Raw genomic sequence first — 134,452 nt, forward strand, 5'->3', positions numbered from 1 at the left:
GATGCATCTACAGACACATGCAACCCATGCAGGGTCATTATTTATAGTATTTACACTATAGAAAACAGATATACTGCAAAGAGCAGCAATTAACAAGCTCTTTATGCAGTCTTACATTTTCTGGCTGAAACATTCCTTCTGCCATTTCTTTTGCAAATGTATTTTACAGTATATCACAGCTCAGGCTTGGAGGCTTTGACAGCTTACATTTTCCTTTCACTTAATTTCATTCATATTAGTCTCTGCCCTAGTAAGCTTCCTATGCTCTCTGACGTCTTTCTCTTAGGGCTTGTCTTCACTGCAGGAGCATTTCAACTTGGAGCACAATCTTAGCTATTATCTAATGGTACACTGCCTGCCCCCTTTTAGTCTGTGTGCTCAGCTCAATTGGTCTCATCATCGTGTCAGCAGACTCCGGGCCTGCATTGATTGTAATGTAAAAGAAAAGCTCGCTCTCTTTGGAGGAGGAAAAATAAAACAGAAATAGAAAAAAAAAAAAGATTTAAAAAAAAAAAAAAAAGGAAAAGAAAAAAAAGGAACTCTCTCCCTTAAACCAAGCAGTTTTAGCTCTGTGAACATTGATTAGCATTTCTACTGCTCAAGGCAGATCATAAGTCCTGGACAAGAAAGGCTTGCCGAGCCAACGGCTTCCGATAATCAGACCTCAAAAGAAGAAGTTGGGCTGTGCTGGTTTGGTTGATAGGCTTTCATCCTCTCTTCTATTTTTGATCTTTTTGCAACCCAAAATTCAGAGTGGGGGAAAAAAAAAATCAGGAAAAGACCTACATATTTTACAGCACTTCTATCAAATGCATTGAACTTTATCTAAGGAGGAGTGCATCTCCAAGGAACAGGCTCCTAGCCTCCAAGGACTCCTGCATTTATTTGCTTTCCTTTTCAGATTATCAAAATGTCTACTTCATAATTCAACACTAAATTGGAGAAACTAATCTAAAACCCAAGCAAAACCAGGACTTGAATTTCAGCACTACAGCCACTGGCAAGTATCAATCATCTCAACAGGGCAACTTTAAAGAAGAGAAGTCACGCCAGGTCCAGTTTTGTCTGAGAGAATGTACTGGCTTCAGGTCAAACAAAAATAGACTCTGAGCAGAGGCAACCACCCCTCAGCACTGAATTAGGAAAAGAGAGAATATGTCATTTGTGGCCTCCAAGAAGATTAAAACTGACAGCAAAACGTACACCAACTACATTCCACTTATTTGGTCTTTGATTATGTGCACCTTAAAAGCTCACACATTAAACAGATGGATATAGACTCTGAAATATATATATCAGATACATATTACTGAAGTTGCGCCTGTACAAAAAGCATCAGCAATTTTTGATTTGTCCTTAAGTATTGTATTTTACCAAATGTGAATAAAGCAGCCACTGACCATAGGAAAGTTAAATTCCAGAAAGGTGTTTCCTGCTTTCTGGGCAAACCTGTACAGATCCTGCTGACTTGGGATACTTACTAATTATATTGTATTATGCAGATGGAATCTGGCACCCAGAAGATGTAAACCAGGCTTGCATTAAGTAAATGTGTGAAGTACTGAAAAACATTCCAGCTGAAGAGGTGTATCTGATTCCCTCAAGGACAGAAGTTGTGTTTCTCAATGAAATCTCAAGAAGATGAAATAAAGCCCTCCATTACTGTTAAGATCATTTACCCAAAAAAAGCCCCCAAAAAGGCTGTTCATAAACAATCAGACACCTGTGAGACCTGCCCTAGGTGATTCTGCTTGGCAGGGCAGCTGGACACAACCTCCAGAGGTCCCTTCCAACCCCTACTGTTCTGTGATTTATCTGATGTGGTATTTAAATCTGATTAGTTACAGTGCACTACCACTGTAGGAGCCTCACAGGGTTACAGGGAAGTATTCCCACAGACATTGAACATTTCACAGGTCAAACTGTGCATGCTCTGAGACCTTTCTTTGCAACATTGGAGAGGGGAAAAAAATCCTTACAATATAATTTTTGTGAATTATTCTGGGGGATACATTTTTGAATGTGGGAATAGCCAAATTTAATCTTCTGAAGAGCAGAAATGCAAGCAAGAAGACATATTGAAGTGTGATTCCTGCTGTCTGAACTCTTCTTTCCTATCAACTTCTCCAAATAAAAGCTCTTTGATACTGCCAATAGCTAAAAGAAGAATAAACCACTCCATTGCTCCACTCCATTCTCCTCATTTTCCACTGCTCTGCTGGTCTTTTGAAGACATTTTTGTATTTGAATAGCCTCAAATCTAAAGGCTATAGGTTGTGAACAAACAAAACATTTCCCTTCTAAATTTCCTGTTTCATTTTTGCCTCAGACAATTCTAACAGCTCTCCTACACAAACACACAAAAGAAGCAAAATGTTACTGTATAATAAGACTATAAAAATACCCTCAGAAGTATTATCAGGGGTCATAGTGGAAACAGCTCTTACACAAAAAATTTACTTACTTGTTTACTCATTTCTAATGAAAAAAAAAATTAGGGTAAGAAGAAAAAGTGTGGCACTAAAGTGAGAAGTTGGTATGTGGGGAGGCAGAGGAAAAGGAGGCAGAACAGGTGAATGGTGAGAAGAACAGCAAGAAGTCTTAGCAGTGAGAACATGGCAAAACAATAAAAGACCAAGTATCTTTTGCTTTAAGCTCTGTCTGAAAACTACACTGGCTTTCTTCCCCTTAATACACTCTCTAGCTGGGGAGAACCCACTCATTTTAATGACAAAATAGTTCTCCTGTACTTGTTCACTTGCTACAGATTTTGCAAGGTATGGCCTCATTGGTTTTCATTTACAGGACCAATAGTTATGTATTCTGTAAGAGTGTCTGAGGTCCTGCTCCAAAGTTCACTTGTGTCAATGGGGAAACTTCCATCTGTGTTTGTGTGCCTTAGATCAGACTTCCTATCATGTAGAAGTCAAAAACCTACACCAGCAAAAAGCCTCCAGCTCTCACATTAGGGAGATGTCACAAACCACTAGTAGACATTTTCAACTTTCTCACTTGCTGTGTTTGCAATCTTTGCACAAATTATGGCAAGTTTCAACACTGCATCAGGATTTGTAGCCATAAAGCCTTCACCTCATAAAGCACCGTTAATACAACACAGATATTTCATACATAAACTTTGTGCAATTTTCCAGTGCACAGTTGGAGTTCTATTGGTCAGAAATGTTTCCTTTGTTAACTTGAATTCTGTCCCGTTATTGAGTGGCAGTTCATTGCAATAACCTACAAACACACACTGCATTTTTCTGTTAGTGCAACTAAATGTGCTTCTCATCATATCACTCCCTCCCCTCTCCCCCTAATAAATAAATTTAAAGCTCAAAATTCAAATCATTAAGGCAAATGAAAGGAAAAACATGCTGCAAAACAAATACACTCTAAACATGGCTGGTCAGAGACAAAGCAGTGAAACACAGCAGTGTGCAGAAAGCAAAGCCTGTAGAAACTGGGCACATTATGGAAAGAAAGAATCCAGTCACCCAAGCAAAATTACCCCTATTGGCCATCTGAGAACTGACAATGAAGTCAACTGTAAAGGCAGCTGAGACCAGCAGACCTCACCTAATTAGAATATTGGGGGGAGGGAGGAAAATAGTAATCAAAGTCTATATATGTATGCATACACAGAAATTTGGCAGAGAGACACTACTTCAGATTCACTAACAATTTATGGACATGTTTATCTGTTTCTGTCTCTCTCTCTTAGCTGCCTGCCCACTTTATTAAAGCCATGATCAATTTATTCTCTCTGCACTTGCACATTTGTTTTGGGAGACACAGACAGCTCAAACCAGGAAATGCACCCTGCTGAACTGAGTATCCAGCAAATGCCCTCTGCAGAGAAAAGGAGAACATGCAGATAAAGAGGTTCTTGTGAATTCATGTTTGTTTGTAAAACACATCTTCAGTTCCTGTAGCCCCTGCAAAATATGCACACAAAGACTGATCTCCCAAGCCACATTACTGTCATATTCATGTGCCAGTAGACTGTTAGGGTTTCAGCAATTTTTTCGAGCATAGGACTTTTAAATTGTTTTCTTCGTATTTCTTCCATTGATAAGCTGAAGGTGGTTGGGTAATGGTACTCCTGACACGCAGAACAAAGACTCAGCCTGTCTGTGCCAGAAGAGTGAAATTGAAGAGATCTCGGGGTATAAACACAGCTCCCACTCTTTCCCGGTCCCTGATTCACTACATGCCGCTCAGCTACTTGCGACTGAGCTTCGCTGCTATTCAACCAGAAACACCGCTGGAAAATGCTGACAAAAGGCAACTGCGGTGCTCGTTAGCATATTTATAGAAGTACAAAACATTCGAGGCTCTAATTCTGTTTACTTTACTTGGCTATATCAGCAGTCCTGAACGCAGGAATAGGGGCATCAGTAAGGATCTCAGCAAGTTTCCAAAAACTGTTGTTAGTTCCTCGTTAAAGCTCCAGTTTCCTGTCCTCTGAAAGGTGCAGCTGTCCTTTAAGGCCACACAAACGTTTTGTGTTTTCCTGGAGCCGAAGCAGTGTTGAGGCTGCTCCTCCAATTGCTTTGGAAATCTGCTTCAGGAACCAAGGATTCCCCAGGGATATAATATTTTGTCAGTACTACTGATAACATGCAGAGTCCAGTGAAACACAAGGTAACTACATTGAGGCTTTCATTTACTGATGTCCCAGCAATAACTGTAAATACTAAAGCTGCAAACAAATTCCAATTTCACAAGCTCCTTCAGCTACAGTAATCAGCTTGAGAAGGTACATCGTTGGCATTCAGAGTTCTGGAAACTGATGCAACACTTGGGTCTCCTTATCAAGGAAAAGTAGGCTGCAAGCTCTCATTTAGGAAAACATCACACAGAGAGTGAGGCTCCTGAGACAGTGGTTTTGACTACTCTGAAAAAGAATTGAGCTTCAGAGAAAAAAAAACTGGAGGCACTGGAGTAGAGCCAAAAAAGTCATATCCAGGTATGGAATATATTTTAAAAGCTGGATCTTTGATAGAATAAAAAATTATGCCTTGGGTGGTTTTTTTGGGGGGTGGGGTAGGGAGTTTTCTGGTTGGGTTTTTGTTTGGTTTTTATGTATAAAGACTGCTTTGCACTGAACCCTATTTTAACATAGTATAGAACTGTACTCCTCTTTATCAGGCCTTTCAGGAGGCTCTCCAGATTTAGACAAGTGACTGAAAAGAACGACACAACAGTTTACCCTTACATAGAATACATATACATAGAATAAACCAGGTTGGAAGAGACCTTCAAGATCATCGCGTCCAACCCATCAACCAATCCAACACCGCCCAAGCAACTAACCCACAGCACCAAGTACCCCGTCAAGTCTTCTCCTAAAAACCTCCAGTGATGGCGACTCCACCACCTCCCCAGGCAGCCCATTCCAATGTGCAATCACTCTTTCTGTATAGAACTTTTTTCTAACATCCAGCCTGAATCTCCCCTGGCGCAGCCTGAGACTGTGTCCTCTATTATACCCCTTAAATTTGCAGCAACACTTTCTAGTTCTTTATCTAAACAGCTGGGCTGAGGATTGTTTCCCATCAAAATCTGACCATTGTTTTTTCTCATGTCTCTTTATGGATTCATAAATCCTGTTTTAAAAAATGAAAGCTCCTTTACCAATAAACCCAGAAATTACAATTAAAAAGTACAGACTCAATTACATTTTAAATGTGATACCTGCCAGCATATAATAATAAACTGTGTAAGACATATCCAGAAGGACTTAATTCTCTCATTTAATATTGCATTCACTTCTCTCTAATGATTGCTTCATGTGGAATATTTGTTAAGAAATCTGTAATTTTAATACAAGTTCACCCCAAAAGTGTGGTTTTAATAATCACTTTCATAGTTGTTATTTTAAAGGCCCACTTGTTTAGAGGGTTTAAGATCAAGTGTGTATCAGCTTAAGTAGGACTTTGACACTTCAGTGTCCTTGTGGAGCTGTCACTACGTTATTTAGGAGCACAAGCACTAACAGAAGCTATGAGTCATTCAGGCTGTGATTCCACAGTGTATTTCTCTTGTTGGCAAAGCTGACTTAAGCAGTTCCTGCCACCACCTCTATATCTTACCAGCTCATTTATTCTCCTCACCTTGCCCTGAGCCCTGCATTTTAATCCTTTCTTTGTGCCAATACAGAAGTTTGTCAGACTCCCAGGTGAAACAGAATGAAGACAATATCTATGCTCTAAACAGCTATACAAACCCTCCTCTCTCATTTTGGCAGAGAGACTTCCAGCTTGGAGGAGGTCCCTGATCAGAATAACCAAGCATCACACCAAACAGACAGGGTCATATTAGGTCGCCTCCAAGCAGGCTGGGATGAAGAAGAGGAGAGAGCAGGCAAGCAGGCAGGTCAGCCTTACTTCCAAGGGAGACTGTGACAAAATGTGATCTCAGATATTCATCTGAGGTACAAAACAACATCCACACAATTCAGTGGTATCAAAACTTACCAACTATGCTGAAGAATGAGGATGACAGCCTCACTGCAGGTCATAATCACTTCCCAAACTACAACATTCCCTGCTTTAAATAGGAATCCTGTTGGCACAACCTAGTGCTCTACAGAAGGAACCTTCTAATTGTCCCACCAGTGGCAGGCTTGAACAGCAGCATCTGGGCAGCTAGATACAGCAGCAGGTCCTTGAAGGTGTTGGAGCTGAGATGAAATGGGTCACTCTATGAAGATGTCCATCTCTTACTGCAGAAATCTCCTACACAGCTTTGGCCAGCTGACTGCCACTAAGACAGTCAAAGTTAACTGTCCATGCCACAAACACCAGCTTTTCTCCAAAGACCTGTGAATGTCAAGGGGCTTTCCTCCTGCTAGTGACTCAAAGGTTCCAAGTTCCACATGACACACAGTTTGAGAAAGCTCAATTTCCTCTTAGTGTAATGAAGTAAACGTACCTCCAGAGATCTCCTAGAACAGTCTGGGTTGGAAGGGACCTCCAAAGGTCATCTAGTCCAAACCCCCTGCAGTAAGCAGGGGCATCCTCAACTAGATCTATCTCTAAGTTTTCACTGACCACCAACTTAGCCTCCAATTAAGTTTTGAAATTGAAAATTGTGTTTACAATCTGACCTCTGAAGTGTTCTTCTTCTGTCACTGAGGCTAACACTTCACTTTTCTGCTTTTCCTCATACAACAGCTACATTGTAAACCAAACTGCAGCCTCAAGGACAGTAATGCTGCTTTCAAAACTACTGTGTAGCTTGGTTCTACAGGAATATTGAGAACTGTGGCAGTGAGGCTGCCAAAACAAGTGTTCATTTCTCAGATGCAAAGCCATAAATGTCTGTAGAAACGCAAAAATGCATCCTGATGCCAAGGATCATTACAGGTATTTTTAAAACAGATGCTTACAGTCAGAGGAAGAAATTTCTAGACTGTATATCCTCTGTGATATCCATAGCAGGAAACAGCACTGAAAACACTGCTTTACCTCTCAGCACAAAGATATTCAGAACACTGCCAGCCTATTTGAATGCCTTGCACTCTGCTTCTCTGTGAATAACTCCGGTACAAAACGCCTTGTAACTAATACCCCAACCAAGTTAGAAAGCACTACATAGCTCTTTGTTGCACACAGTAAAGGGCACTTAGAAAGCACAATGGTAACATGTTGAAGCTCTGCTAATTCTTTTTTTTTTTGGAGTAGCAGGGGAAAAATGAAATAGAAAAGGAGAAAAGGTTATTGTGAGGATTGCAATAACTTACTGGTCCTTCAGCCAGTCTTTAACAAAAGGAATGGAGAAGAATTCTGTGAATGACTCATCTTTCCTCTTTGGGTTCTTGCTGTGACCAAAAAAAAAAAACCAAAGAAGAAGAAAGCAACTCATATTAATTAAAATGTCAGCTATTCTATTTACAAATTAATGTCTTTGAAGCATTGAGTACAATTAATAGTAAAAACCATGATTAACTTACTTGTACAACCACTCTGTTAAGAAATCACTGGCAATGAATTTGGTCCTTTTTCTCTAAAGACAGAAGATAGTTTCAAGTTATTTATTATCTCTGGATTGCTCACATATTTCTACTGCTGGAGAGGAACAGAAGCTAAACTGCCTGCTTTTATTAAATAAAATATACAGTACATTTCTCTGTTTCAATATTGCCACTGCCAACAGTCAGAGGCTCATCCAAAATTTTAGAAATATTGTGAAGTGCTTTCAAATTGAGTCAAAAAAAAAAAAAGAGTGAGAAAAGTTAATGTGCATTATCTTGATATTTGCTGCAGTATAGCTATAACAAATACCTCTGAATGGTGTTCTAAGCTGTACTGGCTAAAGCTGGATGCACAGTTGAGGATAGGTGCTTATTCTGCTTATCACAAACCACAGTAACTGTGACACAAAGAATAGAATGGAGACTTCAGATTAAAGTAACAGAAGAGTTTGCCTGGTGTTTCCTGAACTCCTCTTGCATTAGATGTGTTATGGATGTACACAGCCAGAGCGTGAATACTAAGAGACATTAAGCCCCTGCAGAACAAACAGCAGCCATGTACCTAGGAGAAAGCCTAGCTCCCAGCCAGCAGGCAATACTTGCCCTGTCAAAGGGAGATTCAATTGCAATGATTCTTGTTTAGGAAAACAATTCACACTAGTCAAACATTTGTGAAACTGCTAAATGTCATGAAAGAGGCTGGAGTCTTGACTGAAGTGTAAGAAATGAAGGTACTACTTCCAAGTGCTTGCTAAGAGAAATGCAACAGGTAGGTAATTGGATAGATAAGGCATGTCAGATTACTTGACCTCTCATCCTCACCAGTCATGTTTCACAAGAATCTGATGCAAAAAGGACTGGGAGATGTGAACAGCGAGGCAGAAATAAAGTGCTCTACTTGACATCATGTTTTCAAAGTTTGAGAGAATTGGCACATGGCATAATTTGGAGGTCAGTGTATGACTTCAGCCACAGGTGAAGTGGAAGAGGAACATTACCCAAGATGCTGACTGCCTTTATGATGTGCTTCATGACCACAAAAGCTTTCGGGTTCATGGAGTGCTCCCTTAGAGTCCGTGTCTGTGAAGAAACCTCCATTTCTCCTTAAGGAATTTTCACACCTGTCATGCTGATACCAAGAACTGTTTTGAGAAGCCAAACACCTAAGCTTCCAGAGAGCAACACCACTGGAGAGCTTTCTACAGGCAATTTCAGATATTAAATGGGCAAATCTTGACTTGAACAGTATCTGAAAACAAATAGCAGAGTCTGGTCATCTCTGCACAGCTATTCTCATTCACAGGAGGAAACTGGGTCCTATTACTTAGTGAATTGTTTCAGAGAATAAATTCTATACTTTGACAACAAAATCCAATTTAATCTAGCAGTTGTAATTTAACCTCTCTTAGGCAGATTGCTGCTCCTTTGCAGCGAGAAAGAACAATCAGAACAGTGTTGTCAAGACAGCCATCACCAAAGGAATCAAATTCATCTTACCTTCTCCTTGTTAGATCCAGTGAAATTCTCAGGGAAGAATTTGGTCAAGCTGAGTATTTTTTTATTATTATTAAGTTTTAGGGTTGGTTTTTTGTTGTTGTTGGGGTTTTTTTGCCAGGAAATGGTTCACTTTGCTAATGAATTAAACCATTAGTTGCACAGCAGTCAGCATTCATAAAAGGGGGGGAAAAATGACATAAATTGACCTGCCTTTGACACATTCCTCCTATGCTACACAAATCAGGATAAACACAGGAAATATCTGCCCAGTGTGCATTGTTCACTTGCAGATGTGTTCATAAACTACTCATACTCAGAATTAATTTTCCATTTTCCAGTGTAAATGTGATGTGCTTGGTAATAACCATGCAAAAATACTGACAATCAGGAGATGGCAAAGTCATGAGGAAACCTTCCATTCACTTTCCTTGATCTATCATACTTCTATATACAACACATTCGATGGTAGGGTCTGATACAGTGGCCTCCTGTGATGGCTAATCAGAGAGAAAAAAATCAGAGTTATGCTAATAAAAACATTTAAATGTCATTTAGTTTTAATGCTGAAAAATTAGTGCATTAGTCAGTTCTGGCGAGAGGAAGGATTTAAGAAAATAGTCTTTCCCTGGAGACATTTGACAGCAGATAGGATAAAGTGCAGGAGAAGTTATGGTTGGGGGGGGGAAGCCTGCAAGGGAATACACTGGGCAACCTAATAGGTTTCTTTCATCTCTAATTTAAAAATGAGGCTTCTGCAGACTGTTCTCATATTTCTGTCAGTTTGAAGTCTGCAGACACAGCCAGCAGCTGGTGGGTTTTCTGGGTTTGTGCTGTTCAGATTGTACCCAGGCATTACACAGTGCAAGAGAGACTATTTCAAATGAAATCACAGTGTTAGGTTGTTATGTTTCTCTATCACCTTCCAAATAAGGTCTTGCCAATTTCTTTCCTACACAAGGCAACTACTTTCAGCACAGCTATCTCCCTTTCCTGACCTTCCCATCTGATTCTACAATTCCTCCTTTCCAGACATGCATGAGTACTTCCAGATCCCTTCCTTGAATTCTTTCCTTGCTCCCATGATCTGATCTCACCCCAATTTCAATTGCTAAACAAATCTACTTAAGCTTTCATTCTCTTCTCATTCATCTTCATTCTCCTTCAAAACATGAAAACCTTTAGGGCCTCTCATCTGAAGCCCACTCTTCCTTCTCCCTGGAAATTTGCTCTCTCTTCTCCCAGGCTCATTCAACACTGACTGAAGCCAGTTTGATTGTTCCTCTTTTGGCTCTTCCATTAATCTTCCACTGGTTTATTCTGTTGGAGATGCCCTTCACGGGCCTTAATGACTCATGTCCAGCCAAAACCCAAACCCAGTATTCTGTTCTCATCCTTCATGATTTCAGTTAGTTTAATCACAATTAATCATGTTCCTCATCAGTTCTCTCATGAATTCCATGAATCTTTCTACTCCTTTTCCTCCTCCTATTTTTCTGAAGCTGTCTTCTGGTATGTTTATCATAGGATCCTTTCTCCTTGCCCTTAACTATCTCTAGGTTTCTACAGGCTCTGGTTTTGCTCCTACAAACCACACTAACTGGAACTGATTTTTAGGATCAAAATGAGGGCCTTCAGAAACCCACCAACAAGTTTAATGCAAATCATAGCTTCCCCCCCCCCCCCCCAAATCTATGTGGAACACCACATCCATTATGAAACAGAAGTATAATTAGCAATTACATATTTAAGTCAGATAAGGAAACAGAATGTCCAAGTACAAGCACCTGGTCACTGATGGGAAAGAACACAAATATTCAGTCATATGGCAAGCAAAAGGAGCTATTGTTTTACTAGCTATTGTTCAACAAGGGGAAAAAATGATATCACAGTGGAAAATCATCATCTGGCATAAGCTTGCTTTCCTAAACTTCCTTCCCCAATAGCAAGAGTATTCTTCCAAATAAGAACTAAAATCATTTAATGTCTTTTTTGATAAGATGCACTGATTTTTATGAAGCTTCCAGGCACTAGAAAAGAACTTGGGTTTATTAGTTTACTATAAAACAACAGATTCATACACAATCCACATTCAGAACTGATACTTTCTAATTTATATACCACTGAAACTCTGCAAACATTTCTTGGATTAAAAATAGATGAAATAACCTTTAGACTTGTCCAGAGTTCAAAACTGAACTATTGTTTTAGGACTTCTCATATTTTTCTATGAAGTGCTGGTTTACTGCCCTCTGAAATAGGTAACATCTATCAGGGTCTGCATTTTAAGCCAGCTGTAAGGCATGCCTTTTCCTCTTAAAGGGCATGAGCTACCTCTAAACAAAAAAAAGCAAGACAAATTTCATTAAAAGTGTGATGAATAATACATTGCCTAGCCAAGAACAGATTAAACATATATAAATATCATGGCAGGAGTGGTGTACAGGGATGCCATGCCACAATGACATGTAAATGAACCATCTCACTGTTTCCTTTGTAGTAACCACAGGCTATAAATGCATACGCACCTATATAAAACAGTTTATAGACACACAAGCTTAGTGAACACTGAACAAAATTTGATGTAACTCCCTGTTATTAACTGTGCAGACTGGGATTTGAAATGCAGTGCTGGGATGTCCGCTCAGGCCTGCAATGCTTTGTGTGTTTCTGGCTGTGCCAGGCATGTAAAGGTCAGGGGCAAAGAGCACGCATACTATTACAAATTGTTCCACAATGTCTGTTCTCAGAATGTCTGCAACAGGAAGTGTTTGCAGTTGGAGAGGAGGCAGATAGAATCAGTAAGGTTGGAAAAGACCTCAAAGATCATCAAGTCCAACCTGTCACCCAACACCTCATGACAACTAAACCATGGCACCAAGTGCCACATCCAATGTCCTCTTGAACACCTCCAGGGACAGTGACTCCACCACCTCCCTGGGCAGCCCATTCCAACGACAAACAAGTCTCTCTGTGAAGAACTTTCTCCTCACCTCATAAAACCAAGATAATTAATAACCACCTAGCAACACCAATTTCTCCTCACTTCACTATCATCTTAGTCTAGAACATTTTAATCTGCAGCCCTGAGAGCACAAACCGTGTGTATCATGTATGGAACGGGAGATGTTTTCATTGTCATTTATGTCATTTATCTTTACATTGTGAAGCTGCAAGTAAGAGAAGGCTCAGCTGCAGCATAAAAAAAAAGGAGAGAGAAAAGTTTTACATTGCCAAGTGTGGGTGACAAACACAAAGGAGGAAAGAAATAGAAAACAACAGCAAAACCCAAACTTCTGTGTTTGGAGAAAACAGCAAAAATGATGGAGAACCCCACAACTCCCAGTACCTAATCTGCTGCTGGGGTTCTGTGAGTTAGGCATTGGTCATACAATGAGCTTTATTTTGCACCTGTTGTAGTGCTTCTCTTTCAAGCATTCCCCACACAAAATGAGGAATGTTTCTCCAGGTGTTTTTACACACAGACAGAGAAAAGAAATGCATAAAAATATACGTAGCCAGCAATGATTTTTTAAATGTACAGCTTTTATAAGCTCATTAATGCTGAATACTCTGCTCTCCCATTCAATGGAATTAAATTAAGAGTATGAAAAATCTAAAATACAAAATATACCCCTACGAGGATGCCAAGCCCAGCAAAAGAAATTGAATGGTCAAGTAAAACTCGAGTTCTTTATGGCACCCTCAGATGAGTGTTGGGCATAAATCTGAAAGGAAGCCTGCTTCTCTAAAATACAACACTACTTAGGCTTGAAACAACTGGATATTTAAGGAGGATTTGTTATGAGCTGGAGATTGGCATAATGATTAAGTGTGTGCAGTATACAATCTGTTCTGAATTCCTGGAGAAAACAACATTTAAGACCAGATCCAAAACAACTCGAGATCCGTTATTTCGTATTACTGTGGTTGGTTTTGTTGCAAAAGATCAAATAAAGAAATACAGCCCGGGATATAAAAGGCTGTAACTTCCTGTCAATGACTTGAAATGAGAGCTAAAAACTAACCTCAAAACACTTTTCTTTCTTTGCTCGATGCAGAAGCTCGGCCATTCCAGGTAAGAGCACTGGGAATATGAAATACTCTAAGTATTCTCCAGGAGAACCTGAGCAAAAGAGTACAGCCTTTACTTCCAGGTAAGCACTGAGATTTCAAGAGAGTTCAGCAACATGTCTTTTTTGAAACAAAAATTTCACAACTATCTAACAGACATTAGATTCCATGCACCAGGTATCAGTCATTTTATCAATACCAGCACAGCTTGAACGGATTCACTCACAGTTCAGATACAGCCAGAGATGTGTCTTCTCTTCAGCCAAGACAACATACACTTGAGTAAATTTGAAACTGAAGGCGCATCACCACTGCAAACTACAGTGTGCTTCAGATGTCAGACTTGGCTTTAAATGAGTGAGCTTGGAACACCAGAAGCAGTTTAGCCATGGAAACGAAAAGCAGAGTGTACTAATTTACCCTGAGAGAAAGGAAAGGAAATGAGCCTGCACTGAACTCAGGGCTGTTACAGTCAGACCGCTCACGCCCTCGGTACCTACCCTCATGCCCTTTGCTATCTGCAGTAACAGAGTTGGTCATAAAACTGAATTTCTAGACAGAAGGCAAAACGAAGATTATATTCCAGTAGTGCTGTGATTTCTTTCTCACACTTACTTCCTACTTGCCAGATCCTTCAGAAATAGGAACATGACTCCATTCACCAATTTTTTTCTACCTGGGGAGGGCTATCTGGGTTGACATCTCTCTCGTGTTTGACTGCACTGCCCTCACATAAGGTCTACACCATACTACCCATGTGTTCACACACACTGGCATCACTGATTTCATTGCAGAAAAAAGCAGCTGCAGTCAGCATTACCAAAGCCCAGCAGTGCTATTGCCCACGCTCCACGTACAACCTAATAGCTAACGCTTGCTCAGCTGGGAAGCTCAAGCTGTTTCCTTCTCAGCACTTCCTCATATCTCCACTTTTCCTAACAGGACTTTTCACCATCAACTTACAGACTGGGAGAAGTAGAGGAGCCTTCTGCCCCTTGTAGTATAGACACTGCACATGGAAGAACTCAAGTTCATTGGGCCAGACCATGACCCTGAACAAAGCCATAAGAGCATGTCCCTCAGAAAGGTGAGCAAAACAAAGCTTATTAGGACCTTAGACAAGCAGGAGTAGTTAGCAGCTGAAGTGCTGTCCTTGATTTAAAGCCAGGCTGCCTGCCATGCAGTAAGTATGCAGGTTTTGGTGTGGCAAGTGAAGATTAAATCATAGAAGAGTTCTTTTTTGGCAACACCCCTGAAGCACTGAATTTTCTCTCTGCTTTATACCTTTAATTAGTTCATGTGCTGCCAGAAAATGTTCATAGCTGGAAGGACACTATATACATATATATCTATTTTCCAAGGCTAACACTGTTTGTGACCAGCAACAGGAATTCTTAATGTGCAAGAATGAACAGAAGACAAAAAAAAGGCTGAAATACACAATAAAAAAAATACATTCCTAGGTGGTGAATTTTATCAAGTATAGAAATTGACAAAAATGGAAGGATAAAACTTTAGAGCCATTTCCATTCTAATATGTAAGCAGCTGGGCAGAGATAACCTTGTGAAAGCAGTTTTCAAACCCAATTGTCTATTTAGTCTATTGATCCTTGGTTTGCCTCATTAAATTAGAGGAAGAAATGCTTGCCTCTCTCAGATTTAAGAGGATAAATAGAAGCCTCTTATTCAGAAGAGAACTACCTTAACAGCTGGACAATGCTGCTGATTTGTAATGCACCAGCTGAGCTTTCTCACACCAACCAAGTGGTCAAGCTGGTTCCTTCTTACAAACTAGGGGACTAACCATGCAAACTCCACTTAAGAAAAGCTGCTGTAGCTGTTGTTAACATTCAACAAACCCTTGCCAAGTGCAAGAAAAATCATCACAGCAAGGTTCAAGATAATATGCTCCTACTTACATGTTTTGGGATCAGGTGGTTCTGCTGTCTGGGGGATGGGGAGCAACTGTTGGACAGCAGTAGCAGCTTCAGGGGCTGAATGAAATTGTTCCATATGTAAGGGCTGCAATATTTCTGCTTCTAAAGATACCTGTTCAAGATAAATGCAACCTATATAAATAGCTCTGCAAAAATGCAGAAGCCAATCCAACAGGAAAAATGCTAAGGTTAGTTAAACAAAGGAATTGTGATTTCCAATTAAATTGTTAAATTATGTCAGTATTTTCTAAAGAGCTTTAAACCAAATAATTACACCTTCAAAAAAAATCTGCAATTTCCAGCATAATAACAACATCCAAACCTAACAGAAGGTATTATACATATTATGCACAGGCTAATATCCCAAGCAGAGTTCACTACTCCAATTTAATAACAGCCTGTAATGAAGACAGTTTCATTTGTGGAAACAGGATAGGTCTAAACAGGCCAACTGTCTGACAATTCAAACTACAACCTCTTAAAATGCTTTTAAAACAACAAAGTATTTGAATAAGACAAATATATCTACAAAAATGCTTAATTTAAATGAAGATTAACTCTAATGCCCCAAATAATTAATTCTGCTACTCCTAGAAGCACTGGGAATAAAGATTTTAAAAGTGGTTTGCCTTCCTTAAGTTTTCATGTCTGCCACAGATCTTCCTAGACTTATTTGGTTAGAATTAGACTTCAAGCAACTCTGGTCAGGTTGAATTCCACTAATTTCAGTGGCCACACTGAAGTGATCTATCACCGGTGACATTGAGGCGTAACTCCTTTGCTGCACTTGCTCCCCACTCCTGCCTATGGCCCTGCCCAGTCTGCTCCCCACACCCCCTCCAAGGAGATCCTTGCAGGCTTCAGAGCCCCGCCTGCGAAGCAGCTGCAGCCAAAAGCCAGCGAGCTGTACAAGCCAAACACAGCTGGCAATCTATTTTTGGGATAGCACTACCCAAGCTGCTTTAAATAAATGCAGTGATTTGGAATATTACATTTGCTGATTCACAGAAGTTGTTTGCAAAACGCAGTTTTGTTTTCATGTTATGAATAAGCTGACTCTGTGGGTACCTAATTTTGCCATTTAGTCACTCCAAATCTTTTAAAGCCAGCCCTAAGCAGGCTTTTTTTTGTTTGTTTTTTACTTGAACTATACTCACAGATCCATGCTTGGATTCATGAACACCTGGAAACGGAGGCCGTTCTGCTTCATACTCTAAAAGTAAAAAGTACAACATTTATCTAGAAGACTTTAAAAACATATTTGCTTTCCTCCTACACAACCATTTTCTGAAGGCACATATTCTAGTTTGGAGCCACACCAATCGTACACAGCAAATATTTAACGTGAAACCTAGTATCTTACAATAAATGAGAACTTCAGAGCTTCTTGTCTTGGCTTTAAGTCTAGTTCAAGGTTCCCAGGGATAAAAGAACCTTTTACTGGGAAGATTTTCAAACAATAGTTTAAATTCTTTTTAATGCAAGTAAAATGCAGATGCCTGGCCAGAATTAACCATTAATTTAAGTAGCATGTAACGGTGCTTTTCAACTTGAATTCCTCTATCAGCAATTAAGTCCCCAGGATATTGCCAAGTAGTACTGTCTCCAAAAGGCAAAAGCAGTACGTGACCCACATAGATTATGGGGTGGAAAGTAAAGGAGGGTGTTAGACCTGATACAAAAATCATTTACAGATTACACAATGCAGAAATCCCTACAGCCAAACCCAGCAGGTTTAGCCTCCTACCACTGTAATTAGGAGATTTACTAGCATTGCTACTTCCACATGTAGTACAGGTGCCTCAGCTGAATCATATGAGAATAGGCACCACTAAAAATGGCCATTGTAACAGAAAATACCTGCTTTGAGGCACTGTGTGAGGAGAGCCTCATTTGAGCACCACAAGACTACAGAGTCGGTCTCAGCTTCCCAACCAGTCACGGTACGCTCAGATGCTAGGAAAAGGGCAGGGCTTTTACCCTTAGAATGGGACTCTGAGGACAGAGGTTCTTTATCAGCTGCATTTACCTAGCAGCAGCAACAGTCACCGCTCTGCTCTCCCAAGGCACTAACTGCCCCCCCCCACCAGGAGAACCCCCAAAGCTACACCCAGGCAGGGCACGGCTCACTACGAGGTGCACCAGATTCCGTGGCACCGCTGCAGGAAGCCAGACGCTTCTGGCCCTGTTAGCAGCAACAGCAGCAGCGCACACGAAGGTTTGTTTCTGTCAGATGACAGCGATCAGAAGCAGCGTAAGGCGAGCGAGCGGATGCGCTCCGAGCCCCACTCGGGGGGAGAAGGGCGGCTTTTAGCACCCGTCGCGGGCAGATGCAGCCAACCCCATCCGCTCCTTGGGACCGGCTTCACTCCACAGCGCCGGTAGGGGAACCGGTGCCCCCAGGGCTGCACAGGCAGCAGTGAGGGGCAGCCCCAAAAGGGCCCGAGTGACCGAGACAGGACACCACTAGCTGCCCGACTCGGGGGCCTCTCGCCGCGAGGGCGCGGAGCCCAGTCAGGGCCGGGGCCACCCTCACAGAGCCCGCGGCCCCCTCAGGACAGGGCCTCCCGTTCCGCTGGCGGCGGCGGGACAAGCGCTCCCACCTGCGCACACGCGCTCCCACAGGCCCGGCGCGCGCCCGCCTGCCGCCATGCCGCGCCGCGTTGCCGCAGCAACCGCTCCGCCAGTCGCGGCGAGGGGCGGGCGCGGCCGCGTTCCCCTTCCGGGTCGCGGGGCGGCGGGGGCTGCACGTGGGCCGCGGCAGGTAAGCGGCGGCGGGGCGGCCTAAGGGAACCGTCCTCCCGGCCGAGGCCCTCCCGGGGCTTTCCCCGGGCGGCTGCCACTGGCGGGGGCCGTTGGGGCCGAGCCGGGCGGTGTCTGTGCGGCGCGGTAACGAAATGCTGCCGCTGCGCCCTGCCCTTTGCATCGAATGGGGCCCGAAGGTGGGCTGGGTGCTCGTAGCTAATAAAGAGGGGGGTCCCCTGAAACTGGGATCGGTCGGCGGGTCCAGCCCCTTCCCTGCGGGCCGGTTTGGCACAGCTGGGCCCAGCGAAGGGCAGGAGCGCACACACCCGGCCTGGCTTTGTGTGCAAGCCCTGGCCAGCGTGCGGGTAACAGAGCTGCACTACGGCACGCTTTGGTTTTTGTAAAGGGTGCTGACAAGGTGCAGTACAAGAGGCACACAGATCCTGTGGATTAAACATTACAAGATGATAAATAAGTACGAATATGGATGCCTCAGCAAAGTGAGGCAAGTGTCACGGGTGGGCACCATAGGCTTCATTGCTGTAACCTGGTCATAGGCATAGATGTCCTGAGAAGGGAGGCAGCAAGGATGAGAAACTGCAAACAGAAGCAAATTCAAGGTAATAAATAAGGTACCTTAAAACATCTTCATGTGAAGTGGACAATAAAGTGAAGTTCAGTGTTGCATAAGTGAAAAGTCATACACATGTGGAAAAGCACTTTATACAAATGTGTAAATCCATCAGTGTATGTCTTCTTGTTTAGGAAGGACTTTTAGAGGGTAGATATTTCAGTGAAAATGTCATGGCTAGCAGCTCTCAAAAAGACAAACAGAAAGTGACAAAATAGGGCAGCACTAAAGAACAGGACAAAAAAAAATCACCCCATGAGCACGCCAGTAGGGCTGTACTTGTAGTGCTGCCTGCAGTTCTGGCTCTCCATCACAGAAAGCAGATTGTTAAACTGTAAAAAGAGTGCTGGGGACAAGGAGAGGCATGGGGTGGTTTTAGAATAAAGGAAGGCCAAATGGAGTAGGACTTGTGTCATCTGTGTGAAGCAGTGCATTTACAACTTCATTTCACTTTTTCAGAATGATCGTAAAGAAAAAGAGAAAAGATCACGAGGAACCAGTACAGAAGAAGAAAAAGGTGAAAAGCAGTAGGAGCCAGACTATCATTAAAATTGAGAAAGATGTACAAATTGTCATTAAAACTGAGGATGATGACCAACTTCAGACAAAAACAAAGGTGAAGAAGAAGGAAAAGTTTAAGGAAGATGAATGTTTAGACCGACTAGAACTGAAGAGGAAGAAGAAGAAAAAGAAAACCAAAAAAGATAGCTGTGGCTCTGAATTGCTGAAAGAAACACATTCAGAAAGCTTTATGCATTTGAAAGGCCATCTGGATACAGAACCCCAAGAGGAACCAGAGGAACAAATTAAAAGTCTCAAAAAAAAGAAGAAAAAAATGCATTGTCATTCCTCCTTATCATTGGAGAATAATCAGAGCGCTGATGTAGAGCTGTCAAACCATCATACAGATGGTACTAAAGAAAATGAATTTGCTTACAAAAAAAGCAGAAAGAAGGCTGATTCCAATGTGGGTGGTGAAGAAACTAAGAGAAAAAAGAAGAAGGGGGTTTTTTCATTAGAGGGCATCCAGGACAGTGAACAGAAACAGTCTGAAAACATCTGTAAAAAAAAACACAAATGTATTTCACAACAAAAAGCTTTTAGGGGCCAAAGCTGTGCAACAGCTATGGTCCAGAATGATGAGGAGAGTTATGTGAGAAGAAAGAAAAAGAAGAAAATCAAAGAGAAGTCTGACTCCATTTCACCATTAGCAGATAATCAGTACAGCACCTGTGAAGTTCCTGATGGCACCATAACATTAAGTGACTGTAGAAAAAGGCAAAGAACTTTGACAAATAGAGAGGAAGAGGACACTGCTGAGAACTCTGGAAGTATTAGAGAGGCCAAAAGGGAAAAGAAGGGAAGCAAAAATGTTTCTTCCATAACATACAAAGATAATCCGGCGTACAGTCAGAGAGGTGCTGGTAAGCATCTCCCAGCACAGCAAGAAGTGAAGCTGGTGGAAGAAGAGCTTTCTGGAAAAAAAGGCAGGAAGAATATCAAGGATCATAAAGTCAGCAAGAAAAAAAAGAAGAAGATGCAGAAAGAAGAGGAGAAGGAAACAACATACTCAAAAGTTTACTTAACCAATGACAGTGCATTTAAAAGCCAAAAGCCAACAGTACTAGAAAGCAATAAGAAGGATAAAGAGAGTGAAATGAAGCAAGCCCAATATGTCACAGGGGACACTGTAGATAGGGTATTATGCAATAGTAATCATGTGCTCTGTGACAGGAAAAGCAAAAAAAGAAGAAAAGAAGCACCACAGGACTGTGCTAAAGAGCCAGGTTCAAATGCAAGTGCAAAAAAGATCAAAAAAGAAGATATGAGAGATGAGACACTGGTAAGTTGTGGAGAAGAGGGCATCTTTGCACCCTCCTGCTAAGGAGCCAAAGGTTTTTCAGGTCAGCAGTTTCCTATTTTGCACGTTGTTCTGCCTTTTCAGACTTTTAGGTTGCATTTAGGTCAATAGAGGCTTCCTCTGAGTTTTGAGAAACAGGATCATCTGATCTCAGCACATAATAGTTGTGAAGCATGGGAAAGTACTTTTGAATGCTGCAGTCATCTAGTGTTTAAATTGTGAAAATAGAACTATTACAGCTAACAGCAAATCTTGGCACAAAAGCCAATGCACACAGTAGTAAGTGCTCTCTACCCCTCCTTCACCTGCTCTCAGCAAAATGGCAACACTCTTACCATGTCATTTAACCTGAGCAAATTGGTGACATGGGCAGCATGAGTGCATCTAACTGTGCTGCTGTTAGTGCTGGAATTGCATTGTGTTAGAAACCAGAGGGGGAATTTAGCCAAAGCCTGTTGTCTAATTTGGACAAAACTTTAGGGAAAATCCCAAGAAGCCTAACTGTAGACTAGGCTTATTGCCTTCATGTATACATTCTGATAGAAAAATACTAGAGAACAACCTAAACAAATCCTTACATAAATAGATCTATGCAAGACAGATGTGAGAGCCATGCAAGTTACAACTGAAGGTAACTGGAATTGCATCCAGACTGACTTTAAAGGAAATCCTGTCCCAGAGTCTCACAGTACTGCCGTTCCTGAGGGGAAACAGACAAGGAGAGGAACTGATGAAAATTGCAATATAGAGGCTTCCTTGAGTTTTTTTTCTTAAGGCTGTTAAAATGTGGCTTTATTGCTTTAATTCCACCCCCCCCCCCCTTTATTTTTTTTAAATTCTAGTTGAAGTAGTATTTTAAAGCTATTTAAGTGCCTCAAGTTAGTGCCTACATGCTTAACCTCTGCTATCATTGGGAATTAAGCTGTAAGATGCATAGAAATTCAATAGATACCTAGCTGTAGTTTTATCTGCTTCAACAGCTTTGAAAACAGTTTATTGGAAGTCATTAGGGGCTTGGGTTTATTTTCAGAGCTGATGGGAAACTGCACTCCAGTTGTTTTTTATCAAGCATTTTGAATGCTTGGCTTCTTTAAAAGTCAGGCAGCAGTTAATGAAGCATCACTGAAGATCTTTGTAAACCAGGGCTAGCTTATAAAGCAGGAGCCCATAGCACTAGCTGCCTCTTGAGCACACTTCATGGTGTGCTTTGCTTTGTTTGCACTCGTGTATGCAGTGTCTCGATTTGCTGTGGGAACAGAGCGTTTTCTGCTGCTGGGTGCTAATAATTAAATACAGACTTAGAGAAGCCTTTCCTGGAGACCCAGGCACAGGGTTTTCCCACAAAGGTTTGTGTCTGGAGTCTGTGTGTGCTCATCAGACATGAGGTGAGCAGATGTTTCGGGCTTTGTACTTAGGTTTCTCCTCCTGACCTTTCGAAGGACAAGGTGGTTTTGTTGCTGGGATTACGTTCTAATTAAATTGACATCACCTTGGAGACTGTTAGACATTATTTGGATTCTTGCAGCTGCTCCACATTCTGTGGAGGCAAGATAAGCCTAGCAATGACAAGTAAACTTGTATGACCCATTGCAATGGAAAACACAGCAAACAGTTTGCACACAATTGAGGAGAAGGGCATAGGCTGATACATGCTGTGTTTCGCTTTCCTGTATCCACCTCTGTCCTTTAACAATAAAAGCTACTTCAGAGACATCTTTCTGAAGTCTGGATAAATCAGTTCTATAGGAACCTAGGCCAGGCCAAAAGACACTGCTGCAGTGAATGGCTGATGTCAGTCTTGCATTTAACTGTGCCATAGTCATGAAACATCTCCTAGTCTGTGGTGTGACACACACACTGCCATGTGCCTTGGAAAAAATTCCCTTGGGTTTGTGCAGCAAGCAGGAGAACAAGTTCTTAAAAGCAGTATGGAAGTGACACCCACTTCCTATCAGTGAGTATTTTTCTCATTGGATGCTATTACAGTCAACTTGGGCAGAGTGAGGAGGAGTAAGAACTGAGTTTGCTTCTTTGAAGTTCTTTGCCTGCAGATATCATAATGTGCTCCCCTCCCATGAAGTGGGGGAAGATTGGCACTCCCTAGCTATCCACAGGGGGAAGATTGTCACACCTCCAGAGGGGGTGATTTTCACCATGCAGTGGCCTTCAGCAGGTCAGTGACTTGCAGGGACACCCTTCCTCCTTCCTTGTCTGCCACTTAACCTTCCAGCTAGAAAAACCAAACCACTGCAGCTGTTTGCAGAATCCTGTCACAACAGCTATCCTGCTTGTGTTAATAGATCTGAAAAGACAGTACCAAGCCATCTAGAAGTAAACTGGGATGTGGTTTTATGTTGTTTTTTTCTTTTCATCCAAGAGAATGGGTGCTCCTTACTGCAGACAAGTGTTCTTGCATTTTAATGGTCCATGTACTCCTCTGTCTCTGAAATCCATGTATAAAAGGTAGCTTGGAAAACAAGGTCAATCATTCATGGCTTTAAATGAAACTGTAAGCCCTCAGAAAAATAACAGCAGCTTCTGCTGACAGAAGTATGTTACAAATCTTTTCTTTCTCTTAGTAACCCAAGCATGAAATAGCCAGGGAACACTATGTTAGCTCTATCCATAGATCTTCCCTTTGGCCACCTCTTCCAGGCTTGTCTAAAGCTTATGGTTCTAGTGTAGCAGTGTCCTGGACTTCTTACTTATCCTGTTACAGTGGATGCCCCCAAATCTTATCTTTGTTAGAAATTTAGGAAAGAAAGGCTGAGGGGAATGATCTCGAAATGCCAGTCAGCAAGAACAAAAGCTGCTGAAGGGCTGCACTTTGTGGAAGAGTTATCAATGTCTGGCTGCTTGTGGGTTTCCTCCTGTCATCCTGCCCGTCCATTCCCACCCTAGCTGCTCCCCCTCTTTACATCAGGTCCCCTGTTCCTTGCTCTTAATGTGGAGCTAACATTCTGTTTGCTGCCACTGCAGGAGATGCTTTATGTATGTGTTGCACGTCTCCTTGTGCTCTTGGCAGAGCAGGAGCTCCTTGGGACCATCATCTACTCTACATTTGTTACAGAGAGCACATTGCAGCTCTCTGGGTAGGGGGTTGGGTTGTCAGTTTGTTTGGGGCTTTTTAAGGGGCAAGTGGCATCAACATGCCTCAAGCTTATCCTGTGCCTTTATCTTACTACCAATTTTAAATTTGTAACTTCTTTTAACTTTTGCTCTTTCTGTCCCTTATTTCAAGTATGAATTGGAACTCCTCTGAACTGGTTTACTTTGAAATGACCCTGTCTGCAACTGTTCCTGTATGTGCCAGTCAGGTTGTCAGGGCCGTTTCAATGTGTGGATTTCAAAAATTGCTTTATCCTTTGCTAAAGCAACAAAAAAAGGAGGATCTCTTCCCTGGGGAAGAAAGTCTCTCCATAGAAAAACCCAGGTTTAATTGGCATTTCTGGCTTAGATCTGACTATTTCTTCTTGCCCCAGAACAGTACTACTGTACTGCTTAGTGGCTTTTTCATAGCCAGAGCTGTGTAAATTCTAATTAACCAGAATGGATAAAAGTACTCAGACAAGTTGGTTGGGTTTTTTTGCTGTTTTACAGGGACATATGGATGATGTAACAATTGTGCAGGAAAAAAAAGGAAACGCTGATGAAGTTAACATAGACAAGGTATGGTTTGTGTTCACTGTGCAAGATTTAAAGCAAGTCAGAATTCAATGTGTGCATAGACTTTGTAACCAAATCCCTGCTTTGTTGCTCCTCTGTGCCAGGGTTTCCCTGAATAGAGCTCTGCTTAAAATGTGCTTTACCTTCCCTGGGTTAAGTCTAAAATGTACAGCTCCAGTCACTGTCTGAAGCTTCTAAGTAGTGTATTAGGTTAAAGACAGCTTTCATTGCCTCTCATCAGTGTTGGCTGTTTCAATGTAGCTGTTGCCTACAGTTAGATGATTAAACTTCTCTGATACGGCAAAATACTCATTTAAAACACTGCTAGAAAAACCACAGTTCTTGTGTTGAATGTGTAAAAGGATCACATGCAAAACTCTGAACATTCTCTGAACACCATTCTTCCCTCCTCTTTCCATTCTGAACTAACTGTCATGTAACACATGGAAGATAGTGGTTTGTGCTGTCTTTTCTGCACGCTAGGTGAGGCGGCAGGCCCTGCAAGAAGAAATTGATAGAGAATCTGGCAAAACTAAGATGTTCAGCCCCAAAGTGGAACGGGTATGTATGAGCTTGGACCTTGACCTGATGGAAATACTGTGTCACACAGCAAACTCCGGAAAAAAGCACTGCGCTGGCTTTTTGTGTGTGGCTAGGGTACATGGCTTGGCACAAGAGCCTTCCTTCTGACTGTAAAGTTAAGGCTGTGCTACAGAACAAGTTAGTACAATCCCCACAGAATCTAGGAGCTGACCAGTGAACTCTTAACATTTGGCATTGTGCAGTGCTCTGACTGCCATCATCACTCCTCTAAAGCAACGTTTTCTTCCCTCTGGAGAAGGAGCCACAACAAATTGCTACAGAAGCATTTTTCTGCTTGCTGTGTTGCTTTTTCATCCTACTCAGCCAGGCTCCTGCCAGGTTTACAGTAAGGTAGTGGAAACTGTTGCAGTAGTGTTTAGCAGGGGGAGTAAGATGCAGGAGAAGCAGCTCTGCTAGTAATCCAGAGTTCATAGTTGTTTTGCAAAAACACCAGTATACCTAAACAGTTGGAATGTACTTCAGACTCTAGAAGCAGCTGGTGTAAGCTTTTACACAGCAGGAGGCTGACCGCAACAGCTCTGCACCTATCCCATAGTTTCTAAAGCCATTGAGAAAAAGCGTTGTCCTTGGCAGAGGATCCCAGTGCTTTGGTGCTGATCTGTTTCTCTCCAGTAGTATGCAGAAGAATGGAAGCTAGATGAAGCTGATGAATTAGTTTCCAAAGAGCGAGCTGGAAATGCTGCAGCAAAAGCTATGTGTAGTGCCTGCCAGCAATTCACTTAGAACAATTTGTAGGGTTTGACAAGCCATAATTATTTTTGCATCTGTGCAGATGTCTCCCATTCCAAAGAGAGGACAGATTTCTGTGCATGTGTGCATGCATCTGTGCCACAGACCTGGGCTTATACAGCAGCTTGTCTTAGAGCAATTTAAAACTACTAAAGTAGTATGGATAGCTTTCTTTTAATAGCAGGTGTTCTGGCCTCTGATAGGCAGTGACACTCCAGCCCTGCTTTTTGGTTGTTTTTCACTTCTTAAAAACTTAATCTGCTACAGCCTGCTTGCAATATTGGGAAGCATGCTGTGTGTCATGCTGGCTGTCTAGTGGAGAATGACTGTTTCATGCAAGCTACAACTGTTGAGTTGGAAGGAATTCTGGCTTACATAAACACACCCCTGAATCTACATAATATTTTTTTTCCTTTGGTGTAGCCAGCTCAGGCTATTTCATTAATGATCAAGCATTATTCCCTTTAATATCACCCCCAGTTTTAAAGAAAAAAATGGGAAGTAGCAGTCCTGCCAAGAATAGTTATAAATGGCTGCACTGCTCCTAGCTGTAGCTCAGGAGTCAAGTAAGAGCCTTAGATAATGAAGCCAACATTTCATAAACTTTGTGAATCTCATGATATATCTTGGGTTATCCACAACCAGCTGGATTCTGATTTTACTTGGACACTGCCTCTACTCTCAAAGGAGAGAGGCAAAAGAAAAATCTTGAAGAAATGAGCTGGTTCAAAGATACAGTGAAAGGTGAATACAGTAAATACAAGAGCACAGCAAACTGTGAGGGAAGGAAGGCTTTAACTACTATATTTAGTCCTGTTAGATAAGACCACGGCCTCACTTTTGTACCCCTGCAATATTAGTGGTAATTAGTAATGCAAATGTTACTGAAAGCATATGAGCCAGACTGAAGTCTCTTCAAAACAGCAGCTACTTAACTAGGCAACCAGAACACAGAAAGATAACTGTTTAAAGTGACAAGAGTGAAAGAGAGAGAGGATTAAGTCTGACAGTTGTCTAACAACAAGGTAAATGATTGGGCAATGTCTGACTCTTTGAGCTAGGTAAATATTATCCAGAGAGTGGAAAAGCCAAGACTCCTAAAGATAGAGGGAAAGGAGATTCTGACAGTGAATTCAGCCCTGTCTCCAAGTTAAATGAAGTGAAATGCTAATGAAGATGCATTCATGCAGGGTTATGTCACTCTTTCACCATGAACTTTGAGAGGTGCTACTCATGGAATGGCTGCTTCCCAGCTGTCAGCCCTGTGGGGTTCCTGTAGCTGATGCTGTTCTCATCATACATGACTAGAAACTCTCTTCCTTGGTCTTGGTATTATTTAATTTTATCATTAACCTTGTTTTGCTTCACAGGATCCAACATTGGGCCAGTGGAGCACAGCCACTTTCCAAAGCCCTGAGAAAGAAATGAAGTTTTTTAGACTGATGGGTGGCTTTAAAAAGGGCTCTTCTGTGTCTATCCAAAATCTCTCAGCAACTACAAACAAAGCAAACATGGCTCTGAACAAGGAAGGGGAAGAGAAGTTACAGCAAACTCTGAAGATGGAATTTGATAAAGCAATGAACTTGAAGCAACACAGAGGAGTTGGTCTTGGATTTCAGCCTGCTGCCAACAAAAAAGTATACATAGACAAATACACAACTAGATCGATAAAGTTTGAAGATTAAATCTCTGAGGTAATAAAAGGAATGAAAATAGAGCAGGGATTTATTTTAATTTTTTTCCACTTTCCACATCTTTTTACTTGAAATAAAATACAAAGTGTTTAAGAAGTTTGATTGATGAGGCACTTTTAGTACACATTTGCAACAGCACACACCAGATGAGGTGGAGCTGGGTCCTCACTTCAAGGAAACCTTGACAATATTTTCTACAAGGCAAGGGGACAGCCTCCTTCAAAGGCTGAAGGGATGTGGGCAATGCCTGCAACAAGTTGATAGTAAATTGGTTTTTTAAATGCTGATTTCAGAAACTTCTTTTTAGCAACATGGTAATGATTCAAGAGGATTTTAGTGCTCTGTAAAGCCTTCCTGTTTTCACACTCAGTGAGTGGTACAAAGTGATGGTGTTTTACTTGGAAGAAACGCTACAGGTGTACCTCCAGGTTTGATGAGGGTAAACTTAAAGTAGTTTCTTCAGTATTGACACCTTCATTATACTAATGAACAGCATTGAACATCCCCTATATGTCTTAACTGTGCTCTGGCAGCTGGATTTTCAAGCAGCAGCTATTACCTGTAAATTAAGGTAAATGCTTTCTGGATAAAGCACAAAATAGATGGATCTACACTTCCCAATTACAAAATGCAAGGTAATTGTAATAATGTGCTTTTGGGTTCATTATACATCAGCCTGGATGAAATTTGTAGCCTTTGGATCTTCAGACAACCTGTACATCATGCATTTTGTGCACCAGGCATTTCAATAAGGGTACAAAATGAGGCTGCATTTGGTATGTCACCTTCAGACTTCAAGGCTCCTTGAAGTTACCAGAAGATAGTGAAAACCTGTCAGGTATTTTATTCCTGGCTGTGCCATTAGTTATGGGAGCCAGTGGTGTTAAGTTGTGGTGTAGCTCTGCTTTTTAAGCAGATAAAGGCCTTATGTCCGTGCCTGCTGTCGTGTAACAGTGGCTGACAAGCAGGGGAGCCACAGCCCCCCAGAATTAGGTCACCCTCTTGACTTCCCCAGCTCATTGTTTTTCCACCAAATCACCTCTGTTTTGATAAGATCATGCCAACCAAACTACTAAATTTCTTGCTCTTTTAAGGCAACCTCATTTTTCACCATAGTCTTCTCCAGAGGACTCCACTGCCTCAACAGAAGACAACAGAACAGCAGCTGGGTCCAATGCACTTGGGCAGCTCCTGAGGGGAAGTGAAAATTATGCAGAGGTCCCCTCTTAATGGGCACTGCCATGAATCTGCTCCCATAACTGGGAAGAGGGAGATGTTGAACCACTTCCTGCAGGGTCTGAACTGGTCTTTGAGGAAGGCATTTATTTCCTTTAAAGTGCCATTTAAAAGCATCACCTTGAGGTGAGTCTCTCTTGCACAAGTACTCTCAAAGCTTGCTTCAGAACATGGTTTAATGACCATGGTAGTTGATGTTTGGACTCTATGATCTTACAGGTCATTTCCAACTGACTTCAGTGCCCCCTTCTAGGCTTCAGCTGTTGCTTTACTTGAACTCAAGTAGTGGAAGTTCTGGGTTTAATACTGATTTAAGACAGATACTGAATTCAGGGCCTCAGCTACTTGCCTGTTGAAAAAGTGAATTAAAGGATCAGGTAGGAAAATGTCAACTAGTGACTTCATTTAGGAGAGGGACAGCATCTACAGCTTCCTGCTGCAGAGCCAGTTTTGGATAGGTAGTGACTTGTTTGCACTGCCCCTGACAGATGCCAAAGGTGATATTGGTACTAGCCTTGCCTTGGAGTAAGGACTCTTCCATTTAGAACTGCATAATGTCTGCCAGTGTGTGCTTGACTAGCTTTGTGGATGGCCTCACAGCTTGCTTCTGGTAACAGCTTGCACATGAGAATGTTTTAGTTTGAAAAACAAGACACATACCTGAGAAGAAAACTCAGCTTTTTTCAAGCAGCTAAAGCTGGCCTGGCCTGTGTAGTTGCTGTATACAGAAGAAAAAGGAGGTCTAGAGTAAGTGCTTTAACTAAAACTAATTTTGCTCTAACATGGAAGTAAGCTAAAAGCAGTTTATTAGAGTGCTTGTGTTAGCTTCTAAGCTAGATGTTTACAGTTTGCTCCTGATAACTAACCAGAGCTATTTTTGCACTAATAAAACCAGTAGTGAAACATTAAAAACATTTCTCATGGTGGCCTTGCATCGATAAAGAAACCAAAGTTACACTGTGCTCAAAAGACAACAGGCAAGGCTTGGTGCCTGCATGGGGAAGGGGAGTGGTTGGGACATTTGTAAGCCTGTTGTACGAGTTTCCATTTCACAGAATCTGGAACAACTCTGCACTGGGTTTAGAGCAGGACATTTACAGCTGCTTAATGTGACCCACTTGTTTTAGAGAGCTCAAGAGTTTAATCCCACTTACCCAGTTTGTGGTTCACATTTCCAAGCCCAACAGGAAGAATCATCTCCATGCTGTTGAGAAGTGTTTTGGGCAGCTGCAGCAAGAAGGAAAACTAAATTAAAAGTGGGATGTGATAACATGTGCAGCATTATTATTTCATTATCTATCTATACTTTAGACAATTATTTAAGGAAAGTCAGTATAATTAAAATAGCAATGTACAAAAGGTTGGAAAGGTTCTGTATCAAGTTGGTATCACTTCATAACTCTTGTATTCCTGCAATTTTTCTCAGCTAACACAGGTAGTCTCTCTTCAGTTCTCTACAAATTTAACACAAAATACATATTTTAGTTGCACTCTGTTTCAGTAACCACTGAGGAGATAAAAACATGCAACAAGAATGGTTTCATAATTTGAGTGGTATTTATCATCAGCTTGCTAACTCCTTAAATACATGGTTCCAGCAAAATGAGTTACTTGTTTTGCTTAATGAACCCCAAATATCTCTTCATATCCCCATAAGGATTTAGCTTATTAAAATACTTACCATGAAGCAAAAGCAGCAAGGTCTCAACATGGTTCCTTACCATGGGACAGAAGGGGTGAGAGTGACATTTTATTGGGTGTAATAGCAGTGCATGTAACTGAATTCCACAAGGGTAGGGTGATAAATTTATATACAAAAACTCCCCCAGAACCACCAGATGAACTGCAGTTTGCTTTATTCAGTGACAGTGTACTTTGCATACATTTCCATTTTTCTTTGCAAACAGCACTTAAAGATTCCTTCCATTTTTCAAAACACCACTGGACTCAAATGAAAACATAAAACACATCTGTGAAAATGCTCTGTAGGAATTAGAACAGCAACACCTTGGCCATTTTTCCTCTTCTACTGGAACTGACCAAACAAGTGTTGGCAGCATCCCAAAGCACAAAGGTGCCTTAGGGGGATTGTTACATTGAAGTGCTGCTTTCCACACAGGAGAAAAGACTGTTCTGCAAGTGAGATGAAGTTTGGAGGCTGGGAACTGATCCATGCAGATTATCTTCTTTTGTTACTAAAATGACAGCAGATTAGATTTGGAAAGGCTTTTGCAAGCCGAGAGGTTCAAAACAGCCTTTACTGAATCTAAGTCAGCATTTAAAATGAGATTATAGTGGTAAAATTGGAACCAGAAACTCAGGTTAAATTATTGCACTCAGAACAGTTTTACCTTTACCTGTGTCCTAGTAAATCTGCCACACTAAGTAAAATAAAACTACACTGAACTCCTCCAAATCAGTGACTTTGGCCTTGGCTACATGCTCTCTTGTACAGATGACTGCTTGGAAAAAAAGGAGTGCATCAGGTCCTGGACTGCAGAGGAAGCCGAAGGGCCAAGTCTGTGAAGTGACCCATTTCAGGTTGCTTGCTTCGCCTCTTGATGTAGTCTAGTGTCTTCACCTGGGTATGGAGAAAAGGTATTTTGAGATTTCCAGTGTCTTTGTCTTTTCTCATTTCATAGGCCATCATTTAGTCCACGTGAAGCTGTTTTGATAGACACGATTGCGATTTTCCCTCAGTTTCACCGGCTGCGTGAGCACTTGCATTTCTTACTCCAGAGCTCATTATCACCTACATCTTAAAGCCTCTAGAGTGCCCACTTTCCAAACTTACACCAGGCAGTTCCTCCACTAAACAAAACCCACTGTATTTCTCTTCAAGACAGCTTTCTGTACTGAAAACAAGCTACAGCACTCAACATTTCCAACGCCTTTTAATGTGTGAAATACATTTTAAAGTGCTAGAAAGACAGAGCACTTGAAATAAGCTGCTTATTCATTAAGCACCATTTAAAACAATTAAGGGGTTATTTTTAAGCTCATTAAATTATTAATTTTAAGAGAGCAACTTGTAATGATCTTGCATTTATTCAGACAACCAGCACCAGAACAAGAGGACACAGTCTCAAGCTGCACCAGGGGAGGTTTAGGCTGGATGTTAGGAAGAAGTTCTTCACAGAAAGAGAGATTGGCCATTGGAATGGGCTGCCCAGGGAGGTGGTGGAGTTGCCATCACTGGAGGTGTTTAGGATGAGACTGGATGGGGTGCTTGGTGCCATGGTTTAGTTGATTAGATGGTGTTGGGTGATAGGTTGGACTCGAAGGTCTTTTCCAACCTGGTTAATTCTATTCTATTCTATTCTATTCTATTCTATTCTATTCTATTCTATTCTATTCTATTCTATTCTATATCAGGAAAATGTTGCCCTTTCCCAAATGAGGAGTTCTAAAATTTCTCAAGAACTAAAATTTCTCTGCATGATTTATTTCCCTTACCATGGTCTTGGTGTCAGCAAAGCCATGCTTCTGAGCAAGATTCCAGAGATTGACTGCAAGCTGGTTGAGTTTGTTGTTTCGCAGATCCCCATGAGCTAGAATAGTGTTGAAGAAGTAGAGTGCCAGCTGGCTCTGTCGCTTTAGGGTCTGGAATGAAAAAGAAATTGCCTGTATTACCACAGAGTCATCCCAAACCAGGCTGTACTTGCTTTGTAACACACAGCAATAATCTCAGACACAAGAGCACGGGCACGTCTTCATGTTCCGTTCTAACTGCGACAGGCACTGACAGGCATGAATCAACCCAAGCTGCTGCAAATAAAATAATTATACAAGACTCCTACATCTCATACCACTATGGCACAGCTCTGACACATTTTTAACTCAAGAATCCCTACAATTGCAAAGAAATCACCTTCCCACCAACCAACCTCATGCTGACATCACCATAGCTGTGTATATTTCTTTTCATCAGTCTAGCTTAATGCAACTTTAAGCTTTTTCCAGCAGTCTATTCTGCTTTTATTTAGCTAACTAAAGATGTTTTTCCTGCTGTTTTTCCCCTGAAACTTTGGTTATACCAATATATTTGTGCTATATGTGCAGCTACTTTCCCTAAAATTGCTGAAGAGAGAATGTGAGCAGGAGTGATGCTTCATGGTGATCCACCATGGAAGTGCACCATGCCCTTCAGCCTCTGTGTGGAGGAGTTCTGGGGCACCAATGATCCTACATTAAGCTTAGAGGGTTCTACCATCCTGATTTGGGGTGAGCAGAAAGCAGAAGAAACTAAAATGCACCTGCAGATTCTGCCTATTCCTACAGAGTAAACTGTGAAGGGCTAAAAGGGCTGAAGATGTATCCAAGAAGTACTGTTTTTCTTATACTGCTGTGCTGCAGCTGTCCTTTGGTTTTTGCTTAAAGCAGAGCTGTATCTCACACAGAAACCAGAGTGGCAAAGGAATAATTAACACACAGCATCCATCTGAACACCTTGGTTAATGAACTTAATGCTGCACTTCAGCCCTTTCAGTTCAAAACTTGCCAGGGTAGCTAACAGACAGAACTTAGGTACAAAGTTACAGGAAGAATGAGGCAGAGATTGGGGTGGGAGTGCAGTGATCACTGACTTGTGCGCTATTGACAGGATACCAATGGAGTCATGCAGCCTCTGCCCTTTCCCTTAGGGGCTGAAAGTGAATTAAGTTCCATTCTCAGTGCCAGCAGAAGAGAGGTCAGGTGCTATTAATCAAAGAAATGGCACACAATGAGCAATCAGTCCTCCAAATAGATATAGAAAAGGAGACAGCCACACCATTAAAGAATTGGCTAACTAGAAAAGAGGACACAGCATGCCCCAACTAGAAGCATCAGACTGCTACTGTACCTATGTGACACACAGAGGAGATTTATACATGCAGAAAAAGATCTGATATATCAGAAACCGTGTGCTGCCAGCACACACACATGCATGCAGATGCAATGCCCACAGCTGCTCAGGGCCCCAGGAGAAGTTCCCTTAAGCACTAAATTAATCACACAAAATTAGTAAGGTGACAGCTTGTGCTGTACAGCTACATTTGCAATTTTCACCCCTGTAGCTCCAAAAGCTGTTTGTAGGCTTAAATTCCAACTGTCATTTGGGAGTGTTGAACTGTACTCTGTACCAGACAGAGAAAAAAACTCTTCACTCTAGTCCAGTAAGTGGTAACACAGCAAGCAGGAATACAACAATAAAAGCTTAAATGCCTAAGTATTGATCTAAGTATTCCTCTTGTATCTTCTGCTGAACACAAACTCCAGAAGAGGTTCCTGGGAATTGCTTGGAGATTTAGGGTCAAGAAGGGGGACAGTTGAATGACTTGGGGAGGATGCAAAAGCAGCAGTACTCCAGTTTGAGTATTAACTGGTGAGGTTTCCCAAGCAGTACCAATGCATATGCAAAAACCAGTCATTAATATCAGGCTGATGTTTTGACTCATTTGAAACATATGCACTTCAGAAAGGATCATACTTCAAAAAATGTCTAGAAACACATTCAAAAGCTGGGAAAATGAGATGCACACTAACTCTCATTGTATTGGAGTAGGTCTAACAGACAGAACTTTGGCATCTAGTCATCAGTTACACAATGCAAAGTGGAGAGGCAGCCTCAGGTATGCAGTAAATCCCACATCTGAACATGAACACAAACAGTCAAACAAGACTTCATATGTTGAACAGGAATGTTTGTGTAACATGGCACTGACCTCCAACCCAAGGGAGATATCTATGCCAGCATGCTGCCAAGCCTGCTGACATGATTGAGACTGAAGTGTGGGTGGCACTCCAACTCACTGGATATATTCACAGGCAGCAAGGAGAAAGCAATAGCTCAGCTATTTGGCAGCCATATCTATCATGGGACTAGTAATTCCCACACCAGAAAGAATTGCCAGCCTTCCAGACAGCACATTTTCCATAATCTTTGTTTCATTGTTATCAGCCTTTTTCCAAAGAACAAACTCCATCACCCCCAAACGTGACCCCTTATGTCCAAGCCCCTCCACCAAAGTGCAGAGCAATGCCCACATTTCATACAGTGTAACAGAAAACCCAGCATCTTTCATACAGTGGGTCACAAAATTCTGGCTAGCAATTCCAATATTCATGCCTTTTGCCAGACACCTACATCATAAGGATTCCTTGAGCCTTTTGTTAGAAAAGCAGTTGTGCATTTAGATAGGCTGCTTCTCTGAAGGTGCCCCTAGCCTGCTGCTGTTCCCATGTACAGCCTTGAAGTAACTGGCTCTGATCCCTAAGAGTCCACCTGTAGCAGCACACAGCTCAGCATGTCCTGTAAGCCTGCTCCAAGGCACTAAACAGATCAGTCTCAGCCAAGTCTCCGTGCTGATACAGCATCTGTTTGCTTGTACTACCTGAACTATCTAGCCCAAAATTAATTCCAGTGCTATTGTGATGATGGTGTCTGCATCCTTAAGATCCAAATCTAGGCATTCCTAAAGAAAGCCGTGGTGGGCAGTCTTGCCTTTCTGTAGAACCTCTCACATAAACCCTTTGGGAGCCTTTTAACATCTGCTAGTTGACTGGAAGAGATCACAAGCTGCATGGGGCATGGCAGGTGCTCAGCACTCTCATTACACAACTGTCCTAACAAGGGACAAATGAAGCATCTAGTACCAACAGCAGCTGATGCAAATTCATTTATAGTACAAGGAAACAGTGATTTGAGAAAGGAACCAAGCTGCAGCTGGGAGCTCACATACCACCCAGAGGACCCTATTTCACCACTCATCTAGCACAGCAACATGGCCAGAAGAAAAAGTGCCTTCTTTTGGATACAGTCCTTGAAAGGGCAGTCCAGAACCTCCCTCGAGCGTACTCAGTCTCAGTGACAGCTTCTGTTGGCTCAGGGTGCAGGAACACACCTGTAGTTACAAGCAGGCTGAAACATTTTACTCTTAGCTCTATACTGGCACTATGGGAGGTTAATCTCTATTTCAAACTTCTTAATGTATTTTTAAAGTTTTCAGTATTCATAGTGCTGCCTGCATCAGTTTGATTTTTGCTCTAAAATTAATCCCACAAAGACATGCTCCACATGGATCCTGTGGCTCACAGAGGTCCAGACCATACTTTCCAAAGCCATTCTGATTTATTTGTTTGGGTTTCCACCACTTACCAAGTATCTTACAGACATGCAGAAACAATGTTCCAAAGTAAACTATTTCTAGTCTTTAAACTCCACCATCACACCAGAGACAATGGTGTAATAAAAGGATTAATCTGGGAGTCATCCTACACTGAATCTCCATAACCAAAAGACCTCAGTTAATTTAAAGCTAACTCTAACCTCATAGAGCATCATGTTCCCATAACCAGACTACAGCAGGCCTCAAGGTGGTTAACTTCAAGCTAACTCTCACTACACTATGCTGCTCTGCTGTCCTCATCCTGTACTGTAACAGAGGCACCACCTCTGATGCACTGCCACAGCTGCTAGCACTAAGCACACCAGAGGAGCTTCCATGGCTTGTCAGTTCTATCAGATGATCCATGTACAGCAAACAGCTAAGAGGAGAACTTTACCTGCATCTTAAAAATGTATTATAGTTGCTAAGTGATTGATCTCTTGCACATCATTAGGTCTCTCCACCACAGGCCTACTTAGGTGACTGATTCACCTTTTAAACAAGTAATATTACCTAATTTCCTCTTGTTTTAAGGGTCATGGAGTGCCTGGTCAAGAAGGTGGTCCATTTATTCAATTCCAAAGAACTTTCAGTTTTGTATTGAATAAAGCTGAGTTGGAACATACCTCTTCCTTCCCAAGGGTTTTCAGATGATCCAGGATCTGTGCTATCACCGTTTCACACAGCTTATTGATTTCTGCCAGGAACTTGGAGTCTCCACCATACAGAGCATCATTGGAATCAACTGCAGAAATGAATTCAAGCTTAGGTCTGGCTAAAGAGCTATGCATTTGATTGCTACACAAAACACCAGCTATTCATAGCAGACCAGATTTGGAAGTGGTAAAATTGCTCTCCTCCATGAAACACAAACAGAACACTTCTTTTAAGTGCCCATCACTTGGTTGCCTACTATGTCCTCTTGATTTGAGCAATAAAACACTGCAAAGAATCTTCTAGCTTAAGGCCAGTCCTGTCTTCCTGGATGCAGTCAGGTTCAAAATAATTGCCACAATTAAATGCAAATTAACATACAATGCCAATTTGTACTTTTCCCACAGAGGCAAGACTCCCTGCTCCCATCAGTTTAGAAGAGTATGGGCATCATCCTCAATGGCAGCAGCAGGACTGGGCCAAACAGTTTGTGTTTTACTTAGTGAAAACAACAAGAGTTGGAACTAGAGGAAAATGCATTTTCACTTCTTTTTTTCATTATTACCTTTTCCTCCCCCCAAAATAAAACCTTGAGTACCTCAAACTCCTGGAGAGAAATTCAGGAAGTGTATTTGCATTTTCAAAGACCTTGAAGATCTTGAAGTTTTTAGAGCTTACATATAATTGTGATTTTAAATATGGTTATTGGTTTAATTTATAATGTTTAATAAGAAGTTACAAGAAATTTGCAGGTTTAAGTGTACTTTGGGTAAATTAGAGGGCATGTAAGATAAAAAGGGTTCCCCTGTTCCCAAGTAAATTTCATTTTAAGAAGCAAAGGCACCATGGTCCACCTAGAAAAAAACCCAACATCATCCAACTACAGGGAAACCTGCTTATAGCTCCATGGTTCTCATTAAATTCTAATTCATTTAGATTTCTCAGCTTGGGATTATGCAGCTAATTTGGTCATATGAAAAATGGAGTGAAAGGAAAGCAGCTAACCCACATTTCCTTGCAGAATTTGAACAGCAGATTTACTACAGAGTAGTTGTTCAACTGACAGCCATGTTCTATGCTGCTAACTGCAGGAGATATTGTGTCATGGTTGGTAACTCTGACAGACTATTCACCAGAAGAACTGCAGGATGTATTTCAGCCTTCCTCTTTGTGAAAGCCCTGTGCAACTAATAGAGAAAGCCAAAATAACTTGGCCTCTCAGACTATACTAATCTTGCCAGCATGCTTTAGAAGCCTTAATTAATACTCTACCTTAATTTAGTAACCTCTCTATAATAAGACATTTTAGAGCATATAAAACAATTATGACAAAAAGACTACAGCCATTTTCTAAAATCAAAATTCAGAATTATGATATTATTTTTTTTTCCCTCTGGGTATTCTGAAGATCTTTGTAAATTGCCACCACAATCTCCAAAAGTGAAAGCCTGCCTTCAAAGCAGCAAATAAATCATTTCAGTAATGAAGACCAGGCACTATATTCTGAAAACTGGAGCTGTTAATAAAGGTGAATGAAACACCAGCCAGAACTAGAAATCAAGTTGATACTCTAGACTAAAAGAAAGCCTCACAAACATACAAAATCTCTAACATTTACTTGAAAACTTCACCTTTATGCTATTTGCAACACCACCACCAGGAACAAACTACGTAAAGGCCTCTGCAGAGATTCACTTCGCAAAACAGACTGTACATCTGCTTGGGAACTTCCTGTGATTATTTTAAGTTACAGTATCTGGCCTGCAGGGGAAAAGAATCCATTCTGTAAGCCTGACTACTGCTGAGGTTCATTAACTAGGCCCAATGACAAAATGCATGGGTAACACAACACCACAAACACAAGGCTCCAGAACCACCCTGATGCATTACCTTTATCTACACGGTAGATGTATGCTTCTTGAGTCATTGCAGACAGCAGATGCAAAACATTAGTATAAATCCTGACTTTGTCATCACTGTTATCCTCCCAGGTATAATCCTGGATCACATTTAGTAATCCTCGCACAAGGAACAACACTCCTTGTTCTGGATGGTCCTACAGAGAAGGAAAAAAGAGTCAAAAGCAACACTACGCCCACCCCAAAACAAAAAAGGGGATTATTTGTGGTCATTCAGTGGAAATTACAATATAGATAAAGCTGACAACTGCTGTGCTTAAGTGTGTTTCCTGCAAATCCTTCTAAACTTTTGTTCAACAGGTGTTCAAGAGGAGTCTGGACGTGGCACTTGGTGCCATGGTCTAGTCGTGAGGTCTATCGAGATAGGTTGGACTTGATGATCCTTGGGGTCTCTTCCAACCTCAGTTATACTGTGCTACTGTTTCAGTTTCTTTTCAAGATGCCCCTTTGAGCTGTAATCATAAACTTGATCCAGGCAGCCTCCACAGAAACTTGGAAATGCTTTGTGTTCTACCCATAAGGGAGAAGTACAAAGTTAATTGGCAGCTCCGTAACAGCTAAGCCTTTAATATTAAACACATTGAGAAGATGTTTTGGTTTTTTTAATTGTTATTTAAATCATGTCAGTAAGCTGACTGGTGAGTTTCAGAAGAAAAGCTACACTGGGAAGGCAAAGTTACAGACAATCAGCAATCTTTTAATATGAATAACCCTTCCACAAGTATCAGACTTTGAGTGCTCTGCTAGAATACCCCTTTTCTGCAAGGATCTGTTAAACACTAAGTGATGTTTACACAGTCAAGTGATGGTGAGATTTCATTCTAGCCTAATTCCAGTGAAGTCCAAGGTCCTACTGAGAAAGGCAATGCTGGACCTTCACCTCCAAACAGTTGTTCTGCCTCCCCATTTTGCACTGGGGCGGGCGATTTTGCAGCCAATGAGCAAATCAATGAGCTTGCTTGTGGAAAACCAACCCCTGCATCTCCACTCTGGATTTTTAAACAGGAAAGTCAGAGCAGTCTGCCAGTCTATGTGCTATTCACACCCCCCCAACTTACCGGAACAACCAATAGTGTGGAAAAGAAGTTACAAAGGAATTCCAAGAGGAAGGCATCGGAAGGCCGCATCTTTCCATCTACGCTGATCGTTTTGGGCACTTCAGGAACAAGGCTCACTGCAGCTTTGAAAAAAGCATCAGCTACAAAACAAAAACACAGTTGCTGTATTATCACTCCAACTGTGAAGGCAGTCATGCCTGTGACCCAGTGACTGCTCCCAGTTTGTTTCAGACTACAGAAAATGAGTGTCTGCCAAGAAACTCGAGACTCAGCAGTCCAAAGCTATGGGAATTAAATGATGCTGGGTTTTCAAAAGGAATCACTCGAGACTTCTGAAGTTTCAATTCTGCTCTGCCTAACAAGAAGACACCACTGCTTCAAATATATTACATACAGAATAACATTAAAATATAATAAAAAATCAGCAGGATTCCAAATTAACTTAAGAACTGTTTATACCAGGAGAGTGAGGAATCCGAAGGGGGAGAGTGGAAAGATGATGCCATCCTGTTCACTAATTCCTTCACAAAAGGCTATAAAAGTTCTAAGAAAGTACAAACAACTTCATTTCTCTAAGCATTTAGTCATTAAAACACTAATGTAGTACTAGAACCTGAGGTATTATTGCTGGTTACCTACATGATTCTTCCCAAGAACCACAATAGAGAAACCATCCATCGCTGTGGCCTTGGCAGAATAACTAATAAGAGGTTTTTTTCCATAACTCTTTCTTATGTCTCTAATGCTGAAAAAAAACCAAACAAAAACCCCCCAACCAAAATACTAGAGCATTTGTTCCTCAGTTTATTAATAGTCACAAATTAAAACCAACAACATTTTTCCCTCTTAGCATATACAGGAGGTATTTTAGGGTAGAGCTTCACCAGAAAGTTTCTGACGGCAACATTCTTGTGTGCTTTCTCGGCTACATTTTGAAACACCAAAGTATCCAACTGCCATTCAAGTTGTTCAGCCACAAGCTTCAAAGCACCCTTCAGAATGAATACTGTACCTTTATTTTACAGGAGCAGAAACTGAGAACATGAAACCAAATTTTAGCAAAGAGAAAAGGAGACTTTTTGGTGAAAGCCAAGAGGCGGCTTGGAAATACCACTGCCGGGCAGGCATGGGCATTTCCAGCAGTGCTGCTTGCTCTGGAAAATTTCATTTGAGCACATAAGACTCCAAGCAAATTTGCTAAATATAGTACCAACTGCTATCTAATTTAAGCTTATGTGGAATACCAGGGGAACATGTGCTTTGGAAAAACTGTAATTCTTCTGACTCCTATTTCTTTTCAGCGCACAAGTGAGCGCTCAAGTCCTTCTGAACACTTTGGTATTAAAACACAGGCTCCTTCAGTCAACCAGCATGCTTCAATTCATCCTGCACATTTGGTTTTGAGCTGAAAGAATTTTCTATTATCATCTCAAACAAAATGTAAGTTTGTACAGCCAACCCAAAGGAAGGCAAGTAATCTTTCTCTGCGCTGTATTAGAGAACAGAAAGCAGCAGCAGATGTCCATTCTAGCACAAGCAAATGAATTGCTGTCACTTCCACAGTTGTCTCAGCAGGAAAAAAAAAGTGCATGCCCCACATCACCATATAATAAAAACATGAGACAAGACAAATGAAAATATGTGTCTCAGAAAATACTCTGCATACCGAAGTAGCCAAGACTGTGCAGAGAGCGCTCCTGTCTGCTGAAGTTACTGCACAACGGGGCAGGAGTGAGCTGTGCAGCAGCTGGTCTGTGCAATGGCAGACAAGAGCTGCAAAATACCTCACACCTTAATTTACTGCCTGCTCTCCCATCAACCACAGCCCTAGACATTCACCTTTAAACTGCCACAGAACAAACCTGAAACCTCTTCACTACGAATAACTGCAATTTGATTCAATTTACTCTTCTTGACCTCCTGCTGTTGCTGCAAACCAGACCTGAGCTGCCTTCTCATCTGGTGGAGCCCCTTCAGAGCTGTGAGCTGTCTCATTAGACTTGCTCATAAGAGCAGCATGCCCGGCTCCTCTGCGGCAGCTGCTGTTGGGAGTGAGGAGAGACCCCTCCACACCACAGATGGCTCACCCTTGCTGGGACAAGCTCCTCTCTGCTTCCAGCTTTTTCTGCCTATCCACGGCAGCCACACAGCTGCTGTCTCCCTGCTGTCTCCATGTGGCTGCTGTCCTCCACGACGGGGCCGTGTTTGCAGGTCACCCTTGCAACACCCTCCCCCACCCTGAGCTGTCCCAGCACAGCAGGGAGACTACAGGGCTCTTGCGCCCACACTTTTGATTATTCTTCCCGGCCTTGCTCCCTCTGCCCCCCACACAACGTGGCTAAAATAGCCACAGAACACAACAGCAGGTAGCTGCATTTTGTGTTTGAGAGCTGGGTATTTCACTTTGGTGCACCCAGAAGTACTGGCAAGGGAATGTACGTTCATTTTGCTCCAAATTCAACTGGTCTGTGCTAACCACAGAATGATTCTTACATCAGAACACTAAAGCACATTCATCCCAGGTATATGTGCTTTGTATCAGCAAAAAGAAATTCACTTGAATGCAAAGGTTTTATTAGAGACTTGCCAGAAAACTAAGTGCCCTCCAAACACCCTGTTCACTTACAGAGAGCTGTCAAGAGTACACATCATGCACTGAGTTAGGAGGGAAAGTTCACTAAATAGGCTGTCACAGATGTGCTGTTTTCTTTAGTGACTATGAAATAAGCATCAGTATTTAATTCTGAATTACACTAATTCTGAGGCTATGCAGAGGTGTTTTCTCTATGTCTTTTAAAAGTTGATTTATAAAGCTGCCGCTGCTGGGATGATTCAAGAGAAAGCAATACACCTGATTTTCCTGGCTTCCAAAAGGTGTAAGGGAACACTTAAAAACCAGTGAAACCCACAACAATGTTATGTTCTTATTTTAAAAGTGCAGGATGTTGTTTTCTTATCTGCTGAAAGTACCATACTGCTTCTGAAGTAAGCCACTCTTAAGTTGGATAAGGGGAGAGCAGCCTGTGCGTTACAATAAATCATCATGATAAAGTCTTCCCAGACTGCTGTTAATATCTTGTGCAGTGCTCCGAACATGACATACTTCATGCTTCACTAAATTCATCCTTTTCACAGCAGCTCCTTCATTATGGTTCACCATAATCCTATGAATCTTTCCCCCAAGTATCCACACTGACCTTCAGGCTACACAAACTAACAGTTTGGGTTACCCAAGTCAGCACTTCCAGTAATACCCTCCAGAAAAAAAAGCAACTGAAATTTGTGCTCAAGGCTTTGCTGTTGCCAGTATTCCTAATGGCACCTCCACATCCACATGCAATTATACATACACACAAATACAGGTGGCTACATGTATTCCTATAGGTCTCTTTACATATAAAAATGTAGGCAGTTAAACTAAAGTTTCCGAGAAGCAAAAAACCAAGGGGAAACAATGCCATTAGAGAGGGGGAAACAATTAAGCTCCTTAAGGCCGCCTTCAAAGAGCAAAAGGGAGAGTTTGACATACCCACACAAACTATTTTTAGTCACAGATACAATTACACAAGGCTAAGTCCACCCAAATGACAAGACTGGGGACCACATGCAGCCTTCTCCATTCCACCTCACCTTCATGCCCCACAACACTGTCAGCAACTCAGAAGGTGTTGTTTTCACATTTGACAGATGTTGGAAATGTAATGAAGGCTTTTACTCCAGTCCAAAAAAATTAGTGGGAAGCAAGCAGGAGTAGTTGGGGGAGGGATTGGTGTTGCCTTTTGTTGCTGTTAAATAAATGAACACATCACTGTTCTAACAGCAAGCATTGCAAACATTCGTGACTCCTCCTCCTGACATTGGTGAGGACACTGTGAAAGTTTTGCCACATTGCTGCAATGCATTGCCTTGAGCTACTGAATGTTCTTTGTCTTAAAACCCTTTACACATCACTTCCAATCCAAAAACTACAAAGAATTATTCGAAGTAACAAAGGTGAAAGAAGAAAATGAATGCAGTGCTGCTTCATGAACTGGAATGTACTACATGAATTCTTACCATTTCATACTAATTCATGCTATCATTTAGGTGCAGACAAAAAGGTAATTACGTGGATGAAGCTTGCTAGTGTTGGTTTTATGAATAGCTTGATTATAGATTGTTACCAAGGCCTTAATGCTTCCAGCCAAAGGCATGCAGGGAAAGGAAGGTTTGTACAGGGAGATCATACAGTATGGGCAAGGACACCAGATACAAGAGATTGCATTCTTAGGCTGCAATCAATAAATGCAATGCAAAAACCACCATCCCATCCCCTCAAAATCCCCAAACAATAGAAAGCAGTAACAACCACAAATTTCAGCCTGCCTCTCTAAATTCCATGTAATCCCTACAGACTGTGAGGTAAAGAATCATCATCAGTGTTCAAAGAAGAGTTTCACTAGTAACACTGGAAACTTTGACATTATGAGTGTTATAGTTACATGCTGTAGTTTCTTATGGTTATTACGAGGTGAAATAACCTAAATTTGAAACAAGCAGACTCCAGGAAAAAGAAACAAAAGCTCATACAACACTGAGGAATCAATATGGTTTTGCAAAGAGAAATCATTCCCCCCAAGTCTCTCAAATTTTCCAAAGAACCACCAAGCTTGTGCTTCAAAGTGATCCACTTAATGCAAACACTTAGACTCTTTAAAAAAAGCAAACACTCACCAATGTCTCTCATACAAAATGATCTTAAAATAACTAAGCTGACAAAACACAAGGAGGAAAGTCCTCCTGAGGATTCATAACTTGATAAAGGATGGGGTGGATGGGCCAAGGAGCAGGAATAAAAAGTTTTCCCAGTGGAGTGAAATGACTACTGTGTTCCTTAAGGTATTGCAGAGACACATCCTTAGGATGGGCTGGGAGGTGACAGTGCTTGCAGACTGGTCTGGAAGGTGACTGCAAAGCATGGCAGGTGGATCTCATGATGCTGAGCAATAAAACAGCAGATGAAATCTAATATTAGTGAGGCATGTGGGGAAAGAGACCCTTGGTATAACTGTAGAAAGTTAAGCTCTAAACAGACGATTTACACTCATGAAAGATCTTAAGAGTCATTATAGATGGTGTCTAGAAAGCTACATCCTTAAACAGCTGTGGAAAAGGCAAGGGAATTCCAAGAATCATCATGACAGTACTGGAAAGCTGAGGTGTCGTTGTACCATTCATACAGCTCTTGGGTACCATTCATACAGCTCTTGGGTACCTACACCTGGAATGCAGCCCTGAGCTTCCTGCTTCCAAAAGGAAGAAAAGATTTCCAAGGTGTTTCCTAATTAGAAGAGACTCTCTACTGACACAAAAATTAAATTCTTCAGGAACTTATCCACCCCATCATGAGCAAAATGAGGCAAGAATCATCCATTTTTTTCACGGTATCACTCGCAGGTCAGCTGCATGCACTGAGAGACTCAGCTAAGAGTTCAAAACTATACAGAAAGAAATCCCTAAATGGTACATTTCCAAGCAGCATGGAACTATGGAACTCACTGCCACATGCAGTCATGAAGGCCAAAATGTAAACATTTAATAAAAGTTCAGATTCCTAAGGATTGGTCCATCCAGTTCATTAAAAACTGTGGTCCACGTGCAACCTTCGTTGAAGGACGTGTTTAGACCACCTACAGGTGAAAGCTAGGAAACATCATTCTGCATTACTGTTTCCTGTATGTTCCCTTAGCACATGCTGCTAGACACTTTCAAAAGCAGGTCATGGGCTAGACAGACATGAGGAACTGACAAACTGATACAAAATGCTGGTCTGAAAAGCTCACAGAGACAAAGATGTCATTTCTCCTACATCATGTGGAAAAGCTATTGGTGGGGATAAAGAAAGGAACAAGAAACAGGTCTGTGAATGGAAGTTTCCAGCTATGGAAATCCCAAGTAACAGGAAAGTCATAATTTTGTTCAAATATGGCAATATTCAGTATTACTAGTAAAGAAAACAGTACTTCTTCCATTTCTCCCAAAGCTACTTTGCTGCCTTCAAGGAAAACAGTATTTCAACAGATGACAGAGGCAACATGTATGCATCTCACCAAAATCTGTAACTGAGAAATCCTCTTCAGGTCCTTATGTCTCTAAATTCTTTGCCTCAGATTGTCTCTCTCTGTATATTCTATTTATACTCTTCAGATCTATAAAGATTTTAGGAGACTAGGAAGGAATACTAAAAATTGAGACAAATCCACTGAAACATTATTAGACTAGAAGCACACTAAGCACTGCGTGCTTTAAAACTGAAATCTGCATTTGCTAACCAAAATAAAAGATCTTTGTCAGTTACCCTTTGCTGGAAGGTGTCCAGAGAAGGGCAACAAAGCTGGTGAAGGGTTTGGAGCACAAGCCCTATGAGGAGAGGCTGAAGGAGCTGGGGTTGCTTAGCCTGGAGAAGAGGAGGCTCAGGGGAGACCTTCTTGCTGTCTACAACTACCTGAAGGGAGGTTGTAGCCAGGTGGGGGTTGGTCTCTTCTCCCAGGCAACCAGCATCAGAACAAGAGGACACAGTCTCAAGCTGTGCCAGGGGAGGTTTAGTCTGGATGTTAGGAAGAAGCTCTTCACAGAAAGAGAGATTGGCCATTGGAATGGGCTGCCCAGAGAGGTGGTGGAGTCACCATCACTGGAGGTGCTTACAAAGAGAATAGATAGGGCACTTGGTGCCATGGTTTAGTTGATTAGATGGTGTTGGGTGATAGGTTGGACTCTATGATCTCAAAGGTCTCTTCCAACCTGATTAATTCTATTCTATTCTATCAGGGGGCCAAGGCTCTGTGCTTTTATGAAGTTTTATGTTTGATAATATCCCAGTGCAATTAGTCCCACAGAACTGGCTGAATGACTTGATTTGCTCAGCATGTTACTTCGGAGGGGAGGCAAGGATTTCACAGCCTTTAAAACAAAACCACTGCTCAACACACATCACCAGAAGATTGTGTCACCTCTACCCACCTGCTGAAGGCTGTGGCCAATAATTAGAAAACCCTCCTTGACAGGCAAAGCACCAGGGGAGGAAAGAAGCAGTTAAAATGGTACCTCTGTCTCAAAAATCCCTAAGTGACACAAGGGAGCATGCATTTAATCTCACTATAGTCCAGGCACTGCCTCTGCCAGCAAGCATGACTGATGAGAATTTACTGTTCTGCGCTGGCAGCATGCAGCGCTCTGTGGCTCGGTTAGAAGAGATGGAAAGCACATCTCTACAAGATCTAACATCTTCCTTTCCAAGGTAGGCTCTTCACAGGCTCTCCAGAGCCTCAAACTGTGCATCCAGGACTAAATCACCTCAACCATTCTGAATGTAATTACAGATTCATTCTATTTAAAGCCCTTCTTGCAGACAAGAGAGCCAATAGTCGAGTTCAATACATGTCAATCAGCACAGCTGGACAGACAGCCATCAGTGTGTTAATCCTGGACCTTTCATGAGCCTATTAGATTCCTTTTTCTGATCCATTTTCACTGTATTAAAGAAAATCTATTCCAAGAAAAATTACTATTACAGTTTCCTAACACTGAAGTATTTGGGTGAGTTCAAAAGGAGCACCACACAGTTGCTTTGATTAATGGTGTGGCAAATCCCAGCAGGCTCTGATTTGATAGAGGAAATGGGAACAGCAGGATGCTGGGACTGATGGCCTGGTACCACTGCCCCTGGAGACTGGGAATGAGGCACAACCCAAACCCCTCCAGTTAGAAGCAGATTAGCTGTGGCTCTCCAGTTGTTGGCAGTTTATGAGGGCAATCTTCAGCCTGGCAAAGTGTATTTACTATTCTGACCCACTCATCCTCTTCATAAAAAGAGGAATCTTTTCATTTCCCCTCACCTACCCTAAAAGGTAATTTTACTCCCTTTTCAAGTTAGATACACTGGCATTTAGAGAAATCTTCCTAGTGTCACCAGAAATCTATCCTGTGAATTTCAGTTTTGTTAGATGTTGAAGTGAAAACTCAACTGACTGAATTGCTGGACTCCCTGTGGGTAGTCAAAATTACAATAAAATAAGGGGAAAAAAATCCAAGAATTTAACTCACTAAAACAAACAGCTGGAATCTCTAAAGAGAAGCTGCTTGCACATGCTGACTGAGCTCTCAGATCAGGTACATTACCTTTCAGTTTTAACTCTCTCCCCAATTTTAAACTGATTAATCTAATTCCAATCAGCATAAAATAAAGGTTACACAGAAGGCAGAATTTTACTTCCTAGCCTAATGCTGTCATTAATTGCACACTCTTAAAAGCTCCACTTCATGCTGCATTGGTTTTAGTAGACCAGTGTCTAATTGGCCTCAGTTAACTCTCTGGATTTAAATCTGCTGTTCTGAATTAATTAGTACTTCTTCACATGCATTCAACTGAGGTATGAATTAAACTGTGCTTTAAGTAACTTCCAAGGACACATCATCTGACTCCATCACATCAGAACATGCAAAAGCAGTTCACAAAAGCGTCCCAAGACTGGTGTCACTGTTGCCTAACTGGGTAACACATGCAAGTGACATGGCTCTGAATACAAATTATGCCCCAAAATAGCTTTTCTAGATAAGCAAAAATAAGTGTGTAACAATAAAACCTTGGTAAGCAAAATGAGCTATCGAACACTGGAGTTTTGCCCATGCTTTGCTTCAACAAAAGCTGAGTTGGACACAGCATCTGTGTCCCTCTCTGGCTGGTGGGTCTAAAATTCAGGACAGCTATGCATTTCAGATGTTTTGAGTGCATGATACTTGAAAGATATCAATGAGGATGCTATTCATTGTTTAGTGAGTGTACCATGTTCAGATGTCAAACAGCTGTGCACATTTATAAACTCTGCCACTGAAAAATCTGGACCATTGCTGGGGCCCAGGAGCCTCACTCAGAGAAGACTTGAACCACAAAACCAGTGAAAAAGCAGTTTAGACATTGAAACATTATTAAATCACAGAATTTGGCCCAGCACAGGCAAGGCGTCGTCCTCAAAGACAGAACACTGCAGAAAAACCATTCTAGGTTTGCATCCAACAAGAGATGCACTGCAACACACCAAGAACAACAAATACTGATAGAAAGGAAAAGGTGAACTGCTCAGTTACAACAAAACACCAGAGCCCATTTTTGGTAAACCCTGTTATCTACAAAGAAACTGCACAGTATCATTTGCACAACAACAGAGTTTGCAGATCTTTTATATGCACAATGTACTTGGACACAACAGCCAGCTCTACTCTAAATCCCTCTGCTTTGCTATATGGGCAACATCAAATTCAAAACAAAGAAATACAGCAGTCACCCTACACTAAAAAGTCTTCATCAGCATCCTAAGTCAGCTTGTTTGTGCAGCTGGAACTTACTGGTAAATACAGAGCTTGGAAAACAAGCTCTCATGAGGAAGCACAGAGCTAAACCAAAACATTCATAGCTATGACAAGAGACGTTGCAAAGCAATCAATTTATTACTTTTCACAGCTCCAGTGAAAACACCTTAAGGAAAAGCTTTTCCCATGGGAAGCAGCTATTTAAAGTCAGTATTACAACTGCAAAACAAAGTAGGATGACATCACTTTCAACAGGAAAAGAAAGATACTGCAAATGGTTAAAATATGATAGAAGCCTTCCATTTGTGACATGAGCAGGAACAACAATGTATTAAATGGTGATACAGACTTAATGCTCATTCTGCTGCCAGAGTAGCTCCAATTTCTCCCCCGCTCCCCCCCTTACTTTAAATCAAGCTAACAGGATGGCTGAAATCTGTATACAGGCCCTGGTCCAATCAATAATTCAGATTTTAAAAAAAGAGTATTTTTCATTCTTCACATTATCTAGTGTTACTCCATTCTTTCACTCTGATACACCGCCACATTTTCTTAGCTAAGCACTTATCATGCACACGCTCTGACTGCAAGTTTCTGGTGTCATTTACGTAGCTTTTAACTCTTTCCCAGCTTGCTGCAGGGTTTTGTCAGCCTCTGAATTACCACACAGGTGAGCTAATTCATTTTTCCTCGGTGAAAGTGCACCATGTGTGATTTGAGTGCACCATGTGTGATTTGAGTGCTTGCATAATTATGCAGGAGCAAAACATTCTCTGCTTTCCCTCTGATTTCTAAGTAATTTATGACAAGCTACCTCATAGCCATGACTATGTCAACTAGAGTCAGCTGTCTAGGTTATTGAGATCACAGGATTAGTGTCAGAATTGAAAAGCTGCTTAAATGTGTTGAGTTTTCACTGTAACAGTGCTTTGCTTTAATTGTATCACAAATACGTGACTGATGAGCTCAGCCAAGTTACTACTCACAATTAGAAATCTTGCAGAAATAAGAGAATCTTTAAGTAGATAAAATCCCTTACCTTGTGAAAGGCACTGATTAGCCAGAGCTACCTGTCCAGAGTGTAAATAGAGATTGAGCCGGGTGAAGATACCGCTCAGGGATGGAATGGTAATGAAGCAGAAGGCAACACAAGCCTAGAGGAGATTTGAAAATAACAAAAATGAAACTGAAGAAGATTCCCAGCTTGGAGTTACAGCAATCATTACTGACTTCATACACAATTAGGAATCAAAATCCTTACACCAGTTTTGGGGAAGACTTTCAGCAAAAAGCAAATATTATGTGAAGTCCAAAATCAGCAACTTCAAACTTCCTATGATTATTGCAGTACTTATAACAATACTTGTATTGCTGTCCTTACAAGTAGATTAGCTCAACACTTGCTCAAGGAGTGCCTCTCTCCTGGGGTAACCAACTTGCTGCTCAAGACCAAAATCTAAGTAGAAAAGCAGACTACTGGTCCTCAATCCATTTGCTAAACTGGGCAAAGCAGGTGCACTGTGTATGCATGGTGGGAAGAAGCAGCTCTACGCAGCATGCTGCAGCTTTAGACCTCCTGGAGCAGCCCAGACACCTAGGTGGAGAGAGCAGCTCCCAAGCATAAGATGTTGGCCAGTGTCACCCCAGCTAGCCTTTCCTAGACAAAGGCTAGCTGGGGTGACACTGGCCAGCATCATGCACTGGTGCTGTGAACAAAAATCCATTAACAGTAGCACGTGAAAACACCTTCCCAACACACAACCACAATGAGCTGCTACACTTCAGGTGAGAAAAAAAAGGAACACAAGCAACGTGCATAGCCTGTGCATAGCTCAAAACTCATCTGCCCTAGAAGTGTTGGACCCAATCTCTAGAGTTCCCTTCCTACCCCTACCATTCTATGATTCTATGACCACATCTGACTTGACTCAGAGGCACAAAAGCCAAGAGCAGAAATTTGGAATTCAAATACAGCTTTCAGCACACCTGCACCGATATTATGAGACAGAAGTTCAAATCTGTTTTCTCCCTACCTCTTCTTTCTGTGACTGGGTTACACAGATATTAAGTATTTTATTCAAATGTAATTTCAAAGGCTGTCTTTTCTAGAACTCACAGAAACACCTCTCCAATAAGCCTTCTTTTAGAGAGAGAGCAGCAAGACTGACTCTCCCCATGATTACTAAACCATGGCACCAAGTGCCACATCCAGTCCCCTCTTGAACACCTCCAGGGATGGTGACTCCACCACCTCCCTGGGCAGCACATTCCAATGGTTAACAACTCTCTCTGTGAAGAACTTTTTCCTTACCTCAAGCCTAAACCTCCCTTGGTGCAGCTTGAGATTCTGTCCTCTTGTTCTGGTGCTGGTTGCCTGGGAGAAGACACCAACCCCCTCCTGGCTACAACCTCCCTTCAGGTAGTTGTAGACAGCAAGAAGGCTCCTCTTCTCCAGGCTAAACAATCCCAGCTCCCTCAGCCTCTTCTCACAGGGCTGTGCTCGAGGCCTCTCCCCAGCCTCGTTGCCCTTCTCTGGACACGTTCAACTGTCTCAATGTCCTTCTTAAATTCAAGGCCCCAGAACTGGACACAGGACTAAAGGTGTGGCCTAACCAGTGCTGAGTACAGGGGCACAATACTTCCCTGCTCCTGCTGGCCACACTATTCTTGATGCAGGCCAGGATGCCATTGGCCTTCTTGGCCACCTGGGCACACTACTGGCTCGTGTTTAGGCAGCTGTCAACCAGTACTCCCAGGTCCCTTTCTGTCTGGCTGCTCTCTTCCTTAACACAAAACTCTTCTTAGACGCTTTGGGGCTTGGTTTTTATTATTTTCTTTTTTAATGGCAGCAGTAAGAAGAGAAAATGAGACTACAAATAGTGTCAGAAAATACTAACACTGTTTTTTGCAAAAAAACTAAACTTAGGTGGCAGCAGCCAGTAGTATCTGCTAAGAAGGCAGGCTCAAAGTTTATAAGAGTAAAACCTACCCTGACAAATGCAGCAGTCTTTCTGGAATGATTTCCTTTCATCACCCTTCTTGTTTCCATTGCTAGCTGGTTCACAGACTACACAGGAAAAACAAAACCAAAAAGACTTATTAGGTCAATGGCATGTAACAAACTGCATGTTTTACTGCACACATTTAGAGGACAGGAGCTGCCAAAAATGCCCCCAATATGGTGTGCCCTCCCTGTACTATTGGTTTTTTTACTTGGAGAATTTTAGCAACTGCTTTTTAAAGCAAATATGACATTGGAGGTTTGTGAATGTTTTTAGCTATAGGGTAAAAACAATGATTTCTAGCTAAAACACTTAAAAAACAAACAGGCAAACAAACAAAACACTACCACACAAAATACTGAAAGGATTTAAGAGATGATACAATGCTGCAAAGGAATCAGATGCAGCTAATACTCACCTGACATGAGGCTCAATACAAAAAAAGAGATTAACCTTCCCTATCACAGCAGGACTCTGCCTGTGTCTGCAGCCAGACACATTCTAATCACTCTTAGAGGGAGGGTTACAGAAGACAGAACCCAAATTCTGCATGCACAGAAGTGCTATTTATTTTACTAAACACAAAATTTCTTGCAAGATTGGCAGTTTCCTTTGTGGCAATGATACCATGCACGCCTGTCAAGCAAGAACTTCAGAGAGTTTAGGGTGATAAAGTGAGAGGTGAGATCAAAGTCTACTTTAAAAACACCTGATAAAAAGGCTTCAGACTTATTTTGACACAGACCAATAATCTGGGCAGGGAATGGGAGAACTGCAAATATATTCCCAGTTATGAAGAGCATGCAGATGAAACTGTAGCTTACGTGAATCAGCTGGATTAGAACAGGCTCCAGGTTGCAAAACATTGACCTGGCTTCGACATAGAAACTCAGCTGCTGCTCAAAGTCACGGCCAAATGAAACCTAAAAGACAAAAGCCCCTCAATTTTACCTTTGCAGGCCATTAACTTCAAGAAGTACAAAACTGCCTGTGGAAAAACCATGGGTGTTAAAAAATTATAAACCCCATACAAGAAAACCAAACCAGCATTCATGACAAAATAGAACCTGTGCTTTTCACTGTCTGTGTTCCAAAGGAAAGGTTTCAGGAAACCTTGACAGCCTTACAAGGGGTTTTTGGTCTACACTCCACATCATCATCTATTTTACAGATCAAATCTTTATCAAGAATACAACATTTAAATCCTAGATTTGTGAAGTATTCTCAAAGCTGACAGAACTCCTGATTCTTCACAGAATGGGGACAAAGGCTTGGTGTACTTTGTATTTCAAAAGGAAAACCACAAGGAAAAAACAAATCATGACAGAAAAATAGAAATAGCTTCATGAAGCTGTCTTCAGATTCCTGTAACTTCTCATAGGCAAAGAGAAATTAGCATTTTCCTAACTAGGGATACCAGGAAGAGAAGCAGGTTTTCCTTGAGTTTGGTTAATAAATATAAGCTTATATAACATGGCAAAAGCCTGCAACCTTGCATGCTAGCAAGAAAGAAGTCAACCAACCACCTCTGTGTGGTAACACCTCACTTCCATCCCTCTAGATCTGAAAAGCCCAAGTGCTGTCAGCTGGAGTGTCTCAGCTGTCAATTAAAAGCCAAGGAAAAGAAACAGTCTCCAGGCAGTCTACATTTATGTATTCAAATGGATTTTTTCCCCCCCCTAATAGAAGTAAAGGTTGCATTATTTATTATTTCTCAAGCCACATGCAAAAGAAGTTTTTACAGCACTAAAATTAAAATTGCATTGAATCCATACAGAGAAAGATCAAAGGGAACTGCACCACAACACAAAGGATTGCTTCTTGTATTACAGGCAACTGGCTTTGCCTTTCCCCTATTTCTGCAACTGCTGATTCTTGAGTCCTAGGAAAGCCTTAGGAGTCTTCTGAGGAAAACTTCTCCAAAAATATAAATGTTTCCACAAAAAGCTGACTGTAAAGATGACTGTCACAACTGCTTTGGCCTCCACATCTTAACATGTGCTGGTTTGAAATCTATAACTAGGCATTTTGCTTCTATTAGAATTCCACCCCACTTCCCCCCCCCCAGCAAGCCAAGACTATAAAGCCACATCAATGTGGGAAATCCTCCTAAAAGGTGTTATACAACATTATACTGCATATAAAGCTTAATAAAGCTAAATTATATTAAATAGCCTATTATTATAGCTGAAGAGAAAGCAACCATCCAGAGCTAAATTCACAGAGCTGCAACAAAGGAAAAAGCGGACAAGTAGAGACAAAGGCTGTCAGCTCTGACTATGTGAAAGAAAAGCCAAGCACTGGGAGTACCTGGTAAGAGAACAAAAAAACCTTGGGAACATCTCTCTTAACCAACCTGACATCTCAAACCCAACAGACAAGTAACAAAAGATTTTATTATGATGCAAAGGAGGGAAGGGTTAAAAATTACTTTCAAGACCAAACAACTGGCAGTTTTGTAGGACCACTAATTTGATACAGAATACCTTATTTGAGCATGAAAATGCATAGAGAGAAGAGCAACATAGAGTCACAGACTAGTAGGGTGGTTGGAAGGGACCTGGAAAGATCCCCTAGGCCAACCCCCCAAGTTATATTTATTCAAGGTGAGGCTCGACAGGGCTCTGGGCAACCTGATCTAGTTGAGGATGCCCCTGCTTACAGCAGGGGGAGTCGGGCTAGATGACCTTTGGAGTTCCCTTCCAGCCCAGCCTATTCTACAATATCTATGTTTTCTAAATCTAGCATTGGTTCCAGATTCATCTAAGTGAAGCACTCCCATAAACCTGTGACCTCTCTGAAGCTGTAGCAGGCAAGACTTCAATTGCTGTTTAACTTTTCAGTGCTTCCCATGTTTTACACGAGATTTCATAACCCAGCAGAAAACCTGATTAAAAAACCAAGAGGTGCTCTTTAAACTCTCCCACTGCACCATGGCAGCTTCAACACCATGACATTCATTTCAGCACATGCAGACTTACTTCACTAAAACACACAGGGTGGGGTTTTCGATGGTCTTAAGTAAGTCAGACACACAGCCTCTGCCTCAGCTACAGAGGCACCTGTTGCTCATGGGGATCCCCACGCTATCAGGGACACCCCAACAGTTGCACACAATTGCCACTCACCATTTTTATGAATCCATTTATCAAAGCTGCTAACATTCTTTTCTCATCCTCAAGTGTCAGTGCACTATAAGGGAAAATGTCTATGGTAAGTGCTAGAATATTGCTTATCTGTAAAGGTCCAAGGGACACATAATAACTTATATAATGGAATAGCCATATAAAGCATTTATTGCACACTAAAACCACCAAGCTTATCATTTGAGTTATAAAGCAATAACCCCAATTTTAACAGGAATATCACCAAACCAACCATGCACCAGACTAAAGCCCCAATTTTAAGACAAATGTAAAAATTGCCAAGAATGGCTTTAGATTTTACAGGAGCTCAGAGTTTGACATGAGGAGCAGGAAACCAAGTTAATGTTCCTTACTGCAGTAAGTAAGAACTTAGGGAGGAACTGATCATAAAACCAAAGAAAATGAGTCAAATCTATTCTCAGAAGAAAGTTACCCTATTTAAGAAGAAAAGCTTTTCAAATACACTTTGAATAGGTTATGTAAAAGTGAATGTATTTAGTTTAGAAACAAGACTGGTTAGTTTCATTTGGCTTTTGAGGGGAGTCTTTGGGGTTGTTTTTTGTGGTTTGGGGATTTTTTTGGTTCTTATTGTGGTTCAGTTTCTGTTGGGTTTTGGTTGTTTTGTTTGGTTGGTTTGCTTGCTTGTTTGGGTTTGTTGCTGTTATTTGTTTGTTTTTAACCACTGCCACATAATGTCAAAAATTAATTCACATCCCATTGTTACCCTACTGCCTCTTTGATCTTTTAGTAAGAATCAAACTCGGCTTGTATGTAAAAGTAGTTTCTCTTCAAGATCACCACAGATACTGATTTGTGACACTATTCTATAGCTGGAGTCCAAATCTGATTTGAAACAAATGAAAATCCAGTAAGTCAAACCTGTTTCACTGAAAATGGATGAACAAAAAGTTAAGCTATAATTAACTAATACAATTTAATCCTTTTACTGTTATATGCTTTGACCTTTAGTGTATCAGTTACCAATTTCCTAGCTCAGACACCAGATGGGAAGAGAACAATAGTTTTATTATACAAATTCAGCAAAGGAGGAAAGAAAATCTCAGCATGATTAGCTCATTAGTGCATTGCCAATCAAAAGAGTCAACTGATGGGCTCCGAGAGGCTCAGAAGACTTGTAATGAGATCTCCAGGTCAGTTATGGGTTTCCAGTTCAATTCTGAATCAGACCCCTACCAGTCTAAAGGCTGTTATCCTCCAACAGCTGTCACAGGGGTCAGAGAGCCCCACACAATGGTTTAGCAGTTTCCTGAACCAGGATGTAACAACAGACATAGAAATTACTGCAGTATAGTTAGAATTTATGATGATTTGCCAGTAAGAGATGAGGAGCAGAGCTGGGTTAGGAGATTTTAAGGATCCCAGTAAACTATCAAATAGTTTTGGCAAAGATGTCAGGGGAAGCACCGAGTAGGGATTGACATACACTGCTTAATTTTTTTCATTAAGCTGTTCCAGTTTCACTACATTGCTCCATTTCAAAGCTGAAGTAGCTTTTAGTGCAAAATACAGCCAAATAAAGTGTTCTAACCCAAATAAAGCACTCTAGCTGGTATGAATTGCAATTACATGCCAAATGGAACTTCTTTATTGGCAATAGATCTTGTATTCATGGCTTACCAAGGCTGAGAAAGTTAAATTTCCTTTACAGTGTCTGCCATACTAAGAGGCTTTGGGCTCAGAATGCCAAAAGAAATCTTGGTCCTTACAAGTCTACTTAATCCAAACCAGAAGGAAAACAAAAAGAGGAGATCTTTGCTTTTAAAATCTAAAATTTGCAGCATTGTGCTTCTGTCACTATTCAGACACAAATTTAGCTGTGATTTTGGAAAGCTACCTACAGACCATAAATGTTTTCCACATTGCACAGCTGCTATTCAACCAGTGTGTATGCAGGTGGGCACCCAGGATCCCTAATGACCTCAGCACTCAAAAGTCATGGGGAAAAGAAGAGGAATAAGGGGAAAGACATATAAGGGTCAAGAGGTTCTCCTCTATTCTAGTTTCCCCTACTCAAGCTCCTAGAAATCTTTCATGTGTCTTTTTAAAGATGTCACACTCCTTTGCAAGGGATGAAACAAGTGGCCAAAAATAAAGGTAACATTGAGGATGGCAATCTGTGCTTCAACAGCAACATATTCACTTAAATCTCAGAACTAGTTTATTATTCACTACAACTCAGAGTAAATTCCTTCCACTTTGAAAATTGTTTTGTAAAGATTAGATGGCTTTGTGTCTCTGCTTCACAAGAGAACTCCTCAAAACCATTGCTGCTTTCCTTTTAAAATTCTGCTCCAGCACTGAAAATAAAGCAGTAATTAAAGAGCAAACGGTATGTGCTGCCACTTCACTGCACAGCTCTTCCCTCACCACTAATTGGATTCATGTCTTAATCCACCATGAAACAAACAGCCTCAGAAATGTGACCCTGGACACCAAGCAGCCAACCTTTGCACGGCCAGCAGTGACTAGCAGGAGTCAAGATAACCTTACTTCACAGAATCATGCATCGTCTTGCAGATATGCAGAAGAGCATTGAGTATCACAGGATCCCTTGTAGCTTCCTGTTGATGCCTAGAAAATGTTTTAGAAACAATGATGAGAAATCCTGCTCTGTCAAAATGCAAAATGGTGAACAGAACAGCACCAACTTAACGCCCAGCTCCAGCTGGCAGCATTGTGTGACACTACAGAAGTTTTATATCCATCATTTTTAACCAGAACAACTCCACAGATCATGTGGCTCACAAATGCACAATTCCCACAAATGCCAGTCAAGGACCATTCATGGAGCTTTACTGCCAAGCCACAGAATCTGATAGTGTGGCCAGCAGGAGCAGGGAAGTCCTTCTGCCCTGTACTCAGCACTGGTTAGGCCACACCTTGAGCCCTGTGTCCAGTTCTGGGCCCCTCAGTTTAGGAAAGATGTTGACTTGCTGGAAAGTGTCCAGAGAAGGGCAACAAAGCTGGGGAGGGGTTTGGAGCACAAGCCCTATGAGGAGAGGCTGAGGGAGCTGGGGTTGCTTAGCCTGGAGGAGGCTCAGAGGAGACCTCCTTGTTGTCTATGACTGCCTGAAGGGAGGTTGTAGCCAGGTGGGGATTGGTCTCTTCTCCCAGGCAACCAGCATCAGAAGAAGAGGACACAGTCTCAGGCTGCACCAGGGGAGGTTTAGGCTGGATGTTAGGAAGAACTTCTTCATAGAAGGAGTTATTTGCCATTGGAATGGGCTGCCCAGGGAGGTGGTGGAGACACCATCACTGGAGGTGTTTAGGAAGAGACTGGATGGGGTGCTTGGTGCCATGGTTTAGTTGATTAGATAGTGTTGGATGGCAGGTTGGACTCGATGATTTTAAAGGTCTTTTCCAACCTGGTTAATTCTATTCTATTCTATCTGGGGGACACAAGTTAGATGTGTGCTACTGAGGCAATCTAAGAACACCAAAACAAAGCAATCCCAGATCTATCAAGAAGAAACAGTTTCTCAGCTACTGATGGACAGACAGGAAGGGCAAATGGCATGTTTAAGTACACAGGCACAAGTGCAGTGGAACACCACTAAGACAATTAAGGAGCTGCAGCATCTCTCATATGAGCAAAGGCCAAGAGAGCTGGGACTGTTTAGCCTAGAGAAGAGAGGCCTGGGGGAGGTTGCTTATCAGTTTATACAAATACCTGAAAGGAAGGTGGAAAGGCCAAAAAAAAGAAAAAAGTTTCAAGGCACCTGGTAATGATTTGAAAAGAAAAGGACTGTTTGCCAATATCTGAAGATGGAGCCTCATCTTCCAAGCTCATTTTCAGCTGTGGAAATACTGATTTTCCTACCTAATGGAGTTTGTAACAAGAGAATTTCTCTCTCTCTCTCCATTATAGCCAGGGAACAGTTCAGAGCTGTCACAGCAGTTGGAATACAAAATAAATTCCAACTAAGGCAACATAAATTAAAAAAACCCCTCAGCTAATAGTTTTGCTAATCCAGCAAATCAGCATCAATATGATTACCTCAATTCCATCTTTCTTTGACAAAATTGATGTATTTTCTTTTTTATCTCCATAGCCTGGAACAATTTCTCAAGGTAAGTGGCCTACATACTGCCTCACCTCCCCTAGCCATTCCTCAATACATTTCCCCAGACCCTTCAGAGTGAATTTAATCCAAATATTCTCCACTTACTTAATAAAAGATTCCATAATGCACTTGCAAACCTCCACTCTCACACTCTCCTTCTGGAACATATCCAGAAATGGCAAGAATTTCTCCTGAAAGTACAAATATATAAGCAAAAAAAGAGGTATTTTACACACTGGACAAGCAATATTTTGGATAAGTTTTATAACCACAGCTGGTTTAGTTAAAATGACTTCAATATTTTTTGAAGGCAGTAATTCTATGAAACAAGTGGAAAAGCACTGTTGACTGAAAGATGCATCAAATGTATTGATTGAAGAGATCCAGATTAAAACACAAAACACACAACTGTTTGAATCAAATGTTGCAAAGCAATCATATGCTTGATCATGACAAATTCAAGTATCTATGAGAAGACAGGATATTAAAACCAATGAAAACAGGCCAGATGGCAGCAATTATATTGCATGTATCCAGGGCAACATAATGTCCAAGACATTAAAACTTTCTTCTAAGGTAAAGGTTTATTTGTTAAGATACTGAAATATGTATTTTCTGCATCATCTCAAGAATAGAGCAGGGCTTGGGTTTTAAGAATTATCAGAGTAACTTGTGAACAGGACTCCAAATCCACAGGATCAGTCTGGAAAGTAACTTGTGAACAGGACTCCAAATCCACAGGATCAGTCTGGAAAGTAACTTGTGAACAGGACTCCAAATCCACAGGATCAGTCTGGAAATCTTCAACTGGTTTCAGTACTTTGACACTTGGTGTCTATCTCACAAGAGGCAGAGAAAGAAGAGCACAAGAGTGTCTGACCCCTCTAAGTTTCAGTTTGTTTCAGTGCCAAACTTAAGCCCCAGGAAAAGGCATGTTAATGATAGATCATTACAAAGAAACAGCTATCAGCAATTACATGAACACACAAATAAATGGCATTTTATCTTCCACTGACTGTCACCTATGCCATAGTGACAAACTTGGAGAATCTAGCAGTCTAAGAGGAAAAAAAAAAGAAAAAAGGCATAGAAAATTGACATTAGAATAATGAATATTTAAGTAGTGAGCAGCAAAAAGCTTCCAAAAGCTTTCTGCACTTTATCTATTCAATAAAATGTTCCCTCACTAAGTGAGCTTGCAAATAATCTAAATATCCAAGTTAGGTAGATTCTCTTGCAGAAACATTGCAAATTAATTCTTAAAAATTTATAAGAGTATCACTTACCACTGAAAAAAGCAGAGAGAAGTCATAGATGTAGGTAATAACTTTCTGAATAATTGACTGCAGCTAAAGGGAAAAAGGGCCAGGGCGGGGGGAATGAAAAAGAGTGGAAAATTATTTCAATACAAGTTAAGTTCAGACTATCCACAGCAGAAATTATTCTTCTCTAGTTATTCTTAGAACACTGGGTTGGAAGACACCTCAGGGATTCATTGATATGATTTCTTTTCCCAAAGCAGGATCAACTACAACTATGCTGTTCCTAGCAGATGTTTCTCCAACATGCTCTTCAGAACTCGTTTAAAGAGAGGCTGACCAGCCTGCCTGGCTCTCCTTTGTTCATTACTGGTTCTAGTTAGGCATGCTCTCCAGCTCTATAGACTTAAAAACACCAACCAACCAACCAACAAAAAAACCCAAACCTCACCAAACTAGTCTGCTTCTTTTATAGGCACTTTATCTACCCTCCACATAACCACAAAAGCCTTCTTCTAGAACCTCTTCATCTAATCCATATCTCACCTGGCATGCAGTCTCAAGAACTGGACGCAGTAATTCACTGAAGCCGTAACAATGCCAAGGAGAAATGGATTATTTTATGGTTTACCTCTTTTCAAACAGCCTGCCATGATTGCTAATTTTCTTCAGCAGAACACCACAGCTGATGCAGGAATTAACCACTGATACTTCTAAATACATAAATCATTCTAGTTTAACATTTCTCTGCACTGAAAAATTGATGTGCAGGGGGAAATGGAGGTACAAATCAGAGCATTACACTCTTCCAAAAGGCTTCCCAAATTATAGTCAGCGATTAAAACTTTCATTTCTGTGGTAAGAGACATCAGTGATATTGAATTTCAGCTAAGAAAATCCACATTAGTTTTTTCACAGATTGGGCAAGATAAATTCTTTACCTGTGGGTAAGCTTCTTCAAATGCTCGGTCAGGAGTCATGTGCTTGATAACATCAGCCAACACTGTATTGACCTCTCGCTTCTGTGTAGCAAAACAGAAGGTTACAAAATACAGTCATAAAACCAGCTCTTAAATCACTGAAAACCAGGTGGATAATTTATTTCCATTTGCCAAAACATCAGCTTCTACAGAGCTCCAGTTAAGCAAGGACCTTTAGCCATAGCTCCAGTAAATCCTTACTTAAACTTGTTGGGGATTGGTTTGAGCAAGAGGGGACATGGGTCCCAGGAACACCTGTGCAAATTAGGCCTTGAAGGATTTTCTGTTATTAATATAGCAATGGAGTAGGAGTTGTGGAAAAGTTCTGATTGCTTGGTATGCTGAAGTCAAGCTGCCCCTGAGAAGGGAGGCAAACAAGATAAGGAGTAGGCAAAGAGCTGGGAAAAAGAGCAATTAGACTGAGTAGAGAAATTCCACAGAATAGTGAAAACAATGATGTAACCTTTTAGAGAGAAACCAATAGTATGTGTTAAATTAGAATAGAATTAACTATGTATAAGATAAGACTATAAATAATGCAGTGTGGAACAATAAAGTTGGATGATTACTATCACTCGTATTGAGTGCTGTCATCCCTGTCTCCGTTCTTGTCATAAACTGCTCCATCTGCCGTTAAAATACACAGCACTGGGAAGTGGTGGTGATTCCTTCACAGCCATATCTATTGTCCCTACTCAACTCCCATGAAAGGGAACACTTTTTTTTTTTATATTGCTTCCCTATTTTTAACACCAAGCTGCTAAGGAAGTCACTTAGTCTGTATCACAAAACCTTCCAAGGACTCAAAGTGAATTTCACATACCGTAAAATGCCTGCAGGTATACTCCACCCACACTTCAGCACAGTTGATGTAATCCTAGAAATACAAGTGTCTTATGGTTATCAAGATCTACAGGGCATTAGGAGAAATACACTTGCAAAAATCACACTTAAAAGAATGAACTCCTCAAGATCTAGCACTAAAGACAAACCTCCAAAGTTGCTCATGCAGAATTATGTTATGTAGAATTAAGTTACACCTAAGCAGAGCTGGGGAAAGCAGGGATCATATGAAGACATTACAAGGCATCTTATTTTTTGGCAGCTGTGTGGATCTAGAAAAGGTAAATCATGTCATGCTAACTGAACAACTGGCTAAGCACAGAATTGGCAGGGAACTGGGACAGGCAAATAATCCACCTGTGGGTTCTTCAGCTTTGTTATAACCTTCCAGGCTTCATTTAGTATTTGATGGCGATCATTTTCAGGAGGATCAGCCAACGCCAAGTTTAATCCCAAGGAGCGAAAGAGGAGATGCTGAAAGTTAATGAGAAATTGTCAATTAAATGCAGAGGATGCCTGTCAGTCCAACACTGCTCTAGGAGGCACACTGTGCAGTTTTATGCATCAAAATGCCTTTTATTTAAACGGTGTGCAAATTCTGTAGGGAACTAAGAGCATAAAGATCTCTGTCAGGCAAGGAATAGGAATTGTTACAAATCACATACAAAAAGTTACCTTTGGGAATCCAGATTCATCACACTCTTTGATCATGCCAATGAAGTCCATAGATCTCGTGGCAATAAACTCTGCTCTGAATGCTGACATGACTGAATTCAACAGCAAAGCGCTACAATGACCAGAACACAAATCAATACAGCTCAACAGCAACTAACATTTTGTTCATTTACATTAATCTGAATTTAGACTGCCTGCTGTCCAATATCTAGTCTAAATTTTGAAGGAGGGAATGAAGAAGGAAAAAACCCTCATGAATCAAGCTTGCATCGATGAAGCGTAACAAAGCTAAGCTAAGTAAAACCAGAAAACATTACACCACTGGAAAAGGTAGAAAAGGGAACCTGTAGAATACTTTTTCCACACCAGTTTGTTTTTTTTAAGCCATCACTTTAGCAGAAGTTTATTAGAAAGATCAAGTAAACCAGGAGTGGCTGACATGCTTAGGAACTTACTCTCTCTTTTTAACTACAGTTCAGAAGTATACTTTGGCAGAACAAATCTCTGTTGAAGCTTTTCCTCACTGAATTGAACTATAGGTGTATTATAGAAGTCAGATTTCTATTAGCTGCATTGTTAGGATTAAAGTAAACCCAAAAAACCACAGTCATTATCCTATGACAACCAGCACTGACACCTTTAGACACGTCTCATTAATAATTCAAACCCATAATTGTATTCATAGCCAATGTTACTGATGGAACATTGAACTCAATGCATTGCTGTAGAGCCCAGTTTACTGCTACTGTTACGCAAACAGAAGAAACAAAACCTAGTCTAATTCAAAAGGCAATTCCTTTGGGCAAACTCAGCCATGAGATAGCACAGAAGCTGCCTGACAAAACCACTGTGTCCTTCCCTAGTCCAAAAACGACAGTTTGAATGCAGGGCAGTTTACCTTGAGGGAAATTCTGCGGAGCACTTAAAATAGCCCTGCATGCTCTGTGTTCCTGACTGAGCATTAGTGGTCTCATTGCAATTTGACTGGAATTTGCATTTATCATTAGCCAAGTACTTCCAGCTCACTGGGTACATGCTTTGCAATAGAGAGGGGCAGGCTGTCACTTCTCACTTAGATGGCTGCAACGTAGCTCATGGAACATACTGAGGTTATTTAAAGATTTATATACTGATGCCGCCTTCTGCTTTGTAATAGTTTGACAGTCATGAGAAGACACACAAAAACCCCCCAACCAACCCACAGAGCTCCACTTTAAAAGAAAACCACCACACTTTGTAGCACATTTAAAGTGGATTATTCAACTTTCCAAGAAAAAAACAAAAAAGGACATCCCCAAAAGATTTCTTTGGAAAAGCCCTCATTAGACTCAGCATTTTCTCTTTCCTTCAAAGAGCTAACAGACACAAAGTTGAAGCACCCAGCCCACCTTTACAACAAGAAATGCTAAAAGGTGATTTAAAAAGGAGTTCCACAAAACAAATCAGCATCTACACAAAACCTTTAATCCAGCAGAGTATGTGAATTATCTTCACCCATATGATACACCCTGATAGAACAGCATCTTCATACCACATTTTTTTAAATCACACTTTGTCTGCACTCCTACTCTCAGTCACAGAATGTTAATGCTGCCATTCCTCAGGTAAGTGACAAGATTTTTGTTCCTCAGCCACTGCAGAACTGCAGTGTGCAAAGCACATCAGAAAAACACAACAGGTAGCTGAAAACTTTTAACAGAACTCAGCCCTTCTACCAAATAAAATGAACTGAGATTAGCTCATCAGCGAGACAAATTGCTTTCACACAGCTCAGAAAGCACATCCAAGACTTTCAGACCCTCTTTCTGAACTATTTCACTGAAGGTGACACCTCAGAAAGTACATCCAAGTCATTCAGACCCTCTTTCTGAACTACTCACTAAAGGTGACTACATGCAGACTTCTAGGAGATATTTGGGATAATTCCCATGTTAAAACCCCCCAGTTGCCCAAATACTGCCGTTTCCAAAGGTGTCTGCTGCTTTAAATGTCCCTTGCAAAATACATGTATGGGTTGGCTGCAGTCAGTGGTGGCTAGGAAGAAAAGGAAACTAGAAAAACTAAGCACTATCAGGAATCAGAGCCATTGCTGATGGAGAACACATTACATGTCCCAAACTTTGACTTAGGAGCCAAAATGAAGCAAGCAAGTCAAAATACTTAACTTTTGCTCTGCAAGTAATCTACCATATTTTAGAATTCATCTCTGGAAAACAGATGTTCATAATCATGATTTAGTGAGCTCAAAAGAGAGGGAGAGAGATTTTTATTACAGGAACTCATGGGTACCCAATACAGACAGTAATGAGTCTTCTGCATTGTGCAATACTTACTTGTTCCCCAATTTTTTGCATCTCTCCATCATCTCAGTAAGCAGAACCTGGAAGAATTACATATTAAAATCAGTGAGTAGAGACCCTGAAAATTAATTCAGCTTTAATTACTGTAGCAGAGTCTCCCCAAAGCTGTTTTAATTACCTACCCAATACATTCCAATAATCCTGTCTTATCCTGTATTTACAGCACAAGAAAACAATGGCGCAGTACAGCATAAACCACCCCTCCTGTATCAGGCAGAGTGGCATTTTAATCAACCCCACCATTTTATGGAAGTCAAATTTGCAATCTTCTAGCCATGCCATTTCTTGAAGTAATCACTCTTTGCCAGCCAGGTCAATTATCTCTGGCAGGAGAGGTGAAGATTACCAACTCTCTGCCACAGAATGCAAACCAGGCTGACAGTAAAATAGCCTGTTGATAAGGTTAAGCAATTACAAAGCTGCAGCTCACTCAGATCATTTTTATACCTCTGTGACAGAGGAAACTGATTAATTTAGGAAACAAAGATTAAAACTAGCTAAAGGACAGCACAAACCAAACAGGAATACTGCCTGTGAGTACAGCTTGAGCTTTGTGGAAATGAACATTCTTCCTATATAGAAACAGTGTTTCTAGGCTATTTATATTTCCTTTCACACCCATGTAAGTGCTGGCAGAGATGGGGGTTAGCAGGCAAAATTAAACTCTTCATCCCAACACTTTCACCAGTACCAAGCATTACCACCCTTGCTTACTTCAGGAGCACGGTATGCAATGCACTGCAAAATCCAGTCTATAGCAGGAGAATATAGGGTCAGATACAAAGGAATCTCCACACATTGCTCTACCAGCTGATTCTGAACCGTATCCTCATGAATCTGTTGAGATAAAAGACAAAATCATGCTCCTGTGTTTAATAGGAGCTATGATAAGCTGGAGAAGGGTTGTGTACGAATGGGAACAACAACAGACAAGATGATACAGATATTCTGAAGTATTCCTTGCATGCTGGGGAAAAAAATACCAGGTTCATAGCATACATTATTGAAGTGTAGAAACATGTTGAATAAAGCAGTTTCAGCTTTTCAGAATGGATATAAAAATCTCCCATCCTACATCTGGGCACAGGAAAATTCCTAAGCCTGGATTTAAGAACTTCAAAGATTTCTCAGGATTAAGGAGCGTGTTTATTTGGCTTTGCAAATAAAACTCCTGTTTACTTACCTGTTTAAATGTTAGAAGAAAGTCAAAGAAATTTTTGTTAAGGCTTTCTTTCAGCTGTGGTGCCACTTCCATCCCAACCTGTATTAAAAGAGACATCAAGATTTTTACCTGCATCTGTCACCTACGATTCAGCTGCAAGACTTGCTTAAAAGAAAGACTCTCCATTATTGGAACAGAAGATAAATCAGGTTTGGGGTTTGTTAGAAGGAAGAGACAGTCTGCTCATTACTTCAGATAAAAACAATGGCTTTCCTCTAGTGGCAGAGCCAGCTGCAGTGAATCTTTGATACAGATTTTGATGTTAAATGATAGCCTACCCTGCAAAGGTATGCTCTGGCATAGACTGCAACCAGTGGATCTCCAATTCCTCTGATCATAGACGTTAACCGTGGGAGACATTCTGAAATCCCCCTGTTGAGAGTTGTTTTCAGAAATGAACATGAGATTTAACAGCTGATAACAGAATTATGTCACCTACAGAGAACTTCAGTAGGCACCTTGTAGACTAGCAGTTGAGCATGAGGTACAGAAACACCTGCCAAAAGAAGCAGCATGCCAGCTTAACATTTTATTTCAGAATTAAAAATTCATGTGCAGAGTAACAGGTATGTAATAAAACTGCACTGTTTCCCATTAGGGGTAGTGGGAGTTGGACTCCCACAATCTCCAGAGGTCTCTTCCACTCTGTGATCCTGTGTGATAGTCAGGTTGGACACTGGGCTTGTAAAAGACAAGCACAACTAAAAAAACTCCTCCTCTAGTCTGGAGGAACAGCAGAGCTATGGAAAGGCTGTAATTCAACAGGAAGAAAGCAGAAGCTTAAAATGGAACTGGCAGAATTCCTTCCATGTCTCATTTTCCCACAGGTCCTCTTTGACAGAGCTGTACTAGTGCCTGGAGATGAGGCCCATCAATTCAAGTAAAAGAACTGCATTTTAGGGATAATGAAGTTGTCACTATAGTAGCAATTCAGCTTACAAGACTCATTTCAAAATGTAACTGAAAAAGGATGATTACATGTGAAGGAACATTTTCAGTTCAGCAACAGACACTGTTTGGCAACACAGAAGGCTTACACCCAGATTTTCTAGAGATAATTGTTTGTTGTTCCTAAATCATTTCCCCAACTCTGTCTCTAGCAATACAACACAATGATATTTTCCTTTCAGTTTTCTACCCCGCCACACTCTTCATCTTAACCATCTTGCTCCTCCCTGCACTACCTGAAGCTGCTGGGTTTTCATTTGCAAACTCCTGGTGTCACAATTATCCCTGCATTGCAGAACTGCAAGCACTACTGCATTTCAAACTGGCATTCTCGCTAAGAACTCCACAACCTCTCAGCATGGGTTCTTCTCAGAGGTTTTGCAGGTTTTAGGGTTTTAAGATTCATTCTATCTGTCATTAACCACAGAATTTGCAGGTTTAACTCCTTAAATTAGTTTCCAAGCATGCCCATACACTTCCTTCCCACCCTTAGCAGTTACTCTTACGTTTTGGATAGGAACTTATTGCACTTCAGTATTGCTGCTTCCACATAACTGAAATGAAGTCCAGTTAAGGAATAAAACAAAGATGCAGGCCATTTAAAAACATGAAAACAAGCATACACCAAACACATACCAAATAAAAGCAACTATTTCCGGCTCCTATGTAATAAATCACAAAAATCAACTGCGCAGCAACAGTGATCTGCAAGATTTTGGTCTCAAAAGTTTCCACACATTGATTCTACTCTGTCATTGCCAAGCTGCTCACAGCCAATAATTCAGCACTGTGTTTACTTTGAAACATGACTCAAACTCAAAACACACAGCCTGAAACACACAAAACAAAGTCAGTCTAAACATCAGATTGCTGTGGGGCTTACTGAAACAAGTGTCTTTATTTATGGAAAAGTGAATGAGAAACCAACAGACACACTCAAGAGTCTCACTTGACAAGGATACAATCTGGGAATGAGTTCTCTGATGGAAGCAATCTTGAAAAACCAGTTTAAGCAAGTTTCTTTAGCCGTATCGTTAACACTCTCTGGAGAAAAATTATCTGGGGGAAAAAAAACCCAACAACACAAACAGTCACATTCTTTCTGGGGGAAAGTTACTTTTCATTCTAGATTTGAAGTTGTGCTCTCTTTCCTTTCAAGGAGAGATTAGGCACAGCGTGATAAACTAGGCAATATATTTGCTTATCAGCAATCTCGTACAGCCGTAAGAATGAATTACATAGACAGCAAGAAGAGGTAACTAAAGCTTCTGTCTTGCATTAAGTCACATTTCAGAAGCCGAAGTCAAGCACTCAAAGCTGATCTCAGACCTGTTACTTAGAAATCTGACTTCTGCCTGCCTTTACAAGCAGAAACTCTGAAAATAAAACAAGGAATCTCTAACAAATACATGTATATAACTCTAAACCAAATGGATGCATACAAAATAAATGAAACACTCCAATTCTTTAATATAATTTTTTAAGACTATTAAATATATATTTTTAAGACTATTATTTAATACTGTATTGCAAGAAGTAGGAAATAGTAGACACTGACAGAACATTTGTTTTCGTACACTAAACATCTAACACTGCAGCGCAGTTCTCTCCTCGTGAGCTCTGGGACTATTTATGTCAGCTGCCAGCAGGAAAAAGCTGCCACCCCCAGGGTGGAACAGATGGGTTAGGGGGACAGTGGTCTGGTCAAGCAGGCACACACTTGCATGGCTAACTGTCTCCTCTTTCTCTAGATTGCCTGGATCAGAAAGCAAATAAATACAGGCTTCCAAGGATCAACCCAGATCTGAGGCAAGATGGCTGGGAAGGATAAGTCCCTCTTCTCTCAGTGATAAAGCTACACAATCAACTTCTCCTGTGACTGACTTGTGAAGCAGTTGGAACATACCACTGCTCTCCCATCCCCGGCCCCAGAAGGTGAGAAACTCCTGCTCCACAAGAAAGCTTCCAACTTCCAAGACTAGAGAAGCCACACACTAGATGTTGAGATGTTCTTTAGAACGAACGGAGCTCTCATCCAACCTTGTTGTGTTTAGTTCCCACAGCATGAGCAGGGGAGGTTGGGTCTAAAATCCCCAAGGGTTCACACTGCTATGCACAGCAAGTACAGCACAGCTTTTCTCTTTCTCCCTCCTACTTTTATAGCTGCTTGGGATGTTCCCACCAGCAGTGCCCCTGGCAGCTGTAGAGCTGCAGCATGAGCTCTGCTTTCCAGAATGCAGGTAACTGCCCATTCATCGTAAGAGGCTACAGGACTTCTCTGCCTTAATGTTTATAAGAACAGTTTGTCTCACCTGCAACAACCAAATTTCCCTTAGATGTTTATTTCTAATCTAAATATTTGCTGGTTTCAAACTTTTGGCTCAAATCCCATGGATTTAACTGCAACCTAACAGAACTGCTCATTACCAGCTACAGAGTAAGAATGTTTCATATTTCAAGGACATGTACTTAATATCCTTCAACTTGCAATAAAATCCCTGTTTTTCCACAGAATGTTTCAGTGCTTGCCTGAAGAGGCTCTTCCATATACATTTGTACTGAACATGTCAAATTAGACTTTCATATTGTGCTGGAATTTCAACTGAAAAAATAGAAAGGGCCCAAGTTAGAAAGATTATGCTACCCTGGTAAACTGATCACCAACTCAATGACAGCCTTCTGCTGCTTCCAAAATTCTTCCCTAACTAAAGCAAACCTATCCAGTTTCAAGTGTAGCAACAAAAACATCTACCTACCAAAAATTGAGAATCTCAGCTTTCTCTATTTGTACCATTAACTTTAAACTACTGAAATACAGTATTTCCATGAAAGAATGTGTGCTTTAAAAAGAAAATAGGAAACAGTCTTCCTTCATCTAGTTTGGCCATTCCTGTTTAATTCTCCCTCTACTTATGCATAGTGCTTTGTGATTTCATGTCTCAGGAGGACCCCAGATTACATTTGGTAACATCAAAGCCACAAGTACATTTTAATACACCTAAGGTATATTAAAATCCTAATATACCTTAGGTATATTAAAATCCTCAGGTATATTAAAATCCTCAGTTAAGAATGCAAAGTTGCATAAGGACTGTGAATGGTGGAAGCTATAAGCAATGGGGTTTAGTCTGTTAAAAACTAAAACTCCCTAGATCCAAATCAGAACTTTTTTCATAGGGGATACAGTAGCACAGGTCCTGTTTAAGCTTTCTCAAGTGAGTTCAAACGTTTCTTTTTAACAGAGGCACAGTGGAAACAATGTGAACTTACCTGACAATGAGACACGGCTGTCCACACACATTGACAGAATTCTTTCATACACTAGTTTCCCTGTTAAAAATAATTGTTAAAAATCATTCTTAATGACCTGTAAAAGACACAACTTTGATTCAAACATTCCCTCTCCAGCGGACGCTGGAATTAGCCGGAGAACGCTCCCTAGAACGCTAACAGGATGCTGCCCTCTACTGAGGCTGCAATGCTCACTCTGAATTTAGCACTTGGCAGACTATGAAACATTCATCTGGCTCCCTTAAGCACAGGGGTAGCACACAGGTCAGATTTCTCCCAGGCCAGGGAAGGACAGCTGGTGTCCTGTCTTTGCTGAGTTTGGATATTATGTTATCTTCAGCAACTTTCAGTTAAGTAGGAAAGAGAACAAAGAGGAAGCAAGACCTGAAAAACAATTGGATCTATGTCATAGCGTATCCTGCTAAACATCTAAATACCCTTCCACTTGGAATGCAGCTGTAAATCTTTGCCATGACATGGCACAAGAAGAAGAGAAGCACGTCAAGTGGGTAACAATTTCACCTAAAGGATCATTTAAAAATTATAAAGATAGATTTAAAAATTCAGTAACTATATTTCAATCACTTCACAGCCCCATGTCAGCTAAAGAACACCGTCTGACTTTCATTTATCAGATATAAATAGGACAAAACACTGAGTCAAAAGGCTGCCAAAATGAACTTTTTTCCCCTTCATGTGGGCAGTTTTCAATTTCAAAATGCAGAGATCATTATTTCTTCCAAGATTTTGTTCTAGTTATTCATTAATACATAAAGCACAGAACTACAACATAGATATTTTTAAGGCTTCACTTATAAGAGTTTCTGAAGGTTTATACCCCCAGTATCCAAATATTTATGCTGAAGCTGGTCAGGGTTAAAAACTGAGAGTCACTTCAAGGACTTCTTGATAACTTTGATGCTTTCTAACATTACATAAAAAATCCTTTCCATGTTATTAACAAGGAGGAAGTCTGGCACATTAGATACTCACCAAAAGTATCGAGGATGTCCGTAATTAAAACAAATTTACTCGGATAAAAACGGATTACTTTTGTGTCTGAAAGGAGCTTAGAACACTGGGAAGGAAAGGAAAAAACAAACCAAAGAAACATTTTTAGACACACAAGTTGTCCTCTAAAACACAAGGGCTTTCACTCTAGAGAGGCTGGAACAAACAAGCATCTACAGATGGAAAGAACCAAATGAACAACTATCCAGCAAAAAGGATGAGAAGCTCTAACATATGACATCATCATTCTCTTAGTATGTTTCATGCTGCTCCTCACTTTCTGCAGTGCTAGTCACAGATCTGGTTTTCCCCTACACAAGTTAATCTACAATGCAGAATTTCAGCTGACTGTGCAGATCTGTGCATTTGTTCAGATGAGAGAAATTTTCACCCAGAAGCATAAAAAGGCAAGGTGTTTGGGTTTCCTTAAGATCATTGTCCAGTTTCTCACCATCTCTCTAAACTTCCAACATCAAATTCAAAATCTGATATTGGCCAAACCAAGAAGTAATTGTAGAAGTTTAGCTTTTCAACACATCTTTGCATCTCATGCAACAAGTTCATTCAGTTTGTGGAAACAGGTCAGCTGATCCACAGTCAGCTCCAGGGACTGTAATCAGTGGCCACAAGCACCCAGCAAGGCTGTGGCAGTTGGACTACACTGATGACTGGTGCAAAGCCACATTAGAAAACATATTAGCCAACTTAGTTCCAGTGTCATTCAATGCAAGTCCAGGTAGGAACAATTTATTACAGGAATTCAAAATACACAGAGGAACTAATTTGTTTTAAAGATACTTGAGTAAGCTATACTTTGTTTTTACCAGGATGGTGCAAAAAACTACAAACTGAACTGCAGTCAAAAACTGGAACAAGTAATCCTTTTTCACCTGAAGAAAATGGGCAAATGAGTGACTGGGGAGAGAAAGGCACTTTCTATGCGAGCCAAACATGGCCTCTGACCACAAGTTTTCTCTTGTTCCTATCCAGGACTGACAGGTAGAAAATTTTGTGTGATCCCTGTTCTTTCTCTCTCCCTCATCAGGAGACATTTCTTCAATCTCAATGGAAAAATTAAAGTTCAACTTGTCATGACATTCCAAAAATCCAGGAGGCAATCCTCTGCCCTATGTGACTGCTTCATTTATACAAGAACATCACAGCATTTGAACATGCTTAAATGAGGGGCTCACTTGAGTCTTTGCTCTTCAGGGAGGAATGTTAGAAGGCACCAAAAAGAGAAGTGAGAGCAGATTCTTCCCTACTCCATGTTAAGTCAGTCACCTTCAAATAAAGATATTTCAGTAGCTGTTTAGGACCTACACACACCCCCCCATGAATACTTAACCACTTTTCTTAGAGCTCACTGGGATAATCAACTTACTTCAGCTTACCCTAAGTACCTTAGCTTATTCCAGCTTGACAAGTAAAGTATCCAGGAAAAGGCATGTTATAAATTCAGACCCTGCCTTGATAATCATAACTCTTCCTGCATTTCTCACACAGAGAATAAAGGCTCCACCTACAAAGTTCAAATGACAGATCTTGTGCAATTTCACCATTACCACCTAAAAAAGGATAATCCTGGCATTTAAATGTAACTGCTTTTTCCAGTCCCCCAAAAAGGCCACACCTAGTCCTCCTACTGCACACTCATCAGCATGGGATGCTAATACCGAGAGACTATGTATGTAATCACAGCCTGGTGGCAAGAAAAGGGCAACAAAGTTGATGAGGGGTTTGGAACACAAGCCCTCTGAGGAGAGGCTGAGGGAGCTGGGGTTGCTTAGTCTGGAGAGAAGGCTCAGGGGAGACCTTACTGCTCTCTACAACTACCTGAAGGGAGGTTGTAGACAGGCAGAGGTTGGTCTCTTCTCCCAGGCAACCAGCACCAGAACAAGAGGACACAGTCTCAAGCTGCACCAGGGGAGGTTTAGGCTGGAGGTTAGGAAGAAATTCTACACACAGAGAGTGATTTGCAATTGGAATGGGCTGCCCAGGGAGGTGGTGGAGTCACCATCATTAGAAGTGTTTAGGAGGAGACTTGATACCCCCACCTGGCTACAACCTCCCTTCAGGTAGTGGTAGAAAACAATAAGGTCTCCTCTGAGCTTTCTCTTCTCCAGGCTAAAGCAACCCAACTCCCTTCAGGTTAGATATAATTTGTTTATCTCTCTTCATTTATGTTTCATTTCCTTTAGTCTCCACCACAAGCTGAAATTACTGCAAACAGTTTTCACAAAAGTATCCAGCATGAGGGGGAAAAAAAAGTAAAATCCTGCCTTTATATAACCCTGCTTGATGACTATTAGCATTACATCAGTTTTACAGCTTTTAAGGATGTCATTAGCTCCTCTGTCCTCTGATGCACTCTGCCTCTGGCTTTTTTTTAAAGGCCAAGCCAAACAAAATAGCAATTAATTGTCCTGTTCCCCCCTGCTCCCCTCACAGCCCATCACCCTAAATAAGCCAGAGGAAGACTGATGAGAAGTTTAAACAAAACCACAAAGCACACATCCAAACACAAACCTAACAAAAACCATCCTCGACCCAAACACTTAAAATCTGCAGTTGTTTCCTGTACATTGCCAGAGTCCTAAATCAGATAATCCAGCAAGTCTGGATGGGGAAAACTGACATCCAAAGAGTCATTCTGGTATCATTTGGGCTATGGGGGTAAGGGGTAAAAAGGCAAAGGATGGGAAAATTACATGCTCTAGAAAGAGTCAGTATCACTGTGCATATTTGTCTAATTAACTCTAACTCGGTAAAGTTTCCACATCTGATATTTGGCTGCTCTGTTTAATGAGAATTCCATCCCACAGAGCCTAGACAAAAAAAAAAATCAATCCATAATGAAGTTGAATATCCAACTGTTGTCAGCAGTCATAAAATTCAGAAATAAATGGGTTTCATTGAAGAGCAGAAGAAAAATAATAGAAACTCTTCTTTCCTCAGGAAAGAAATCAGACAAGCCACAGCACCAAGGCCACTAGCTCTGTCCAGGGCAAAAATGTAGAAACTCACCTGAATGACTATTTTCAGAGCTTTTACTTTCTGATCAGAGGACCAAGCATCCTTCAAAGACTGGTTCAGTTCTTCAATTCGGTTCATGTAATCCTGCTGAGTCAAATTCAGTATCTCTTTCTGGGACCCCTGGCAAGAAAAGACAATTCTTACTTGGTAAGAGGAGGAGGGATGGAAGAAGAGTGCTGATAACACGGAGTTAAATCACCAGAGGAGGTGTGATCTATGTTATACAGATAGATTATATACATATATTTGTCTAAATGCTGCATAAACAGTTGGACATTCTTAAAAGGTTTCATTACAGATTTATTATTTCACCAATTTATTTCACTTTTAGAGTGGTGATGTAACTGGATCAGCAAACTTTCTCACCTCTTCCAGGTCATCCAGCTCTTCTAACCTGGTCCTCACTTTTTCAGAAACTGCTGAGCCAGTAGTTGTAGCTTTTCCTGTAAAGAATTACAGGTTTGAGTTTCTTTTACATGTAAACACTTGGACTTCTAAAAGGGAAACAAAGCTGAAGGAGCTTGACAGACTCAGACAACTAGTCAGCTTCAATGACAGAAGACAAGTTTGATCCTGAAGACATTTAAATGTACCTACAGTTTGTTCACCCTAAACAAGTGAGCAAAACTGACTACAAATGGATTCCCTTGCAGGTTTTGCTGGTAAGAAAATAACCACTGGCTAGAACCATGGGATAACTGAGGTAGGAAAACCCCTGTGGATGTCTGTATCCCACTCTCCTCCTCAAAGCAGGGTCAATTTCAATCTTCTAGCAGATTGTACAGGGTTATAGCCAGTCAGTTTAACGATAGCTAAGGATAAAGTTTTTAAACCCTCTCTGGATGTCCAGTTTCAGAGTGTGATGATTTTCATACCAAGAGAGTATTTCTTTTTTCCTCTCCCCGCCCCCCCTCCCCCCCCTCCAGAAGCTGAAATGCTGCAAGTTTGCTCATATATACAAATTCTAATTTACTATGCAATCAGCCATGACTACTTAGCCCAGATTTGCCTCGCTAGAAAACACGATAAAATATTTAACATTTGCTTCTCTTTTGAATGCTCAGCAGATAGATGAAATATTTTTACTTTCATGTAAAGAGAATAACTGAACAAGTTCCCAAGGGACTTGTTTGCTTTCCCTTCCAGCCAGCAGAAGAATTGATGAACATGATCCAAAAAATATCATGGCTCACTTTAAATGGAATAAAGTTTTAAGCACCGAGTTTCACTTCCTTCCACAATACAGAATCACAAATTCCTTAGCCTACAAAGCATACAGGACAAGGTGGTTGGATGGTTTAAGCAAAAATCCAGCAGAAGATTCAGATTGAAATCCAGATTCTCAAAAAGCAGCACCACAGATCCAACCAGAAGTCAGAATAGGGAGAAGAGAGGAACTGACACTTCAACTGTTCTCGACCACAAACCTGTCACTGCCACCTACACTGAGCACAATCTGTTACTGCTAGAAAGGAACTGCTCACCTTTTTCAGATCCCATGTACAGATTCTGTGAAGAAACAGAAAAGGCAGACTTTTAGAAAGCAGGCACTTGTTAGCAGTCCAAGAATGCACGTGGTAATTGCACTGCTAATTGAGCCTCTGAATCATTTGGAAGTAGACATCAGACCACAAGTTATTTGTATTGTTACAAAAAGACAACTTAATGGCTTCTGAGTGTCAACAGATTTTGGACTCTGCTCCAACACAATCACTCTAAGTGAGAGCTTGTGGCACAGCTTTCTACAATATTAACATTGAATTTTGAGGATCAGTATTTACTCGAGAAATAATTGCAAAACAGCAACACTGAAAATCCTTCAGTGGTCTCATGCAAATAGGTAAAACTGGAGAAGCTGCCACTCACAATAGAGAGCTTCTCTGTTGTCGTGTATCTGGCAAGAATTTCACCACGTTTGCTTGACCACGGTTCAAAGTCACTTCCCACTGCTGAGCTGTCATCTTTATCCCGCTTCTTTCGTGTGCTGTCCTATGAAGGGAGTAGGAGTGCAAACATTACATGCAAATCTGGAAAGACAAAAGGCTGAGAAAGGTCAACTGAATGTTTCAATTGCTCACTGATCTAAAAAGCCTTAATATGAAACAAAAAGATTAAATTAATGTCAGAATAGAATACAGAATTAACCAGGTTGGAAAAGACCTTTGAGATCATCGAGTCCAACCTATCACCCAGCACCATCTAATCAACTAAACCATGGCACTAAGTGCCTCATCCGGTCTTTTTCAAACACTTCCAGAGATGGTGACTCCACCAACTCCCTGGGCAGCACATTCCAATGGCCAATCAGTCTTTCTGTGAAGAATTTCTTCCTAACATCCAGCCTAAACCTCCCCCAGCACAGCCTGAGACTGTCCCCTCTCGTTCTGTCACAGGTTGCCTGGTTGTCAGCACAAACACCACAAATAACAAAGAATATTTTGTTCCATTCATACAGTAGGGTTTCAGTATGCATTAAGCTCCAAGCTGTTGAGACAAATGTGTTTTATCCAGGTTTAGATGTGCAGCTTTTCTTGTGGGTTTTTCTGTTTGTTGGGGGGGGGGGAGGGGGGAAAGAAGGGAAGTTGTTTGTTTGAGGGGGCAAGGTTGTTTTTTGTTTGGATTGTTTTGTTGCTGTTGTTGTAGTTGTTTTATTCAGTTAACTGCCCTCCAGTGTTACCATGGTAGCAGTTGTCACAGGATCTGCAGCTGCTGCAAATAGTGACAAGGGATCGGTACCATCCAACACACTGCTCAAAGGATCCATCACAGAACTAGAAGAAGAGGAAGAGGTAGAAGAAGTACTTCCTTTCCGGTTCATCTTCTTGGTCTTGGATTCAGTAACCTGAAAGCAAAATTCAAAGCTATCAAACAAAAAGATTTTCTGTTCCTCATACTTTCTTTAATAAATCCTCAAAACATGTACTACATCAATTGTCCTGTTGTAGTGAAAGCAAGGATTCACCTACCAGAAACTCCTAAGAATCAGCATCACCATTTTAACTGAACATGAAATGTCTCCTCTATTTTATTGGTTTTCTCCCCTTCCTCCAGCTTCTTCCTTGCTATCTGAGCAAGCCTCAAACTTCAAATCCATTCTTAAGGCCTCTGCGGGATGGGATGGGATGGGATGGGATGGGATGGGATGGGATGGGATGGGATGGGATGGGATGGGATGGGATGGGATGGGATGGGATGGGATGGGATGGGATGGGATGGGATGGGATGGGATGGGATGGGATGGGATAAACCAGGTTGGAAGAGACCTTCAAGATCATCGTGTCCAACCTATCATCCAACACCACCTAATCAACTAAACCATGGAACCAAGCATCCTGTCAAGCCTGGCCCTGAACACCCCCAGTGACAGCGACCTCACCACCTCCTCGGGCAGCCCATTTTATCTCCTGACTCTGTCTTACCTTCCTGGGCAGAAGCTGCCATCCATTTATCATTCATTAGTGTATGGCTATCATCCCTTTGAAGCTGGATGGTTTTGTACACCCGTGTTTTAAAAAGCCTCTCATGCATTAAAGAAATGATAAATGTTTTAAAGCATACAGCTGACTGGAAGTTAACCCAAACCCAAATCTTACATCATGCAATTATGCAGGTTATTTGTAATGCAACTATTTGATTTTAAACTTATCCATTATTCAGCATTTAATGCAACCAAGAAAACCCACAAGTTGAAATGCTGTATCAGTCCAAAGGAGACTTCTTTTGACACTTAAGAGCGCCAGCAAATTTCTGTAAAGGGCAAACAACAGAATAAACCTTGATCCCTCTACAATAACAGGCTACTAGCACAGATAGCAACTTCACCTGCACGACCACCAACTTCTAAATCTTTTAATTTTAAAGGAGTGGAAGTGAGAAGGAAGGCACAGTTTTAATTCATATTCATTTTCCAAAAGTACAAACCCAGACTCACTGTAATGGGCTTCAGTGGATGGTAATCACCAAAATCCAAGGGTACAGACTCCAGTTTGCACAGTTCAGATTCTGAAGCATAGTTTCTTGATCTTGCATGCCTTTAAAAAAGAGGCAAGAGGGAAATATACATGTACATAAATAATTACATACTTAAAGGGGAAAAACATGTTCTATGTCTATATGGATACAGGCACGTTTACAGGAAGAAATGCATGTTGAAAAATAAGTCAATGTTAAGACCAAAAGTTCTCTCTATTGAGATACATAAACTAAAACTGAAGGAATTTTACTTCCATTCAGCTGGATTCTGCCTGTACAGCTGGATTCTATTCTGTTGCATCGGACATCTAAAGGGCAACTGAACCAAGCATATGAATGTGTGACAGGCTGACAGAGATTATTGACCACATCTTTTATACTGAGGGAAAGAAAAAGGTGTGAAAACACCTGGGGGGGGGGGGGGGGGGGGAATAATCTAAGTGGTCATGCAGTTTTTAAAGAGTACATCTACAATGTAGCTGGTCAAGTGATAAAGCAGCTTGTAACACAGCTAATACCAGGGACAAGTTCAAGCTTGCTCTGACATTATCTTCCACTTACTCTCCCAGGAAAGGAGATTAAGCATTCCTTTTTGGGCCACAGCTGTGCAGCCAACTTCTGAGTAAACAACAATAAGACCCAGGCCAAGCTGAGGTTTCATCCCCACGTTTGAAAGTGCTTTTTAACAGTGGGTTCAAACCTTTGTTCACACACAAGCATCACTGCAATTGCCCCCACTTTATGGCTTCAGCACTTGCCAGACTGTCAACCTTTTTCTCTCTTCCCTCGGACTTCTGCACTTTCTCCTTACCCTGTGTCCTTTCAGCACACAGCTCACCCTGTGAGACCAGGTGCCTCCTTCACACCACACACAGCCAGCCCCTGAGCAGCAGAGGAACCAACCTGTGCCCCATACCTCCCCTTCTTGGTACACAACATCTTCAGCTGGAGCCAGTGCTTGCCCTAAAGCAAAGGCTTCAGAAAGCTTACAGGGAGCACAAGGTATGTAAACCAGAAAAGAATCACTTTACACCGCCAGACATGCATCAGTAACTCAAGGAACTGCATCTCCCTGTAATTTTCTTAATTTGAACACTTAGTGCCAACATGCGCTAATTTTTTCTCACACAGGTGATTGATCTACAAAACACCTTTTTAGCATCCAACAATGCCTTAAAACAGTGACACTAGAACTATTGTGTGTTGCTAGAAATTGACTCTGCCTCTTTAGTCTGTAGCCCGTAAGCACCGTGACTCTTTCTAAAGAGCTTATGAAAAAAAAAAAACAAAACCAACTAACAGCAGCTACACTGTGTTAGTAAGCTTCAATTCACAGTACGGAGTCTTCCCCGCGGCTGACGAGGCAGGAGGCAGGCGGGAGCTGCCTCTCGCTGCGGGCCCGCAGGGACCTCGCCTGGCCGCGGCGGGAAGAGCGCTGCTTGCCCCCACCGGCTGCAGAGAGGGAACACGTCCTACAGAACACAGCGGGACCAAACCAAACAGCTGCGGCCCTTGAGCAACTTTCTCGCTCCGTTCGGGGCAGATGAGACCTCTACAGCGTGCAGAGACCCGCGGCTGTTCTCTCTCTCTCTCTCCCGGTCGCAGCAGTGATCCTGTCCCCCAGCCGCCTCCCCAACAGCTGGGCAACGCGGCCGGCTCCCGCCAGCCCTCGCTGGCACCTACGGACCCGCAGGGCCCGCTCCGGCGTGATAACTCCACCTAAAATCGTGCAGAGCTCTACCACCGGCCCGGCACACGCTGGTAACCAGCGTGCTACAGATCTCATCCCTATACTCAGATTTCTCCAGACAGCCGCCGAACCGCACTCCCAGGCCAGCCGGGCTGCGGCACCCACCGCCCCGGCTTCTGCCAGTGGTCGCAGGGGTTTCAGTCCCTCAGGCCAAGGGGCCCCAGTCTCCGCCGGCAGCAGCCCGAGGGTGATTAGCCCTTTCGCTTCCTGAGGGCGAGGCTCCCCCAGCCTCAGAGCCGTCTCCCGGCAGAGGACTTCCTCCGCCGACATACCCGGGCATCTTCCTCCCGTCCCCGCCTCAGCCCCCCGGCTATGAGGGGTGCCGAGGATGACTGCTGTGCTCATACAGCTGCGGGAGCCCGCAGCCCCCTCACGGCCAGCTACCCGGCCCTGCCCTCCCTCAGCACGGCCCCGGGGGCCGGGAGCAGCACAGCGCCCAGCACCCCTCGTCACCCCGCAGAGCCTCACCACGGGAAGGCAGCCATCTTGCCGCCCGCTCACATGACGCTGCGCCCGAGCAGCGCCTTCCGCCGCCATTTCCCGTCCCGCCCAGCGGCCGCGAGCGCCTGGCCCCAGAGCCGGCGACCGAAGGGGGGAGAGCTGCCGGCCGGCTGCCACGGCGCTCCCGCCGCCCAGGCGCCTCGGAGCCTTTTTGTGGAGCCTTGTCTAAGTTGCTCCACGCGGGGTAACGCCACAGCCAGAACGGCTCAGGAACAGGGGAAAAGACCCTCCCGTAGCGGTAGGAAGTGCAGGGAGCAGTGAGTGGAGCCGCTTAGCAGAGGCTTGCCTGCCCGCATCAAGTGATTTTTCCACCCAGAAAAAGAAAATAAATGCAGTTCTTGTTAAAGTTTTAGAGTTTATTGTGCAGTATGTCTTAAGTAAAAAGCGAGACCGGTGAAAATGAAATAAAAGTACAAAAATAAATAAACCTTTGTCATGATACCACAATTCCACACAAAATAAAAAGATAATTAAATATGTATAAATACAAAACATCAAGTACAAAACCAAATTCTGGCACTTGTCAAGAGAAAGGCCCCATGAAAGTTAAACCAAACCCTTGTGCTACGATGTTGTATTACACATAACTGGAAGCATGCTCAAAGGAAAAGAGGTTCAGCTGTGAAACCCAAACAGAATGTAAGCATTCATTTTTACTAACATTTAAAACTAACCCTATTTTTACATCCACATACTACCTCTGCTAAAAATAAATACAGCACACAAAACATCCTTTGGAAACACCCATCTTTAGCACTGATCTATCAACAGCACATTTTGTCACCTGGGACACTCTTCTCATTGTGATTTTTTTTTTCCCCCTTTTCGGATGCTTTCCACTCCCTAAAGAAAGTTGAGATTCAAATCAGAGCTTTGATGCCTACTGGGTGAGCTTGCCTCAGGCATTTTCTGTATAGCCTCTAAAATCTTTAAGATCCATAGCATTCCAATGAAGGAGACAGTTACTCCACTGGTGTAAATGCTTAAATTTACACCATTTACAGGAGCCCCACACACAGACCCCAAGCTTTCAAATAAATGCCACAGCAAGGAGCCACCAAGCAGTGTCAAAGTGCTTAGGGAGCATTTCTGCCATTTTCCAAGCGTGCAACTTGGGTAACTTACTGCATGGTGTAAACCAGGTTTCAAACAATGTCACTAGATGCAGATGGCAGACTTGGTGGCAGATAAAAGCCACAACTAGTGCTTCAAGCAAGTCAATGCACTCCCCCCTGCCCGTGAAGATATGCTTCTTATCCCATCATTAATGTTTCATTTTCACACTATTTAACAAAACTAAGTTTTGGGTCAGTCTTTTCACCCCTAGATACATGTCAAGAGGTCACAAAGCTCCCAAGTTAAAGAGTGTTGCATTGTATCGATAGGGTGACAGTAACACGCTGCAATTCATTTCACGCTCTGTAGTCAGCTCTCTACTACTGCTGCTACAGAGCATGAGTAAGCACTGCAAAGCCTTACACAGCCAAGCTTTTCTCTGCTATCATGTCTCAAGATCATCAAAAGGAATTACAGAATTCTGCTCCCCCCTCAAGCTGAAGGATAATATCCATCAGTAGAAAAGACCAAGGTAAAATATGATCATGATCTAAAATGCAAGACAGCACAGGAAAAAAAAAGATTCCTAGGACTCTTCCAGCACAGTGGTTTGAGCCACCATATGTATAGATGTACAGTTCTGGTCCAGTCCTTGAAAATCCATCTGTCTGCCCATCTCTCTGGATCCATGTCTGTCCAACTCAGGAGAAATGCAAGACATTTAGGCCATTAGTATTTAAATTGAGGTAATCTCATCCACACAAAAAGTACATTCAAAAAAAAGCTGCTGACAAATTCACTGTTGGAAGAGCTCAGTTTTGTTTGAAGTCACTTTTTTCCCCCCGTAATTAACTGCTTTAATTCTATGGTATGAAACTAAAATAGCTATACATACAACTTAATGCTAGCAATCATACACAGAAACTGCAGGTTTAAGTAATGCAAAAAATCTTGTGATGAGTGTGAAAAAGTTAACATTGCCCTGTGGTGGTCTTTAAATAAACAAGATTATGAAGCTTATGTGCACACAGTAGTATGAAAATGTAGTAAGCTTTCACATGCACAAATATTAGAGCTTCACAGCCCTTTATTACTTCAAGGTGATTGTAACAATGTGTCATCGTCTGGAAGGGACAAAGTGTGTTTGCAATCTTTGCGTTGATGCTGAGAATGCCATCATTAACAAAGCCATCTATCCCAGGGAGTGCTGTCTTCTTAAATTGTCACAACATTTGGCTTCTTTCTTTGGGTTCTTCCTGCATATACTCCTAGAGATGAAGTAGAAACATTACCATTTTACAATTAGCAGTGCTGGCTTTTGTCACAGGGTTATCCAACAAAAACAGATGAAAAATTAAGATAACCTTTTTAAGCACCATTACATATTCAGTGCCTACTTTTAATAATGTTTTCATACTGTTACACCCAAAATGCCTTACAAAGACTACCTATAGGTTTGAAAGTAATGACTTTTTATAGTATTTCCTTCCTCAGTAACTACACCTCTCCTGCTACTCTAAAACATCTACAACCACAATTTGCAAGCTTTTAAAAGAGAAGTCTGTCACATCACTAAGACAGGGATTAAATGACTGATAAGTTCAATTATGCCATGTACTACTTCTAAGCCAACTAGCAATTAACAAAAAAACATCATACAAATCTCATACTTAAGATAACTCTTTCCTTTTCCCCAGCTGCCACATGAATAAACCAACAGAGTGTTGCAGCTATTCCATATGTCGATATACACAACTGGAAACAAAAGTGCAGTGTAAGGTCATCAGGCACAGCCCTTATAACAAGGAACCTGCTCAAGTATGAAAACAGCAATTATGACAAAAAACCCTCTCCACATGGAACAAACAGACACATATCTATTTAGAAAGGTATATTGCACTATGCATAGCACAAGTAACAAGGGCTTGGCGCTGCAGGCTGCTATCAAAAGTAGCACAACTCAGCACTGATTAGGTTCAAGCAGTTCTGGAGTGTCCAGCAACGTGAGAGCAGCCATTGACACAAGGCAGTGGAAATCATATTGTGAGGTGCAGGGCAGTGGAAATGGAAGACAGCAATGGAAAGAATGAGCAGGCAATGAAATGAACAGGACTAAGTGCCATGACTTGGACAATTATGACTAAGGGGCTGAGCAGAGCAGCACACAGTGCAGATTGCTCTCATTGTATGTCTGATGCCAGACGTAAATGCAAAGAACACTGTAGATCATTGCAAGCTGAGCATGGATTGTATCATACTGGGGATGGCACCCAAATCTCAAATCAGTGCCAGACTCGATGCTGACACCACCCTTACACTACTACTCTTACAACCTCTGTCATACTGCAGCCAGTAGAGGTCTTAATTGTTTTGTTGTCCCATTTACCAGTTCATACCAGACATACTTTAGCAAATTTGCAGATGAAAACCTGCCTTGATGGCTACCTCTGGTTGTTATAATTATAGGGCTCACTTTATTTTCTTCTTAATACTTCACAGAGATTATTTACTACCTTTGCTAATTTTTCTCTAGTGTCACTAGTTGCAGAACAAGTGCTCTGCTCCACTTTCATGGTGACAGCACTGCCAGAACTGGCAACTGTAAAATAAATGAACAAATGCTGGTTGTAAACTCATCACTTGCTTTTCTAGTTTGCCCTCCTTTTTTTCCTCTTCAGACTGAAATGCTACAGATGCACATGCATAGTTTCTTAGTATGTGTCCTCCTGTTGCCACTTCTCTTGTTCCCAGAGTACTCTGAAAAGCCCAAACACTCCAAGAAAACAGCACATTAAACAGCATACACACTGCGCTACAACTCGTAGATACTCCCTGCCAGCATTGCTCCAAGGCAGTGATAAAAAAAGAATTCCCTTTATAGAAAAGATTTGATACTTAAGAAAGATAATTCAGATCACTATGGAAATCCTGCTGCATTATAAATTTGCCTTATTGAGCCCAAATATTCCCTGGTTTTATATGTGACTTGTGTGTCCTTCATGCATGAATGGACTGATAACCAAGAGGTCCAGCACTATTATGAAACGTTTTTAGTCAAAGGCAAGCAGTCAGTAAGCTCTGTATGCAAGTACAGAATACTCCACTTTTGCAATGGGGTCATTAAGACTCAAACATTCTGCAAGATGCTACAGTACCATACATAGAGTTTCAGGTCTGTATGATGACTGAACACCCACTGCTAAGTCTGATACTGTCCTTCCTGTCCTTTCAACAGGCTTAGTGCTGCAGAGAAGTTGTATACAGAGCTAAGAATCAAATGCCATTAACAATCTAATCCAAGTCTGGTTTGTCTACTAGTGGCTTCTCAAACAGTTGCAGGGAATACATCTGGCAAATTTTTTTGTGACTGGGTATCTGGTGAATGAAAGCAAATGAGCTGTGTAGTCCATTCTATACACTATGTTTATAGAATTTGGAAGTGGATGGTAAAGTTGTCAGCACGTGTTTGTTTAAAGAGATAAGTTTAAGACATAGCAAAGCAGGTGCACAGGAAAAGGAAAACAATATGTTGCCCATTTACTTTTTTCTAGATACTAGTAACTTATTCACTATAAGATCCAAGCACTCATTTTCTACACACCTGAAACAGCCTTGTTAGACACTCTGCTCTCTGAGGCCTTCTTTTTATTTTGCTCAGCCCCCTTCATTGAGCTCTTAGGGGTGCTAATTAAATATAAAAGGAGTTAATAAGTCACTTGCAATAATGTTGAAAGACTGTATCTGAAAATATAGACACTATCAAACTCCATTTGGCATGAAAACATGTTTACAGTGTCCCACAGAGCCTCCTCCTGAGTCTGTGTACAATTCCTATTAACATTATTAGGGCTTACATAGATACATTAAACAGGAGAACATCTCCCTGTGAACAGACTTTAAAAACTCTACTCAAGAAACTGATTCAGTTCATATACTGTGGCATTAAAGCCTACATATAAAGCCAAACACATTTCTTCAAAGTGGAAGCAAAGCTTCATGGAATGAATGTTACAAATAGAAATGTTGGGACACAGTGTAAATGGAGACAACACATTAAAAAGGATGAGAACACTAAATATTTTCTTGCAGTATAAGGTAAAACAAAGCTTCATGACTCTCAAAATAGCCATTATTCTTATTTTGTAAAACAGATGCACCAGTATGTGTAAATATTAATCTGAAATCACTGTTCCCTTGCTTCTGGCATTTATTTAGGCTGTGAAGACACTGCGTCCTTACCCTTGTCTGCAAAGCAGCCTGTGAACTGGGGCATTCTGTCCCTGATTTGGTTGAAGCACGCTGTTAAAACACAAAACAGAAATCAGTGCTTTTTAACCTTTCTTTTTAAAAAAGAGTCTCCCAAGCAAGGTTGAATCAAGCATCACATTTCACAGAACAGGTTTCAGAAAGGCCAACAGTTTCTGTACTGCAGATGACATGCAGGCAGAAGTGGTGGGAACTAGAATTCCAGAATAGGATTGCTGCTTCTGTTTAAAACAAAAGCAGAAAATGACAGATGAAAACTGTCATTACATTTGATTATGCTGCAAAGCAAGGAAAAGTAGAGTGTCAAACTGAAGCTTAAGAGATACTCCTAGTGTATCTCAGAGGAAAACCTTGAACCTGGCACAGAGATTTAAAGCCATGAGAACTGATTCTTTCCTAATTTCTAATGACCAATAAATCCCTTTCTCAGGATGTGCTAAATCAGATTTCATTCCTGCCACAATGGTGGCAGGAATTGGGGTGACTGGTGAAAAGCCAGCAATGCAGATGAAACAACCTACCACTAGAAGAGAGTTCTTTGAAAGCATCCTAAAACAAGCAGTCTTCACTCACCGGCTTTCAGGAGTTTTTTGTTTGATGATTATTTTTTTACTTGGCATTCCCATTTCTGAAGCCCTAGAGAAACAAAGTGTTGAAACATACTTAAACCATAAAAATCATCATCTAGGTCTTAAATAGAAACAGTAAAACACTCTCCAACAGGATGGATATCTGTATGTATTCCTGCCAGAGCAATACTACAGATTACCACCTTATATTCGTAAGCAAATGTAACACAACTGTGTTGCAAAGTAATGCCTGCCACTGTTCCCCAAAAACACTTTGTCAGAGATGCTCCATCCAGTATCTCTACTGCTAGGCACTTTAGAATGGCTCATAAAGTAACTGTGGAGCACTTTCTACAATTTACAAAATCAGCCATAAACTAAGTGCTCACCACTGGAATACAGCATAAATGCACAGCTTAGAACAAACATTTAGGATACCTTTTCATATGGGAGAAAAAAGTAAGATCAAACTATTATTAGCAATGCACCACACACTTGAAGACAAGGGATTTTGTTCATTCTTCCTAGGAGAGAGATTAGTTTGCAAAAGCTCCAAAAGCTACTTTTTTTCACTATTTCCAATGCTTTCTACTCATCCTCTTGCATCCTGTCTCACACCACCACCAATAAAGAAGTGCACATACTTCATGTACTTTTTCCTGTCCAGAGATTTCTGTGTAGCTGTTGAAAGTGTCACCCTCTCCCTTGGGCTCTTCACTTTATCCTATAAAAGCAAAAGAATCAACCATAACATTAGGTACTGCTCCTATTGAGCTTAATCCCATTTGACCTGCCCCTACTTAAATAACCATTTTTGTTTAAAACCACCAAACACCAAGACCAGCAATGCTTTCAGTACTGTATGCATTCAGGCTACATTCAAGAGTTATTTATCTTTTTTAAAATTGAAGGATCTTCCTTCCATGACCAGATTAAAAAAGTTTGTGTGCCATAACCAATTCTTGTTACAGACTTTTTGTTATTCTTTCACAGTGTTTTTCATTCCAATTTTTATACGCCTCACATTAAAAGTTCCAACATAGTAACATCCTTATTGCTGTCTACCTGAAGCGAGGTTGTAGCCAGGTGGGGGTTGGTCTCTTCTCCCAGGCAACCAGCACAAGAGGACACAGTCTCAAGCTGCACCAGGGGAGGTTTAGGCTGGATGTTAGGAAGAAGTTCCTCATAGAAAGAGTGATTGGCCATTGGAATGGGCTACCCAGGGAGGTGGTGGAGTCACCATCACTGGAGATGTTTAGAAAGAGACTGGATGGGGTACTTGGTGCCATAGTTTAGTTATTAGATGGTGTTGGGTGATAGGTTGGACTCAATGATCTCGAAGGTCTCTTCCAACCTGGTTTATCCTATCCTATCCTATCTTATCCTATCCTATCCTATCCTATCCTATCCTATCCTATCCTATCCTATCCTATCCTAGAGCACTGACCTCTCATTTGAAGAAAGTTCTCCACAGTGGCATAATGAAACTACAATTTAGATTTACAAGACTTTTTACTGCATGGGGAAGAATCTCTGAAAAGTGATTCTTAGAGCAGCCGAGATTCTCTTCAATCCAACGCACCATCTGCCTGAGCATCTTCTCTTTCCGCACTTCACGGTCATGACGCAGAATGTTCATCCTTTCCGAGGCCTCCATCATGAAGAAGATGTCATGGATGTCATACAGGGCTGCTCGCAGCTGGCAAAAGTAATTATCATGTTACTAAAACATTCAGTCCAACTGACACTCACGTGGGTTTGGTCATCAAGCTCTTCCTGCTTTCAATATGAACAAAACACTCGAAAAGATAATTTCTGAAGTCTCTTCAAATGTGTCAGGACAAAACCGGAATCTTCACAGCCACAGTTTAAGGTTTTTACTTTAAAGAAAGTCACTGTGAAGGTTTCTGTATTTGTGCTACAATAGCAGAAGGGCTAAGGAAGGGGGGGGGGGAAAAAAGGTTTAAATTGTGTCACCTGAGCCATTACTCTTTCATGAAGGGATGCATCTTGAGCTGAAACACTTCCTCTTTTTAATGGGGCTTCAGACTGAAAATTTTTTATGAACTCCATAGTATCCTGGAGAAGACAGGAAAATAAGATCAAGCACCAAGCATTCTCCTTCACAACAAAGCAGTCACTACAAACCACACACCTTCTTTGTTTACTTGGACCTTGTGACACTAAGCAACACAACGCTCATACATTCACATGACAAGCATTCCCAAATTCTTCTGAAAGCAGAAAATGCACTTCAGCTGTCAGCTGAAGACAGGAGCAAAAACAGGAGGAGAAGATGCAGAATATAAAAAGGCTGATCTTACTTTTACAGTTTGCTTAAGATGTTTCAGTTTTTCTGTCTGCAGGAGTCTACGAGTGAGAAATCCCTTTGCCACAGCAGTGATCTTGTCAAACTTCACTTGTATCTCTGGACTGAAATACTTAAAAAGGAAAAACAAAACCCAACCATTTTCTAAACATTCAAAAAAAAAGGCCAAGAATTATGAATTATTTGTCAAAACCCAGCAATCATGTGGCGTAAGTTTTCAAGTAAGAAACAAGCTGTTGGTAAAGGTTTTGGCTAGACCAGATGTACCTCCCCATAATATCAACTTAGCAGAAGCAATATATTGCTATATGGTTGTGTACATGAGAGAGAAAAATGTCCCATACAGTTCTCATGTAATCAAAGTCAATATAAGAAGGGACACTCAACTTTTCTATGAGAATTATTGCTGAACAGCTATTATAAAGTTATCAGTGTGTTAGAAAAACTAGAGCAATAAATCAATCTCCTTTCTTTTTCCTTACCTGAGTCCACCTAGTTTTGATCCTATTACTTGGCCTAGATACTGAGGTTTTTATAACTCCACTACCTGATGGTCCCCAGAGAAAGAAGGAAGTTTCACTGGTTGAAGTAAAGGTGTCAGGTGTTGTAGTATGAGCAAAACCTGCATGCAAAGCAGAATGTAGAGGTCAACACAGGCTTTTGTCTGTAAGAACCATGTTTGTGTATACACACAGATCAGAGGTAGCAGCTCTGACACATATCCTAGCCAAATGTGCTAAAAAGAGAAAACATTCTGTAATATTCTGGAACAGATGAGAGGTGTTCCATCAGCTACTATTGTACTCCCTCACAGCTGAGAACCCTTGCCAGAGCTCCTCTAATCCTCCTGGCTCACTGCTATGCACCTGCGTGGCATGTGGATGACTCTTCTGTGCCAAGAAGCAAATCCACACCCTGATCCTTGATCAAAGAGTTTACTCTTAGCTTGTTTTCCTCAGATATGCCCTCTAACAATTACGTAACAATACATGTAACAGTCCAAGGACAGCTGAAACTGTGCCGAACGCCAGCTAAACAAAGACCCACCACAGAAATTGCTTATGCATGCTGTCAACAGCTGAAGGCAGCAGCTGTCCACATGTCCTGACCAACAAGTGCCCTAGGACAGAAGGCTGCTTTTCTCAGTACAGTGGGGCAGCTAGCTCAGCCAAGCACTGCAGAGCAAGACACATCCCATTGCACCCCTCCGTTTTACCAATGCTGGTAGAGTTTGCATTATGGACTGTCTCCAGTTGAGACTGCACACTTTCCAGCAAGCCACTTTCGCTTTTTTTCCTCCACTCCAACTCCATCCTACTGTTAATATTCACTTTGGAAATTTCTATCTCCGTTGTAGTGATCTTCTTTCCTTTCAACTTTCTCTCCTGCTCTTCCAGTTCCTGCAAAAGAAAGAATAAAGTATGAGAGGGTTTTTCTAACTCGGAAAAGCAATAGAATATACATTTTAAAGGCAGCTGTTTCTGACAAACTGCAATACCACACACATGCCCTTGGCTTAGAATTTTTCCTCTTTTTACTTTACCTTCTGCAGTTTCTCCTGTTCTCTCTCTTGTTCAGCTATCAGAATCGACAGTTGTTGTGCATGCTGTTCTTCAAGTCTCTTCCTCATTTCTTCAAAGGCCAACATTTTAGTTTTTAAAATATCTTCTGGAAAGATAAAGAAATTATTTCATGCTTGATACTTTGTAAGTTATGAACTTTGCCAGACATGCTTATAACAGGAGTAGTTTGCATTATCACTAAAAAAAACGCAACTATCTTTGCACTGCACAATGGAAACCTGCTCAGAGAACCTCATCAGTTACTGCAGTCCTTCAAAATATTTGTATGTTCATATTTGTGGGACAAGCACGTGAATGCACCAGCAGCAACACCAACTGAACCTGTATTAAAACAAGGACACCAAAACTGTCTAGCTCTAAGAACTGTACACCTGCACTGGCTTGAGTGAATTAAAATATTTATGTCACTTCAGCTTGGTTTAGTAGAGACACAACACTGGTGTAACAGAGACACACCACTGACTAATCATCATTGGGGTTTTGTCTAGATTTACAAACTGAGAAGTGAGTTTAAGAAAAACCCTCAGCTAGAGGAAATCTTTTACCTTTTGCCATACTATCAGGGGCTGCATTCTTGGTAACGTTAACTGATCCCACAAGATATTTCTGCTCTTGCAACCACTGCTTCTCTTGTTCTTCCGCTCCAACTGCTAGGACGCAGGGACTGCTTTCTTTTTGGCAGCTGTCTGTGTCCAAATCAAGCCTACGTTTCACCTTTTCAAAACTGTTCTCTAGGAACTGCTCCTTTGCTGGAGAAACACTTGGAGTGTCCACCTGCTGCCGCATGGCCTTGCTCTGCATTAGCAGCAGGGATGGGTTTTCTACATCGTAAGATTTATTGAGTTCCACTGGAGAACTACATTTAGCATTTTCTAGAGCAACAGGTGGTTTGCTTTCATTCGCAGTTAGGAGCTTCTGTGCTACTGTAGACTGACTGATGGCAAATGGCTCGTTCAGTTTTGGAGCCACAATGTTAGTACTGGTCTCCACTTTATAGGGCCCTTTGCTGTCCATCACTACCTGTCCTTCCACCGTAGCTGACAACATTCCTTTGCTTTCCAAGTGCCCAAAGGAATGGCGATTCGGTTTGCCAACTCCCAACCCATCACAAGGGCCTGAAGTATTCCTATTGACACCAGGAACTCTGCTAGGGCAGACCATAGAGAAGTCCAACATGAACCTGGGCACCGATTCTGACACGTTATTTTTATCAGCGATATCCTGCATGATTAAATCCATGGCTCTGCCCTTGCCTTTGGGACTCAGCTCGTAGGCATTCACAGGGCTGTTTATCACGACGTGTCCCATGGACAAAGGCCTCGGGCGCCTCCGGTGCATTTTAGGACTCATGCTCGGCTCTGGGCTGGGCAACTTGGCGTAAGAGCCCATGAGGCTCCTGAGAATACCGCTGTCACGATCGAACGTACAAGTCTTTCTAAGATCTTCATCCGAATCTGAATCCACCAGTGGGGGTGTTCCAACTCTCACAGGTATGTCCACTTTAGAAAAGCTGGATGAAGCAGACATATTTGTGTTCGTCGTATGAGTAGAGGCACCTTGGAGAAAGGTATTTGATTTACTAAGACTGGGTTTATCAAGTGTCAGAGCAGTGCAACTCCTGCCTGCAAGCTTTCCTCTTTCTTTCACAGAGTCAGTTGTTTTAACACCATCATTTTCTTTGTCTGAGTGACTTTCACTTATACTCCTCTTTGAACTACTTTTTGAGCTACGCTTGGCTTGCTCTTTCTCTATATGCTCCCTCGATTTCTTCATCAGGTTCTGAAGACTCATGACACAGGGATCCTGGACTTCCTCATCTGCTGGTGGCACTCCTGGTCCCCCTTCCTTTTGCAAAGCATTTGACACAAGCTTATCATGCATGCTGTCAGGACATGCGGCCCTTGGACAAGGTACCTCTTTTGAGACCTGACTCTCACTTTGTTTTGAAAACACATTTTCTTCTGCTGCTTTAACTACTTCTGTCATATTTGATGTCCCCTGCCCAGTACTATCTGATGGTTTAAGTTCTGGTGTCTTTTCAAGCTCTGTGGGACCATGGCTTTTAGGAGAACATGCCAAATTGACATCTGTCAGAGCTGCCAAGTCAGTCGAAGCTTTTGAATCAGGATCAGGGCAAGGATTCTCAGTCTCTCCTATGTTTGTGTCACTCACATTGGGTCCTTTCCTGATCTGCAAATACAAATTGAAAAAAAAAATCAGGTGTTTTCAATGAAACCTCCTCAGATTCCCACAAGCCTTTTTTAAAAAAGCATGCTACCACATTAACACCAATTAAAGTTTTCAGTTCACCTGTTGCCAGTTTTCTGCACGTTACTTACAACACAGAGTTCTTTGCAATGAGAAAGAGGTTTATCAGCATTTGCACTGATACCAAATATCTGAACACAAAGATTCTCTTTTTTGGGATATATTCAGATAATTTTATGGCCTCAAATTATCTTGCAAGATTCCCCTTAAAATATGAAAAAAATGTTTATATTAAATATGAAATAAATTGAACCATTTCAGCATAAAACATAAACTAAACTATAGAAGACTAAGAACGATAAACAAAACTCCTAATAAAAAGTGTGAAGCTATAAAATCATTTCCTCACTCATCCAGAGACCATTACATATGGGTTTTCATTTGTCATGTACTTGGAAAACCAACTTTAGTTGAGAATTAAATACTACTTCTAGCCAGCATTTGTTCAAAAGAACTTTCACAACAAAACAACGCTGCAGATTGTGTTGCAACTCAGTTATCGAGGGGCCGTCTTAGGCAAAAAACCAAACCAAACCAAACTACTCTATTTTTGTACTGAACAATGTTCCTGGTCTGCTCTTCAAATCCCAAGCCAGGTGACTGTTGCCATGTACACTCTAGCAAGCAATGCAAGCAAGTAGGTTTTGTTTGCCGCCTTAGTAATGCAACAAATCCAGTGTTGTTTGCACTTCTTTAACCTGTTGGTTAAACACTGTGTTACAACTGTTTCAAAGACAAATAATATGGCTTGATTAAATGTATGTAATAATTTCAACTTAAACCTCTACTAAGTTCAGTAGTGAGCAGCAAAGAGAATAGTTGCAGAAAAATGATGAAGCACACAACAGAACTACAGGTTGTTGCAAGGGTAATTTGAATAGAGTTTATTGCCTGATTAACCTACAAACCTGCAAACAAAGCAAGCCTGCTGCTTTGATCAGGTGGGGTTGTTCATTTGTTTTTACAATCTAGTTTTTTCAAACAGTTACAAAAGCAACAGTCAGTCGTCTGATGTGGTTTGTCTTTTGCATGTAATAAAGTAAGCAGTGAAACACAAATCAACTTAGGTATTGTCACTAAATAAACAACTAGCAGGTCACAGAACATGAAATACCAGCAAACAGTTTCTGGAGAGTTAAATGCTGTTCATTTCATGGTTATATTGGTGAATACTTAAACCCCAGCACCTTCCCAAAATGTCTACTAAGATAAGTTTTATGTGAAGCAGTTAAGGAGGCTCTGGACTAACGCTACCTGAATATTTTCCAGGATCTCCTGTACACGATCCAGTAAAGCTCTTTTCCGTGAGTTCTGTCTCCAGGTCTCTAGGTCCAGTGCTTTCTGTTTATATTGCTGGATTTCCTTTCTCTTCTCAAGGCTAAGCTGCAAAACAGAACACAAGAAACATGGCAGAATTTACAGAAAGAAAAACAGAGTAGAATGACAACCACCTAAGCTGAGATTTTGCACACATTTGAAATGTCAGCTTCTTTTCAACCAATGATTTTTTTAATGGAAGGTGCACAAGATGCCTTCTTGGCACACATGCAAATGAACAGGAAATTAAAAGGTCATTTATTAAACATTTGCATGACTTTCTAAATAATTTGCATGGAGAGGTACATGCTGCAGTAACAACTTCAAATGTCACAAGGCTCAGATCACAGGACAGGGCTTTCCTAGGAGACAGGAGGTTTGGGCATCCTGGGGAATCCTCTGTGGCTGATCTTCCTTCCTGTATTCAAACCATTAAGCTCCACAAAGCACTAGCTTCCCTCTTGAACCAGAAATTCATTTCACAAGACAGAAATGTATGCAGGCAGTCTTCAGGACCCTTTCAACAATCACATTCTGAAAATCTTCCGAGCTACTGCTTTAGAATATGTTGTTTGGATAGAAGTCAAAACTAGGTCTACAAAACTACACCTACCAGACAGTTTCACCAAGTTCTACAAAATTAAGTAGTCTGAAATCAAATTATGCATTTCTCCTATGAAATCTTAAAATACCCACTCATGTGTGAATGAAAGACACTACAATGCATCATTTACACTCCAGTGTATATCTGCATCACAACTTTTGGAGCTCATTGTTGATGGGTCTCTCTGTTCAACACTCCCCACCACAGAAACAAGGAAGTCAGCTGAGGTATTGCAGACTACCAACAGACTTCTGTTGGCTCCGTTCGCATTAAGCATGGCATGACTTAACACAATTGATGGGCTGTAAGCCCATGTGAAAAAGCAATTTACTTTAAAGCTTTTCACCATCTCAGTACTTCCTTGTTGCACTTTTTCTCTTTTTATTTTTTTTTTTTTGACACTTTTAAACAAACTCACATGTTCAGTATTTGGAATGTCATCAGTTAGGCCCAGCAACAACATCCATTTATTTAATACCACAAACATTTTTACTCCCCTTGTGAAGACAGCAAATTTCAGGAAATGAAAGGTAGTGTAGTTGGTGTGAACAAAAGTAACTCTACCCCTTCACTCTGTAAAGTTAATGCTAGGGATGCTCAGAATACACCAAGCAGCAGGCCAGATAATACCTTACACAGGGCATTACCTTCAGTAGAATAATTACATGTGAGCATCCAAGCTAGTGCCAGCAGCACAGAAAGCACACCGGGGAAGGAAAAGAAAGAGGGGGATAAAAAAAAAATGCCTTACCAGAGGGGAAAGCACAGGAATGCCATGGAACTGAATGAGGGAGATATTTTTGTGCTGAACAGTGAAAGGGGTTTCTCTTTTTATTGCTTCTTCCTGGATTCTAGAAAGATGCTTCTTACAGAATATTTCATAGTCCTCCATCTTCATGTTAACTAAGCTGCAAAGAATATTAACATTATTCTTCCACATATTTCCAGCACCACAATGAGAAAACACCACCACAACTAATTTTGCATTGCTATATTCTAAGAAACAAATTATACATTAAAAAAAAAAAGTTTCTCTTTTCCTATGATTAACAAAACCTGCAAACCTTTTTTTCCCCCTATATAAAATCTCCATATATATATATATGCAAAAAAACCCAAGATGATCACAGGTACACCGAGAAGAAAGCAAGCATTGAAATAATCAGGATTTACAAAACTTCACATGCTACAGATAACCTTCATTTCCATCACAGGCTAAACCTTTTAAGATCTCCCAGCACCATCTGATAGATCCTATCAACCGTAAAACAGCAATAAACAAAAACTGCTGCAAAATCTAAGTAACAAAAATAAAACCTAATTAAGCTGGTATTGAAGTGAAACCAGTCTCCATATTTAGGGGGCTGGAGGAATATGTGCATTGCTCCCAGGAGCCTCCTCCTCGGTACATCCCTGTATGAACAAACGTGAATGCATCCACACGAACACAAAAAAACCCCACATTACAGCCGTGTCTACACATCTCACATTGCCTATCGCTACCAGCACCACTTGCCACGGCCTGCCAACGCTTTTGTTCCCCTCGCACACTCTTCGGCTGGTTTCTGCCTTCTTCTCGCCCGCACCCAGCCCTCCCCGGGCCGCCTGACAGGACCTCCGCCACCGGGCCGCAACGGCAGCCTCGCCTTGCCTCCCGCCGCCTCTCTCCTCGCCTGCCCCAAACCCGCCTCCGGTGCCAGGTAACACCGGCAGGGCCAGCCTAGGCATCGCGGCCCTCACCGCCCGGCGCCAACGCTCCTACCACAGCCGCTGTTCCCCCGCGCACAGCCCCCGAGACCTCCGCGCTCCCGGCGGCGCGCTCTGTACCCGTGCGGGGCTCGGCGGCCACAGGGCCCGCGCGCCCTGCGCGGCGCTGCCTCAGCGCTCCCCGGCAACCGCCCGGCCCGCCGCACTACAGACCCCAGCGCGCACCGCGGACCAGCTCCTCCCTCCGCGGGGCGGGACACAGCGGGTGCTGGCGGGCCTCCGTCTCGGGCCCAAAGCTCAGGGTGAAAAAGCCTCTAGATTTGGTCTACAGAGGGCGGAGAGCTATGTTGTGGTGAGAGCCCACCTGCAGTGTTGTGTCTGATTCTGAAGCACAGCGAGACATGGACCTGCTGGAGCGGGACACAGCAATGGTCGGAGAGCTGCAGCACCTCCCCTGCGAAGACAGGCTCAGAGAGTTGTGGCTGTCGAGCCTGGAGAAGACTCTAGGGAGACATTATAGCAGCCTTCCAGCACTTCAAAGGGGACCTGCAGGAAAGATGGAGAGGGGCTCTTCGCCAGGGAGTGTGGTGGCAGGACGAGGGGTAATGTTTTCAAACCAAAAGCAGGGAAAATTAGGTTAGATGTTGGGAAGAAGCTTTTCACTGTGAGGGTGGTGAGACATTGGTACAGGTTTCTCAGAGAAGCTGTGGATGTTCTATCCCTGGATGTATTCAAGGCCAGGTTGGATGGGGCTTTGAGCAGCCTGATCATCCCCACGCATGGCAGGGGGGTTGGAACTAGATATGTAAGGACCCTTCCAACCCCAACCATTCTATTATTCTGTGATCTACAAACCTCTTCATATATCTGAGACCAAACAGACCAAGATTATCACTTTTTGGGCAAGCTCCCAGGCAAAGGTAGCCCCAGTTCTCAGAGGCATGAGATAGGTCTGAGCCAATTCTGGCTTCTGATTTCCACCTGTAGGCCAAGACAAGTTCTCCTGCTGGCCTGGTGAAGTCTGTCCTGCTCTATCACATCAAATATCATATGGCTATGCAGGCAGGACCACAAATGTGCCGCCAGCAGGTATCAGTTACACTGAACACGCCATGATGAGAAAGATAAACTCTAGAGCCTGTTAAGATGCTCTTTGAGGACAGCATCACAGTATCACTACAGACATCCTACCCTCCTGCCTGGGTGGCAGCCAGCTGCTGCTCCAGCCAGCTGGAGGAGCAGGTAATGCTCAGCCCTGAGGCAGGTCAGGTGGAAAATGCACTCTCCTTTGCCAGCACTCGGCCGAGGGAAAATTAATTTGCATTTATGGAAGCATCTAGCTCCCAGTGAGCATGTAGAGACGTTAAAGCTGTTGTTCTTGTTTCCAAAAGCAACTCCTTCATCTGTTACCTCTTCAACATGTTAAATACTATTGAGGAGCATTTCAGATCTCTAGCTTTAATCTTAACAAATGCTGTCATTTATCGAAAGACTTTGAAATACCTAACGCATTTAATGAGGTATTTCTGTGTTATCTGCCTGCATTTCTTCAGATACACATGGCAGAAGCCTAAAACTACAAACAGAAAAGAATATCCGAGGTGTTTAGAACCAGGTGGGACAATATGTGACAAATATTTGCCTCAGACATTACAATAGTAATAATAATACATAATTATAACCTATCTATAATTATATATTTTATTATATTTATTGTATTATTTGATTAAATGTATAATTATATATTATATAATAATATATACTATATAGCAATAATGTATTATACATTTAGAAGATATCCCATTTAGAAGATTTCCTGGTGCCTGTTCCACCCCTGGTTGGTAAGAGAGCCTCACTTACAAAGTCATTCCCCCGCCCCCTTCCTACAGAGAACGCAGACGCACAAAGTCCAAATCCTCATTCTGATCAATAGAAACTTCTGTTTTCTCTGCTTGCTAGTCTGTTTCTGAACTAAACGTATCCACTATCTACAACCTTCACCAATTCCTCTCCTCCTTGTTGCCCTTTCCTCTGCATTCTTCCCAATGGTTGACACTTTTGAAACCCACACACTCCGTAATATATACTGGAGTTAGAAATATGTAGACATTCTATAAGAAATACAGCAGCTAATTGGAAATCAATATTATATTTCGAATTCCTGGGCTGGGATGGCAGGACAAAAGCCTTGACGCTCTCCCGACACGCAGGTCTTCCGCCACTCTCTGGGCAGCGGTGCCTTCCCTTGAATTAATACCATTTGATTTTCGTCCGTGCCACTTTTTATCTTATTAATCTGATTTTCTCGCGGTGCTCCTCCGCCCCGTCCCTGCGGGGTTCTGCCTCCAGGCTTTCCGACCCGGGACCCACCGGCCTCGCCCTCGCCGTCCCCTCACCGCCTACCGCCCGCCCCTCTGTGCGCGCCGGCGGCGATTGGCTGTCAGTGACAGCTGCCTCGCGCTGGTTAGCTGAAGGTGGGCGAGCGGCGGGCGGCGATTGGTTGTTGGTGGAGGGCGGCTGAATGCTAGTTGGCTGGCGCTGGGCATGGCGGTGTTGCTGTCGCTGACGCCCTTGCCCTGAAGAGTGGTGGTGGCGGCCGTGGGTTTTCTGTCGCCCAGAGCGTCCCGGTGGGCGCAGCCGTCGCCATGCTGTGCTATGGGGACGGCCTGCTGAGCTCGCTTACGGCGCTGCTGGGGGCGGCGCTGGCACTAAGCCGCAGCCCGGTGCTGGCCTGCCTGGTGACGGCCGGTTTCTACCTGGTGCTGCACCTCTTCAGCCTGGAGCCCGCCGCGCCTCAGAGCGCCCAGCGCGTCCTGCGGCCCCACGGCACCGCCGCCCGCATCGCCCACCGCGGCGGCGCGCACGACGCGCCCGAGAATACGCTGGCAGCCATCCGACAGGTCAGCACAGCGGGGCCTCACCGTGGCAGTGCCCGCCGCCCCTTCCCGAGCCCCTGTGCCCTTGTGGTCGGCGAGCCGGCCATGCTTCGGGGGGCGCTGGAGGCGCGTTTAACGTGCCCGGCCGCTGAGGGCCGTGCACGTCCTAGAACGAGGTGAGGAGTGGGAGGCAAAGCTGCCGAATGCTCTGCAGAGAGAGCGAGCCTCGGGAAGCTTGTCTCCGCGTGTATCTGGTGGGTGAGAAGCTAAGGCGGCGGGCCGCAGTACAGGCCTGTGGTTATGTCTGACGTGCCTTTTCAGCAGGCACAGAGCCTCCCATCCCAATGGCTCTCTCGTTCTCTGACTTGTCGCAGGAGGCTGTGTGGCTTGTCAAGCCTTCCTTCCCAAAGGGACTGGGAACAGTTTGATCAGGTCTGAGTTTTGTGGGCACTGTGTTACATCCTTGGGGCTGATGGGTAGTTTAGCAGTGCAGAAATAATGAAATACTGTGTTTTGCTGGCGTGGCAACAGACTAGAGACAGCGACTTGGAAAGATGTTGTTTGCTTCTTAATCCCTAAAGACCTGTAATAAGAATCCACAGTTAGAGGCACTCTGACATTGTGAAAACTTCACTGTCTACAGCCTTAATGCTGCATCATCTGCGAGGCATGATGGTTCAAGATTTGTTTTGAGAATCAAAAGAAATCATGATTAGTATTCTGTAATGTAGTGCAAGAGGATTGCATGGTGCTGCTCTGATGGTTCCTTGCCTTTGGCCAAGGTAGGGCTCTTACTTCTGAAGCTGCACAATAGAGATCCTTACTTGGCAGATACTTCTGACAAAACCTCTAGTGCATAGCTGGCCTTTGTTTTCCTGGTACATTGGCCCTTTTCCCGGGAGGGCATTTGGCCTTCAGAACAATTAATCTTGCTTGCAATGCACTCAGGTGCTTTTCTGAGTGGTTTCTGGGAAGGAGCCTGGGCAGGAGCAAGGTGTATGAAATATTCTAAGCTGCTTACTGCTTTCTGATATGGGAATTCCTCAGATAGGAGCAGGGAGTTGCCCAGATACATCTGTTTAGTACAAACATGGTAGGTGGTGCTTCTGGGAAGTTTTGTATCTACTGCATATGGCGGATCAACCATGCTGCACGAGTGGCCAATCTGACTCTTAAAGGAGATCCTGCATCTGTGTGCCAGTACGAAGGGGATGATGGCTTTCCCTTGTGCACGGACTTCATGCTCTGTTGGCCTGCTCTGGTTCTGGCTTCTAAGTACTAATCTATAAATTATACAAACTATAAGCATTTGCTTCCTTTCTATTTCAGAAAGTAGTATAACTTAGGAGTTATTAGAGCAGAAGGAAAGAGCAGGATTCTTTTCTACATTTTTATCCTGAAACAGTCTGAATCTCAAGACCAAAACATTATACCCATGGTTTAATCTGTAAAATAGGTTATATGCTTTCAGCTGGTCTGTGAATCCTTACAGTAACTTGGACAAAACCTACTTTGTTCTGCAGCTAAAGCTTATTGAAAAGAAAATTAACAGTTGGTTATTATTTACCATTATAGCTGGACCTGTATTAAACCTATAAAGCTGTCACTCCTGTTGTGTGTGTGTGTGTGTGCTTTTTATCTTTTTTAAGGCAGCTGAGAACGGAGCAACGGGTGTTGAGCTGGATGTTGAATTTACTGCAGATGGTGTTCCCATCCTAATGCACGATGACACAGTAGAAAGGACAACTGATGGCTCCGGACGACTGCAGGACTTGACTTTTGATGCAGTTAGGAAGCTCAATCCATCTGCAAAACATCGGCTGTGGTAATTGAACTATTGCCTTCTGAAACTAATGAACAGTGGGAACAAACATGCATGAGAAACTAAACTGTTGATCCGTCCCTGGTGAAAATATTTGTAAGTTTAAAACTCAGCCCAATACGTTCTTTCTCATTTGGCTTTGGAAGTGGATGAGGCTGTATCTCCCTACCCATTCTTGCAATAGGAACAGTGAAGCACAGTCAAGATAATTGGCTTTCAAGTACAAAATCCACATGAAATGAGTTAATCTCTACATGAGCTTCCCCTGAAATGACTTCAGGACACTGACATATCGTGAAACTCTCAGTGTCTTTAGTGTTGTCTTCAGTAATTGCTTCTAAAGTTAATTTTATTCACGTGTACTTCTTGTCTGATTGTGTCTTGGAGATTCTAAACATCAGGATTATACTGCTGAAAAGGACTTGGACAGATTTCTGGGGTAGTCTCAGGTAGGAGCTGCGACTCCAGGGGCTGATGAGGTCCTTGACAGTAGTATGCAGGAGAGAATGTTTTTATACATTACAAAAATCTTGATCAAAATGACACTTCTACAGTATTATAAGTGAATCTGTTTTAGAGGAGGAACTATAGGGTGTTCTTCTGAGATGCTGCATTAGGGATTTGCAGACTCCTGTAAATGTACCACCTGTGAGTCTGTGGCACAAGTAGCATCTAGCCTGTCTGCTACTGGAAAGGTGATCACCTGAACCACAGAGTGAGAACTTCCACTCAAGCAGTTACTGTTGATAGGCCGTTGTTTGCTGCCATCTTATCAGGAATACTGTTCTGGGGAGCTGTTTCTCCTGCATCCCCTGCTGGGGCCTGCATTTCTGGCACAGGGCTATGGAGTGCAGTCAAAGCAGGGTGAAGAGGGTAGCTAGGTGCTCAGTAGTTGGGCCTAAATGTTTGTTTGTGGTACTTGAGGAAGAAGATGAAGAGCTGCAGTTAGTGTTTTGGTGTGAGACATAGGGTCAGTGAGCATTGGACTAGACCTGGAATTTGGAAGAATATAACTGCCTAATGAGATGCTGGGAGGGAAGGTGTGCAGCCTTTCCCTGGGAGAGAGAGCCACCGCTGCCACTGCTGGCAGAGCTCAATCCCACTTCTAATACCACTGATCAGTAAACCGTGTTCGGGGATCCATAGGAAATAGTTGTGTTTAGTTGGGATGTGTGTGCCCATGTGTCTGCTCCTGTGTATCTTGACAGCATGCCAGTGAGGAGTTCTCTGTTTCTACAGGAGCAAATTCCAGGGTGAAAAGGTGCCAACTCTGAGAGAAGCTGTTGTGGAGTCTATGCAGCACAATCTTACCATCTACTTTGATGTCAAAGGCCATGCAAATCAGGTACCACTGACTGTTCTAAGGTACCTTCCTTCACCTTTCTTTTGGGTTTCTAAACTTCTTTTATGTTGGTCTCAAACTGCTAGGTGTGCTACAGTTTCCTCTCTGATGAGCGAGACTGAGCTGCTGTTTGTATCAACCAAAGCTGGGCTGTCAAAGCAAAGATGATGTCTTCCCTGCTCCCTCATCTCAGTCCATTGTTCTCAGCAGCTGTAGCTTAGAGTTAGGATGTGACTGGGGTGAATGTGGCATTCAGCTCACAGCTCACTGTGAGAGCAAAGTGAATTCCCTGCCTGTACAGAGGGGAGCTGAGATCTCATCTTCAGCCTCCAGCTGGGGATCCTGCTTATCTATAAAGGGATATACAGATGATCAATAATTAACACTTTATGCAAATTAGAATAGCAATATCTTCTCTTTAGCATAGCAAGATATGGAAATGCATTCATATTTCTCCTTGAACTAAACCCTAGGTAGTACTCCAGAATTGTATCCCCAATGTATGTAAGGGTATTTCAGACACTGAGAATGCCACTCCCTGCTGTAAACAAAAACAGGAGAAGGACTTCTCTTGCAGGAAATGTCATTTCTGCCTCTGTGGTATCAACAAGATGCTGGTTTTCTTCTCTCCCTCCTTTCTATTTCAATCTTGTTCAACAAAACAGGGAGGTATTTTAGAAGGGGATTACTCTCAAGTGACTTTGCAGTGTAAACAGCAGTGTGTGTGTCAAGATACCATCTGTGTGTGTCTCACTGGCAGGCAGTGGAGGCCCTCAGACAGCTCTACCTGGAATTCCCGCAGTTGTACAACAGCAGCGTGGTTTGTTCTTTCCTGCCAGATGTTGTTTACAAGGTGATGCTTTCTAAAAGTTTATTGGGGATTTTTTCTTTCTTTATTTCATTTTTTAGTTCTGTCTGGGAATTTTCAGTGAGATGTACAGCTCCCAGTTCCAGGTTACTTGGAGGTTGTTAAAATTGCCATGAATTGAACGAATGAAGCATAAACCAAGTCCCCTGCATAATCTTAGGAGATTATTCTATGCTCAGTGGATGCAGACATCATGAATCTACAGCCATCCCCTTCACTCTGAAAGCTATGGAGAGAAGAGTGCAGAGCTCTTAACAGCTAGCACATGGCCAAGGATTTGTGCACAAGGCGCTTGTTAGATAACCCTCATATCCTTAGTTAAATGTAGACTGTTCTTAAAACTCTTTTGTGATTCTTGTTTCCAAGTCTCTTCACCATGTAGTTTATTCCATTGTGTGGCTGTTCTGCAGTCACTTCTTATGTCTTAAAGGGGGAAAAAAAAAAACACCTAAGAGATCATAAACAGCTTTCTAAAAGAGCTGCAAAAGGATCTGGGGGAAGAGGAGGAGCCTGGTAAAGCTCCAGCCACAAGTTGGCACTTTGTGTCTAACCTATCTCCATATATAATTAACACTGCTTGGCTTTTGTTTGAATTATCCTTTTCTCCTTGATCTTCCAGATGAGACAAGCTGACAGAAACGTGGTGACAGCTCTCACACACAGGCCTTGGCACCTGAGCCACTTTGGAGACGGGACGCCCCGTTTCAGTTCCTTCTGGAAGCATTATTTGTACATGGTGATGGATGTCATCCTGGACTGGAGCTTACACAGCTTCTTGTGGCGGTTCTGTGGGGTTTCAGCTTTCCTCATACAGAAAAATTTTGTTTCTCAGTAAGTGTTAAAGCTTGCTAATGCATCAGGAGGCCAGACCGTTCTGCTAGTGTATAAGGGTGGAGTTAACATAGTCTATGTTAATTGATGTGTCCATTGAGTGTTTTGCAGGGTTGTTCACACAGCATGTGGTAAAGAAACTATTTCAGTGTTTGAAGCCTCTATCTTTCCATTAGTATCTTTTAGCTTATGTTATGTAAGAAGATTATACCTGTAAGGGGAAGAAAACTATTGCTTTGGCCTATATAATAAACCACCAAAAGATGACACTGGAAAAGATGATGCACTGTCACTTCTGGTGTGATTCTGACACAAGATTAACACTCAGTTGAAGCCTTAGCACAGCTAGCCTTAAATACAGCATCAGCCTTCCTCTTACGGTGTCTTTGCTCCTTGCAGAGAGTACGTCAGGCACTGGGCTTCCAAAGGAATTCAAGTGGTTGCCTGGACAGTGAACACATTTGCAGAAAAGAGCTACTATGAAACTGTCCTGGAATCCAGCTACATCACAGACAGCCTGGTGGAAGACTGCGATCCTCATTACTAGACCTGTGCCCTTCAGACACTCAACCAACCTCAACCAGCTCTCTTACGTGGGCAGCTCAGGCCCCACCATCCAGAGGGATGCAGCCAGGGAAAAGGAAGAGCTGCAGTTATATTTCTGCTGCAAGGTCACATCTTGGGCATAGAGATCCCCCCCTGTCACAGTGCTGGACAAAGCCAAGGTGCAGCCATTCACAATTTGAGATGGTGCTGTAACAGGATGAGACCTGAACAGCTGGCTGGGCAATACCCTGTATGCACAGCTTGCTTTAGAATTCTCAGACTACTCCTTTGTTTTGTGTAAATCTTGGTTATTAATTATTGGTTATTAATTATGTCAGTATTTTTTGGTGACAGGATGGAAAATCATGCCTTGATTTTGCTAATTTAAATGGTCTGTTGTGTGACTGTATGATAATGTGAGGTTGATTTATAGCATCTTAAAAGCATGTACATTACTGTTCTCAGAACAGAACCTGAAAATAATGGTGCAAAACCAGAGCTGAGTGCATGTCCCTCCTACAGCATAGAAAGGTGGCTGTGCTGCATCCTGGCAGCAAAAACAAAGTCATCTTTCCACATTCAACGTGAAGACTATGAGAATGAATGAATAAAGCTTGTTCTTGTTTTCCAGCCTGTTTGAAAGAACCCAGGGAGGACAGAAAATTGCTCCTGCACTGCAGAACCAACAATATCAGTCTTCTGGCACACAGCCTGTACACCTTATGCCCTCAACCACGAGTGCTATAATCTCTGCCTTTACTGCAGTGTTCAACAGGCACTCCCAGAGCAGCCATGAGAAGAGCAAAATGGCCCTTCACAGCAAGTGACCCTTGCTCCAAGTTCTGTTTGTTGTTGCTGCTCAAGTTGCCAGCATTGTTGAGTCATTGCACGTGGTGCAAGCACTAGGCTCACACTCAGGCAGCACAGCTGTACCTGTAGGAAAGGCTGGTAAAATGGAATCTCTGGCCTCACACTGGGTGTAAAGTTTGCCCTTTTCCCAGTACTTTGGTGGCTCACGCTCAGTTATGAGCATGAGGAGTAGATGTGCCTTTTCCCTAGTGTGTTTTTATGTCTGAGGCAATGAAGGGGGAACAAAGCAGGCAGTAGTAGAAAATGGGCTAAAAAAATATATATTGTTGTAGCAAAGTTGTGGCTCTGAATAAAAAGAAGCTGAAGCTAGTGTCTCCTACATGATAAAATCTCAACTGTGTCACTTGCAGTCTATCCTCTAGGGGAAAAGATGTGTGAGCTTTGTGGCTTTACACAGATGAGAATTTTGATAGCTCTGGTAATTTAACATCAAATCTGCTTCTGAGTGACTGTAATTAAAAAAACAATGCCTCAGAAAAGTGAAAATGAAACAGAAGCTGAGCCTGGCTCACACAAGTTCCTTTGCAGCCATGACAGTGTCTCAGTCATTAGAAACAATTGCCCTTTTCTTTCTTTCTGGTTTTATTTGACTAATTACTTGCTTTTGGCTTAGGTCAGGTAAAAGCAGTTTGAACAATGGGACTGATATGAAAATCTTTTTAGACTGAAGCTTTTAACTACACTCAGGCACAGGTTTTCTTGTATTTAGTCAAAAACAAGTGACCAGCTGTGAAGGGACCCTTGAATGGAGGTAACAGCCAGTCCTGGGGGAAGACTGCCTGTCCCCAGAATATCACTGCTTCAGAAACAACCCAAACAGGCAGGGTATTCTCCATCATCATCAACTGCAGTCAGGATGCAGTCTGCAATCTGCTCTTCCATTTAGGGACTTTAAAAAACCATCTGAAAGGTTCTTTCAGTTCTTAGTGGAAAGGTGTATTGCTTTCTGCAGAACACCAGTCAGGGACTTAACACTGATGACTGTTTCTGCCTGCTCACAGTCAAAAATATTTGTTGTCATCTTCGTCTTCCCACTGAGCTGCTTCTCGAGCCTGCAGAGCAAGCACCAGGGCCTCAGACATGCCTGGCCTGCTGCTGGGCTGGGATGCCTCCGAATCTGTGTTTCACAGAGGAAGTAATGTTAGCTGTGCTGGTGTCTGCATAACAACCACCCCCACTGAAACACCCCCTGCAGTGTCTCTCATCTGTCCAGCCTTTGGAGTGGTTACACATCTGTGTAAGCCAGGAGCAGTTTGAGCTTCCATGCAAGTTTCCATAGCTTTTTTTGTTGTTGTTGCAGACAAGCAATGTCCTAGGGGCTCCACATCCTTGACTGTTCTGAGACACCAAGATGTGAAGTACATCTGCAATGTAATGTCCTTGCCTATGGCTGCTCCCATAAGGCAAAATGGCTCCATTTACCCACAGAAACTCAACTCTGCTATACAGAGGTTTGTGATCTGCTTCAGAAGCCGCCACAGATTATCACCAGCAAGCTGCCAATGAGCACATCCTAGAGAAAATGTTTGCCCCCAAAATCCAAGCTTTTGTTTTCTCTTTACACAAGATGCTACAACTCTGTCTCTTACACCCAGCTGGTACAGGCTGTGTCTGTACTGCAGCAAACATTTTGACCGAGCTGAGCCCCTAAGAGCTGCTTTCTCCCTTTAGCATTTGTTGCTTACCTGGTGGGAAGTCAGACCCCCTCCAGATCCCAGCAGGATAGGGATACTGCAAACAAAATTCACAAGTAGATTTAGGTTGATGTTTCCCTCATGTGACTGTTCTCTTGGATTTAAAAAGATCCCAGTAACAAGGTACCTGTAACAAGACCCTACTCTCCAGATTACAAGCAGGTCTGTAAGAGTATCCCAACAGCTGTTCTGATTGCATTTTTTACCTGCTCAAATGAATCCTTAAAATGATTTCTATACATACAGGGTGACCTCTTTGTACAACAGCCTCCCATTGTCTATATCATGCCCCAGTTCTATACAGGGAAATCTAGCACAGACTGCCGCCTTTTGACCCTCTTACCTCATAAGATGTATTCTGACTTCTGTCAAATGCCCTTTCTGGGTAGTCTGTCATTCTCTGGGCAGGTTGCCTGGACAGGTCATATGAAGAGTTTCTCTGAAAGACAAAGTGTTTGGCATTAGCAGTACTGCATTCTGCCTTCCAGGATGTTCAGTGCTACTCACACCCAAGGCAACTAGCTTAAGGAGGTGGCTCTTCTACTGTATCTACAAGGAGATTATTCTGGCATTTCCTTTTGAACTCTGATCTTAATTGACCACAAGAATATCCACATTTTATAGGCTATCAAACCCTCCCCAATGTTAGATGGTTACCTTGATGTTGTATAGGATTTATAAAGGGGTTGGGTCAAAGCATTCAGTTTTGCCTCAGCTGAGAGGATTTTGTGGGGGATTCATAAATCTCTAAGGAAATCCAGATCCACAGAAGGAAGGCTGCCTCCTGCTTAGTCTAGGCAAGGTTAAAGTGTGGCCAAATCCTTTAGTGACCACCATTTCACTCACAGGTTAGGGATGTTTTCTTGCAATTTATAATCATAAATGATGTCTAGTGAGGGTAACAACTATTCTATGCCCTTCCAAAGCTAAATTCCAGTCTGGAGTGAATAGGGAATTTCCACAGTATCCTTTTGCTGTCTGGAGTTAACTTAGATGAAATTTTAAATACAGACAGATCCCAAAATGGCAGCCTGCTTGCAAGGCTAAAGGAACCCCATGGAATTGTACCAAGCACACAATTGAAACAGCAGCATCTGAACTATCAAACTGACCTGCTGGTCTTGTCTTCTTGTCACCAAGGGGTTTTGGTTTGCCCTCTGCAGTGCTCGTAGTTTTCGGAGCAAAAACATTTTATCTTTTCCTTCCTATGGCCAAGACACATCGGCTCATTAGCTGAAATTCACTCATTAATCTTCAGAGGCTCAAGGCCTGTGAGTAACCATTAGCCAGGAAAATCATTTAAATGCCTTTTAAACCATTTGTCTGCAGAGGGAGCTGCAGCAGTGCAGTTTGAAGGTAAAATTATTTTGCAACAGTTCTATTGGTGAGTCAAGTTTCCCTTATTCACATGGGGGAAGCATGAGCCAGCAGTGTGCCCAGGTGGCCCAGGCCAACAGCATCCTGGCCTGCATCAAGAATAGTGTGGCCAGCAAGAGCAGCGAAGTCATTGTGCCCCTGTACTCAGCACTGGTTAGGCCACACCTTTAGTCCTGTGTCCAGTTCTGGGCCCCTCAATTTAAGAAGGACATTGAGACTCTTGAACGTGTCCAGAGAAGGGCAGCGAGGCTGGAGAGAGGCCTTGAGCACAGCCCTGTGAGGAGAGGCTGAGGGAGCTGGGATTGTTTAGCCTGGAGAAGAGGAGGCTCAGGGGAGACCTTATTGCTTTCTACAACTACCTGAAAGGTCGTTGTAGCCAGGAAGGGGTTGGTGTCTTTTCCCAGGCAACCAGCACCAGAACAAGAGGGCACAGTCTCAAACTGCACCAGGGGAAGTTTAGGATCGAGGTGAAGAGAAAGTTCTTCACAGAGAGAGCTGTTAGCCATTGGAATGGGCTGCCCAGGGAGGTGGTGGAGTCACCATCCCTGGAGGTGTTCAAGAGGGGACTGGACATGGCACTTGGTGCCATGGATTAGTAGTCATGAGGTCTTGGGTGACAGGTTGGACTTGATGATCTTTGAGGTCTTTTCCAACCTTATTGATTCTATGATTCCATGAAGGCTCCCACCCTCCCTTGAACCATCATGGCAAAAGCAGATTACAGTTCCACAATAGCAGGATGAGACAATCAACAAGGAAGACAGATTGTAGGAAAAAAGAATAGAAGGCTGAAAGTCAAACTTACATTATGAATTTGCTTCTTGAGGAGTTTGGTCATGGTCTTTCTTCCTTCTATGATTTGCCAGTAAACATAAGTAATAATTCTAAATCACAGCAATAAAAAGTGTAACATATGAGCATTCATACTCAGGAGCACTGCCTCTTAGTCATTGCCTAAACAGAAAGCCATCTTGTTTATGTTACCCATTAAAAGATATATACACAGATATCTCTAAACACACAGACATAAAAAAGTATATGTATACAATTGCTCAAGGAATGCCAAACACATGGAATTGCTTAAGGCATTCTCTTGGAAAAGACCCAAAGACTGATTGGCTTCTGTTGGGGATGAGAGCTACAGTAACAGTAAGTCAGCAATACAAGGTGTGTTCAGACAGCAAACAGCAACCTAATGTTCTTAGCCAGCTCTGTGTCATTTGCTTAGACACATGCCTGGACCTGGAATCACAACACTGAACACTTGGAGCTCCCTGGCCAGTCCTGGTTCCACTAGAAAGCATGGGACCCTGCTTTGTTCGGGCTCCTAGGTGTGTGCATGCTGGTAGCAATTGCTAGAAAGAGCAAGTGGTACAGCCACCACATCACACCCTGCCAGCAGGCATAGCTGAACGTGCATGGTTTGGGCAAAATGATGTCCTTCAGCCAGACAACAATGTAGGAATTGGTCTGACATTAGCTGGAAGCAGCCTGCTTGTTAGCATCTCCCCATACTGTATGCTCACTTTAACACGCTGCTTGTGCACTGCCATGCCCTTCCACCAGAGTGTCCCTGTGGTAATTCAGCTGTTCTTGATGTGGTATCACCTTCTCCAGTGACTCCACTGATGTCAGAGTAACCACCAGCCAAACTGTTCCCTTTAACATTGCTCAGGTGCTAGTGCACATCTGGTTTCTACTGTCTGTGCTTGAGAAAGCTTGTACTGCCTGTGCTTGAGAAGAAAGCTTGCTCTTTCCCTACTGATTTATCCATCTCTGGAGAGGAAAAGAATAAACTCCACCCCCCTCACCTTTCCCACCCCAACTATTCTCCATGCTCTCTTTTGCTGGTGTTCCTAAAGCTACGTGTGCCCCTGCTAATATGACCTGGAGCCCAGGCAGAAGCTAGTGTATTTGTGTACTTCAAATACACCAATTTCCAATATATTCATATTTTTTTAATGCAGAATGGCTATGTCCTAGCCAGTTTGTTCTGCTTCAGGTGCTCTTCCAGGGCTTTTCATTAGCAGCTACTTACAAGGCAATCGTGGAGAGGATGAAGAAGAACAGCTCACTTGTAATTAAGTTATAGTAGATCCATGCTACCCATTTTGAGTCAGTGAAGCTTTCCAGTATTTTTATCCACTCAGAGACTGCAGCATACATAGAAGACAAACCTCTGAAAGGACCACATTTTTCTGAAGGTTTTAACCTGAAAGTGTGACAAACCAGCTACATAAAGCTTCATGTATCAACCAGTGATTTAGTTAATATTGTGCATTTGTACATTTGCTCATTGGTTTGCTCTCTTTGGACCCTCAGGGAGCTTCCATGATCTATGTTTCATTTTCAATTAGGGTCATCCTCCAGCCATTAAAATGCCCACCCCAGACAGTGCAGTAAGAGACAGAGACCTCCCTACCATGCCCTGTAAACACAATCCGGACCTAAATGTAACAAGTCAAGCACTGCAGTGCAAGCAACAGCAAATGGAAAATCCTGGTTTTCAAAGGTTCACCAGAGGGGGAGCCATCATTTCACCCTGCCTTCGAGGACCTCAGCACACATTGTAACAACAGGATGTGGTGAAGTGAGGCAGCTCATGACGAGAAATAATATTTTCAGGTAGACGGAAATAGAAAACTGTTGTTTGCTTTGAAATGGAACTGCTCCAGACCTGTGTAAGCCACCTGAGTATTACTGAATATTAAAATAGTGAGTCTGAGAACTGCCAAGCAGATGAGCAGGGGTGTCCACTCTGCCTTCATTACTCTGACCAAAGCGACATGCCCATGAGCAAAGCAGCTTTCAAATAGAGGTACCAATCAAAATGCATCACTGCAGAGGTCAGCACCCCCTGCACAAAGCATCTCTGATGTTTGTAAATAATCCAGAAGTTGGCCTCAGTTGAGTTTTCCCATGTGTTTCTCCACTGCCTTTAACATAACTAAAACTGCAGGAACTACGCTGGACAGCAGAAATTCCTCATGAAGAGGAAAGGTCAAGTTTGCTGAGACCTTTAAATAGGAGTCCAAAACCTCAAGGTAACTGTTTCTCCTCTCCCATTCCTATGGGACAAATTACTGCATTGACCACATTCTTGCAAGCTCACTGAGCATGTATTTTCAGAACATCTCATGGACAGCTGAAACCTTCCATTAGCAATTACTGGAGCTTTTCCCATAGGCAAAGGCAGATTCCTCTGCCTGGTACCAGATCACACAACACAACATAGGCTCGAATGCCAGTCACCTTCCCTACCTCCAGACAGTGACTCCAATGACAGACAGCACTCCGAGGAAGGAAGGGAAAAACAGCAGGAACATGAAGGATGTTGTCATTTGAGCAGTTCTCCAGACTTTTCGAGGGGGTTGGCAATTCATCATGAGGCTGACCTTTCAAGAGATGGAGATACACTGACTCATGGGAGTTGTGCTACCTGCCGCTTCAGCTCGGTTTAAGTCGATCCCACAGAAAATGCTGATAGCAATTGCCGGAACAGCATCTCTCAAATGTTTTCAGCACCTTTTCACCTGAGCTTGATTGATACATTGTTATTTTAGAAAACTTCAGGAACATAATCTTTAAATAGCAAGAGGCAAAATGAGGTTCTGATGGGCTCTTCAGGACCTTGTTGGGCAGAGTTTGCTTTTGTAGCACACACAAACCCACTGTTCAGAGCTACAGCTCTGTTCTTCTACATTCAATACTACACACAGACTGTTCAGTGACCCAAAAATGAATCTATCATCTAGTCATACTACAAAGAATGCTGAGAAGAAGACATTTCCAGCATGATCTTTAGCTGAATCACCCTGCTTACACTCAGATAACTTGGAAGGGATGTGTTGTTGCTGAGTATGTGGGAAGCCAAAGCCACAGCCCCAGGCTTAGTGTCTCTATTGACATACACACTTGTACACCAATCATTTTACCACTGTATTGTCCCTACCTCTCCAGAGCTGCTCTTAAGCCCTTCTGTAACTCCTCCACACTTTTCCTATCTCAGGTTTCACAGATGTGTGATTCAAGGGAGAGCACATAAATTGCACTCCCTTAAAGCAACCCTCCCCAAAACCCAGTTAACCAAACCACTTCCCCACGGCCTCCAGACAAAACCAGCACCATAATGCAACCAATCTGGCCCAGAATTCAAATGGTGTAAGTTTATGATGAACTCATGTAAAGCTTGTTACCTTTTTGACATAAAATACTATAGAAAATGCTATCATCTGAATGGCAGGCAGCAGAGGTGAGAAGAGGATACCGATCCTGCAAGAAAGGGTTTATAAAAGTTTAGCCTTCACTATTCATCACACAGATGGCACAGTAACTCCATACACAGTTAGTGGCTGGCCATTTGGAAATGCAATTCTATTAACACCCATTCTGGAACTGAAAGTCAACCATTAAAGGTATACAAGCATACAAAGCTACCTACACATCTGCAAAACTCCCTTACAGCTGCTAACACATTCTTAGAAATAAGGCATCTTTCCTAGGGTTTAATGCTGAGGCTGTGTCAACAGGAACATCTGGGCCACTCAGTTTAGGAAGGATGTTGACTTGCTGGAGCGTGTCCAGAGAAGGGCAATGAAGTTGGTGAGTGGTTTGGAACACAAGCCCTATGAGGAGAGGCTGAGGGAGCTGGGATTGCTTAGCCTGGAGAAGAGGAGACTCGGGTTGACCTTATTGCTCTCTACAACTACCTGAAGGGAGGTTGTAGACAGGCGGAGGTTGGTCTCTTCTCCCAGGCAGCCAGCACCAGAACAAGAGGACACAATCTCAGGCTGTGCCAGGAGAGGTTTAGGCTGGATGTTAGGAAGAAGTTCTATACAGAGAGAGTGATTGCCCATTGGAATGGGCTGCCTGGGGAGGTGGTGGAGTCACCATCATTGGAGGTGTTCAGGAGGAGACTTGATGGGGTGCTTGGTGCCATGATTTAGTTGTTTAGGTGAGTTGGATTGGCTGATAGGTCGGACGCGATGATCTTGAAGGTCTCTTCCAACCTGGTCTGGTCTATTCTATTCTATTCTATTCTATTCTATTCTTGCAGTGGGGAAGCAAACAAGACTCTAGGATGTTCCTTTTACAGGTTTCTCCCAGAGCAGATGGCCGCAGGGTAAATGACTGATTAAAGTCATTGTCTTAATAATTACAAAGGGAAGTGGCAAGTCACAATCCTTACAGAGGTACTTAGCAAATTGTCTCTCTCTGGCTCTTACTCTCCTCTTTTCTGCCATTCAGAAAAGTCAGAGTAAGAATGTTCCATGGTATTTCTAGGTGCAAATAAAGTTTGGGCTTCAAATGTGAGGCTTACCAGGTCAAAGTCTGTGCATAGATCAAATCTAAAACATTTCGTCCGATATCAAATTCTGGCCGCCCCAGGCTCTCACAGACTGCAGTTCCGATAATCCTGGGGGAGAAAAAAACCACAGCACAACAGCATTGGCTAAATGCTACCTAAATAAAACCCCTCTTAGAAGTCTCTGCAAATGATCTTTTGAATGCAAGCACCAGTGGCAAATTGTTCAGGGGCTGCATTGAACATGTCATGCACAGCAGCCACAGCTCGCTGACTTGAAGGCACATCAAAACTGAATTTGGCAAAAGCAGATTCCCAGAACACACAGCAGGGCTGAAATAAAACCTTGGATATTTTTCATGCAACTTAGGGGGAAAAAATAAAGAGGACTTGTAACTACAGAAAAGTTAAAAAGAAAGTTTAGGCTTAACCAGTTGCAATGGCAAACTGCCTCAGTACAAAACCCTAACAGCTTTTCACTCCCGAGAACTTTCAGCCTCAATCAAAACACTGACCCTTGTGGAGGGATACTCTTGACAGATCCTGCAGTATATCCTATTCAGACTGATGTGGGCTACAAGTAGCTGAGACATACACAGGCAAGCAGATACTCAGAGGATTCCTGCTGAGAGCCAACAATCCTTTTTTATCATCCCATCTTTTCCTGAGCCGGGGAGATCAATTTTGTGCCTGTTGTAGCAAGAACAATCAAGGTTTTGGTAACTATCCCATCTGGCCTTGAATATAGGTCTTGGCACCACCTTATCAGCTGTATCATCAACAGTGTTTCAGGGCTGGGCTTTTGGGGCATCACTCTGAATATGTACAAGTAAATACAATTAAATACTTCTAATCATTCATGGCTGTAGGTCTGGTGCTTTTGCACAGCTTAGTGGAGGGCGTTCATCATGGCTGACGCTGCAGTTTTGGTGCTGTGACCTTTTCCTGGAGGTGGTTTCCTATCTTAGTAGGACGAGAACAGAAGGATTAAAGTACACTGGCAGAAGCTGTTGAGGGAAAGTCTTCAAAGGCTTTGCACTGCTGTCCCTACCTTGTAAAGCAGTCTTGTTGACATCATGTGCAAAGGGCAGACAATGCATCTCCTACACAATATGGCCAGGAACCCTAAGTGCTCTGTGGACCTGGCAAGCACTTACTAACCCTGCTGCCTTCAGTCATGAATAATGTGTGGCAGCAGGAAGGTGCACACAGCAGATGTCAGAAGCAAATTACTTTTTGCCTACCCTAGCTATAGTCAAGTTCAGTTAAAAACACTTTTGCACTTACTATGCTTCAGAACTCTGCACTTGAAAGTCATATTACATCCTTAGGAAGACTAATTAAAACATGAGTTTAAACTTGTGTGCATGCTGGGAAGTGGCATAATTAAGAGCAAAACCAAAATTTACTGGGGAACATAGCAAGGGAATCATAGAAATATAGAATCATAGAATCAATAAGGTTGGAAAAGACCTCAAAGATCATCAAGCCCAACCTGTCACCCAAGACCTCGTGCCTACTAAAAGCCAGCAGTGTGCCTGTGCAGATGCAGAAAAGCATGATTTTCCACTTGGGACACTTGGTCCTTTATCACTCCATTGAAGGGATCCATGGGAGTACAATGTGGCTTCTTCCTCCCTGTTTGTGTTTCCATCTCCAGAGGAAAACAAAAAAGACACATTGGGAAAACAGAACACTCTGACCTCTTCCTAAAGAGCTGTCATATACAAAAGGCACATAGGCTATGCCTGCTAGAGGCAACCAAGAGAGCCTCAGTGGTGCCACAGCCATGTGGCACCGAAGTTGAACTTCTTTTCTCACACTGGGAAAAAAAGCTCATGCCTTTAGTTAATGAAAAATAATTAAAAACAAGATTGGAAAAGTAGTACTCACCTGTGTAAAAACTCTCCAAAGAAAGAGCCAAGCAAACAAAAGATGAAGTCAACCAGAACAAGGCGATAGATGTCTTGGCCAACCAGAGTTTCCCAGCACTTTAAGCAGAAGGGAAAATAAAGTAAAACTGGGTATCTAGGAGTCCAAAATCAGCTGATTCTAGCACTGTTCCCAAATGCTTGGGCACCTGAAACTTGGGCTACAGACTTGCTAACACCCTGACTGATCAGTTTTGACCTCTCCCTGAGCAAATGCTGCACACCAGCTGACTTGGGTGATTCACTTTTTCTTACAGTTCATTCCCCTAAAATGAAAAAAACCTGTTAGGGTGCAAATCCAGCTTTCCCAGACACTGCAGATACTGCTGTCTGTGGGGGCAAGCCTCTTATCAAAGTGGTTCTTAACCTGGCAGTGTAAGCCAAAGATTTGTGTTGTTGAAGCTTTACCTGTGACTCTGATGCAGCCACAACTGTCAGCCAGTAGTAGCACAGGATTCCAACGACTGATATTTTCAGGATAATGTTTCTGGAAAGCAAATGTAACAGTAACTGCACTGACAGCTCACTGGAGGGAATGATGGCAGCATGACTCTTGGTTGTATTTTATTACCTTCTCTTACAACAAGAATGGCTGAGTGCTAACAGGAGCTCTCCTTGGAGCTCGGGTACATTGTTATTCTATTGTCCTGGCAGAAGGGCAGCTGGGCATGACAAACTTGGCAGAAACCTCTACTAAACAGGTTGATGGTTAGGTGTGTGGGCTCCACAGGGGAGGAAGGTCTGAGGGGCACCAAAGGTTATACTGTTAATTCCAGGCATCTTTAAGTAAGACCTCCTCACTCCTCTCTCTATCTCCCTTCCTTTCTCTGGGGAGCCAACAGCCCAGGGGCCATCTAGGGAAGCTAGTAGCAAAACCAAGCCCATTGTCATAGTGTGTCTGAGAAGGAAACCATTCCCTGTCCTCATGAAGAGATGTAAGACCCCAGAAGGCTCACAGAAGAAAAACAAAACATGAAGGCAAGAGTGTACAGAATCTTCTGGAGAAAACTAACTCTTCTCCATAGCTTCCTACTACCCACCACACCACCTAGACATAGCTTGTTATCTGTATGGGCTTTGTTTGTGGCTGGGTTTTGGTAGCAGAGGAGGGGGCTACAGGGTGGGTCCTGAAAGAAGCTTCTAGAAGCTTCCCTGGATCCAAGTTGTTGTTTAAATTATATTATGTTATTTAATTTTTTTTTCCAAAGCTAAGTCTGTTTTCAGCCCATAATCATAACTAGTCAATGAGTCCTCCCTGTCCTAGCTTCAGCCCTTGAGCCTTTTGCTTTATTTTCTCCTCCCCATCACACTGAGGGGCAGGGGGCTTAGGAGTGAGCAAGCAGCTGCCTGGTGTCTAGTTGCCAGCTGGGTGGGCCTAAGCCACAACATTGCCAAAAAGACAAGACAGACAACCTCAGGCAAAAAGCACTAAGAAGTGGTATCCAGACATACCTGATAATAGTGACATATATGTGCTGCCCAGGAGTCTGAAATCTCTCCAGGTGTCCAAGCCACGAGTAGAAGAATGGGATGAACGTGTTGAGGAGAGATGCAGCGACAGGCAGCACCAACATGGCAGCTTGGCTCTCTAGGTTATTTGTGTGCTCTTTCACAAACAGCTTAAAGAGGAAAAACAAGACACAAAAAACCCCAAACAACTTCAGTTTACCCAAAATGCTGCCTCAAGTTGTGACCACAGGGAAGACACCTGGCACACGTCCCCATGACTGTCATGTTTTATGAGCTCATGTCCAGCAGCACGGTGACCTCTCCCTTTGCCCAGCTTTACATAGGACCAAGGGTGCAAGTGCTACCTTAAATGCAGCTCCTAGACAAAAGGGGTGACAGACCTTGCTGGAGCTTCTTCCTGCTCTTTCAAGGCAACCAGCTGCACTATCCCTAAACTAGTAATGAGTTCAGGCAAGCAGCTACTGGGGTGAGGGTGGGGGATTTGCTCAGACCCCTCAGTTCCTATTCTCTTGCCACAGTCCCCAGTAGTGAGAGCCTTTGCAAACCAGCTTTGAGGTAGGGCAGAGTTTATATTTGCAGTGGCAAAACCAACAGCTACGCTTCCCTGCAGTCCTAGCAGCTAACAGACTGCCAGAAGATACCCACATGGAGAAACACATCTCCAGAACCAGAATGGAAAATCTGTCCTTACCTTTAGGTTGTTAATGGAGAGGAAGTAAACACCAGTACAAGCAATTACTGCTGTTGCCAGGGAGGCAACCCAAGAAGCAAAATGAATAACAATACGAACAAATCTCTCTTGTACAGAAAAATTGACAACTTCTCGGTTTACATCCATGAGGTCCTCCTGCAAAGAAACAATTCCCAATGAAGAATTCCTTACTCAACAGCATAAAGCAAAACTTGGTCCAAGTAACTACTTGAGAGACGGAATGAAGGGTGCTGCGCTTTGGCCACAACAACCCCATGGAGCGCTACAGGCTGGGGTTGGAGTGGCTGGAGAGCAGCCAAACCCAAAGGGACCTGGGGGTACTGGTTGACAGCTGGCTGAACATGAGCCAGCAGTGTGCCCAGGTGGCCAAGAAGGCCAATGGCATCCTGGCATGCATCAAGAATAGTGTGGCCAGCAGGAGCAGGGAAGTCATTCTGCCCCTGTACTTAGCACTGGTTAGGCCACACCTTGAGTCCTGTGTCCAGTTCTGGGCCCTTCAATTTAAGAAGGACATTGAGACACTTGAATGTGTCCAGAGAAGGGCAACGAGGCTGGGGAGAGGCCTTGAGCACAAGCCCTGAGGGAACTGGGGTTGCTTAGCCTGGAGAAGAGGAGGCTCAGGGGAGACCTTGTTGCTCTCTACAACTACCCGAAGGGTGGTTGTAGCCAGGAGGGAGTTGGTCTCTTCTCCCAGGCAACCACCAAGAGAACAAGAGGACACAGTCTCAAACTGCACCAGGGGAAGTTTAGGCTTGAGTTGAAGAGAAAGTTCTTCACAGAGAGAGTTGTTAGCCATTGGAATGTGCTGCCCAGGGAGGTGGTGGAGTCACCATCCCTGGAGGTGTTCAAGAGGGGACTGGATGTGGCACTTGGTGCATGGTTTAGTAGTCATGAGGTGTTGGGTGACAGTTCGGACTTGATGATCTTTGAGGTCTTTTCCAACCTTATTGATTCTATGATTCTAGAAGACGGGCAGAGTAATACCCTGGGAACATTTACTGGATAACTTTGTGTTCCTACCCTAAAAATCTTGGCAGTTACACAGTATTTCATACAGAATATCACAAGCTTGCCTTTTGTTGACAAGATAGTTAAACAGCAGGAAGGAAAAATCAAGAAATACTCTGCCAAATATTTAATAGTCACAGAAACTCATTCAGGAGAACAAAGCCATACAAATATTTGTATGTAGCTTAAAGAGAAAAAAAACAAGTAGCTAAGCCAACTCCAGGAGTTCATAGCAAAAGAAAACATTCAGGAAGACTTAAGTCCATTAGGAACAGAACTAGTATGCTTCAGGCACTCTGCCAGAGGCTTGTATGTGCATACACAAATTTATTTGCTGAAAATAAGCCTCTGGCAGAGGGACTCATGCATGCTAGTTCTGTGTGCCTTCCTATCTTTTTGTACCTCTTGTGTTTTGTACCTTTATCTGTGTGCTGAGATTCTTTTGTTTCAACTTCACAGCCCTTTCGTTAGTGATGTTGAAGTCCCAAGCGCAGAGAAGCTTGCTAGCGTTCCCTTGGTACGTCTGGGGGTTAGTCAAGTTCCTGACGAAGGATTTTGCCATGCTGCAATGCAAATTAAGTTTGTGAGATGCATAATGGGGAAATACACAAAGTCTGTAGAAGAGGGCAAAAAGGGAGGTTTGTCAGTTTTTCCTGTCCTGTCCCAAGGCTGTCACATCTATGTTAGAGCATGTCAACGTGGAAAACAGATTTTAACTACGAAACAGCTCTTGCATTTCCTTCTCCTTGCTGTTGCTGACAATCTTTACCCCTGGAAGGCCACATCAATACCAGAAGATTTCAGGAGCAATGGCTTACAAAAGGAGGATCATAATATACATTGGGCTGAACTGGGCTCCTCTGCACATCCCCTAACATTTTGCAGTGATTCTCCATTTGTCTTACAAAGGTTTGACTTCTGGAGAACAGCTTTTGAGCAGAAACTTCTACTTAAGCCTAGATCTGGAAATAAGGACTTACAGAAACATGCTCAGGCAACTATTGCTGCCAACCATTGAGAGGGTGGGCTTTTGTTGTTGATGCTGGTGCTTTGGTAGTTGTTTTGTTTCCCTTAGTGTAAGTGAAATAAGAATGTTTAGTTAGCTTACCTGAGCAACAAGATAAAAAAACAAATGACAAAATATATTCCAACGGTGAAAATGTAGGCCAGCTGCATGTTGTAAAATGGACCATTCTCTGTTTTACTGATTGTAGCATTGGTGTAAAAGCCATAGTAGAGCACTGTTTGTTGAAAATAACCCTGCAAAGACATGGACATAATTCAGAATGTTTGCTATCACCTGCCTGTAGTGAGAAGTATCATCACCTAAAGGCAAATCAATGAAGTGGGAGCTGTCCCAGTCCCTGCTCAGAAATCACAGGTGTGACTGCATTTCTAAATAGCAGGTCCTTTGCATTCCTTCCATCAGCTAAAACATTCCATAGCTTTGAGAGCTTCTAGAGCTATGTAAATGACTTTCATCAGGGTGATAGGTTGGATTTGGTGATCTTGAAGATCTTTTCCAACCTGGTTAATTCTATTCTATTCTATTCTATTCTATTCTATTCTATTCTATTCTATTCTATTCTATTCTATTCTATTCTATTCTATTCACTAAAGAAATCTTTTAATAACAATAAAACTGACACATTTTTAATAGCAAAGGCAGAAAAAAGAGAATTAAAAAGAGGAAGTCATCTTTTCAGATCACTTAGTTGATGAATACTGGTACAGTTAAGGCAATGTAAACTCATCCTTTAAAAACAGCTTGGGATTTTATTCCCTGAACATAAAGATATTCACACAACTAAAAGCTCCTCCTGTTTCCAGGCCCCACTGAGTTCAGCAGTTTGCTGGAGAAAGCTCTGTGTGTTCCTTGGACAAACAAAGCTTTGGAAGTAAGCAAAATCCCCAGGAGCAGATATGGAGATCTACACTGTATTTTTAGAGGAAAATTATCATGGGGAAAATGTTCTACTAAGGAATATTGTAGCTATCTCTGGAAGGCCTGGCTTCTTTAGTATCTCTACCACTGCTTTCTGAAAGTGATGAAAGCCTTGAAACATTGCTGAACACAGCAACATGTGCAGGGAGACAAATGATTCCATTCATCTCACTCGGTGTCAAGGCTTGTTGCAGCTTCATTTCTAGTCAAGAAAAATTCTAACTCCACCTCTTCACAGAAAACAGGAACTTTCTTACTCTATGGTGTGACTTTAAAGTGGATCTGTTGCAGGCAGTACTTATACAAATGTGTGGCTACATACTTACAGCTCCAGTGATCAGCTCCAGACCTGTGAAGGTAAGGTTATTTGGTTCTGCTGCAATAAACTGAGGGATTGTGATGAAACTGAAGTTTATGAGGAACGAGAAGACGTTGAAAGTTAGCAGCCACTTCAGGAAAATAAAGTAGGAGAGAACACTTGTTCCAAACTCAGCACCAATGATCTTCAGAGCCTTGTGAAATATTCGCAGGTGGTGAAAATATCCTGACAAGCTGTTCCCGAATCGCCGGAACGACTGAAGTGTAAAGGAAGAGAGAGAGAGATCTCAGCAAAGCAGCCTTAGACAGGACTCAGATTCACATCACAAAGCCTCAGGGTTTTTTACTATTCCATTTTGATGGTAAGAACAGATTGCCCTCTCTGTATGCACCACAAGATGCTTAACTGGTGCTCCTGCATGCTACCATAATGCAGGTCATTACTGATGAATACTGCAGCACTTAATCGGTTCTTTGGTAAGTAACATAAAGCATTGCCTCTGTTCAGTGGTAGCACTGCAGCTGAAGGGATTTACTCTGTTGTGACTGGCAAAAGCGTCTGACACTTACCACTCTTGTTGCCTGCAAGGGCTGGGTACAGCAGGAGAGTTGAGTCCTGCCAGGCCTTGATTTTTTTGCTATTTCTTTAAGAACTTTATTCCTGTGGGAAAGCAGGGCAGTGGGTGACAAATATTGTAGCATGTGTTGTAATTAAAACCAGAAGACAAGCTGCCGCAAATACAGTTTCCCATCCGTGCACACGAACAGAGTTAATAAACCATGGAGATGTTCTGCTAATTCCTTTTCTGTTAGCTGATACCATAGCTCTGACAGCATGTTCTAAACCCTCCACTAACTCACTCTGGGAACAAAATTTAGATATATTCTGTGAGGAGACAAAAGGATAATGGAGACCACATGGTCTCTTCTCCATTTTCAATGGCCAACATAGAAGTTTCCTTTGAAAACAAATTGCAAGTCATCATTCATGATCAAGTCTTTGATATTCTGGTTTATATCACCACGACAGATTCTTGTCATCCAGAGCAAAGACAATGAACCATCCTTAAATTATTTTCCCTTGCAAGATGCTGACTTTTTAAAAGTGCACTGCAAGGTACTTTTAGTTCTTTCAAAGTGACAAACCAAATCTGAGCAGACAGCAAACACCTTTACTTGATAGCTAGATGCAGAAAGTACAGTGCTTGTAAAATGAAACAGATAAACTTTTACCTTATGTCCCTCTTTTTTCTCATGGTCTCTGGCATCTTCTGAATTGCTTTAATTCTTTCCCTGGTGGACATACTTGCAAGATCTCCAACTAACTTTTCTTCTGCATAAAACCCATGAAAAAATCCAAATTTGGGGATAATAATACAGCAATTCTGACACAAAATCTGAAGTGGATATAACAACATTCCCCATTTTCACTGCTGCTAGTGTGATGCAAATTCTGAGACTTAGTAATACTCTCCAGAATATCCTCAGCTGCCTCAGTGCACTAACTGATGTATAGATGTAAGATGTATAACTGTACTATAGATGTAAGCAGCCAAATACTGAATGTTAAAAAATAAATACCACTGCCTGATGCTTGCTTAATGTTAATACAAAGAGCTTTGGTATAAAGCAAACCAAAATACTGACAAACTCCAAGATTCTGGCCTATTGCTTTCCCACTATTTGACAGTTATATTTCTGTGATGCTACTTAGTGACTCGAAAGCTAAACTTTTGTTTTATTTATTCTATAATTTCAGTTGATGTTAGTGTCTAATCTTTGAACAAACCCTGAAGTAGACAGACCCATGTTAGCTGACAGTCAGGCTGTTTTCATTGCTGGAATTTGATGCTACATCCAGACACAGTGGCTGAAAACAATCCATTAGCTGGACACAAATTCTAACAGTTCAGGTTTTCTTTCTACAATTCAACACATATTCAGACTGCACTCTGTTTCATTTATCTTGGGACTTCAGTGTGCTAGTAGACTATAAAAGATTAATCACTGGCATTAACCCAAACCCAAGTTGTTCCTGCAACCACAGAAACACTGTCCATGCAATTCTGATGATAAACCAAGAGTAGTGTCAACCACACCAGCCTTCTGCAAGATGCTATTTGATATTGAACCACTTATCTCCTACCTTCTTTGCATGCTGGATCTGTTTCAAAAGAAGCCATGAAGATTTCATCAGGTGGTCTTCGGTGGCGTCTCCAAAGGAAGCCCTCTAAGTAAGATGCATTGTTTAGTAAGCTCAGATGCTCCTGACAAATTAACTTCAGAAAGGAAAGTTTACTCTTCACAGCAACAGCTTGAAAGTGTACCCTTCAATCTCACTCACCTACATGCAAACATTTACTCCCCTGCTCACTTCATTCCTGGTCATGCTTGAAGACCACATGCAATTTTTCAGACACATGCTGGAAAAGAGGTACTGAGCCAAGTTTTCAGCTATTCCCTAGACATGCACATTGATTATTGCAGACTTTCTTCCTAGAAGGAAAGTCCTTTCTTTAAAACTCCTTCCACTGACTTCAGAGGGCCTCTTTTAGAACCACACTCAGTTGTGCTGAGTAAGTTATATGTTGCAGACTCAACTTCCCAGGGGTCAAAATGAAACTGTTCTTTCGTCCTATTATTCAAACACAAGTAACTATATTCCTCAAATGCCTCTGCCTTCTGGCTATGAATCAGAGAAGCTTAGGCAGAGCTGTGCTTGCCAGTCTGTCCTTTTGAGCTTGACCCTCTGTTGGGGAAGGCCCCAGCTGACCTATGCCTCTATTAATTAATGAATATGGTGCAGACTTATTTGCCATTTTTGCTATTTAGATCTAATGGTTCCCTGATGTTAGTGTCATAGAATCATATAATGGCTCAGTCTGGGAGGGCCCTTAGAGAGCATCTACCCCAACCTCCCCAGCATGGGCAGGGATGCCTCTCAACTAGACTCAGCTGCTCAAGGCTTCATCCAACCTGGCCTTGAATACTCCCATGGTGAAGGCATTCACAACCTCCCTGGGCAGCCTATTCCAGAGTCCCACCACCCTCATACTGAAGAACTTCTTCCTAAGATCCAGTCTAAACCTTGGTTTATGATTCCTTTTATTATGTGAAGATCTTCATACCTGAACCAGAAAGCTTTTAAGTATGTCTTATGTTATGGAGGGTGAAGCTGACACGCAGTATTCTGATGCCCCACAATCCTTATGCCTTACCTTCTGATACATTGGAACTTCTGTGGCTGGAGAGGTGGTTCAGCTGATGGAAGGCAGACTGTGGGCTGTATACCTGCTCTGGCTCAGGCTCAAAGGAAAGATTATCTGCTAAAGGGAGTCAGAATTATAAAGGAGTTTGTACAGTGCTGTGGGTTATTTACACACACAGAATAGCCCTGCTGACCCAATGCAGCTCTGCTGCACACAGAGCAATACATCCTCTACCTCACTGCAGTGTCCATGCCATTACTCAGTGACTTAGCAATCCACACGAGCCCATGTTCATACAACAGACAGGCCATGAATCTGTTCCTACCACATCTCAACTACTTCTAGGAAAATAAAAAAACAGTGCCACCACATACAAAGATACACAGAGTTGAGCTTTCCAGAGTTGCAGAACTCCCTTGGGACAGAGCAAGCCATTATTTGTTGTAGTGTTTCTATCAGCAGTTCAAATGAGAGATGCCTACCCGTGGAATTTCCATATGGACTTCTGCTCTGGACATTAACTCTTGGTAAACCTTCCCTGTATTCAGAGCCATGTCTCATGGAGGCCACTGGTGTGGCCAGAGGGTAATTCTGTCCTCTTCCACTGCCCTCTTCTCCATAGGAACCTTGCAGTGAAGAATCATAAGTGGGTTGATGAGGGAACAGATTCTTTTGAGAGCTCCTCCTGTGTGGGGAACAAAGAGGAAAACCCTGAGCACCCCAAAAGCCCTTAGTAGCTATCCTTTATAAATTGTTAGCTATTATCATCATCAAATTTGAGTACATTATAAAACAGCCTCTGATATTGAGAGTTATTTTGTAGTTAGAACTCCAGCATCATAATTCTGATTTGGTCATCAGCTGCACTAGAAAGACTAAAACTCTTGTCCTCTAAGACATCTTGGACTCTACATTAAACAGGAATGATTGCTTGGCAAACTAGGACATCTGAGGTTACAGCACACGGTGAACATCTCTGCAGCTGAAAACTATCCACAACACTATGCCATAAATCCTCAAATACATTTAGCTGGAAAATTCACCTAACATGCAAAAAGCAAACATCTCATTTCTCTTGAATGCTGCCTTCCTGATAACAGCTCCAAAAGTTTCTGTCTGCAAACGCAAGCATAAAGGAGGGATTAAAGTATTTACACAAATGAAAACTCCGAAGACGATGTTTATCCTGCACATAAATCCTGCACAGTCATAACAGCAAAATTAAAGAAACTCACCTCCTATCAATTTCCAGTGTCTCTGAGAAGTGGTAGTCTGGATTTTCAAAGGCTTCATTGTAATAAGACATGACAAGTCCTTGGTTTGAGGAATGAAATCTTCCTTATCTTCCTCTCTACTGTTTCATTAATATGCTCATGGGAAGACTGATGAGAGAGCTTAATTACACACAAAATGCAAAGAAAGGACCTTCATTGCAGAATCTTAGAAGATTTTGCCACCCTGCTAACATGAAACAATATAAATTGGAAATGGTTCTAACTTAGTGCTGTTTACCATCAGGAAGTAGCAGGTAAAAATGGGAATCAGTATTTCTCTGCAGTAAGCTCTCTACAAAACTAAGGAGTGCCTCAGGAAGTCTTCCCCAACACTGATAATGAAGCTGAACTTTGGAGGCATGTTGAAACTCTAAGAAGAAAACAAGTTCTCTTTTCTTCTCCTCATACAGGAAAAGTCAATTTTATTTGAATACTACACTTTGAAAACTAAAGAGGGAGTGAAGTTTGTCCACTTCCTTATCAGCAGTGGCATCTCTAAGCCTTTGTTGAGAACAAGGGACCCATTGCATCACTGCCATGTACAGAACTGACACCACTTAGAGACCCACTCTTAATGAAGGCTCTTCTAATGGTTTAATGTCTTAATCCTGTAAACAGCTTTGATTTTAGCTGTATTTCTCACACAGTGCTCCATCTGAGTCCTAGGCAAACCAGACTTGGTTAGAGTTTAACACAGAGTAGTCCAGGTAAGTCAGTGAAAAGAGAAGCTTGTATTAGAAAAAGGCCTAACTGAACAGGCAGCTCTTGTCATTAATCAAGTCATACTCAAAAGGGAAAAGGAAGACATTTTCAGCATTTATTCTTAAAGGCACTATGGCAAGTTTGATCAGCTGGCAAGCTATGGAACAACAGGGAAGGAAAAGAATAAATAACAAAGGACACAGTTGGTGCATCTGTTTTTATCTCAGCTCCTCTCCTGGAAAAGCAGAGCTAAGTCTCATGCACAAGTACAGTCCCAATCAACTTTTCTGTCTGCAGTGGTTTTTGTTTGTGATTTCTACTGCAGTAAAGGAAATACCACATGAAGAAAAATACCTTTGAAGTGTTTAATTGCACAGTGTCTAGTTTCTGCAAGCTTGTCAAACCCTTCTCATTTTGCCAAAAGAAGCTCTTCTGTTACTGCTGTGTCACTGCCACACCTAAAGATTTTGGAAGACAGTCTAAAACCTTGCAGTGTGACAGAGAGTTGTAAAAGACTGCTCAGGTTTTGCACACTGAATTGCAAAGGGACTGACATATCACCACAGGTGGTTGAATTCCAAGTCCCACATTTGAATCAGAACACTGTCTACACTTTCATTATAGCATGGTGAAACAAGCTCACAAAAGCATAGCAGGCAATTTGAATACAAGGTGCAACACCTCTGGAAACAGCAGAATGCAATTACTGCCAAGAGCAAGCAACAAACTTAGTCTGCCCTTGGTGAAAGTTGTGTGTTTTCAGGCAACCATTTCCCACCCAGAGACACAGTGAGATTCTCATGTGTTGCACTTTGTCACTTGGCTGCCAGACAGGTTTAAACCACCACAGTTCCGAAAAGTAATTAGCAGAACCTCCTCCCCTTATCTCCAGAGAAAACTAATAAACATCACAGGAATCCAAGGCTCTTACATAAAAATCATAGGCAGTTTATATCTCCTGAGGAAGGTTTTCTTAGACGGGGACCACTTAGCTCTTAATGTTCTTACAAGAACTAGTTTGAAACACATCTGAAGTGTTACACAAACACTTCAGGAATTAGTATACTCTGCCCTTATGCTCCATTAAAAAGAAGGGAAACAGTTCCTGAGAAAGATGATGATCACCTTCTGCAAATAGCTGCTTGGTAAACTGAATTTCCCCCTACAGAAGTGGTTTGCATTTCAAACTGTAATGAAAACACGAAGAGGAAGATGTCACTTTCTCAGCAACAGAAAACTCTCAGACATTAAAGTGGTAATGCATCAGCATCAGCATCAGCACCAGCACTTTATTTCCTTTCAGTATTGAGCCAGGATTTCTATGAAAATCCACAGGGACATTTACACTCTAACACTGAACCAAGCATCTGAAGACATCCTGGTTTTTCTTTCCTCCCAAAGTTTCAAGGACTTTAAATAAATCCCCCCACTGAGGCAAATTCAAATCTTCGCATTTCATTCCTGGACAAAAATAGAGATTGTCCTCTATATCCCAAACCTTGGGGCCTCTGGAGTGAGCAAGAAGATGAATATGGATAAGCCATTTGTTTCTTGACTGAGGCTGTGGTCACTCACAGACTACTATGCTAGCTGGTAGGTGAATGCTGGAGGGTGGGGTGGAGGCATGTATGAGAATACTTGCTCAAGGTGTACAGCTGGCATGCCAAGGGTGCACAGGTGGCATGTCAAGCCACCCACTTCCTCCATCCCAAGCCAAAAGATTCTGAGAAACTCTTATCAAATCAGATGCCTACATTTTAAGTTTTGTTTGGGGTTTGACAGACTAGCAGTTTATAAATTTCTGACCTTATAGTTCCTTGGAAAGAACTCAAGGCAGGAAATGCTCAAGCTAAACCATCTCCTTCTTTTTGACCTATGGTGGGATGCAGTAAACCAGGAAAAGCTATGCCATTTAGATTTAGGGGGAAAACAGCTGAAGAACAGATGTAATTTGTGAAAGAAAGGTAGAAAGCAGGAGCTTGAGAAATCTTCCCTTTGCAGCATGGTGGCCATTTGTTAGCCAATGTGTGGATTTTGGCAAGCAACTAGACAAATCTTGTAGTCTTCCTCTGGAGAACTGAAGGGTTTAGGATCAGGTTTCAGAAACATCAATGTGTGAATAAGTGACAGGATAGGTGGAAAGTGGGCCCTTTCTGATGAAATCACTCAACACACACCATATGATATAGAACAGGAAACTCCAAGCAGTGCAGACTCCTGCTCTTCTGGATCATTTCCCAGAAATATAACTGCCTTCACGTCACAGACCAACAGCCGTGACAAAACGCTGCAGGTTAGCTTCCTCCATTCCCACACAGGCAATAGACACTGATCCTTATTTAGTATACAAATCAAACAAGAATGTTTTGCTAAAACAGCACGTTGTCCTGGCATCGAGTTTCAGGAAAGCCACTTAGACCTTCAAGCTCTTTACCTGGAATCACTCAGTAAAAAGGGTTATAGGAAGTAAATTCTGCACACAAATCATGAAGAGCGATGGAAAAGTTCTAGAACTACTTAGTTGACTTAACAGCTTTGAATGAATGCTTTTCTACCCAAAAGTCCCCATGGGATCACAGTTCTCATGGACTGAAGTATATATCACAGTGATTTTGCATTATCTAACCCCTTCCCCAGAGATGCCTTTCAGAAAAAGCCTCTGTTTGCTGCTTTGTTGCTTTTATTTTCTCAAGTCTGACCACAAGCTGCAAACTTAACCCATTGGGAAAAATATGAGCACTGGGTAAAAAGGAACAATCAGATATATATAATATAACTGCTAAAATTAGAAACAGGGAACTGAAGAGTAAGACTAGCACAGCTGGGAGAGAAAGAAAAGAGTACCAAGAACAAGAAAGTGTGAGCAGAACTCTGCATTATTTCTGTAATGCCTGAAAGACATTCCCTAGCTCAGAGTCAGATCATCATGGGGCAAAAAAGGCTAAGGCAAGAATCACTTCATAGGAGTGCAAGCCAGTCTTGTGACTACATTTCCAAACTGCAAACTATCACATTCTTTGCATACAGCAGGACTAAATCTTGCTTTGCAAAACGAGTTTTTTAAGTCTGTCCATTAACCAACACTACTTGTGTTTGAAGGAAATTATGGGTTACAGAAGAAAAGAAGCAGGTTTTCAGTACCTATCTGGAATTAGCTCTCTGCTTTCAGTGGAAAGGCAGCCTGCCACACCAGATCTGTTAGAGGCAGAAGAGAGTGTTTACTAGAATAGTTCTAATCCTTTTTCTGTACTTGCATATGATACCTATCCATCTTAAATGCAACCTTCAGATTATACTTTAATGAGCTGTATCAGTTACAGGAGTCTCATTCACAAGTTCAATTGAGAAAGCTTATGAAAACATATGGTCTTTCTGAATAATGAACAGGGGGTTGAACAGCCACAGTGCTGCTGGACTGAAAAAGGGCACTGCTCTGGTTTTAATTTCTAGCTTAAGTCCCTGTTATGAATAGTCATCTCATTACCATTGGCTCAAGCAGCACCTCAGATGGAAAACAAAAGCTATTCACAGTATTACGGCAAATCACCTAAGAAGCTAGAAAATGCCTGTGGAGGACTCCCAGTGAGAAGAAAAGAAAACCAGTTTTGTCCCAGGTTTCTCCTAACTCTTCAAAATACTTAAATGCAGCTTTCCAACTGTTGAACAAGTAATTTCACAGAAATCTCCTGTCTCCTTGCTTGTACCACCTCACTGGGCACCACTGACAAGAGCCTGGCACCTTCATCTTGACACCCACCCATCAGACATTTGTAGACACTGATAAGATCCCCTCTCAACCTTCTCTTCAGACTAAACAGCCCCAGGTCTCTCAGTCTTTCTTGACAGCAGAGATGTTCCAAGTCCCACAATCACCCTTGTAGCTCCCTGCTGGACTCTCTCCAGAAGATCCTTGTCTCTCTTGAACTGGGGAGCCTTTTTTTATTCCCCAGACAAAATGCAGTCACACTAAAATGTAGCCTTACATCCCAATATATTAGAGTTCAATTCTACAATGAATACAGAGAAGCTCTAGACTACACTAGTCACAAGAGGAGGCTTTTTCAGAAAGTATGAATGGAGACAGGGCTGCAAAATGATCTTTTCTATTACATCAGCCCATAGAGCCATACGACATCACTTCACCATGTTCATGCTAGGAGTAAAAGTCCTCCTGACAAGCTTACTTTGAGGGTAAAACCCAAACAAAACAGGTCAGTGGAAGCAGAAGTTAGCACAGCTCCCATGCAGCACCACAGACTGCTTGCAGGTTTGTTCAACCAACAGGGTTAATAAGGGGCAGAGAATTAGTAATAAAACCTTGGAAAGACTTAGCTTCTAAGTGTATATTTAATCTTCTGCATAGAAACATTTCAACTTCTGTAGTTAGGGCGGAATGGGGGAAAAAATCAATGCTGAGACTGAAGAAAAATAGATTAGTATTTAAATAGTAAGTCTGTGTGTTTTAAGGGAGTGACAGAATGACTGATCACAAAGAATAAGTCTTAAATGAGAGATTTTTCCTACCTATTCCATACAAAAGTACTTCTGGCTTCCCATTATCAATGGGAGCACATAAAACTCACCACCTGTAAACTGTGGTGCAGAGTCCAACACAACCTGCACCAGAGTGAGAGCAGACATCACGCTGCAAGCTGGTGATCCTGGCAAGGCTGGTGCAACACCTCACAGGCTGACTGTCTAAATACATCAGGGAAGGATGTGGCTCTAAATCTCTCGTGGGACCAACCGTTCCAGCTGAAGCCAGTAGAAGCTCATATGTGACTAACGGGGCAATAAAGCTGTGAGGTGCCGTGCAGCAGGGCTGGCACCAAGGTCAGGGCACCGCTCTGTGTGGCTGTTTATGTCTCGGACAGCAGAAGTCGAGTACATCCCTGAGCACGCACCTGCTCCGGACCCAACACTTGCATGTAACAGCGAGCATTAGCAAACTGCACCTGCCTACCAGGCACTTCAGATGACTCCTCCGGGCAAGGTGCACAGAGAAACCACTCCAGCCCCACCGATGCATTACTCATGCGGATCCTGCTCGGACCCCAGCAAGCTCCAGCTCCCGGCGACTACGGTCCTACCAACCACTGTTGAGACGCAGAACCGCAGCCCCGCAGCCGCCCGGCCCTTACCTGCCTTGCCTGCCGGGGGAAGGTTGTCCGGCCCCGCTTCGCCCGCGCCAGGTGCCTGGGCGTTCGCGGCAGGTGCCCCGGGAACCGATGGCTCCGCCCCGGCCTCGCCTCCAGCGCCCCGATGCCGCGGGGGTGCCACCGTGGCCGCCTGCCTCGCCTCCCTCTTCCCCGAAAGGGCTGGGCCCGATATTGTATCCCCGGGAAAGGGGAAGCTGAACGCCTGCTCGTATCGCTCAAGGAAAGAAAAGAAAAGAAGGAAAGAACAACGAAAGGTCCATCTGGCGTTGCCTGCCGTGGAGCACGTTGTTTTGTTTCTATTCGATCTCCAAGATGTTCAGTTCCCTTGCCTCTGTGAACTAAACCATGCTTTGCTTTTGTCTGGATTGCAACACCACCACGATAAAAGGACAGAGAGAAATGGGTTTCAGATATGTGATGTGTAACCTTTATCCCTGGATTGATCATTTGTAGAGCGAATATAATGAACAATCCTGACCTATTTTTGTGTTACTGGAAGGCTCATCAAGGGGTGAAAAAAAATAGTTCACACTCATACAGGCAGTAATCAGCAGCTCTGTGTTCAGAATCTTGTGCTGGTGTAATGGCTGAGGATCACTTTTACCATCTGGATGGTGCTTTTCCAGCTCCTAAACTGGGGAAAACATGTCTATCCTCTACCAGTCACATTCGACATAGACTTAAGGGAAGTTTTCTAATGCTTTAATTACGTTATGCCCAAAGCAACATTCCTGGCATGACTGCAGAGAACTTGACTGCAGATCTCTTGAACTGATCCAGGAGCTGCCTGCATCCTGCACAGGCCACAGGGCAAAGCACGGTTAGCTGAGCACAAGACCTCCCCTTCCCCAATTTAAAACGATCACCCCAAATTTTCCTGACTATTCAGAAGCATTTTTGAGCTGTGGCATTATGAAGAGGAGTCATACGAAAGGGAACACATCCTAAAAATGAATCATGTTACTAAATGTGACAAACAGCCCTCTAGCATCACAGAAATCAGTACATGGCACTGGCTTCTACGTTCAGCACAGGCTGAAAACTACTGCTTTTGTGAATAAGGTGCAATGGACAAATAATGCACAAGAGGAACCTACCACAATCCCTCCTTGTGACTGTCAGGTTCTGGCAGAATCATCTACTTTCTCCTTCTCAGCATGCCTGTCTCTCTGGTTTTCCACCTGGAATGGCCATGATCCATTACATTTGCTGAAACATTTCCAAGTGTCTAAAAAACTCTCTCAAATGAGAGGGGGGAAAAAAGGGGAAAAAAGAGAATGTTCTCATAAAGTTCCTGGAGAAGTCAGTCTTGTTCCAGTACCACCAATCTTTGTTTGAATTTGTTCTCAGGAGGTCATTAACCCAATACTGTTACAGTACATGGAGTTCCTGAAAGAGTCTTATTAATCAGCAAGTGTATTGCTCACCTTTCTTTGTATTCTTAGAGGGAAGAAAAAGAACATAAATAAAAAGGAAACCTGTGACCCCAGATGACACCCCTAGGGAACTGGCCCTGCTCTGAGTTCACAGGCAAACACAAAGACAGACCATGCTTGGGTGGCTTCAAGGAACCAGTAAAGGTAGGGATTTATGCTCTGGTGGTGCCATAGACATTCATATCTGGCACACTTAGCATGAACAACACTGGATGACTTTTCAGGGATGCTACCAAGGGGTTTTATTTTCCATCTCCTGAATTTTCAGGAATGATCAACTGGAAATTGTTCAGACTAAGTCCAGGGAATATGATGTTCAACCAAGGAACAAAACCACCTGTGTAAATGGGCTCCACTGGAGTCGCCAGCCCTGTCACAAACAATGCAATACTGCATGTTGTCAAACTGGAGTGCAGCTCAGCCTTTCCAGAGAGCAGCAGTCACACAGCAGTCACACAGCACCAGCCTCAGCTATACAAAAAGTCCTACCTGGGCAAAATCATTCTTGACATGTGTGAAAAAGAGAAAGGGAAAAAGCAGGTCTGAGTTCCTGCTGTCTTGTACTAGCCTCCACAGTGACTTATTGAAAGATGAGGGCAGATCTAGCTTATTCTCATGAAAAATAACTGAAAAGCATAGTACCTACATTCTAGACCAATCTACAGTGCCAAGGCAAGAACACCTATCAAGTGTGTTGTTTCTTTGTTTGTTTTTCTAAAGTAGTTCAGTGAAATAAGGAAGTCCCTATGCTTTAATTCCATATCTCTGTATTTCACAACAATTCCCCTTCAGGTATATCTTTCTCCTCTGCCAGTAATTCATCAACTTACTGATCATAAACGTGCATATTTAAAGTGCATGGAGCACTTACATTTGTTTCAACAACGTTTTATAGTTTTATTATGAAAACTGATTATGAGCATAGATTCTTATTGCTAATAAAGCAATTGAAGTATCAGCTGAGGGTTGCTTAGCCTGGAGAAGAGGAGGCTTGGGGGAGACCTTATTGCTGTCCACAACTACCTGAAGGGAGGTTGTAGCCAGGTGGGGATTGGTCTCTTCTCCCAGGCAACCACCAATAGAACAAGAGGACACAGTCTGAAGTTGCACCAGGGGAGGTTTAGGCTGGATGTTAGGAAGAAGTTCTTCACAGAAAGAGTGATTGGCCATTGGAATGGGCTGTCCAGGGAGGTGGTGGAGTC

At 42.3% G+C, this 134,452-nt stretch overlaps 5 protein-coding genes across 6 annotated transcripts; 2 read left to right on the forward strand and 3 right to left on the reverse strand.

The window, feature by feature from the left end:
- Positions 1–18,211: 18,211 nt before the first annotated feature.
- KNOP1 (lysine rich nucleolar protein 1) lies at positions 18,212–28,028 on the forward strand. The gene is made up of 5 exons (XM_054180421.1): positions 18,212–18,250; positions 19,322–20,705; positions 24,324–24,392; positions 24,873–24,950; positions 27,092–28,028. Exons 2-5 carry the CDS (start codon positions 19,323–19,325, stop codon positions 27,404–27,406), a joined length of 1,845 nt encoding a protein of 614 aa, XP_054036396.1. The 5' UTR covers positions 18,212–18,250; position 19,322; the 3' UTR covers positions 27,407–28,028.
- Positions 28,029–30,283: 2,255 nt separating this feature from the next.
- Positions 30,284–80,903, reverse strand: VPS35L (VPS35 endosomal protein sorting factor like). Its single transcript, XM_009899167.2, has 31 exons — positions 80,824–80,903; positions 78,565–78,664; positions 77,311–77,475; positions 76,500–76,622; positions 76,118–76,142; positions 75,000–75,076; positions 74,625–74,753; positions 71,580–71,664; positions 70,566–70,625; positions 68,258–68,354; positions 67,802–67,849; positions 66,626–66,719; positions 66,309–66,386; positions 65,840–65,962; positions 65,099–65,145; positions 62,766–62,877; positions 62,448–62,564; positions 62,071–62,124; positions 61,209–61,289; positions 60,295–60,357; positions 59,114–59,199; positions 57,435–57,515; positions 54,906–54,969; positions 52,602–52,700; positions 51,765–51,842; positions 49,815–49,929; positions 39,431–39,570; positions 38,344–38,509; positions 36,426–36,544; positions 32,108–32,254; positions 30,284–31,232 (listed from the first exon to the last, which is right to left on the reverse strand). The coding sequence occupies exons 1-31, from the start codon at positions 80,838–80,840 to the stop codon at positions 31,134–31,136; spliced, it is 2,889 nt and encodes a 962-aa protein (XP_009897469.1). The 5' UTR covers positions 80,841–80,903; the 3' UTR covers positions 30,284–31,133.
- A 750-nt stretch (positions 80,904–81,653) lies between these two features.
- Positions 81,654–95,753, reverse strand: CCP110 (centriolar coiled-coil protein 110). Its single transcript, XM_009899156.2, has 14 exons — positions 95,600–95,753; positions 94,182–94,310; positions 91,205–92,849; positions 90,620–90,744; positions 90,293–90,476; positions 89,559–89,698; positions 89,072–89,188; positions 88,725–88,826; positions 88,330–88,446; positions 87,392–87,471; positions 86,752–86,814; positions 86,152–86,211; positions 85,514–85,596; positions 81,654–83,180 (listed from the first exon to the last, which is right to left on the reverse strand). Exons 1-14 carry the CDS (start codon positions 95,744–95,746, stop codon positions 83,128–83,130), a joined length of 3,045 nt encoding a protein of 1,014 aa, XP_009897458.2. The 5' UTR covers positions 95,747–95,753; the 3' UTR covers positions 81,654–83,127.
- A 3,399-nt stretch (positions 95,754–99,152) lies between these two features.
- On the forward strand, positions 99,153–104,977 carry GDE1 (glycerophosphodiester phosphodiesterase 1). 2 transcript variants are annotated; one of them, XM_009899667.2, is made up of 6 exons: positions 99,153–99,455; positions 101,081–101,256; positions 102,493–102,598; positions 103,356–103,448; positions 104,083–104,294; positions 104,694–104,977. In XM_009899667.2, the coding sequence occupies exons 1-6, from the start codon at positions 99,201–99,203 to the stop codon at positions 104,839–104,841; spliced, it is 990 nt and encodes a 329-aa protein (XP_009897969.2). In that variant the 5' UTR covers positions 99,153–99,200; the 3' UTR covers positions 104,842–104,977. The 2 variants fall into 2 exon arrangements, with proteins under 2 accessions (XP_009897969.2, XP_054036398.1); XM_054180423.1 differs by having other exon boundaries at positions 99,352–99,455; positions 101,085–101,256.
- Positions 104,978–106,404: 1,427 nt separating this feature from the next.
- Positions 106,405–125,993, reverse strand: TMC5 (transmembrane channel like 5). Its single transcript, XM_054161327.1, has 22 exons — positions 125,915–125,993; positions 125,162–125,364; positions 124,689–124,793; positions 123,617–123,700; positions 122,704–122,803; positions 122,041–122,131; positions 121,479–121,727; positions 120,316–120,467; positions 119,626–119,770; positions 118,179–118,334; positions 117,470–117,636; positions 116,426–116,504; positions 115,980–116,077; positions 114,102–114,197; positions 112,978–113,053; positions 112,043–112,176; positions 110,820–110,993; positions 109,587–109,665; positions 108,517–108,609; positions 107,748–107,843; positions 107,396–107,441; positions 106,405–106,827 (listed from the first exon to the last, which is right to left on the reverse strand). The coding sequence occupies exons 1-22, from the start codon at positions 125,983–125,985 to the stop codon at positions 106,712–106,714; spliced, it is 2,610 nt and encodes an 869-aa protein (XP_054017302.1). The 5' UTR covers positions 125,986–125,993; the 3' UTR covers positions 106,405–106,711.
- Positions 125,994–134,452: the final 8,459 nt, after the last annotated feature.

This window comes from Dryobates pubescens, chromosome 4 (assembly GCF_014839835.1).
Source record: "Dryobates pubescens isolate bDryPub1 chromosome 4, bDryPub1.pri, whole genome shotgun sequence".
NCBI classification, from domain to species: Eukaryota; Metazoa; Chordata; class Aves; order Piciformes; family Picidae; genus Dryobates; species Dryobates pubescens.

Excerpts from the sequence above, each read along its gene's own strand:
- KNOP1 (XM_054180421.1), top strand. The coding sequence starts at position 19,323 with ATGATCGTAAAGAAAAAGAGAAAAGATCACGAGGAACCAGTACAGAAG. Across the intron at positions 24,393-24,872 it reads ATGAAGTTAACATAGACAAG|GTGAGGCGGCAGGCCCTGCA; the intron begins GTATGGTTTGTG and ends TCTGCACGCTAG. Across the intron at positions 24,951-27,091 it reads TCAGCCCCAAAGTGGAACGG|GATCCAACATTGGGCCAGTG; the intron begins GTATGTATGAGC and ends TTTGCTTCACAG.
- VPS35L (XM_009899167.2), bottom strand. Across the intron at positions 49,930-51,764 it reads AGACTGCTGCATTTGTCAGG|GCTTGTGTTGCCTTCTGCTT; the intron begins GTAGGTTTTACT and ends AATCTCCTCTAG. Across the intron at positions 38,510-39,430 it reads CCACACTATTGGTTGTTCCG|GACCATCCAGAACAAGGAGT; the intron begins GTAAGTTGGGGG and ends CCTTCTCTGTAG.
- CCP110 (XM_009899156.2), bottom strand. The coding sequence starts at position 95,746 with ATGAAGATGGAGGACTATGAAATATTCTGTAAGAAGCATCTTTCTAGA. Across the intron at positions 89,189-89,558 it reads TCAAAACTAGGTGGACTCAG|TATTTCAGTCCAGAGATACA; the intron begins GTAAGGAAAAAG and ends TTCCTTTTTAAG. Across the intron at positions 88,827-89,071 it reads ATCTTAAGCAAACTGTAAAA|GATACTATGGAGTTCATAAA; the intron begins GTAAGATCAGCC and ends TGTCTTCTCCAG.
- GDE1 (XM_009899667.2), top strand. The coding sequence starts at position 99,201 with ATGCTGTGCTATGGGGACGGCCTGCTGAGCTCGCTTACGGCGCTGCTG. Across the intron at positions 102,599-103,355 it reads TCAAAGGCCATGCAAATCAG|GCAGTGGAGGCCCTCAGACA; the intron begins GTACCACTGACT and ends TCTCACTGGCAG. Across the intron at positions 104,295-104,693 it reads CAGAAAAATTTTGTTTCTCA|AGAGTACGTCAGGCACTGGG; the intron begins GTAAGTGTTAAA and ends TGCTCCTTGCAG.
- TMC5 (XM_054161327.1), bottom strand. The coding sequence starts at position 125,985 with ATGTCTTATTACAATGAAGCCTTTGAAAATCCAGACTACCACTTCTCA. Across the intron at positions 122,132-122,703 it reads AGAAAAAAGAGGGACATAAG|GAATAAAGTTCTTAAAGAAA; the intron begins GTAAAAGTTTAT and ends GCTTTCCCACAG. Across the intron at positions 106,828-107,395 it reads GGGGTCTGACTTCCCACCAG|ATTCGGAGGCATCCCAGCCC; the intron begins GTAAGCAACAAA and ends TGTGAAACACAG.